Genomic DNA, 130,870 nt, shown 5'->3' with positions numbered 1-130,870 from the left:
TCCATAGAGTTACGATTCTTTTTGTAAGACGGGGTCTGTGCATGGCCTATGTTGTCTTGATCATCAACTGCCTATATTGATTATAAATATATCCACTCGATATTTAGGCATATTGTAAACCTGGTACTCCACTTTCATTTTATGATGTTATTTTTTCCTTCTTTCAGATTTGAACGTCATGAATGACGTCCTCATAGATAACCTACATGTACACATTCACAGCAGTGAAACTGTCTGTCCATAAACGTCTGTTTACTTCCATTTAAACAAAATATAATTTAAAAAAACAAACAAATCATGTGACTGTACACTATCAAGAAAAAAAATAATTATTCCAAGTCTCCACTGAAATCAACAGTGTTTTGAAGAACTTCTTCAAACTATTGCATCTGTACAATTCCCTACACTGATGTAACAATAAGAAAGGTCCCATAATGCGGTACACCTCTTCATACAATAGTAAATAAACCTCGAAAGGATAAAACATCTCACAATGACCGTTCTAGTAGTATGCATTATTCCGTGAAAATGCATATCCCTTTGATACTGCAAGTAACCCAGTGACATCTGATAAACTGTTTGAGGTTTATTTACTCTTGTACGAAGTGGTGTATTGCATTTTCACATAATAATGCAATACATCACTTCATACAATGAAATGATGATATGTTTAAGTTCACTAGTTCTGTCCATACCTACCCAACTCGTACATCTGGAAACTTTCATCTCACAAACCCCAGACTGTTAATTACCTCTAAATCAATTCGACATCATGGTCCAGACATTTGGAATAATCTTGCAGAAAATATTAAATCTTGTTCCACTTATACTCTTTAAAATCAACTCTTAAAAGAAATATCATTCGATCTTATTCATCCCAACCTTCAAATTAATCCTCATTTACCACTATAAATTAAATAAAAAATATAAATTCTACAGCTATCTTCAGCACCCGCACCTGCATTGCACCCACTTGTTCAGTAATTACCAATCATAGTCACGAACCCTTTTTATGAGGCCGCCATCAATTACAAGCTTAACCGCTCACGATGGCGGTCTCCTGCGTTCATTAAATTTTGTTAATGTTCATTTTTTTATTATTAAAATGTGAAGTATATATATGCCCACACCATTTTCTTTTTCTATTTATGTATTATGTTTATATTGTATACATTATGAATTATTTTGTATATTACAAACAATGTAAATATTTTTGATAATGTATTGTGAACGCAGAAATAAAAATTAAACAAACAAATACAAGAGTAAATAAACCTCAAAATGATAAAACATCCGAGGACTGTTCAGTAATATGCATTATTCTGTAATAATGCAATATACCTCTTTATACAATAGTAAAGAAACCTTAAAAGGAGAAAACACTACTAGGACTGTTCTAGTAATATGCATTATTCCGTGATAATGTATATTACTTTCAGGAATCCAGGAAGATCGTGTAATACTACTGATACCCGAGGGGTGTTTCAGAGAGCCGTTAGTAAGCTAGGCACAACTTTTAAAGGGATGAATTAACTTTGCCCAGAGTTTCTTTTTTTTTTTATTGCTTCTGACAGAATGGGAGGTGTACTATCTATTTTCCTGGTACATGTATATAATCAACAATGACTGAACTTTTTGAAAGAAATGGAAGTCAATATCTTTTTTTTAAATGTGGCAAATGATGAAGGTTTGGTGTACACTGTGCCCGAGAGCACCCAAGGGTGGGTTGCCCAACATGGCAGCATGCGACATACAGAGACCATGCCTGCCAGAAGAATTCTGGTGGTACCCTCATTGCAAAGTCACAGTACATGTACATGTATGTCTTTCAAATTATTGAATGCTTGCTTATAAAGCTCTAGTCATTTCCATCTCACCTAATAGATTGTAATAAACAAATTAGCAGGTGAATCTGTAATTTAGATTTACGATCCTGGACAAAGTTGCTGACTGGTTCCTAAACTTGCAACCAGAATTCTTGTGGTTTATCAGATTATTCAAAATCTCCCTAGACATTTATAAAAGTGTGAATGAATCTTCAATGATCCTAATAAAATTTTGACGATTAATGAACACTGAATCAATTAAATGGTTAACCGCAAGAATTATAATCTACAGAGATCATATTTAGCTGATGGGAATCAAATTGAGAATCTTATTTAGAACCAAGAACAATTTTAAATCATGTATAAAGTAAACATAACTTACAAATGGCTTTTGAATATCCCTCTGTATGATTTATTACTATACTTTAATGCATAAAAATGGGTGGTATCCATATGTATTCATAAAAATATAAAGACCATATTTAAATCTTCCGGCTAATAGTGGAAAATTGGTAGGGAACATTAGAAGTTAAATGAGCTAATTTTCTGGACCAAAGATGTATCTTTCGTACCTTATAAATTTTTAATGTATTACGAATACCTGCAATGTTTAATGTTTTTTTTAATATAGGATTCAATGCTTTGTGGTTGATATTATCAATATATTTTTTTTAATATGGGCTTGATTATCAGAATATCTCCCCTTGTAATGACAAATATTGATAAATGTTAAACAGGGAAAATAACATGAATCACTTGTGGGGATTAACACACACATACAAATTAAAATGATTAAAATCATTATTTTCAAAAATTACCAAATGAAGTCTCTTAATCCATTTCACTGAATATGTTTACGTATGCAAGCATCCAATGTAACCACTGACTGCATTTAAGGGTACACATCAATAGATTCAATAGGCCCTACTCAATTTTGGCTTCAGTCACTAATCCTCTTCACAAACATGTACATAGATAATGATAGGGGAATTAAAACGGTACAATGCACTTGTCTTTTCAATTATGCAACAAAACCAATTATGAATACAGAATTAAAGAATAAATATAACATTAAATGGAGAATAAATATAACTTTAAGTACAACTGGAATATCATATATCATTTTCATGCATAGTCAAATCATCAAAAGAGCTTGAAATTGGTGAAAGTGGGATTCAACGACTAACATGCAGCATTTAAATTGCACAGCAATATTTCTGGATGATTTCAATCAAGTCGAACACATTGGGAGAGTTCAAGTTCAGTGTTGTGATGGTGTTAGTGTTACATTTATACCAGTCTCAAGACTAAAGTTGAATTGAGGCTGGTGCTCAGACTGATGTCACAGGGTATTGAATGGTCAAGGATGTGATCGGTATCACCAGAGCATTTTTCCCACTAACAATGCCCTGTATCACTTTTGTTGAATAACATTCAGTATTGGCGCTATAATAGGCAGTCTGATTCATCCTCTCAACAGCAAATATGAATTAGGGCTGATGTCAAAAGTTGTATTGAATGGTCAATAATATGATTGGTGTCACTTTTGTAAACCCATATATATATATATATATTCAGTGTTGGTGCCATGTTAGGCAGTCTGGGAATGATATCACATGCTGTTGAATTATACACTCTCAAGTAGTTGATGGATCTTCATAAAACTTGTCATTTTCCCAACATATTTCTGCATTGATTACCAGGGATGAACAGACTGGACTTACAGGGTCCCATATCACAAAGCTTTATAGCAACAGATATTTTACAGTTGATTTTTTTCATGTACAGTGTGCGTATGTAACCAATGATTAAAATCTGTTCTATGATTAAAGATCAAAGTTTTGTGTGACAGGGCCTAGGTGGACAGTGGACCTCTCCTTTGAAGAAATAAAATAATGCACATCCACCCTAACAGTTACATTAAACATACATGTACAATGACAAATGAAAAAAACAATTCAAGTGTACACTGAATGTATTCTAAAAATATTCCTAATCTGTACCACCCCCCCCCCCCCAAATAAAAATGCTTGATTTGGAAAGTTCACGTCTTTCAAGGACTGAAAAAGTAGCTAGGTCAGTTCATACACCCTGAAGGTCAATCCGAGGCTTCAAATATACTACAATGGGGTACCATGATATTTCATGGGACAAACACCATTTTGTTTATTCTGAAACGGTGACAACAGAAACATAAATTGAAATATTTCAAAAATGAATTAGATCACATTACCTACATGTATATTTGGGCCTACTTGATACAAAGTTTCTAATGGAAAATAAATATAAAAGCATAATTTACAACCAACGATAGTCTCTCAAGACTAAACGTATCAATAATCTGATAGAAGTGTACTATACAGTGCACTTTCCAGAAAGTTCCAAACAATATCAATAAAAACCTCTTCAAAACTTACATATGCCATAGAATAATTACCAGTGAAATGGAGTTGAAGAAAGGATTGGGATATCAGTGATAGTAAGAATGGGAAATATAGAGAGATAAAAGATAGAGAAACTAAGAGAAAGTGGAAGAAGGAGGTAATAAAGCATGAGGGGTCTACAAGAATCAAGCATGGAAAATCAAATAATATCCAAATTCAATCAAAAAAAGGTGGTTTCTGACTTCTTTGAATACCAGAAAGCACCTACATTACCTAATGTTTTTCCTTTCCTAAAAAAAGAGCAGTTTTCCACTTACAAGTACATCACATTCTGATGAGAGGAAGGGAAAAAAAACGTTTCCCTCCTTGAATTGAGTTGTACAAAAGTTTATAAACATTTGCTTTACAATACTTGTTTTACAATAGAATCTCGTTGCACTCATTTCCACCAGATGATCCAAAACAAAGTTAAAATGTCATTACAATGAAGAGGACACTCATGAGTAAATCCTTGTTGAGGCATGGTGAATAAGGCTCAACAACATACGTTCAGACATTCTGAGATAAATCACCGCACTTGCGTAAAAAGCAAGCATTTGACGCTTTTAAAAAATTGTCCAAAGTTGCGAAGATAAACTTGTGACACTTGGAATTATTTCATAATGTCATAAATGTAGTAAAGACAAATTGATTAAGTGCATTACATTCATTAAGAATTTGATCATTCCAAAACTTTCTGTAGCCAAGCTGTTGAACCTTCATTTTTTGTCATGTAATATCCCATTGAACATCGCTGAGATTTGCCATGCCATGTTTAAATTAGCCATAAAGAGGTAGGGATCGACTACTCACATACGTACTAAGCCTTCATCAATGATTGCACCGCCATCAAATGGATGCATTTGGGTGGAAAAAATACAATGCAACCATTCTCATCATCAAAAGGATGCACTAAACTTAAAATCAGATGTCCTAACTGAGCATCCAACAAAAGGATGCAATGTGCTTCCAAGATGATGCCCTGAGCATCCAACAATAGGATGCAACATGTCTACAATAAGATGCTCTAAGCAAGGATGCTCTGTCCATCCACTAAGATGCCCCAAGCATCCAATGAAAGGATGCCCTGTGCCTCCAATAAGATGCTTTGAGATAATATACCGAGCTTCCATCCTCTGGATGCATCAACAGGGTTCCCACAGAAATTTTAAAACAGAGTCCCATGACTTTTCCATGACTAAATTGCTGCTTTCCATGACTTCCTATGTCGTTCCGGGAGTTATGTAGAATTTGGGATGTCACAAAACTTGGAAAAATGGAAATCATGAACACCAGTTATAATAGCAGAGTATGATCAGAGTATGAGAGACACGACAAACTGGAAAACTGCCATAGCCAAGAGGTAAATGCAATTCCATGACTTTTCCATAACTTTTCACAAATTTTCAAAATTCCCTGACTTTTCTCTGACTTTCCATGACCACAAATTTTTCCAGGATTTTCTATGACTGTGGGAACCCTGATCAAGCTTCAAATACGATGCCATGCACTCCAATTAACTAGATATAGAGTGAGCATCACTAAAACATACATGTATAAGCCTTCACTGGAGATTGCCTGGATATCCCTGAAATAAATGAGCCACAGATAGGGTACCCAGAGCATCCATTAAAATGATGCATCAATTCTCCAATGAAATGCCCAGAGATATTCCAGAAAAGGATGAAATTAACCTTGCTTTAAAGAATGAAATGAACATTCCATGAGATGCAACGATGAGTCTTGATCAACTAGATGTACCCTATTTTCCAAATAACCCTGATGTATGCATTCTTTCTTAATTAGACATCCCCGAAATAGAAATATCAGGGGAGCACTTCACAAAGCAAATAGTCAGTGATTTTCAGTGCTATAAGCTACTGAAATCCATGCCTCTGATTGGCTAAAACACAAATTCATGAGACACTATCCTGGGGTCATTTCACAAAGCTGTAAGCTACGCCTGACTGGTGACCCTTTCTTGTGGTGAATGATACACCCCAAATTTTTCATAATTATTGATTTACCTCCCGAGAATGGGTCAAGAGTCATGCTTAAAGTGGTTTGTAACTTACCAACAGATTTATGAAACACCCACCCAGTTATAAACACCATAAGCATCTGTTAACCTGGGGAGTGTTTCACAAAAATTTAAGTATGACTTAGAGTTGCACTTAAGCATCAATGCATTAGTCTATCATGCTATGAGGATGCACACTTCTGCGTATTAATCAATAAGTTTGCACATTACATGTATAGGGTGCACGTTGGCATTTAAGCATGGCTCTAAGTCACAGTTAACTCTTAATGAAATACCCCCCTGATGTATCACGCATCCAATTAGATGCCTTGAGCTTCCATGAAATATAAACCTTAAGCATCTTACAGATTCATTGAGTTTGAATGCAATCAGTAACGACCAAGAAGATCAAATCGATTCATTGTTCACTTGATGGATTGAACCAAAATGCGAAGACTGAAATCCAATTCTCCATTTTATTTCGGTTCACCTGCATTTCCATCGTATAGATGTACCGAGTCCTGAAGCCTTTGAGCCTCCATCAACAAATCTCCATCTATCCAATGCAATTTTCCTCCCAAGTTTCACGGAGTCTCCACAGTCCAAATGCACAAATAGAATGTTATGTACAGACATATACAAAAGAAGGAATGCTGCTAGCTGGGACTGAGGTCCAGTTGTCCAATCACGTTAGCTCGCTGTATTCCGTGCCTCCGTGATTGGGCAAACCTAACCTGACCACCCCCACGGAACGATCTTTGGATGCTGTAACTAAATCTGAGTTGACGAGCCGTCAAGGAAAAGAAAAGGTTTATCAAATAACAAAAGAAATAAAAGAACAGGAATAACAAAATATTTTGGAAACTTGCTCTATACATAATAATATTAAAAAAAGATGGGCATTGTATTATGAAATTGTCAATAGATAAATATATATATATCCAACAATCAGTCAATAATTTAATTGGCCTGAATTTACAAAGAACCCTAGGGGGCAGAAAATGCAGGAGAGTGGTAACCTTAACCCCCTTCCAAATTGTTTGATATTGTAATGAAATGGGTGTAAATATATTCACCTTCCTAAAAGTCTGAACCTTATTTATCACGTAGGAATCCTGCAAGCATATTCACTAATCCTAGAATTAAGAACAATTGAAAATGAAGGAAAAGCCTCTTTGAGAGATGCATAAAATTCCAGGTTATTACTGGAATTATATTGTGTGTGTGCCCTATAACAGTTAAGAGGTGATATCTGTTAAGTACAGAAGCCTTATTTGATGAATTTTTACCAAGTGCCCAATCAAAATAACTTTTTTATTTGGATACTACTTCTCAAGCATGGAATGGGCTTTGTCTGTGAGGTGAGTGCTCATAAGGACAGGGTTCCCAGCTTTTCAAGAAAACAAAATTCGCTGATTTTCCCCTGATGAAGTTTAAAAATTCCCTGATAATTATATAAACCCTTTCCCAGTTTCGCATGTTTTCTAAGTTGTAGCAGTGAATTACATGTATTTTCAGTATAAAAACAATAATGTAAAACTAATTAGTACCACCATAACCAGTCATTCAATGGATATTGTTTTGATATGAAACAAATTATAACCGAGTCTGACTGACTACCGTGCTTTCGACTTTTGGGCTGATCAAAATTCCCTGATTTTTTCCTCATTTGAGGCATTTTACCCGGATTTGAGGTATTTTTCAACAAATTCCCTGATTTTTCCCCGACTGGAAAAAAGTAAAACAATCTTCCCTGATTTCCCTGATGGGCTGGGAACCCTTAAGGATCATTTCAAGGGAAATTAAAAACTCTAACAAGAGAAAAGAACAGAAACTGTTGAAAAAAAACATTTCAATTGCCTCTATGCTTTGGTAAGAATAGATTGTTAGACTCCCGGGGGATGTGTCAGAAAGCTGTTCACAAGTTAAGAGCGACTTTAAGAAGGACTTGTGAACCTTTCTTACATGCTAAATAATCGGCAATTAATTTTTTGGTGTATACCATTTACCACAAGAAAGGGTCACCAGTCGTTCTTAAAGTCGATCTTAACTTACGAACAGCTTTATGAAACAGCCACCCGGACGATGCTCGAGCATAATTCACATTATATAAAAGGATACATTCATCATAGGGTGATATATCCATGTCTTGCACGTCAGCTTTGTGTCTGAATACTTCTCCAAGGTACTTATGATAATCAGGATAGCGTCTATATCTGAGGAAGAGAAAACATGAAGGAGAAAAAGGAATGAAAATAGATTTCAGCACTGTAAAATTGAAATAGTTTCAACGGTTGTCTTTTAAAGTGTAAAACGTATACTATAGTGATGACTGCTACTTTGAAATCAAATTCAAACATAAGCTTTCAAGGGGAATTCTATATCATATTAGGGTTTTCACATATGAACAGGTGTTGTACCTCAGTGGAATCAGGTGTTATGACCAATACCGTGCATACAATACGTCTCTCCCCTGTTCCATAGATGCAGGCTCTGTTACAGTGGAACATACTCCGTCCCTCGGATAGGACGTTAAATGGAGGCCCCGCAAACCTTTGTGTTACGGAGCCCAGGTGATGTACAGTGAACAGAAAGGGTATCACAATAGCCCCTCCCCCCCCCCCTTCTCAGCAATGGCTACTTAGTCAGTCATCAACACTCATTCTGCTAATTTCAAAGGGCAATCTTGGAACCCAAGGTATCACAGGTCTAATTCATTTCCCATAGACTCGTGTGTTAAAGTGGCACTTAAAAAAAAAATCATAAAAAATAAGGAGGAACTGGAGGGTTGAATGTTTACTACCAGAGGACAGGATGTATGTCTGAGATTCCATATCTGACCAGAAATGGGTACCTCGACAGGCTCATTTTTAAAATAAATCGGCATTTATGAAGACTACACCTGACAGGATCAAATTCATCACCTGAGAGTGTAAAATGGCCCTAATTCTTCTGCCAGTAAAAAAACAGTTCCAAAGTAGTGATATATCTTTCCAATTTTGAAAAAGGAAGTTCAGTAGGTACCCTCCCTAGAATCAGTGTTAGATTGTCAATCATATTCATTCATTTTTGTCAATCAGCAATATCAAAATTGAGCAATGGGTTGGCTCGAATGAATATCTTTGGCCTGCCAGTTGTAGTTAGGCCCGTGTGACCCCAAATAAAAGGTTATTTTGGAGGAAAAAGATACAATTAGATAAGTAGAAAGGTGAAAGTTTGAACAATATCAAACAAACAATAAGAAATGTATAATTTCTTATGAGTTGTAAAACTTGGTAATCACTATACCCATGGAGACTTCAAATTGGCGGCACTGGTGGCGTAAGGTAAGGACTACTCTTACATTTACTCTATACATAAGAAGGCTAAATTGTCGTATTTTTCCAAGTTTTATTTCAAATTATTGTTTTTTCTTTCATGAGGACATAAAACAATGTAGTTACCTGAGTTATATGTTGATTACTGCCCCATGGAAATAGGTACGAGGTGAAAACTACAAATCCTTGATAAAAGTTGCCCCTACCACTTGTCATAGTTTACTTACCCACTTACCAATTTGAAACTTACATAGTCTTAGGGATCTCAATGTTAAAATAGACATAAATTTCCCATTGCTTGTTGATTTTTTTCAAACATTCACCATTCTGTTTTATTAACTTTTCTCCTCTCTCTCAAACAACAAGTTATTACTAAGGTTTGATCCCCCTTTGATATAAGATACATATTATAATGCCTGTCAGTGAATATAGAGCATGTGTTTCTGTTGAAAAGAAATGATGTCCTTCAGCTTCCTACCAGTTTCTCTGAATCTGAAAGAAAGATCCCGCTATTGTTCAATTCCACCTTGGCAACATACTATACAGATATAAACATGTCCCTTTAATGTTACATTCAAAGGCTTTTTACAATATTCAGGCTTTTATCATGCCGAACAGGGGATTGCAGTCTATTGAAATTTCAGGGCTAAAACATACTGTGATATATACCGGTTTATATAAGACTGGGTGGCTAGGTAAATCGGGGCACAAGATACGCAAAATGACCTACTAATAACCCCATCAAAATCAGTCTACGTTGACCTCGATCTATAAGAAGTATGAAGTAAAAAAAACTTTAAAAAAAAAAAACAGTACCAATTTATACTGATTCCAATGGTGCATTTTACATTTTCATGTGGCCAAACACGTGCCCCCATAAACCAATTCATGTCAGATTTGGTAGGTGGAAGTTTCTCACCATGTGCTTCTGAAATATGGTCATGAAAATGTTGAAATTATGCAACAACAAAAAATGATGACGCTTTGGTACTTGACACTCCCATTCTTATATGTTATGCACCTTAATGGAGAAGAAACTGGACTAAAATGGACATTAAGGATAGATGATGCATGTACAAGCCAAAAAAGGTGATAAGGAGATAGAATGTACACAATGGGTGAGATCCCAAAACAATAGAACCAAACCAAAACAACATAACAGCTATGGGAGAGTATTACAGAATCACAATGAACAAAAATCAATAGAATATATGAACATCTGTTCTTTGCTCTGCAGTAAGAGCACATGTAGTGAAAATGTTGATGTGGGACCACAAGCACAGTTAGGTTTCCAGAGCAGAATTTGCAGGATATGAAAAGGGGTAGTTATAAACAGATCCTCTTGTAATCACTTGAAGATAGAGGAATTTTTCTTTTGACCATTCAGATACCATTTTCAGGTTTTCCCCTGAATAAAAGAATCAAATATGAAACTCCCACGCAAGAATCACTTCTAATGACATCTGTGAATGAATTATAGGAAAAATATTCACCAAGATTCACCTCACCTTAAACTATGAAAGCAAGAAACGAACGTCTCAATTGTTTTCGCAAACACCTGAATGCCTTCACAAACGGTCTGATGAAGGCTATATTGATTGTTCTTTATTGAAAAGGCTGGCTCCATGGGAGAAAGAGAAAAGGGTTGGGCAACAAAGGAAAGTGGTGGAAGAATGCGGAATCTATTGTGAGATGATTGTTGGTGGTGTGCCAGTCATATTGACACAACCCTGGAAGACTAAACTGCAAATGAAAGAGGCAAGAGGACTATCCTAACAGGTAGTTCTTACAGTGATTCAGTTAAGAGATGAGCAGTTCTATTGTAAACAATGATGCAGTGAGAGCGAGAAGATCGGTATTTACCAGTGTGCATCCTGTTCTGGGGGACTGGACCTGCTGCTTCAAGCATGAAGCTCTTCCTTTTGAGTCCATGAAGAAAATCTGAAAGAACTTTTTTCTATATTTGGCACGATACTTGACTGTCCGTTCATTCATCGATTGTCCTTCAAAACTATCATGCTACTGTTTGAGGTGGTTTAAATCTGGGTGTGTGCATTTGATGGGCTACATCTGTATTGAATTGAACATCTGTGGGCTTGCTTTGTCATAGTCCTTTAAATAAGAGTTGTTAATGAACCACTTTTCTCGATTCACTCTGCTGCTGTCCTTTGAGGAACATAAGTGCTTGATGTTTTTAAAAGGTAAGTATCTTAATTTTATTCATAATTGTGTTCTAGGTTTTTCTATGTTTAAGACGGACAAACTGATTGTTTTTATGAGGTCACTACTGACCACAAATGCAATTAAAATCCTTGTTTTTGGGGCATTGAATTAATTAGATTGTACTAGAAATCAAGAATTTCTCCCCCAATCTGTGGCCCCATCTTACAAAGAGTTGCGATTGATCCGATCAACCACAACTATGGAAAGCCAGCAATATCAACATCTAAAATGCATGTTCATTCAAATTATTTTCTAGATATGATGTATAATATTCATAAATTCATAATTTTCTTGACAATTCAGTGTGCTTCTCTTTGTTAACAAAGTACATTGTACAAATTTCCTGAATAAAAAAAAATCTGACATTGATGGAGTTCCATACAGTTGACGTTGATTGGATCAATCATAACTCTTTGTAAGACAGGGCCCTGATCTATTTTAAATCATAATTACTATTACTGATGATAAGTGCCTCAGGGGGATCAGATTCTTCTTCCATTTCTTTCATTTTATTATCACTTGAAATATACTGGGGGAGTTCCCACCCCCCCCCCCCTTCATTTTCAAGTACAGATCACATTTGCCATCTTATCTGAAGAAAAAAAAATACACCACATTCTTTGATTCAAAGTACACTTTTATTTTCTTTAATATTTATCAAGATGGGAAAGTTGCCCATTGGTCCATTGTCCTACAGAAACTTTAAACTTTATAATGCAGTGATCCTTTCGTTGGGAAACTATTAGTCACATTTTGACCATAGCATAATTCATAACTTTGGAAATTTGATGCCAATGATCTTAATAAGGCACAAAAATGAATTAAATTAATGAAAAAATTAAAATGAAAATGTCATACCGGTATTCATTTCCATATGCAATGATGACAAAGATTGTTTTATTTATCAACTACAAAACCTGGTTGTAAAGTATGAAGTCAAAGGAAACATCGAGAATTTTGCCATTGCTTGGTGAAATAACAAAGAATCCTTTGTGACTGATTAGCTAGTTCATGAAAATGCAATGCATGTTGAATAGTAAAGGGAAAATCCACCCTGACATCATCAAACAAACAATACAAGTGTTCCATTAATTTTTTTACGTGCAAGCGGATCCAACATTTGTTTGACGATACCAATCTGATAAAGTGCCATTTTAATAGAGAATTGAAGATGAATTATTAAAGGGGAATCCAGCCTTGGCCATAAAATGTTGTGTTGGGAAGGAGAAAAATAAATTAAACAGAATGGTGAAAGTTTGAAAGAAATCGGACAAGCAATAAGAAAGTTATAGCTGCTCTAAAATTGAGACACTAATAGTATGTAGATTTCAAATTGGCAACTGGGTAAGTAAATTATGACAAGGGGCAAGGACAACTTTCCCATAGGCCATGTACTTTATTATCAGGGATTTGTGGTTTTCTCCTAAGTACCCATTCCCCTGGGGCAGTAATCTAAATATAATCCAGGTAGTACATGTATATTGTTTTATGTCCTCATGAAAGAAAAATATAATTTGAAATAAAACTTTTGGGAAAAATGACATTTTAGCCATAATATGTATTGGAGTACATGGAAGAGTAGTCCTTGCCTTACATCACTATGACATCCCATATGCGGCCAATTTGAAGTCTCCATGGGTATAGTGATTACCAATATTTACAACTTTTAAAAACTCATAACTTTCTTGTTGTTTGTCCAATATTGTTCAAACTTTCACCTACCAACTTGTCTGAATTTTCTTTTTCTTATTAAAAACAAGTTTTTATTTGGGTTGGATTCCCTTTAACCTGAACATCACTTAAAAAAGAAGTATCATGAACCATTCAAAAATGTGAATTTATGGAACTCACACGACATGGCAGGGGGGGGCAGCTGTTTGCAAGTAATGTCACAGAATGAAAAAATTTAAAAATTCACTTTTTTATTTCTTGATGGATTTTCATTTAACCTTCATAAGTATGTTTTCTTAATTTTTTCTGCTTTTAAAGTTAACTTGGAGTCAGTGTGAACTTCTTTAAAGGGCAAGTCCAATCCAAAAACATTTATTTAACTAAAAAGGAAAAAAAAATCAAACAAGGTAAATGCTAAAAAATTCATCAAAATCCAATGTTGAGAAAAATATACATTTTTAAATTCACAAAACAATTATATGCAAATTCTGGTTGGTATGCAAATGAGGAAACCAATGATGTCACCCACTCACTACATGTATTTCTTTTGTATTTGATTTACCAGTATATGAAACATTTAAATGTTGTCCTCATTGATATTCTAATGTGAACTAAGTTAAATTCCTTGTTAAACATGTGGAATTGTCATTGTTTCAATGAAGAGTCTCCTTTAAAAAATTGAAATATGGTATAATTCACACAAAAATTACAAAAGAAATAGTGAGTGACAACGACTCTCATTTGAATCTCACTGTATTGCATATATAACTTTTTTGTAAAAAGACAAGTTTTCAAATACAATAAATTTTGTATTTTACATCCGACTTCGATGAAATTGCCAGCATTTAAAGTTCTTAAATTTTTCTCTTTTTATTCAAATAAACTATTTGTTGGGGTGGACTTGCCCTTTAAAGAGGACTTGCCCTTCAATCCTTATACAATTTAGTATGCACCAATTGTAACAATAAAACAAAAGCATAATGTCCATATCTTAGACTGCTGTAAGGTTAACAATCTTTTGGATTCATGTACATGAATGTCAGTATACATAAACCTAAATATAAATTTTTTTTTGAATGATTTGAATGGTAATTCAAAATTTCTCAATTTAAATCTCAGCTTGTTAAAAAACACAATTAAAAAATCTAACTTCATTTAATAAAGTAAGGCTACATAACATGAAATTTACCAAGTATTCCCATTTCATACCAAGAAGTTTCAAGCCAATTCCTCAGCATCGAATTGTTTATGACTGCAAATTTAAGCGAATTTTTGTGAATTGTCATGAATCTTGTCTCTGTCGTCACAAGGTTTCAAAGGAGGAAACCTTCCAAGACTTTCTTATAATTTGTGAGATGTTTTTTTTTCTTTTTCAAACTGCTTCCACATCATTAAACAAATTTCAAAGAAATTGATGATTTCACCAGACTGACCTTAACCCTCATGACCACGATTCTTTTGTTCTCAAAACAAGAGAGGAAAATATACACCCAATTTACCCACTGTCTACTGTTACCAGGTAGTCCCTGTACAAAGCCTATGGGAAGGGCAGGAATCGGTAATCAACTGGTTAAATGAATTTGGATGAAAAGACACACATTGTACCATTTCACACCTCGCTATGAGGTTAGAAGCATTTTAATCAATATCAGATCGCTAGATATTTTCCTGAACAGGTGGAACTGTACTTTGTATTACAAAAGGTATGCTCGTTTCTACATCAAATGTATACTACTACTATGTGCTTACAAGTACATATCCTGTGTTTGCTACATCTGTGGGGAGGAATAATTTTAGTAGTGCTCTCCATATTGTTTCTTTATGGGATCTTGAACTTGTTTTCAAATTCTATTGTTTATTCTTACATCTCCTGACTCAACGTTTCTCAATTTAATTTCAATACAGATTTGAAGACACCATATATTGACATCGGATAGATATTGAATTCAACCATGGGAGGCCAAGACAGATCTTCAATCACAGCATACCTTCATCAAGTATTGTTCATCAGTGTGGTTTGTTACAGTGTAGTATCCGCTCAGACTCCCCCTCCGACAGAGCCCCCATCATGTCCAAGTGGCTGCCAATGTAATTTTCAGACCCGGGTAGTTGACTGTCAGCGAGGAGGCTTCACCAGCATATCAACTACCTTTCCATCATACACCAGAACTCTTCTCCTCAGTGGTAATATTCTAAGAAATATTCTTGAGGACTCTTTTGTTGGTCTCTCGAACCTGGTATCTTTGGACTTGAGCTCTTGTGAGATAAGAACAATTAGTCCGAGAGCATTCAATGGTTTGGACAACCTTCACACCCTAAACCTTCAGCTGAATCACATGGATACATTACCTTCTGGAGCATTTGCAGGGCTCACCAACCTCAGAGAGCTATATCTGCAGAGGAACCAGCTGCAGATATTACCTGGTGACATGTTCAATGATACAATCTTTCTCTCAGAATTGAACATCGGTAATAATAGAATTACTCAGATACATGCCGATGCCTTCAGTGATCTCTCGGTGCTATGGGTTCTCAACCTGGCATACAATCAACTTGACAGCATCCCTGAAATGGCATTGAAGAATCTTACCAACTTGAAGCACTTAGCCCTATCTGGAAACCCTATTTCTACCATCCCGCCAATGACCTTTAGCTCCCTCACTTATTTAAATATACTGTACCTTGATAGCTTACAGCTGGAATCGCTGGAGGTTGATTCATTTTTTGGTCTGCAATCGGTCACTAACATTGACCTATCATACAACCAACTCCAAACTCTGGATCCATCAACATTTCAACTTCTGACTGCATTGAAAACTCTACTCCTCGCAGGGAACTCATGGAACTGTGAATGTTCCCTCTTACCCTTGGTTCAGTGGCTCAAGCAGAGTACAATCAACTACTACAGTCCTCTTTGGTATTGTACAAATCCCAATGAACTCAGAGGCATGGTTGTCTATGGACTAGAGCAACACGACTTTGCATGTGAGCCAACCATTACTAATCCTCCTATTGACACGACTGTTGGTTACAGGAACAGGGTATTCTTTCAATGTGTAGCAAGGGGAGATCCAACTCCAGAAATCCAGTGGTATCAACCTGATGGCACCAGAATAACAGCTACATCCAATGAGGAAAATATGTACACCGCTGTGAATGGCATTGTGCTTGTAATTCAATTTGCTGACAAAGAACACGTGGGTTCCTTTAACTGCACAGCTACTAATGTGCATGGCAGTGATTCTGTAAAATTTCAGGTTGACGTCACTGGTCTTCCTGAACCGGAAGTAACCACAATCCCTGGAAGTACAGCGAGTGATGGTTCTTCAACCACTGTGGAAGCATCCATAAGCACTTGCCTTAGTTATACTTTGTCAATCATGGTGGAATCTGTTGACGAAACATCTATTGTAGTTTCTTGGGTGCCTTTTACTGGGGAAAGAGAAATCACAGGATATGTAGTACAGTCACACCTCTTTGGCGATGAGCAAACAAATTCATATTTCGTCAACAAAACAGAAGACAACTACGAATTAACGAACCTGATTTCAAACACAGGTTACACCGTCTGTGCTTCTTTTCTCATTGACCACTGTCCCCTTGTGGTACCAAGAAGGCAATGTAGAGAAGTGACCACCGCAGGCGTAAATCCTACTATAGCTGCAATGCAAAGGAGACATCGCCAAGAGATTATTGGTACAGTCCTGGCATGCATCCTAGGAACACTCCTCCTTATGGCAACAATTTTCTTCGTTCTCTGGAGATACAGGAAACCCAAGACATACAATCAATATGATTTCAAAGGCAACAAGGACACAGCTGCTTTTGCAGGAATCCCTGAAGATGCTGAAGGGTTCGCCTCTGGTTCTGTTACACCTAACAAGTACGAAGTGCAAAACGGAGCTTACATCAATGGAGGATTGGACATGTCAATGGGCACAAGCAATGATTATAGCAAAGACCCTATTGGAGCAAGGATGAGTAATGACAACACTGTGATCCAACACTCGGTTGACGTGCACTCCGATGTGGAACCGACAGCAGGCTACCACAGTGACAACGTAGCGTCCTATGAGAATGTAACAACGGATACCACTACTGTCTCCTTGAAGTCTACAAATTCAGTAGTGTCAGATGATGGCTCGAGAGACACGCGAGAGCCAAAGGACAAAGCCTCTAAGGTGAAAAAGAGTCAAGCATCTCTAAGCTCTGATGAAGGTGTGGAGAAGGATGGGGAGATAGAAATGACCGATTTAAGAGATGCACCACATAGCAATGGAGATATAAATATGGCAAATGAAGTGAGTGTTATCTAAATTCTGAAATTGGAAGAATACCCTCATATTATGTTGGACTTAAAAGGGACCTGTGTTTTACCAAATTTGCTTTCAAAACCAAATGGAAAATTCCCACAGGAAAATTTGCTGTCAGCTATTGAATAAAATGTCATATTTTCAGTGCTTACATACAGTACTACTCTTAGCACTTTTTGTAATTCTGTAATTAAGGACAAGTCCATCCCAACAAAAAGTTGTTTTGAATAAAAAGAGAAAAATCCAACAATAACAGAACTGAAAATTTCATCAAAATGGGACGTAAAATAAGAAAGTTATGACATTCAAACAATAAAAAACAAAATAAATAGTGAGTGAGGGACATCATCGACTCTCTCATTTGCTTATCACTGATTTGTGCATATAACTGTTTTGAGAAAAATAAGTGAAACTTTAAAATGTCATAACTTTTTTATTAAACATCCGATTTAGAAGAAATTTTCAGCATTATGCTTGTTTGATTTTTCTCTATTGATTTAAATCAAAATTTTTCTGAGGTGGACTTGACCTTCAAAGTTTACGAAATCAAGACCCCAAAGCAGAAAATGTACACGGAATTCTTACTACTGCCCTTGCTGATGTACATGTATTAAATGTATATACACATTTATATTATTACTATGGCTAATGACGATGCCAATTCTCTTAATTTTTTATTTTTTAGGACACAGAATTGGTTTGGAAAGAAATTGTAGTTCTTCCTACCGACCTTAGTATCACAACATCCTATGTGGACTGATGGTAAAAGTTCATCTGAAATAAACAGATATATTTATTTTTGGTTGCTCCATGATAAGCCCATTTCTTTATAGCATCTGGCTAGTTATTAAACTAATGTACCGTATGCTATTCCATTGGTGGCAGAGTCACGGTCACCATCAAAAAGTTTTGTCCATCTTAGCACAGTTCTATTTCACAATATTATACAATATATCATATTAATTGTTGTAACTTTTACTATCAAAACCATAATATATATATATACATGTATATATATATATGGATGCACTTTATACCTTATAATTGCACTATCTGGGGCTCATACAAGACAGAGTTGCATTTAAACAAAACTATAAAAAAAATCAAGCGCAAGTCCCTAATACGCATGTTTCATTGGTCGGAAATCATGTTGCCTCTGATTTTTAGAGATGCTTTTGATCGCAACTCTTCTTGAAATGGACCCCCACATGTAGGAATTTTCCTATAAGTATTATAGTTAAATCATTTTTTTTTGTCAACATCTACATTAAGGCATTATAAAAATGCTTGAATAGATGTCATCACCAATTATGAAATTGAAACTTGCACAAAATAATCAAGCAACAGAATAAACACATTCTGAATTAAACTTATTGACACTCTCAAACTCTGTTACGTGCACAATGATCTTGAAAAGGCTTAGCTTGGCCCAGTAGCATAAAGAGATGACAAATTGTACTATTCATTGTAACTGTACGTCTGTGAGAATAAACCATGTGTGGAAAGTTACAAGTTCAATCTCAAATATTAATTTCATCTCTTTATATAACAAGGACCTGGGTGTTTCACAAATATTTAAGTATGACTTACAGTCGCACTTTCATGTAAATGCCAAGGTATATGGTATGCACAATCTTAATTGATTAATAAAGTATGATCTGACAACAAAAGTCACTGAACATAAACACAAAATTGTTCAAAGGCTGAACACAACATGATACATGTACAGTGTAAGATATCGGACAGCCAAATAAAGGCCTACATGTACAATTGCCTTCTTGTGCAATCAAGGCCAATTACACAATAGAATACTCGTGTTTACAAAGTACACAGTACTTCTTTGGGAAGAAAGAAATGTTTTTAGTGGGTCAAAATCTGTTTTTGAAATGAGAAAAATACTTTGACTTTAATATTTCACAATAACTGACACTCTTTCTGGTAAAAAAAAATATATCTTTAGAATGTATCATTTAGATACCACTTTTTCCTTAAATTACAAAAAAAAAATGAATTTTGTGATACTGTTTGAAGGTTAGCATCTCTTTTAAGCTTTTATCACCATTTATAAATCACTTTCTACATATGTTATTGCGACAGGGGCAATCATACTTTATTTTATTAAGGTAAAGCTGGTTTTTATCATTACTATAGGAAAGGCATACTAACTCACTATACATTCGCATTTCATTCATGGTGACGTGTACATGTGTATCCTATGGAGCACACATATTTCATCAACATTACCTTTGCATTTCAGATACTAGTATATGGGGATTTATGTGGTGTTAAATGGCATTTTAAAGGGAAGGTCCCATTGTTGAAAAGTATATAAAAATCCAGTGTGAGTTTTCAAGTTTTTTTCATGTTATTTCGGAAGGACATCATCATAAAGAGGTTAGGACAAAAAAATATCTTAGAAAATAGCTGAAATGTTCAGGCCTTATGATTTTAGTTCCATACATGTGTTTTACGTGAACTGCATGCACAGTAACTGAGAGCAAAATAGAGATTCAGCTATTCATCTTGGTGTTTTAAACTCTTTCATCCTATGAATTATTGAAGCCTGGCTAAAGCTTTAGTCAAGCATCAATAATGTGAATATATTCCAGAATCATCTACCACGCCAGTCTTACAGTTCTAAGCATATTAGCCAATGAATCTTTTTCATTTTCAACTGGCCCTTCTCTATGAAAATTCAAACATTCGATTCTATACCTCATGCCCACTCTTAGAAATCTTCTTATAATTTCATTAAAGGCTTTGGGGGCACTTATCTTTTTTTTATGTCATCACGAAACAAATTGCACATAGATTTTATATTTAATTTTGATTAGGCACTTTAAAACAAAATATATTTCCGTAATTTACACATTTCATTCTATATCCTCCAGGGGAGCGTTTCATGAAAGGCTTCCGACAAGTCCTGTTTCTTCAGAGTTACCATAGTAACTGTGCTTCTCAGCCAATCAAAATGTAGGAAAATCGTCAGATCTGACAACTTGTCGGACGAAAATGTTGATCCTTCAGCAATACAAACTTAATCCTTGGAAGTTCTCATAATAGAGATCAGCCACTGGTTTTGACAAAACATGGGTCGGGCACCATGTCATGAAATGGTCAGTACTGACAAGTTGCCTTTTTTTGGTAGTTTCAGGATGATCCTTTGATCTGATCAGTTGAGTAGCATGAGTCCATGACAGTTTCTTATATCATGGTAATTCTAACAGATTATTACCGGTACTATAACAACCACCAAATCATACCCTGGTTGTCTTTGGATTAAGCGTTAAACTAAGAGGGAGTTCCATCCCTTGAATAGGATGTTAAACGGAGGCCAAATCTAAAGGAGGGTCACAACCTTTGCACATTAACAACTCATCGCACAATTCGTATACGAACAATAATATACAAAATCAGGTAAAATCTACTTTATGATTGGTGAGACTTAGACCAATATGAGTTTGGCTGGAGCTTCCAGAAGGCAGGTCTGACAGCAATGACGTGCGCCCTACATTTAGACTACTGCAATTTACCAGTGACCGAAAATTTGTACAACGAAATCATACAGCTACTTTAGAAAGGAAAAGTTCTCAATCAAAATATTGTCTAAAAAAAATGTATATTTAAAACTCGTCTGTTTTCTGCATTGAAAAGAGTAAGGATTATAACCACTTGACCAAAGGTCTATATAATCGTATTAACTGTAACGTTCCACTCCAAATGTCATCGACACTAAACAATGCATTACCTGAGTTCTGGCCTTTTCCACATTGGGGACCCCTTTTTCAAACGATTATACAAGTGAGAATAGGCATTGCGTCATGCTTGGATTACATTAAGCAAAGAAGCATTTCATTCTTGAGATATTTGTTGGGTGTGTCATGGACCAATTTGTCAATCAATATCGTTTGTTGACTCCTGTTACAAGCTACTGAGACTCTTTGCATTTGATTTGGTATAGAAACAATTTCACCGATGAAAGTGACTAAAACAGCATGCTTCACGAACATCACACAGGATTCTGCATCACATACAAACCACAACACTATATTTAAACACCTGAACCTAAAACTTCATATATGTTGGCAGCATCATCATTTTCTGCTAATAATTTACTGGCTCCTCAATTGTATTTATCTCTTTCTTTCAAAGACTCGACACATTGTCTCGAGATCAAACAGATAATCATCGAACTTTCCAAGGTCTGTATTTCCTCTGCAGCTTTAAGAGTACAGTGATCGCGCGGTAACAAGCATTGCTTACAGACAATTCTTTTTTTTTTCACATATTTTTAGTACTTAAGGAAGTTTCTACAGAGTGCAGCCACCTTCCACAACCCCATGATTTTTCAAGTACCCGGTAGTGATAAAAACAAGAAGAGAAAAAAGGGAGGAAGAGAGAGAGAAAAAAAGCTAGGTAACTCTTTAATATCCCTATCACTTGAGTGAAAAAAGAGGTTTTCTTAACCCTAAAAGGACTGGGCTATTTGAGATGTATTGAGGACTGGAGGGGGCCATGACGCCCCCCCCCCCTTCTGATCTCGGCCGCCGTTCACACAACCGCGCCGAAAGTTGGCATGCACATATTTTACCACATAAACTACAAGCCAGTATAAGAAAAAATTAAAAAACACCCAATTTCACTTCAAATTTTCTTTTTTTTTCCAGATGCCATCTTTATAATCTAATTTAAAGGTTTCCACAATTTTTTCCCTGTTTTTCGTTGCATTTCTTTGTTTTTTCATCTTCTGAATTTCATTGTTTTTTTCGATGGAAATTATTACAGACCATACAACAACTAAATTAACCCCTAAATTAATTAAGCAGACCAATTAGAATGAAAAATAATCACCCTTTTATGACTTTCATCTCCCATAGACTTTGTACACATAGTATAAAAATGAGCCATTTTCGGCATGACATTGTCTCGTAAAAGTCATGTGACGTCACGATGCTATACCCGTATGTCGCGAATTTGGTCTCAAAAGTTGCGCGACACTTCAAAGAAGTAATAATATTTTGAGGCGCTATTTTTTTGCATTTCAGAAAAATTGCGCGAAGCGTTGAACTCATGCTTCTATATAGAATCCTCTTATGGTTCAATAAGTATATATATATATATTTACAGGAGAGCATTTCAAATAGTTGTGATTTTATTTTTATAAGCTACAAAATCACTTGCATCTGATTGGCTCAGAGCAAATTTATCAGTGAAAGTCACTGACAATTTGTTTCATGAAAGTCTCCCCAGGTGTACATATATACAGTATACACAGATCAGACAATCACACTAAAATGACTCAAAGGATTTAATTAAACAAACAGAAAGATAAATACCGACACAGACTGCTGATGCAATTTGGGGTATTAAAGATAAATACCAGTTGTGGTAACGATCTCAAAATAACTTTGAACAGAATCCAATGAAATTACCACCAAAGTGTTTGAATGCATAAATAAAAAAATGTGTGCCAAAGGCCTCTGGGAAAAGGTGTGTAATTGCTGAGAAATGAGCAAAATATGCACAAAATTCCATAGAATGTCAGGTATTTTTCTAAACAATATTAATACACTATTCCGCATATGCCTTCTTATGTTAGTGATCGTCAGAATGATCAGATTTGAGCTAATTTTTCATGATTTCACAAAGATAAGCTATCTCAATGTACCAGAACAAGATCTATGATAATATTGTGGCATTTAACATTGATTTTAAAGACTTTCTAATGAATTGTTTGCTGCAACTACTTTCTTTTTTACCTTTAACAAATGTTTAGACATAAACACCAGCTATGTTAATGATCCCAAAATAAATTGAACAGAACTCTCACAAATAACCCCTCGAGTGCTTGTATCTATTTGAAAAAAAAAAAAAGATTCAGGTGCAACGCCAAGTGCAGCACCTCTGGCAGTCTCACCTGCATTAGCAGTGCTGACTTTGAAAACTACTATAAAATAATTATCCACAAAAACACCATTCATATAATGATACAATACTACGTTCATTGACCCTAAATGACATCTGACCTTGATCATGTGAGCTAAGACTTGTCAGTGATACTTGATTACCCCTATGTCCACAATTCATAAACTATATAACCACTTTGAAAGTTATGACAGCAATATAGTAATTACCTCTAACATGGCCAAAGTTCATTGACCTTAATGACCTTTGACCTTGGTCATGTGACCTGAAACTTGCACAGGATATTCAGTGATACTTGATTACTCTTATGTCCAAGTTTTATGAACTAGACCAATACAATTTCAGTGTTATGATGGTAATTCAACAAATACTCCCAAAATGGCAAAAGTTCATTGACCTTAAATGACCTTTGAACTTGGTCATGTGACCTGAAACTCGCACAAGATGTTTAGTGATACTTGATTACTCTTATGTTCAAGTTTTATGAATCAGATCCATAAACTTTAAAAGTTATGATGGTAATTCAACAAATACCCCCAACTTGGCCAAAGTTCATTGACCCTAAATGACCTTTGACCTTGGTCATGTGACCTGAAATTCAGGCAGGATGTTCAGTTATACTTGATTAACCTTAGGTCCAAGTTTCATGAACTAGGTCCATATACTTTTTTAAGTTATGTTGTCATTTCAAAAACTTAAGCTTCGGTTAAGATTTGATGTTGACGCTGCTGTCGGAAAAGCGGCGCCTATAGTCTCACTCTGCTACATGTATGCAGGTGAGACAAAAAATGTATACCGCTGAGAAATTAGTAAAATAAGCATTGTATCCTAGCCAGGTGTATGGTCTTTTTCCAAGCGATAACGATGAAATACTGTCCTACATGGAGGTAACTGAGTTTGTTCCCTTCAGTATGATCGTTTTTCAACTGTGATAATATGTTGAATTAATGAACAAGATGATTTCTGACAACATGTAAAGCTCAAAATTCCATCTCATAAATCATTCATATCTATGATTTCCAACTGCTCTCAGCAATTATTTCAGAGGGTCAATGGAGATTATTTTCTATTTGATTTATATACTTCATTTATTTGTTTAATATCATTGTTTATAACAATTTTTCATTGTATTGTGGGGATATTGATTTGTATCAACATATTTTTATCAAGATTCTTATCAACTGTGTATATATGAATGTATATCCTTAATAGTATGTCTTACAAGTAAAGTATGCATTTGATCTGCATGTAAAAACATCTCATTATAATATAAGTTTACTGAGGGTATGGATCTGTGAGCATTTGTGTCTATCAATATATGCTGAGCGAGGATAAAAAACACCTTACACCATGAAAATGAATGAAAGATCATAGATTGCATATACTGTCCAAAATAGTCTGATACCATTTTTGGTATGTGCTTACAGTTTGATATGTAGGTGGGTGTTACATAAAGCTGTTCGTAAAGTTAAGCACAACTTTATGCACAACTGGACTATGTTCTTAGGTCCTACATCAATTACATAGGGATATCACGAAGCACAAGAAAGGATCACCAGTTGTGCATAAAGTCATTTGTATCTTACAACAGCTTTATGACACCCACCTGTGTGCCGTTTCATAAAGCTGTTCGTAAGTTAAAGGTCAAGTCCACCCCAGAAAAATGTTGATTTGAATAAATAGAGAAAAATCAAACAAGTATAACGCTGAAAATTTCATCAAAATCGGATGTAAAATAAGAAAGTTATGGAATTTTTAAGTTTTGCTTATTTTTCACAAAACTGTGATATGCACAATTAGGTGAGTCAGTCGATGATGTCCATCACTCACTATTTCTTTAGTTTTTTATTGTTTCAATTATACAATTTTTAATTTTTTACAGATTTGGCAATAAGGACCAACTTGACTGCACCATATAGTATAAAACAATGCTATCTACACATGTCCAGGGAGGAATTAATCATTGTTTCACTTGACAATGAGGAGAAAATTAGAATATTTCATATTTCATATAATAAAATACAAAAGAAATAGTGAGTGGATGACGTCATCAGTCTCCTCATTTGCATACCCACCAGGATGTGAATAGAACTGTTTTGTGAAATTAAGCGAAACTTTGAAATGTCATAACTTTCTTATTTTACATCCAATTTTGATGAAATTTTCAGTGTTATGCTTTTTGGATTTTTTTTCTTTTTATTCAAAATCAACTTTTTGTTGGGGTGGACTTGTCTTCTAAGAGCGACTTTAAGAACGACTGGTGGACCTTTCTTACATGCTAAACCATCGCCAATGGTATATACCGTTCACCAAAAGAAAGGATCACCAGTCGTTCTTAAAGTCGTTCTCAACTTACGAACAGCTATATGCAACACCCACCAGGAGGTGTTCTTTGCTGTGATGTCAAACTCTATTTGTGCCTGAGTAAGATACACGTATGATTGCAAAGAATTGATCTAGTGTCCATGAAGGCATTGTCCTGTGAACAGTTGAAATATAATTCATTCCAAATATCAATTCAATGAGAAGTGATTCACAAAGGGATTCATTAAACATTCTCTTGTAAACAGAGATACATGTAGTTTGCAATTTAATTCAAATGCAACTCTTGGAGGATAATCAAGGATACTGGCAACATTCAAGAAATGGTAAATTCTAGTAATTCAGGAAGTCATACTCTTCATTTACACAAAACATCACGTAGAGAATAATTCCTGATTATCTAAGCGTAAACATATACAAATTAAAAATAAAATGAAATGGTATTGATTGATTTGGGAGAAAATACTCTTCAGGCGAGTTCCATCATCGAACTGACAATTTTATAGATGAAGTGTTTTTTTGTACTTGTGTACGTCAATGTTTATATATCCTTTCCCATATAGTGATCGTGCTTCTGAAATAAATGAAGAGTTTGATGTTTATCTGGTTACAGTCTGAATAAATTATATTCCTTCATCAAATAAAAAATATGTGTTTGTTTGCATTTTTGAGTGAGCTCTTACCTTCTAACGACTCCCTTTTCACATGCTGTATACAACATACTGCCATTTGATGTATACCTATTACAAAATAGAAAGAAAGATTTTGATTATCAAACCTTTGCATCCTGCAGTCCCTTTACAAAGTCTATGGGGATTGAGAAGTCAACGGGTCAATGCAACATTATGGAAGACTCATGGCCAACTCCATATCATAATCAGGCTTTTATGTATTTGTCCAGCCCAACATTTTTTCCATTCTTACTTAACTTCATGGACTGCTCACGCCATCAAAATTTGAAACATTATAATCTTTCATAATATTATATAAACTAGAAAACGGAGACAAAGAAAGATCCCATATATAGGGGGGTCAGAGGCACCTTGCAGAATGAGTTGGATTTAAATGCAACTAATAATGTCAAGTGCACTCCCCTAATACATGCATTTCTTTGGTTGAAAATAGAGTTGCGTTTGATCGCAAATCTTTCTCCAACAGGCCCCAGAGGGACACTGTACTACATGGAATAGCCCTCATAATATAATTACACAGATCACCACAGAAAGGTCCCATATATTGGGGGTTAGATATACAAAGTTTATGGAATCACCCTCATAATTACTTGTCAGCACTGACAAGTTTTCAAATATCTGACAGATACCATACACAGTAACATTACAGGAGCACCCTTTGATGTCAAAGCAAGGAGTGTCTTCCTTTAGCATACCTGATTTTCCATATTGACTCATCACCGTTCTCTCGGAGTGTCTCTTGAACACCAACATCTGGCAAGTAGGCACAAACTTCACTTCCACCTAGCATAATTACACCTGAAATATAGGGAGAAAACAGGAAGAAACAATAATATGAATATTGATGATGATGATGATGATGGCGATGATGATGATGATGATGATGATGATGATTATGATAATGATGATGATGATGATGATAGTGAGGAATGAGGATGATGATGATGGTGGTGATGATGATGATGATGATGATGGTGATAATGATGATGATGATGATAGTGAGGAATGAGGATGATGATGACGGTGTTGGTGATGATGATGATCATGATCATGATGATGATGATGATGATGATGATGATGATGAAAATGAGTGAGGAATGAGGATGATGATGGTGGTGGTGATGATGATGATGATGGCAATGATGATGATGATGATAAAGGTGGTGATGACGATGATGATGACGGTGATGACGACGACGACGACGTTGATGATGATGATGATGATGACAATGATCATGATTATGATGGTGGTGGAAGAGGTGGAGACAAACAGTGATGATCGATGAAGGCGATAATGATGATGAAGATGGTAGTCATGAAAATGATCCACATCATAATGTTGGAGATGATAATAAAATTTACTCATTTACAAATAGACTTATATATGAAACCATTCACAATAACATTTTTTTCCTGTTTTTGTTAAGATGCCATTTGTCAGGCTCCATGGTCCATCAGACCTTCATCGTAGTAGTGTAGTTTTCTTATGTACAAGTAGCAGCACGTCGTGGTACTAAAATGGGACCTTACAATCGAGGATGTAAAATTTTGTGATATGAAAAAAAGGAAGTTTTCTTATGTTATCATACACCAGTCAGATAAACCTTTTCAGTGGACCATTGTAAGAAGCAAAAGATCCCAATTGTAAACTGCTCAATTGTGTTTAAGACCGGGACCCCATCTTACAAAGAGTTGTAATTGATCCGATCAACCACAACTATGGACGGCCAACAACGTCAACATCTAAAATGCAAATTTGTTCAAAACATTTTCCAGATATGATGTATATTCATACATTCATCGTTCTCTTGAAGATTCAGTGTGATTCTCTTTGTTTACTAAAGGAGATTGTGCAAATTTCCTGTAGAAAAATTATGGAGTAGATGGATTTCCATACAGTTAAGGACGTTCCACAGTTAAAGTGAAATCCATGTCATTTTCACCAAACTTTGCACATAGATACTTGAGAACCTTAATATTCGAAATATGCAAAAATTAACATAGGTCCATGTGCTTGATTTTTTGCTATAGAGCTTCAAAGTTCACCCAAATTGATGTTCTTAAGAATTGCGCATTCAAAAGAATTTGGCATTTTTAGACCGCCCAAGATTACCTCATTGAGTTTAAACCTCTATTACTCAGTCAAAATACATGAAAAAGTCATCAAATTTCGCAAGAGAGTTAATAATTGTATCGTTAGAATGGAGAATCTATTTATAGTGCTATTTGTTTGCAATTTTAAGTTTAACAGCACTGTCAGTTCTTAAAAATGGCGTAAAAGATAACAAAATACCAATCTAAAAAATATGAAATTTCAGTAACAAACTACAAACGTACAACAAATGCTGCACTTTATTCAAAATCCATGTCATTTTCACCAAAATTTGCAGAGTTGTAGAGGAAGGTATACCTAAGAGGTACAAACATTAAAAAATAGGGGTTCATGTGCTTGTTTTTAAACTATCAGCATTTTTATTAGAGCAAATGTGCTTTTTAAAACACCAAAAATGTGCCGAATGCTTTGTATCTATGTGAAGAAAAAAATCAAAACCACTCTACCATTTATTCAAACTTGGGGTAATATTCGTGATTCTTGGCAGCACTGCAGAGTAAAGTATTTTGAAATTGTAGAGAATTTTTTTTTAATGGTCCATGGAATAATTCCATTTTTTAGCTTCATGAAATAACGCATCGGATCTGCAGTTAAAGTGCAGAAGATGAGAAAAATCAGCTCATACCCGCAGCTAAGTAATCACCTGTTCATCCATTGTGACGTCAGCGCGCAGAGTGTAAACTATGCGCAGATCATAATGCGCACAAACATAAGTGTAGAACGTCCTTAAGATTGATTGGATCATTTGTAACTCTATGTAAGACGGGGCCCGGACATTACATAATATGAAGAAATGAAAAGGTGTGCATTGTCTGCTGCTTACTTGAGAAGCCGTCTTCAGCCATTGCATTGTAAGGGCCTGGGGTAGGAGATACTGAATGGAGAGTAGCACCGGCAGGAATGTCAAGGAGGGTTCGTCCATCTATCGTCACAACCTACATATCAACACCACAATATATCAAATGAAGTATTTTGCATTTATTTTAAAGTATGATACGTCATTTGTATAATGTCTCATTTTTATACTATGCAATGTTTGTATATTCTTGATTTTGCATGTTTTTAATGGAAAATAAATGAATTCAATTCAATATTATAAAGTTGATCAGGATCCCGTAACACAAAGGTTAGCGATTAATCGTACACTGGATTTTCACAATTGATTGTAGCATTGTAGTCAATGGAATCAATCGTAGAAAAATGTTGTACGATCATTGCTAAGCTTTGTGTTATGGGCCCCTGTCAATACCATACATAATTTGTGATGAAATTACATCTTGGCAGCTGGTACATCACAAGAAAGTGAGAACTTAAGAAATTCACACTATGGAATATGAGCTTTTCACACTTTTCAACAAAACAAAACTTAAGAATGGTGTTTTAAAGGACGAGTCCACCCCAACAAGAAGTCGATTTGAATAAACTTTTATTCAAATCAACTATTTGCTGGGGTGGACTTGTTCTTTCATTCTTCTCTCCAGGAGACACACTCCCCCCCCTTTCACTTTTCAATTGCCAGTCCCTTCAAAACATGACTGCACATAGAGACATGTCTGTGAATATAGCTCAATGGCATCTACAAAGAATAGATTCTACATACCTTCCCATGTCCATCTATTGAAGCAGTTACAAATGTGGTTTCCCCTGAACACCAAGGCCAGCTATCAGACAGAAAGCTGACATCACGTATGACATCACAATGTAACTAAAGGTCAAGACAGTGTCGAGATAAATTCAGATGATACGCATTGTTAGTAACACAGAGGAAACTCCTATGAATATTGCACATATAATATTAATAACAATAATAATAAATAATAATAATGATAATGATAATAATAACAATAATAATAATAATAATAATGAGCACTATACAAGCAAGTATAATTATAATTATTATTATTATTTCCAACAGAACATCAAGTGGAAATAATAATAATAATTATAACTATACTTGCTTGTATAGTGCTCAACCGTAATCTATCAATGGTCTCTATTATAAAGCACTCTACAACAATAGCAGCATAGTTAACATAGCTTTAGCTGAGCAGCTATTGCACACACTGTGTTTCAAGGAATAAATTCCTGCCAGGTCCCTATTTACCTCACCTGGGTGGAGTGCAGCACAATATGGAAACAAAAATTTGCTGAAGGAAATTGGTGACTGGAGTAGGATTTGATACCACAAACCTCTGATTGAGAGGCGGAATCCAGAACCACTACACCACGACGCCTCCATAAATCAAGGTAATATCCAAGGTACCAGCCCTCAATATTTTCATTATGATTGAATAAGCTGATTCTATGTGTATATAGGTCTCTTCAAACCGAGTTCCCACTGCACTAGAATAAAATATGTATCTGGAGCTTGGATTTCGTCACAAGCAACAAACTCTGCCATTCTAACTGGTCATATTTCAGATTTTGACATTAAAGGAATTTATTAGAGTTTGTATTATTTGAAGACAAGATACATTATGTAATATTTGGATACAGCTTCACCCCTGGCTTCAAGATAGATCTAGCTTAATCATTTTTTCCATAGTTTCATTTTGTTGATCTAAAGTTTGAAATTCAATATCATGACAAAACGTTATGAATATAGTGAAATTTATTAGATCTATTCCTGTATAGATATTCATTTTTTCAATCGGTGCAACGCCAAGACCCATTTTACACAAATTATCATCGTGACTAATTAAAACAATCCTCAGATCATTGGTCGCAAATGTCGGGAAATGGAATTTTGTGAAGGCGAAATTTATAAGGATTTAATTTGTGCGGTGAGATCTGCGTATCTGAACCAGGTGTTTCGAATATTTACGCTAGGTTACGTAATCGTACTAGGCCGAATTTACTTTTTTTTGAAGCGCATTGATATATGCATCTTTAATTAGGTCGTACTCGTACCGTTTCACGTGTGATAGCCCTTTGGGTGTGGTTTGATTAGGAGAAGGCATTTGAAGATCTACGTGCACGGACGTGTTTGTAGGCAGAGCACGAGAAGTTTTAAACGTGTGTTGGAGATTTCTTCGCTGGGAGAATTGGGACTTCAGCTGGTCCAATAGGCAGTGGGTCTACCTGTAGCAGTGGGTGGCAGTGGCTGGTAGTGAGCTACTGTGGGGCTTGCAGTGGCTGTGGAGTTTGCAGTCCAGGGGTTGCAGTCTGTGGGTTGCAGTCTGTTGTACTGGTAGTGGCAGCCTGTAGTTTGAAGCAGTTGATTGACCTTTTTCTGACCTTGGGGTTTTCTTTATGTTTCCTATGACGCCGATTAAATGAAACTGCCCTAGATCTGGTGTCCCGGTTTCTTTATTGAACTGTCCGGTCCCTTAGCAAGGTCCAACCCCCACCCACGACAGATTTGGCGACGAGGATGGGATCACTGGTTCTGCGCAGTCTTCGCCGATGACCGTCAGGAGTCGAGGAACAAAACTCCATGGTCAACCAGTCAACCGAGAAGCCGTAATAGAGGTCAAGTCAGCAAGTCTTCGCAGTGAAGTCAACCAAGTCTTCACAGTGAAGTCAACCAATTCTTGCCAGTCAAGAACGAACTTTAAATTGAGTGGTAAAGGTTAAAAATTAATTGTTGTCACTGATGTATACTATGTACTTGTGGTTATATTAAGTACAGTATATTAACCTTTTCTCCCGAATAAGACCAATCTAGCCCTTGTAACGATGCCCGGCGAAGAAGCGTCGATGTCCGAGATGCTGCAGGCCTTGACCGGTGTTCTGACAGGCCTTTCCGTGCAGCAGGCTCCGCCAGCTCCACCAGTAAAGCTACAGAAATTCAGAGGACTGCCTAAGGGGCCAGGAGAGCCCTCCCTAACCGAATGGCTCGAGGAGTTTGACACTTACTGCCGTAGGTACAAGCTAGAAGGCACGAACAAGGCCCAGGCTTTGGTTGAACATTTGACTGGATCGGCCAAAGAAGAGGTGCTATGTAGGAATTCCAGTGTGCGAGGCAACTATGATTCTTTGGTCACTGTCCTGAAGTCGCTCTTCAGTCCGGCGGAGTCCGTGCAATCGCAGAGTGCCGCTCTTCACTCAAGGGTACAGCAAGAAGGAGAGTCACTCGCCGAATACAGTAGAGTCTTAATGCGATTACACTCAAGAATGGAGCAAGCGGCCAGTTCTGAGGAGAAGAAGGCACTGGAACTCCTTAAAGATGGTTCGCTCAAAGAGAACTTCTTGAACGGCATTAGGGAGCCTTGGATGAAGAGAGAGGTACGACGAATTAAACTCGCCTCAAGAGGAAGTACATTTCTAGAAATGAGAGAGGAGGTTCTAGAGTTTTTCGAAGGACAAGAAACGTTTGCCAGTAAGGCTGTGCTGGTGAAAGAGGCAGTGGCAGAAAAGAGGGAGATTCCTAGCCCTTCAGAGATGGAATTATTGAAAAGTGATATTTCAAAGTTGGCTCACCAGGTCTCGAGCCTAGTTGAAGTTGTGAGTCACATGACTAAGGACAACAACCAGAGGACTGGTCGTAGCAGTAAAGCAAAAAGGGACACGACCTGCTATAATTGTGGGAAGAAGGGTCACACTAGATCAGAGTGCCAAGAACCTACCTTGTGTTACGGCTGCAAGGGGACTGGACACATGAAGAAGGACTGCCCAGAGGGCCGACGAGCTGTCATGTCAGAGCGTAACAACAGCCAGCATCCAGGGGTTAACATGGGTACAATCCAAGAGTCAAGCATGGGTGCTACTTCGTGCAGTGATGAGGGTCTATACGCCAGGTTGATTTCTTCATGCCCAAGGACGAAGATTCTGATATGTGGAGAAGAGCTTGACTGCGTTTTGGATAGTGGTGCTGAGACGTCGGTAATTCCTTCTTCGGTTTATCATAGCCACCTCAAAGACAAGTTGGGAAGCCCGAGACAATTGCCATTCTCCCTGAATGTGGTAGGCGTCGGAGGAGTCGCAGTTACGGAAGGCTATATTGAAGTGCCAGTTGAGGTGGAGGGACGGATGGTACTTGGTAGCTTCCTGATCACTCAAGACAGAGAGAACAGTAATCGTACCTCGATACTTGTAGGATGTAATATCCTAGACCAGATTAGGGACAAGGAGCGCCTAGTTGAAAGGCACCCCCTCTTGAGTGTGGTACAAGCAGATAGCATACTTGTTTCTCTGTGCAACGTTGTCACCGAGCATGAGCCATGTAAGGATGATGGAGATGGAGTTGGCCCACGCAGTGGTGATCCCTGCCTTCCCCTAGGTGTGCAATTAGATGGACTATCAGCTGATGAGAAGCAGAAAGTCTCTGAACTCTTGACAAAGCACACTGATGTATTTTCAGCAGGACCCTTTGACTTGGGGGAGTGTAGTATTGTCCCACATGAGATAAATCTGAGTGATGGCCCGCCAATTAGACTGCCTTATCGGAGACTCCATCCAGACCAGGCGTGTGAGATTAAAGAGATGCTACATGAGATGTTGGATAAGGGGATTATCCGGCAATCGAAGAGCCCATACGCAAGCCCTATTGTCGTTGTGAAGAAAAAGGATGGGTCTAATCGACTTTGTATCGACTACAGACAGGTGAATGCGAGGACAGTTAAAGACTCCTTCCCATTGCCAAGAATCGAGGAGACCTTGGAAGCTTTGACTGGGGCAAAGTACTTCACTACCCTTGATCTTGCGCATGGCTACTTCCAAGTAGTGATGGACCTGCAGTCTATCGAGAAGACTGCATTCAGGGTACCTTGGGGCTTGTATGAATTCCTACGGATGCCACAGGGGCTGTGTAATAGTCCAGGAACCTTTCAGAGAACCATGGAATTCATTCTTGGGGATATGAATCTGACTGAAGTGATTTTGTACCTGGATGATATCCTGATATTTTCTTCGACGCTTGAAGAGCATCTGGCTCGGTTGGATAGAGTGCTAACCAGACTTCACAATAATGGTTTGAGAGTTAAAGGGAAGAAGTGTTCATTTCTCAGGTAGGAAGTCACGTATCTGGGTCACGTGGTGACAAGTGACGGGATCGCTGTCGATGAAGACAAGATAAAGAGGATCAGGGAGTGGCCTACTCCCAAGAACGGACATGATGTTAGCTCTTTCTTAGGGCTGGCTTCATATTACAGGAGGTTTATTCCGGAGTTTGCTTATGTGGCTGGACCACTACACAAGGTTTCTGCTAAGAAGAAGCAAACCAAGAAGTCATCATTTGAGTGGGGCGATGATCAAGAGACTTCCTTCAAGGCTTTGAAGGAGTTATTGACGAAGGCCCCAGTATTGTCCTATCCCCGTTTCGATGAAGACTTCACCCTGGAAGTAGATGCTTGTGGGAAAGGACTGGGTGCATGCCTATCACAGAAGGATAAGGATGGAAGACTTCACCCTATAGCGTATGCAAGTAGAACTCTTCGAGGAGCAGAGAGAAATTACCCCGATTTCTCCCACTCTTCCCATCGATCACCTTCTGAATAAGTCACCCATAGACTTGAATGATTATGGCCAAGAGCAGCAGAGATTAGTAGAACAGGCTTGTCGGAAAGTATCTGATAGGCAGAGAGAGGATGCCATGAAGGAGGAAAAGAGACAACAGAGGAAAGAGAGAGGATCTGTTGCTGCCATGGGAATAGGCGACAGGGTGCTACTCCATCGTGATGCATTCACAGGCAGACATAAACTTGTAGACAAGTTCTATGAAAGACCCTACATCGTTGTTGCAAAGAACAAAGAAGAGGATGTCTACCAGATCCGCCCGGTTACTGGAGGAGAAGCTAAGTGGGTAAATCGACGTCGCCTAGTTGAAGATCCTCGTCAGGAAGATAGAGGGATAGACCAGATTTTCCCTTACCCTCAGGATAATGTTGAAGCAGAGAGTGAACTTAGTCGTCACGTTGATGATAACGTTGATAATGTCGACATCGAGAACCGAAATGACGACGGCAATGATGACAGTGATGATGAGGGCGATATCCCAGGTTGGCTCTATCTATCGAGTAGACAGGGTCTGAGGAATCCGGAACCCGAAGTAAGAGCCCCGGTCCGACGTTCGGCGCGAAGTAATAAGGGTGTAAATCGAAATCCTTTTCGATTACCCACGTCCTCCATCACAGGCCTTCCCACTTGTTAATGTAAATGTACAGATTATTTATGACACAAGCGGGGAAGGAGATACTTTGCACTTGATTTAATACATGATTAATGTTTTGGGGTTCATTTTTCTAAAAGAAAAGGAGGTTAATAGCAACAGTGGGAAAAGTATTGAATTTTCGAATTTGGCATTACTTTGTTTCCTGTTCTAGAGAAAAAGTGGTTTGTCAGTATATTCAAATATCTTTTCATTACAAAGATGCTGGTGCAGCTACTCATGGTTCCTTTTCCAGTAGTATACGATTGATATTTTGGAAATGTGACATTTGTTTTTTTTGTCATATATTGATAGAGACCGGTTTGTGACATATATATGTATATATAGGATAGGAGTATAAGATTGAATTATTTTGAGATATGAAATATGAAATTCTTTGTGGGTCATATTATATATTGACAGAGAATGGATATAGTGTTCAGTTTCTGAAATATATTATAAAAGGTGTGAAATCAAATTTCATAGATATTCTGCTATAATTGTTTTGAAATTGATAAAATCAATGGATTTGTGTATCGATTCAAGTATATTTTTGGGGTTAATCATTATAGATGTAGTTTGTCGGGGACGACAACGTAACAAGCGGGGAAGATGTCGGGAAATGGAATTTTGTGAAGGCGAAATTTATAAGGATTTAATTTGTGCGGTGAGATCTGCGTATCTGAACCAGGTGTTTCGAATATTTACGCTAGGTTACGTAATCGTACTAGGCCGAATTTACTTTTTTTTGAAGCGCATTGATATATGCATCTTTAATTAGGTCGTACTCGTACCGTTTCACGTGTGATAGCCCTTTGGGTGTGGTTTGATTAGGAGAAGGCATTTGAAGATCTACGTGCACGGACGTGTTTGTAGGCAGAGCACGAGAAGTTTTAAACGTGTGTTGGAGATTTCTTCGCTGGGAGAATTGGGACTTCAGCTGGTCCAATAGGCAGTGGGTCTACCTGTAGCAGTGGGTGGCAGTGGCTGGTAGTGAGCTACTGTGGGGCTTGCAGTGGCTGTGGAGTTTGCAGTCCAGGGGTTGCAGTCTGTGGGTTGCAGTCTGTTGTACTGGTAGTGGCAGCCTGTAGTTTGAAGCAGTTGATTGACCTTTTTCTGACCTTGGGGTTTTCTTTATGTTTCCTATGACGCCGATTAAATGAAACTGCCCTAGATCTGGTGTCCCGGTTTCTTTATTGAACTGTCCGGTCCCTTAGCAAGGTCCAACCCCCACCCACGACACAAAGGTACGTAAAGTGATGTTTGTCAAAAATTTAATCACAGTTGTATGGAGAAAGTTGATTCTAAGAGTAAAAAATATTTCAAAGGCTGATAAAATAACTCTCCTTTTGTGAATTCTTTTAATCAAAAGTACATCATAGCCTCCACTTAATACTTGTCTCTGATATCAATATCCTTTTATTGTACATACACTTATAAGTAGACACAAGTTGTTTTTCTTTTTTGACGAAATACCATTTGCTTTTGTTTATCTGCTTATATTCCTTGAATTGTTTATTTGTTTTGTATTATTTTGTACTTCTTGTCTTGAACAAAATATTGGCAAATGTCAGTGACGTTCTAATAAATTCAATTCAATTCTTACAAAAATTGTTTTCCTCACTACATTTTTATTTATATACTATTCTTGATGTTGCTGTTGTGGCTGAAAAATAGAACTTCTTGTTTTTATTGCTTGATAACATGTGTTTTTTATGACTTTTAAATATTCGTAACTATTAATGAGTGAAAATTAAATTACTAAAATCACTGAACAATGTTGCAGTTCTGATTGACAATACTCACATCATAGACATATAATAGTGGAATTGACATCCTGAGGTCAAATACTGCCAACCCCTGTATATGAAAAAAGAAAAAAACTAATTGAAAGATTAAGAATCCTGTTATATATGATATATATATACAACATTTTGACAATTTAATATAAAATCATCATTGCTCTATCCTGTATCAGATTGTGAAACAAGGCTTTCACAGGTGTAATTCATTACCAATAATCCATATTTGTATCAGACAACAGAAATATGAAACAATAATACTTGACAGTAGCAGCTAAATATTCTGCAAAATCAACTACCTGTAATGATACACCACTCTTTTGCTATTCAGTCTTATGCCCCGATGGTCTAACGTCCACTTACTGTCTACTAATTAAAAAGTGCAAAATAATTAGAAGACTAAATTAAATCAAATTATTATAAAGAAATGTGTACATTCTAACTGGAAATTAGACAGAATGGTAAGCATTTTGCTTATGGTAGCTGGCCTTACATTTTTAATTATTTGTACTTGTTCATATTTATATGAATTATAATCTATTGGTGATGTGTAATTGTCACAATTTGTAATTTGTTCAACCATTTTGTATGTTTTTTCTAATACTATCCGACTGTAATTTTATGTTTTGAATGATCAATGAATGCAGAAACACCTGCTAAAATCATCATAATGCATGTGCCCTCAATGTTCATTATCATGAGGCTAGGTCATAAGAGACAAAGAAAATAGCACTGGCCAGGAGTGAGATTTGGACAAAAATAATTTAATTAATGGTGAATTTCAAGCACAAGAATAAAGATTAATTAATGGAACTGCAGAGGGATCCCAGTAAAACTGTGGAGAGTCTAATATGCTTTTCACACTGCATTTCCTAAACCCCATACTATCCTTAACCCAGGACTATCTTTAACCCCATAAACTGTGTCATTATGGAGTTAGAGGGAAGGCCTTGGAGTGGTTCAGGAGTTACCTCACTGATAGGACCCAATTTGTATCAGTAAATAATAGCAATTCGACTACTCTTCCAATTACTTGCGGTGTCCCACAGGGTAGCCTACTAGGCCCACTTCTTTTTATTACTTACATCAATGATATTAAAAATACATCAAATTTACTTTCATTTATACTTTTTGGTGACGACTCCAATATTTTCTTTTCCCATGATGATATTAACCAACTCGTTAGAATCGTAAATTTTGAACTAACAAATGTTACAGATTGGATCAAGGCCAACAAACTTTCGCTTAATCACCAGAAGACAAACTACATGCTTTTCAGTAATAAAATCAATACTCTACCTGACAGTATTTTCTTTGATAATTTCGTTCTTAATGTTTCCACTACCAGATTCTTGGGTGTCCTTATTGACGACAAATTATCCTGGAAGCCTCATATCGATAGTATACAGCGCGTCCCAAAAAAAATGTCCCTCTGACATAGGGCTGAATTAATTCTAAAATGTGGTAGTATTCTCAAATAAATGTTCATGAGTGGAAAGCTCATCTCCTGATCTAACTTCTATGAAAATTTCATTGGTCACGCTTCAGCGGTTTGGAATACACACTCTGTTACGTAACAGTGGTGCATTTTAGCCCATTCCAAGTTTGCAGCATTGATGCATTTCTGCATTGTGTATGGCATATCAACTCAAATTTTTACATCACGGATCTGAGCAGGGACATTTCCCTTATCATATCCAGGCTCATCAAATCATAAACTTTGGCATGTTAAGAAGGATAAGAAACACAAAAATTAAGATTGTTTGATGATTGATAAGGGGGGTCAGTGCAACATCTTGGAAAGAAAAAGTGAATGATGGATGAGTAAAATAAGCTGAAAAATAAAGGATAATCCACAAGTTAATCACCCTTGGCGAAAAGGAACTTTACCAGAGAAATATTTGACTTTTTTAAGTTACATTGGATTAACTTATCAACAGTAGCTTATTAACTAAAAAAAATAATGAAAACAAAAATGCAGTATTAGGCATGAATTAGGCATGAAACAGACATGACCTGTTGTCCTAATCATTGTGCATCTCCAGTTATCAAACATGAAATGAACTGTCAAATATTGTTTTTGCCCTTCTGAACATGCTAAACGTTGTGATTTGACGAGCCTGGTTAGAACATGAAGATTTCCCTGGTCAGATCAGGGATTTCCTTGGTCAGAACTTTCAAAGGGGGTTGATATGCTAGAAAGTGCAGAACACACAGCAGTGCTGCATACATGCAAACTTGGAATGGGCTGAAAAGCACCACTGCTGAATAATAGACTGTGTATTCAAAACCACTGAAGCGAGATCAATGAAATTTTTATAGAAGTTAGAACAAGATATGAGCTTCCTAGATCCATACATTTCATTGAGAATAATTTTTATTTTTTGAAGTAATTTAACCGCATATCAGAGGGACATTTTTTTTGGGACGCGCTGTATGTAAAACAATTTCTAGAAACATTGGAATTATTAATAAACTCAAACATTTTCTCCCTTCCCGCACTTTGTTAACATTATATTACACCCTTATTCTACCATATATTAATTATGGAATTATTGCCTGGGGATGTGCAATACAAACACAACTAAATAGAATATTACTTCTCCAGAAAAAAGCTCTAAGAATAATTTTTCAAACACACTTTAGATCACATACTGATATCTTATTTTTTGAAAATAACATTCTTAAAGTAAGTGACATATATCTTTTCGAACTTAGTCAATTTATGTTCAAATTAAGCAAGGACGACCTTCCCGCCATTTTCTCTAATATGTTCCGTAAAAATACATCCATACACTGCTACCCAACAAGGCAACGACAATATTATCATCTCCCTTTAACAAGAACTTTATTTGCAAAGAATTCATTTGTCTTCTCTGGGCCTGCCTACTGGAACTCTCTGCCTCAAGATTTCAAAGAATCCCCCAATGTAAGTATTTTTACACGCAAACTGAAAAAAATGTTAATTCTGCAATACTCGTCGCAAACAGGTCAAGCTGAATAACTAATTTAATTATACTCGACTTTTGTGTATATGCGTATTATATGCGCTCATATTATATACATAGTCACGTATATTATTCGTTTAATTATTTTCTTCTTAAAATTGCAATTAGCCAAAGTACCTGCTCCTGCTGCCCGCCTTCTTCTTTCTTTCTACTTAGTGTACTGCACTCCTCTGTCCCTCCTGTCTTCCCCCCTCACCTCCCCCCTCTCTTATAATATTGTAAAACGTAATTTTTTCTCACACGATCCATCAGTTACGTTTTTGTCAAGTGCACAAAGATTGTTTGTATTTATTTTTAAACAAAATTATTATTAAGACCCAATATTTATTTGTTGTAATTTTGTAATGTAACTAAGATAGGGGCTTGTCTCTTGTACAAGCTTTGCTTTTTTTCGGCAAGTCCCTCCGTTTTACTTTTAAATACAAATGTCATTTGAGATATCTTTATTTACTGAATTGTGTTCCTTAAATCTATGATTATGTTATATATATTATATTTCGTCTTGTAGTATTTTCGACCTTGTTATGTTATGTTTATCATATTATGTACAATTGTGAAACGGAAATAAATAAATCAAATCAAATCAAAACTATCTTTTTTTGTTTCACACTGTCTTTCTTAATCCCATGCTATTTGCTTAGCCGGGGTTAACGCCTTAACGCCGGACTATCGCACAGCTCATGAATATTGATGATTTTGCCATACAGAGCGTGATTAAAATGCAATTTCGACTTCTGTGATTGGCTAAAGCTTAGCCCCACTTTTCCTTAGCCCGGTTTCGTTTCACACTGCATCTCTTAGCACCACAATAAGCCGGCTAACCCTGCTTTTTGCAGGGCCAGATAGTAACATACTTTTTACCATGCTAGCCCACTTTGCTAAAACGTAGTGTGAAAACAAAGTGGGCTAAGCTTAACCTCGGGAAATATGTGCAGTGTGAAAAGCATATAAATGGAGTCTTTAATCACTTTGAAAGTGAAACATGATGAGTACGCCGTGGTCGACCAATCTCCCAGTATTCACACGAAGGATTGCGCTAATGAATTATGAAACGCAGTAATTATTTGAACGGTACACACCTTTCCGTTGACACAGGTACAAACTACAGTGTGAGGGCACTTGGGATCCACTGCTAACCCAGTTCTATCTCTGCCATTAAAAGCACCTGGAAAAAGAAACAATATAATTATTTTATTATTATTATTATATTAGAAAGAGAAATTAATCAAAAACAGAAATTTACAATAAAAATAGGGGAACTAGTATCAATTTACATTTTGGTTTTATGTACTTAATTTATGCAGAATCCAAATCAAGTATTCAGGTAAAATCAATCAGATATAGCGTTCTAAAAAAATTATAAATAAATAAATAAAAAAAATAAAATAGATAAATAAAAATGAATGAATAAATAAATACAAAAAAATAAAATAGATAAATAAAAATGAATGAATGAATGAATAAATAAATAAATAAATAGTTTTCTTGTATGAAGAATGAACATGTAATCATTGATTAATTGATGTCCTGGCAAATTTTTTCTCCCTACATTTTCGGTACCATTTTCATATAAATCTTTACATGCAAGACTGACTACGAGACAATAACTGGAAGGTCAAAGTAGTACAACCAAAATAAACTGTATTCCATTTGATTCAGGCTTTGATAAATAAAGATATATTACTATTATACAATTATTGGGAATTTTTCAGAGTATAATAAAAGGGGAAATTTTTAATTTACCTCATGCATGGCCTAACAGTGACCCATAAAGAAACTTGATCATATGAATGTTGAGTACATGTAATTTTATACCACTAGGCAAATCCAAATATATGATATATACAGTACAGCATGTCCATAATGAAATTAGACCCTAGTTTGATTATTGTATTATATCTGGTAACCATCATTAAATTGAGGGGGCTTTTTTTAGAGGGGTTGAGTTTCAAAGAACTATAACAATTAAAAAAAAAGAGAATCTGATTTACAGCCAGTAACAAAGAAGAGTATCATTTCCTGTGGTCAACTACAACAGAACATTGACAATCATAAAGACCGTGGGAGAAAATGATTACTTCGCAGCCACTAACAACTTACAGCTATCGTATGTCAAAAGCTGAGCTCCTGTTTCTACATCCACCACTGCCAGCCGTCCTGCGGTCGTGGTGGCTAAAATCTGAACAAACAAAAAGAAAATATTATGCAAATATACAAATGACTTGCATTCCAAAATATCATATAACATATATTGCGTATGAAATTCTAATCACCTTTCTTTTTCAAAACAAACTTGGAATCATTTATTGTGTTCCTTGATATTAGAACAGGACAAGTTTAGTAACTCGAGAAGAAGCATTTTTCATTTCATGTACAGTAAACTTCATTTTAAAACATGAAACTAAATGAGTATAATACGAACATATGTTTACATCCATACATTTACAAGTACATAAATAGGCATATAAAAATGAAAATCTGAGGGAAAAAATTGCTAGATTGTTTAATTTGTAAACTCATTGTCTTCTTATAAATTTGCAACACTAATTTCCTTTTCATGAATCCTAGACATCAAGTGGAGTAAATGAATAAAATGGAAGAAGACTTTATTCATTTGTGCCATTTACAAGCATGTGACACATTCTTCAATAACTGCAATTAACACTACTGAGTCAAACCACAAAATTGATTGCCTTAAAAGCCAGAATTGAATAATCCACACTAATACAATAAAATAAAACGTGCATCATGTGTATTGCCATTGTATTATTGTGCATTTTGAGACAATGTAATGAAAATGAAAAAAGAAGATGAGACTTATTTTCAAAATATAACGGAAATCTGTAAAAGTCAATAGCACTGTTAAATATTCCAAAGTCGGAATTGGAAAGTAAAACAAAAGATGAAATTTAAAGGACAAGTCCTCCCAAACAAAAAGTTGATTTGAATAAAAAGAGAAAAATCCAACAAGCATAACACTGAAAATTTCATCAAAATCGGATGTAAAAATAAGAAAGTTAAGACATTTTAAAGTTTCGCTTAATTTCACATAAGTTAAAGCACATCCTGGTCGGTATGCAAATGAGGAGACTATGATGTCATCCACTCACTATTTATTTTGTATTTTATTATATGAAATATTCTAATTTTCTTGTCATTGCCAAGTGATATAACGATTAATTCCTCCCTGAACATGTGGAATTAGCATTGCTTAATACTACACGGTTCAGTCAAGTTGGTCCTTATTGTCAAATCTATAAAAAATGAAATATTGTATAATTCAACCGATAAAAAACAAAAGAAATAGTGAGTGATGGACATCATCGTCTGACTCACTTAGTTGTGCATATCACTGTTTTGTGAAAAATTACGCGAAACTTTAAAATGTCATAACTTTCTTACTTTACATCTAATTTTGATGAAATTTTCTGCACATGCTAGTTTGATTTTTCTTTAGTTATTCAAGTCAGCATTTTCCAGGGGTAGACTTGACCTTTAAACAGGTACCTTTCTTCCATCACATGTGAACCTCACAGCATTGATATTTCTGGCAAGACTAAATGTTGTCACCTTGGGAGCAGAACAAAGAGAAAAGTGAAATCAGGTAATTAACCCAAAAAGGGGGAAAAACTTTAATTGCCAATTTTCGCTAAATAGATTTCATAAACAACAAAGCAGTCTTAAGGGGGTGTTGCAAGAAAATATTCGCAATCAATTGCAAATATTCTGTTGCAATTTTACAGTTGATTGATCACTATTAACTTTGGCAAATCAGATTACACTCCTTGTTTCATGGAGCAGATTAACAATCAATTGCAGCTTTGCAATTAATTGCAAGGCATGTTCTTGATTTCGGGAATGAAAATAGACTTGCAATTGATCGCAAGTTTCTTGCAACGCCCCATTAGACTTTCCAAAACATGAAAATATTTGTTAAAAAACTGTTTAACACCATACATGTATGAATTTGAAATTCCAAATCAATGACATATATTACATGAAAATCTATTCTTAGCAAAAGAAAATTTTCAGTAACAAGTTTTTGAATACTGAAACTCTACATGTATAGATGTGATTTAAATTTTATGAATATCAATTTGAGATTTGACCCATCGATAGCGCAGTATGATATGATGACAATATTGAAATATTGTAACTTTGAATCTTCTAATATTATGATATCTTCACAAAGAATTTCAGAGTAAAAAGTTAAAATGTACTCAGAACATATACTATTCAAGAACAGAGAAATTTACTTTCTTTTGAAAATCTGACAGTTAATCATGTGGTACTTTTTCTTCATAAAATCATTTTTATTTCCTAATACCTTTTGATACCCATCACAACAATATATCATATTTCTAGTATACATAACATACAATACAGAAAAATATCATTCAAATATATAAGAAAACAGAAAAAATATATACAATACATGTATGTGCTATCAAATTTTTCATTTCTAACAAAAAAATCTTAACTGAACTTAAATGATAATCTGCCATTTTTTTGCATTTATTGGAAAATATAAAGTATTTAACGTATGATATAATAAAATCAGGATAATTTTTATCAGTAAGTTTGATTGTCATAAGAGAAAAAGTCCTCAACCACGTTCTGTACAGTCCCGTGTATTAAAAATTATCCTACAAAAAAAGTCTGGAGGTAATGTGGAGGAAATTGCAGTGCGATAGGCCTACCAGGAAAATTATTCCCTGTGAAATCAACTGAAGTCCTATATTTCTATAAAATGCATATAAAATAACTTTATCTACTAATGAAATGTTTGACATCCACAAAAACTTCTTGGTGGTATTACTCCATCCAAAAGAAAGTAGAAGTTAACTTTGTAATTCACATGCAATTCAGTTTATTAACTGCAATATGTGGAGAATTTTGATAAATACCATCTATCTATCTATCTATCTATCATATTCATTACTCACAGAGTAGCTTTGAAGCAAGGCACATTTCTGTGCTGTATACAGGTTCACTCTGCCATCAAATGCTCCAGAACAGAAGAGATACCTATCCTACAGTCACATCAAAATAAAATACAATTATTAATATTTACAATTGATTGTCATTTCTTGTTTCCCACAACAGCAATCATCATCAATACAATAATGATAACTAATCATGGTAATGATAATAATATTAATAATAATAATAATAATACCAATGATAATAATAATAATATAATAATAATAATATAAATAATAACAATAATAAACATAGCAAGAGTGTCACTAGGGCGAGCACATAATACACCCGCCTGTAATGCGGAAAATTGAGTTATTGGTCAAGCAAGAAAAGTGGAAGGTGGCGCCTTCACCTAAAACCTTCTAACCTCAATATCAATAGAATTCCTGGGATCTATGCTAGTATCATACACACCAAATTGTATGAGCCTAGGTTAAGATAAATTGAAGTTATCGCGTTTACAAGGACTTCAGAAGGGTAAGATAATAACACGTCACTGTGATCTTGATCTTTGACCTTTCAACTTGAAAATCAATAGGCTTGACTGGGAACCATGCTAGTATCAAACACACCAAGTTATATGAGCCTAGCTTAAGTTAAACTGAAGTTATCGCGTTTACAAGGACTTCAGAAGGGTAAGATGAAAGCATGCCACTGTGACCTTGACCTTTGAACTTTTGACCTCAAAATCTATAGGCTTCCTGGGATCCATGCTGCTGTAGTATCATACACACCAAATTCTATTACGTAACATTCGTATAAGTCTTCAGAGGATAGCATTTCCCAGGTGTTAGGCAGTGAAATTCACACAATGGGATTCAAAGCAATCAAAATTCCACACAGGACCAGTTCTCTATAAAAGGCCCTAACCAATGAATAGGAACCATCTTTTTCAAGTGTGACGGCAGTGACTACACATCTTTATCTTCATGGTGAGTATTGAGGAGACGTAAGCCTACGGTCTCCTTCAGCCCTGCTCTCCGTTGGGGAGCAGGCATGGAAAGCTGCCTGGAGTTGAGTTAAAGCGGCAGCTATCATGGCAGTCTCTGATTTTTTAAGGCATGCGAGTCATGCTGACTTGGGCAGGAGGGCTCCTCCACCCATATTTTTGGTATGTGAGCCATACCTTTCTACATCAGGGCGCTGCCCTACACTGTTTCTTCATTAGGGCGCTGCCCTATCTTTTCTTCTAGAAATTTCCGTGATTCAGCACACCTTCACATCATTATAATGATTTACTCTGTAAACTCTTTGGTTTATCGAATTAAGCCGTATGCTGATATGACATCGAACCATGTCACTGATTTGGATTGCGATCCTTACCCTTATTACAGCCTTACTTTGACTTCAATTCGTCAGAATAATAAAATTGCTTCCAACTTTTTCTTACTTGGCATTGCCAAATTTTCTACAATACTCGTTCTAATGTGTGGTTAGTATACCAACCAATAACAGCAAATGTGCTGGACCAATGGATTTAATTTAACCCTTCTTAAAATTGTTGTCGAGTAATTGCTATATACACGCCTATATTCCAATCAGATTGTGTACAGAAGAATTCAATACGACACCGGAGCACCGATAATACTGATGGTCATGGCCAACTGTGTACTGGATTTACTTGTATTAGTTAATACTGCTCTGACAGTAGATTTTGTTTCACCATCCCAAAGATGGAGAGTTTCTTACTCTATAGATGCTACAATTCCTTTGCCATAAATTGGCATGAATCTTTCGCCACATCATAATAATGGGTGACATTCCCGGACATTATGAACATGTGTATCTATGTATAAAACTTGTTACGCCTACATTTTGAATTATCCCTCATAGGAATTTTTTACAAGAACCATTTTCGTTTAAACATGTTTAAAAAGCATCGATTTGGAGTATAAACTGACATTGCTATAACATGGACTGGCGCAGGCCTCTCTTTAAACCTAGAGTACATTGTACACAAAAGGCATTTTGCACAACGCAGGGAATCTTCTTCACTGCTTATAAAACGATGATTGATATGCTCTTGTGTTAAATTTATAAACAAATTAAACAGTTGTACCAAGAGCTTCACAAAGCGATATTATCGCTAGATATCTCTCAACTCGCGTGGACAATGCTTAGACTTACTACTGTACCATTTTACATATTCGCATAACCCGATTGGTTAGTGGCAAATTCATAGTCATTTGAATTGTTTTTAAGCTGGGAACAGCCAAGTTTTGTCACGAAATTCAACTATCATCCATTTGTTGCTTCTAATATGAAGCTTTACATTCCTCATAGGAAAAAAAGCATGATAAAAAATGCTTCATTAATACATGTTAAATGATTATGGATCTGGAAGGAACTTCATGTTGAAATGAAAATTTTAATTGCCAAGATGCAAATCTCATTGTCTGAGGTTTACCAGACAACAATAGATAATACACGCAAAATTGTTCCAACTAGTAGTTCATCCGTGCGAGGCGCTTATATGAATAGCTCATTAGAATATTCTTATATTAAAAGAGGTAGCTAGTACATTTTCACCAGACTTTGTAAATGGGCTACATGCCCAAGCCTGAACATTATTTTGCTGATAGACCTTCCCATTTATTCATGTTGTCCTTGACAACCTACATTGAAGATTTGTCAGACCATGGACCTATATACATGTAGATGTATTCTTGTTATCTATTCATTGAACAATGAAGATTTTAATTAAAATGATTGAACAAGGATAATTTAAACAGATCGGATTTCTAACTTGACAAAGCACCTGATTATCCTTTCCAACGCAAGCCGTTGATTTCCGAATTCCCGAAGTGTACAAGTTGGATTAAGTAACCTTTAAACCTTTCAAAAGTTTAGAATGTATGCAGACATACATTCCGACAATTTTGGTATTGGTAAAAACACTGGATAGAGATCCATTGTTTAATCAAAGTTGAAATTTCTTCCACCCTGTACTCATCTTGCACAAGACTATCAACCATGAACCATCAACGTTGTGCCATGCAAAATTATACAATATGCTACCAAGAAGACTTAACTATATAAAGTAACTTTATATAATACATGGATTCCAAAGAGAACTTTTCATGAATGTTAACAATCAGTCATCTGATATAAAATATTTTATAAGCCATTATGATCCCTAGAGGATGCTGCTTTGATTTGTACATTTGTATCGCTGAAATTGAGTTTTTTCATTACTAACTCCTCGATCACGAGGGAAATACACACAAAATAAATGAACTTGTGGTGATAAATAGTTTGAAGAAAAAAAAGAAAAACAATAAAACTGGGGTTTCTGGAAGCGAGATCTCGAGGTCTGTTTTACAGGGGAAAGTTAAACATATCTGACTTGGCACATCTAGGACCTAACCTGGTTGGTTCTTTTACTATTTACATTTTATTATTCAATCAGACGACTATTTTATGTCATGTATAAAAAATTGGAGATCGAAGTGTCATCATTTTGGACTTGTATCTCAAATTAATTTCTGACAATTATCAACATTAAGATTCATTACTTATTTTGCCAGTCAATCATGTATATACTCCAACCGGATAGTCCACAACCTATGATTGATCTCAATCACTGCTAATATTGTTAGCATGTTAATATGTGTCGCGATCATGTTTTGTAAGGTATCTGACCTACTAACTACCAACATAAATGTTGAGGAATCAATTTTTTGCACGGCACCTATGCCCTAGAACAATATTTTTAATTAAAAAAACACGTTTTTTTTTCACAAACAAATGAATACCAATATCATTAACTATTCAAATTGATATGTATGTTTGATTAGAAGAATAAACTCCAACATTGCAAGCTGTGCTGTAAACTACACCCTCGACCACCACTATGTTGATAATCAAGTATTATTGAATTAAGGCTATTTACTGCCTACAAATCCTTGTTCAACTCCCTGTCTCAATTACAGTATTTGACAGCAATATAACTCTTTATCAATTGTAATGATAAAATTTATTAGTCGAACAAAATTTGAAAACATGAAATTTCATTTAATCTAAACCATGGTTATCAAGTCTATAAATCTTTCAGGAAGCTTTTCTTTTGAAGTATTCTTACATCTAAGTTCATTACAGCCTTTTATGGACTTCAAATTCGGGAGAATATCCTTTTACTTGGCACACCAAATTACAAGGAAGTTTGATTCAATTTCATTGTACCAAATTGTTAAATGTTAATCTTTTTGGGGCAATCATAAATTATATCTTCTTATTTTGACGTCAATAATTCTGCTCTTCTCTGCTGACATCAATTACGTCCAGCGTGCTCAAACGCTGAATGAACCATCCAAATTTCACTTTCAAGAGTTGTCATGAAAGTTATTTTGTACGATGAGAAAATTATTTGAACATCACTACTTTGTTCTCTTCAATTATGAATTCTTCTTTGTTGATTGCTTTTTCTAAACTACTCTTCTCAGGTTAAAGGTGCGCAAACATGACAAAGAGTACTGTCTAGTATTCACCCATTGGAACCCCCTAAAAACATTTAGTAAACTTGTCTCAGATCAAAAACTGAATTAGTTTTTACATTTTATACCATCTGACCATGATGCCTCAGTAATTGTTCCGCGTTTCATCAATAATTAACTACGTCCTTCACCACTAAACTTTTGATTTGATCATACAGAAATATTTTGACTTTTGATATCTGAAGCAAGATATTATTTTCATCCTATAGTACGATGAATCTTCCAACATTAGTTATTCTTATCTTAAACGTCGATTATTATATATGACTCTTCCAGTGAGGCCATTTTCACCTCTACTGCTGATATAGAAAACCTTAAAATGATATAAAATTATTTGAAAATATTTCACATTTATATCAATGGATTATATAGAAGTATGATATCTACTTGATTGGAGATAATTTGCAAGATGAATCGATGAGGAATATTTCACTGATTAATTTCCTCGCCTTCATTGAGAAACAGTTTATTAATAATTATATAAATATAATCATTGGCTGATTCAGTGTTCCTTAATTACATTTTCATAATGTCAATTCATTCTGAAGTGTTATAAATATTTCTAGTTTGGCAAGTGGCAACATCGTATGACCACGTTGAGATAATATGATCTTTATGAGATCATTATGGGAGATAACTTTCAAATTGTTTGAAATTGACTTCTGATATGTGGCTTTGAACATGCTATCCTCTGAAGACTTATACGAATGTTACGTAATAGAATTCGTAAATTATACAAATAGTATGAAGTATAATTAGAATTCTATTAGTAATAATGAAGTATAAGTCGAGGAGGATCCCACCCTGCATGACTGCATCAAAACAATTTTATTCCCTCCCGATTATGCAGAAGTCAATTTTGAGATGCAGAACTTATTTTTGGGGAATAAAGCGCTATCTATCTAGAAATAATCTATTCCGATGCACATTGTTAGTATTATTATCCCTGACTTAAGCACGAGCTCAGTGCAATCAAGGAGTTGATCCTGTCGGTACCCATTCTCCTCACCTGGGTTGAGTGCAGCATATGATGGGTATATTCATTGCAGAAGGAAAATACATCATGCCTGGAATTTGAACCCATGTCCGTCTGATTGAAAGACGAGAGTCGTAACCACTAGACCACGGCGCCCCATTCAAACACATACAACCATTTTTTTGTAAACCAAATGATTATTTGGTGTGTACATCTTGAAAAATTAATTAAGTGGATTGGAAAGCAATCTTGTTTTTAGTTGTTTACAAGATCTTTGTGTTTTGTATGATCTTAGCCGTCTTTGAAAAGATGGTTCCTATTCATTGGTTAGGGCCTTTTATAGAGAACTGGTCCTGTGTGGAATTTTGATTGCTTTGAATCCCATTGTGTGAATTTCACTGCCTAACACCTGGGAAATGCTATCCTCCTCGACTTATACTTCATTATTACTAATAGAATTCTAATTATACTTCATACTATTTGTATAATTTACGAATTATATGAGCCTAGCTTAAGTTAAACTGAAGTTATCACGTTTACAAGGACTTCAGAAGGGTAAGATGAAAGCATGTCACTGTGACCTTGACCTTTGAACTTTTTACCTCAAAATCTATAGGCTTCCTGGGATCCATGCTAGTATCATACACACAAAATTATATGAGCCTAGCTTAAGTTAAACTAGTTATCACGTTTACAAAGAAAAGTTAACGGACAGACGGATAGACAGACGGACACGGAGCGTAATACCATAATACGTCCCGTACATGTAAGATGGGTGTATATTAACAGAAGAAATTGGTCTTTTCACAAAAAATGAAACCAAATAATAACTGGCATAATTCAATACAAATGATCAATAAAAGGAAAGAGTTTATGTGGAATCATTTGTCTCAAAACATAATTGTATCTGCCATATACATGAATCCTCAAGACAATTCGTAGAGGAACCAGGTTTTAAAAGGGCAACAACATTTACAGCTCTGCCAACAGACATACCAACACAATACAATTTGCCAATCAAACTGCCGTTCTCATTTTATATAAAACTACCCCGATGCAAATTACCTTCAAGTTACCTTCAAGAGGCTGCCTCTCTAAATATACTTGGACAATGGGATTATCTATTATCCCTGCAAGGTCAGCTTTTGAGGGCAGCTTTAAGGCAAAATTATGGACTTTGAAAACCATTGTCAGAGTGTAGGCCAACTGAATATCACGTGTGTGGTATTCATGCCAAAGATAAGTTCCACAAAGAATATTTATTTCAAAACTGCAATCATTGTACAATACAGTATACAAATTTCTATTCCCATCTTTTACATGTGTTACTAAATGAACACGTTACATGTATTCACATTGAGTGGAATAATTCAAGTTTTATTTTGAATTTGAACATCAAAAAGTAATATCATACAATTATATCAACACATATTTATAAATCATAATAATTATCAAAATACAAGCAAGCATATTCAAGTTAAAGGGGGTACTTTGGGCTGAGAATAATAGAGTACCAGTAAAAATTATCAAGCAAAATGTCAAAAAATTCATCAATATCTGACAAGTATAAAGGAAGCTTTTGAATTTCAAAATTAAGCAACATTTTGTGAAAACATTCATGTACATTCTGTACACCATAAAAGTGGGCCAATGATGTCATATATCCCCACATTCCTTTTTTCTTCACTCTGCATATGAGTATCATCTCATTCAATATTCATCCTTTGAAACCAAACATACAATGTATATCGCTATAAGTGTAACAAATTTAAAGCTAAAGAGATAAGTGCCAAACAAGCTCCATGTTAGAAGTATCAAATATATTTATTGTGTTACAGGTACAAACAAATGGGAGACAATCATACGATTACTGGAATAAAATACCATCAGAAAGGATAACTGTGTTAACGAAACTGCTGGTAATAGCACAAAAAAAATATTCTGATCCCAAATCATGACTACAAGTGAGTGAATAGCATTGATGAAATACTCAATATACTATTTCACAGGTAGATCTTATCTTTAGAAATGTATGTAAGACATACGCATGTAACCAAAGAAAGGCTAAACCTTAGTCAAAAACCTGCACCCTTGACACTAAAAAGGTTGTCTAGTGTGGTCTACCATTCGTTTGCATCTCAAACACAAAGATTAGCAATTAATCGCTAAATGAACTGACCAATCAATATCAATTTTACACGCGCATTTAGTTTAAAATACTGACCAGGGACCAATTAGTGCAGTTCTTTCATATTTGCAATCCATTACAAACCTTTGTGTTACGAAGCCCAGAGCAAAATTTTAAACTTTTGTTCACTCCAAATCACATTTTGAATAGGTCCTAGGAAATGACAGGTGATATTTACATTTCACTTGGGGTATTTTCCAGACTATGTAAGAAAACTATCCCATTTATAGGGAAAGAGGCTGTTTTACATCCTTTAACCTCTCACCAGATGATTTAGAAGTAGGTACTAATCTTAGAATACAAAGCCACACCCCTGACACTCCCAAGACGATGCTTGAGATAGTACGGTCTCACCTCCTCTTGCATCTCTAAGAATGCAATGTTCCCTCCCTCTTTTCACATCCTTTAACCTCTAACAAAATGATTTAGAAATATGTACTAACCTTAGGACAGAAAGCCACACCCCTAACACTCCCAAGATGATGCTTGAGATAGTGTGGTCTACCCTCCTCTTGCATCTCTGAGAAAGCAGTGTCCCCGCCCTCTTTCACGTCCTATCACCAAATCGCTCCGCCCCCTGACCCTTCACAAGATGTGTAGGGTAAAACCACGGTCGGATGTATACAAGGTAGCTGCTGCATTCATCCAGTTTGGGTTTCAGTGAAAATCCTAGGGAGTAAAAGACAAAACATTTGGTGAGCAATGCTTGAATATAATGATTTTCCAAAAGCTCTTGTAGCATGTTCAGATTTTTCATTGTCTAATAAGTAAAATAAATAAATCATATATCAAATCTCTTAGATACCAATCTTGTTCTAAAATTTCTTGCTTCTCACTTTTCTGTGTAAAACCAAATTCTGTTATCATAAGCTTTTGGTAATCTCTCAAGCTTTATTTTCACTGTAGTTTTCACAAATTAATGGTTGCTCCCAACATCAGCTCATCTCGAAATCTCAAATTAACAAGAATGTGATCTACCAGTATTTGGTTCAGTATTAATCTATTTCCATTTCAGCTCCCAATTAAAGCTTTCCAATCACTTCTAAAGTTATCATTACTGCTGCCTACTTTCACATTCCTTTCACTTGTGACTATGAGAAAGTCATGTTTATTTCTTGTATGGTAGTGGATCGTATTTTCATAAATTCAATCATATCAAACACATTATTCTCATAAAATTCACCAAACTTTCACTATACGTACACAAATACCTACAAATTATAAGTATGTGAGAATATAAAGACTTTGAAAACGTGTTTGATAATTTTTTTTTTCATTTTTCTATTCAATAATAATAATAATATATAGCATTTATGAGGCGCTGATTTATCTAGTTTCCTATTCAATGGCGCAATTACCCCGGCTGTAGCTCCAGCTGCTAAAGGCGCTTGGTGCATTCAAGGAATTAATCCTGCCGGGTACCCATTTACCTCACCCGAGTCGAGTGCAGCACAATGTGGATAAATTTCTTGCTGAAGGAAAACACGCCATGGCTGAGATTCAAACCCACGCCCCTCTCATTGAAAGATGAGATTCATAACAACTAGACCACGACGCCCCCACAATATCCCTTATTGCAATATCCCTTTGAAAGGATGTTGCAAGTTTTGGGCGTATGAAATTATTTTCTGACGTGAATGGTGCTTGTGTTCGGTAATACAAGGCCAGTCAGTAATACAATCACTCACTATACTATCACCTGGGACTTCTAATGGCATTCATCCTTTATCTGCTCAATCACCTGTGCCTTCAGTTGGAGCATACACTGGAATCATTGTCGTATTGATATGGATAAAAAATGTTTTGTTTATCGCATCCAAGCTATAACTATAAGTAATATAACTGTCACATCCAATTTGTTTAATTACCATGATTCTATTCTTTGCTTTTCCATTGCTCTTGTTAGTTATGCCAAATTCCCTGCTTGATATACAACATTCTAACATTCAAATTTCCTATTCTAAGCCTGTTCTTTAGTTAGATGGCCTTTCCAGCTCCCAAAGCCTCCTCTCAGCTTTCACCCGGATGCATCATAAAGAGAGGTCATGGCTTCCCCAAAAACAATAAGTTCAATTATATTCATTCAGTTTCTGGCCTCAACCATATATGATGCTTAAAAATGGGAGAAAATATTAGAAATGACATCTAAAAGTTTAGCTTGCCATCCACTTTCACCAATCATTTTCTTTTTCTTTCTTTTCACCTAAAATTTGTCAATTGTTCACTGTAAAGTTTGGTCATGCATTAATTTTGTTAATATAAGATGTGATTTCTGCACTAGACATATTACTGACCCTAGACATGTTTTCATATTTGTTCATGTTTAGGGCCTAAATGGTATACAAAGTGCAAGTCCACCTAAATGACAAAAGTGAACTTGGAATGATAAGAGAAAAATCAAGCAAGCATAATGCTGAACGTTACACTGCAAAGGGATGTAGAAATAAGAAAGTTGGACATTTTAAAGTTTTATTTTTCAGAAATTGTTGTAACCACAACACAGTGGTATGCACATTACAGAGTCGATGTCACTAACTCCCGATTAGCCAAGAGTATATGACATGGTACAGTAAGTCTGCTCAGCGCCTGTTGTCTACACATACTTTGTTATGAAGATAAAATTCTAGGCCTATTAAGTAGTATACCATGTTGTTGTGTGTCCAGACAGGTTGTGTGTCCGGACGATCAATTTTAGAAAGTCATTTGGAAAAATTTACAAGTTAAGTTTCATCAATCTTTAGTACAAAATGTTAAAATATATTTTAGAGAACAAAAATGAAGATGATTACAACTAAAAAAAAAAGGGTTAAAAAATATAAAGTGTTTGGACACCCGACCCCATTATAACCTTGTTCATAGGATGAGTGCCCGACCCCCCATCCTAGTAAAAGAAGATGTACTCTAACATTAATGATCTGGCAAAAAGTAAACTTTACAAACAGCATTTTACATAGATGAAAATACATAGAGGGATTTCAGGCATTTCATGGAAACGCCTAAAATTAAACTGAAAATCTATCTACACCGGAGAGACAGGACGATGTCTGGACGGTGTCGTAAGAAGGGACGGGATCATGCGGTAACCTGTAAGATACGATAGTCTTTATAATAATAATAATAATAATCAGAAAAAAACAAAGAAAGAAGGAGAGGAACGATTTTAAAGGACACGTCGAAGAAAAAAAAGAAAATAATAGTTGGCCTAACGAGTTGGCGGTAATAGTCAAATATGACTGGTCGCCATTAATTTCCAACAAACAACAACTCTCATTGAACCCCAAGTACGGTACGGTATGCCAAGTTGGGCTCGCTGCCGCAAAGTGAACTCCCGACATGCCTGAAAAAATTGAATGGCTGCACAGTTTTTAACATTAATTCTTTTTTACTTGACATGACAGGACTTGGTCTCTGGCCTAATATTTGGTCAATTTAACAATATTAGACCCTAATAGTATATAAAAAAACACCGCTATCAAAATGGTCTGAGCGTTGACTTTTTGGCCAGAGCTGAGGCAGAGGTCCTACCACTGCGCTATGCCTATGGCATGCTATATCGTGTGGCTACCCCCCGTACCTTCCCTACACACTGTCTACATGCAGAGCCTCAACTTGCGAGTCCGAAGAAGATTACAATACAACTTTAGTTTAAGAGGACGAAAAACAAAGTCAGTTATAATGATGAAAGCGCTTTCAAATCTACACAAAATATACTGTTTATGATCTATATACCTCCCATATCGAAAAATCATCAATTAACATGTATTTCATAGGCAAAAAATAAAAAACAAAGGAAAATTGTCAAATACAATATAGCGGCGATACTCACAATTCAATCATCAGCACCGAGGAGAGGTCAATCGAGAGAACTTTTGAGGTCATGAACTTTGTGCTTATGAATATTCATTTTCCTTTAAATTGTAAACAATGCGAGGTTTGGTTCTTTTTTATATTTATATTCTGGTTGTTTTGAGATTGATTTCATTCAAAATGTTTGACACTTGCCTATATGCATTATGTGCAAGATAAGCAATCGCGCGTAGCGTAGAAGACACTCACCCCCCCCCCCCTCCTATGCATGACCATGGGCGGAATTAAATCTCTCTCCAAAGGGGGTAGGCCAGGGGGACCAGGAGCGGATGCAGAATTTTTCAAAGGGGGGCATATTTGCATGACCATGGGCGGAATTAAATCTCTCCCCAAAGGTAGGGGGACCAGGGGCGGATCCAGAATTTTCCGAAGGGGGTGGGGCACATGTTACCCCGGAAAATTTGACAAGCAAAAAAAAGTTATCATTTTCAAAAGGGGGACACACTTGGGAAAAATTTGGTTTTTTTCTACAGATTTTTATTATGGCTCTCAAAAGGGGGGAGACCAGCCAGCTTTTATCATCATAAAAGACCACAAATCGTAGGGGGACCTATCATAATGTGTCCCCCGGCCCTTTCCAAATGGTAGGGGGACTAAATAAAATTATACTAGCTGATCGTCTTTGATGGATTTTCATCAAACCTTCGCCAATATTTTTTCATATATTTTCTGCTATATAGTTTAACAATTAACTTTTGGTCAGTGTGAACTACCCCTTTAATAAAAACATTACGTTACCTTTAGATCGTCTTGCCCCTACCCTCACCTCCCCTACCAAAACATTCTGGCGTCGCCCTTGATCACAGCACAAAGAGCTAACATGCATCCCTTAATTCCTCTCCCGAAATGTGTAAACAGATATTTTAAAGGGCGGCCGGGCCCCTATGCATGAAAATTACTATAATGGTATATTTGCCAGCCAATGGTAATTACCATGGTAACGATGATCAATAGCCAATCAAAATCAATGATTCCATGAAAGTTACCACATTGGATGGCAAACCATGATGGTAATTTTTATGCAACGGGGCCCATGTTCACTCCGACTAAAAGTCGACCATAATACTAACATTTTCACCCAATTCAAACATAAAACAAAAAATTGCAGCACAGTCAAATTTTAAAAATTTACTTAATTTCGTAAACATTTAGGCTTAACATGTGTAAACAAACCGACTCTTGATTGTTCTCTAATTATTTCAATCAACTAGCTGTTTTATTTTCAATTCATAAAATTAGGAGTATTTAACAACTCCCTAGCTGTAAAGTTAAAAAATATTGTGGGTTGTTGAATGTTGTTCTCTCCTTTCTCCATTTGTTGTACTTTTGAAAAAAGATTTGTGTCTATCCTGTGGCTGGGATTGTGTGTGTGATCCACGTACCCACAAACTTTCGTGAACTTGTTATTAAAGGTCAAGTCCACCCCAAAAAAATGTTGATTTGAATAAATAGAAAAGTATCAAACTAGCATAACGTTGAAAATTTAATCTAAATCGGATGTAAAATCAGAAAGTTATGGCATTTTAAAGTTTCGCTTATTTTTCACAAAACAGTGATTATGCACAACTCAGTGACATGCAAATGAGTCAGACGAGCCGCAAGAAAATTTTAAATGCCCATTTCTTGACCCCTTTGGAAAATTTATTTGCCCTCTTAGACTGGAAAAGATTTGAAGATAGAGTTCGCATTTTTAGATTTTTTTTTAAATTTTCAAATGTATGAGATGTATTACAGCCCATATGTTTGTCCAAGGTATTTACTTTTAGGAAAGAAATCCATTCATACTGCACAAAAAATTCCTCTCAAAATAAGTTTCACTTCCCAAAATGTCGTATTGAATTATTCAAACACTCATTTCATTATCAAGCCATCTTATTATGGAATAGTCTTCAATCTAAACCTCAAAACATAAACTCCATAACCTTTGAGTCCAATTGCAGCTTAATTCTCCAATATTAAATATCTCCGATGTCAATTTCAATTATTATGTTCTGTGCATACATATTCCCTTCTTTCTAATGATGTTCGTAGTTAATTATAGTTTTGTTTATATCTGACTTCAAGTATTATATGTTCTATCATATTATGTATGTACATTTTTCTCATGTTAATTATACTGTGTATAATATATTTTCATTGTTTTTTAATATGCAGGATCCCAAGGGAGAGCAATTTTTTATGTTGATTGAGCATCCTGTTGAAATATTGTTGATAAATAAATAAACGATGTCCATCACTCACTATTTCTTTTTTTAAATTATTTTATCATACAATATTTCATTTTTTTTTATTTGACAACAAGGACCAACTTGACTGAACCAGATAGTATCGAACAATGCTAATTCCACATGTTCAGGGAGAAATTAATCGTTGTTTCACTTGACAATGAGGAGAAAATTAGAATATTTCATATTTCATGTAATAAAATACAGAAGAAATAGTGAAGGGATGACGTCATCAGTCTCTTCATTTACATACCGACCAGGATTAGCATATAACTGTTTTGTGAAATTAAGCGAAACTTTAAAATGTCATAACTTTCTTATTTTACATCCGATTTTGATGAATTTTTCAGTTTTATGCTTGATGAATTTTTCTCGTTTTATTCAAATCAACTTTTTGTTGGGATAGACCTGTCCTTTAAACAGAAAACCAATCACACAAATAATTAGGTTTAAGAAAATCTTTATCAAAGCATGGATTGTAATAATTCTAACAAGGATCACAGGTTATAAACATGATAAACAAAGTATAAACATATGAAAGACATTAACAGATTTATACAATTCAATAATCAATCATGTTTCGCTATTTCTTCTTCTTTAATATGTGGTTTCTTGCTTGAGTGTCCTGACGATTGACTATCTGTCTGACGTCAGCTCGAATCCTGTCTCTGGATAGACCTTAGACCTATGTTTCCGTCCGTCTCTTTAACTCCAGTTACTCACAAATCTTAAATCACAAATCTCAAAAATTGTCTCTAAAATATCGATAACAATATCATGTGTAAAACGCATTAGATTTTATTTACCAAGAAGAATTTTATAATTGCTATATGATGGTTTGATATTATATTGATTATGGTATAATTTCATGGGGCTGTTCAGCAAAGTGCCATCTGGATAAATTACAAAAGCTTCAAAACCAATATGCTCGTCTGATAGGCCTACTTAACGCACATTATTTAACTCTTCGAATTAAATTATTGTCCTCTTTACGATGGAAATCCGTCACAGATAGAGTGGAGTACTATTTAAAATATGGATGTACAAAGTGATGAACAATAAAACCCCCAACTATATTCAGGATATTGTGCGCCATAGAACAATAAATTTCCAAACTATTTATTCAACAAACTGTCCCCTTTATATTGAGAAACCTAAAACCGAGTACTATAAAAGATAATTTTGTTATCATGGCTCTAAAATATGTGGAATACAATACCCCTTCTCTCCGTTTAGCAAATTCACTTTATTCTTTAAAAAATGTAAATCCATATCCCTCACACAAATAATAATAATAATAACGGTTATTTATATGCGCTATACACAAAAAGTATCACAGCGCTTACAATTGTCAGAAATAAAATATAAATATAAATCTTAAGTAACAAAAAAGTATAAAATTGTATACATTAAATTGCATCAACTATTGGTGTTCTCAACTGCGCCAGATGAGGCCTGGTGGCCTCTTGCTTGCTGCTTCGTTCACCAACAATTTAAGGGACAAGCCCGGTCAGCACATCATTCACAGAAGCTCTAGTATAGCACTTGAGGCCACCAGGCCCAAGATGGGTTAGCCATGTCAAACCAAACAGTGACAGCAAAAATCATCAAAACAAATACATATCAAATAGATGAAAATAGAAAACTAGATATTTGGAAAAAGATATATGACTTGACTTGAAATATGTTTTTAAGGTTTCCATAAATACTTTCTGTTGTTATAAGTTTATTAGTGTTTTGATTTATTTTTACTTTATGTATTACATTTTTCTTTCTCATTGATTTTTATGTTCATTTTGTTGGCTATTTTTATGTATCATTGTTTTGTTATGTTTTTAATTTCTGTTGATACAGGGCCCCTTGGTCGAGCAGTTCTTGTAACTGAAAGGGCTATACCCTGTTAAAATAAAACGACAAATAAAGCATATCAAGTTGAATTCTTTTACAAATGTATGTTTCCTCACCCATCATTATTTTATAACTGATGGTGGCAATGTCTATCGACCTTGCGTATTATGTTTACTCACAACTTTTCGTTGGTGTTTATTCAAATTTTGCCAATGTGGAATCCCAAGACCCGGACCACACCTTGTTGTATTCACCGAGAGCTGAATGCACTTATTAATTTTCAGATGAAAACTTGTAATACTTTTGTGCAGTAGAGTATTTCTGTCGAATAACAGCAGCTTCTGATTTGAAATTGAATTTTAGCTTAATTTATAATAATTTTAACCCATAAACCTAATGGTCAAGAGTTTTGAACCTCTATTCTTGGAAAGTATTCTAAACATTATTGGCAAATGCCTGGTTGCTCATTTTGTCCCTCGAATTTGATTGGTTACGAGTTCTTCCTCCCTCTACCACCGGAAGGAGTGGGAGAAAAAAATTATCACTTTTCTCGGAAGTCTGGCTGGGTCAATTCTTACAATTGTTCTACCCCTTTCATGACAGTTCTTTCCCTTTTGGAGGCTTCCGTTTGAATGATCATAATCCTAAAGACCATTTTTTTGCAGGAGTTTCTGCATTTTATTCATAAATCTATGATAAATTAACATGTTCACATAATATCAAACATATAAATGAATACAATTTAAATGTGACAATTGAAGAGATACATTGTGAATAATACAGAAAAGACTGATAAATAAACCATACATAAACATGTGATATAGTGAATTCGGTAAATTACAGGGGCCAGCAATTATAAGCACACCTACGACTGCTCGTGATCCGATTTTGGAACAAATTGCATTTTGCTCATTTTCTGAAAATGTGAATGGAACATATCATTTTATATGAGGTCAAAATTAATTGAAAGAATACTAATATAACCATTTTGAAAGATTGCAAGCCTTTATTTTGGAGTAAAGGCCAAATTAGGTTCAAATCGTATATAGCCAATCGTACGACTGCTATGACGTCATTACGACTACATGTATATATATATAAAATTCGCTTTTATCAGTTTATTCTAAGAAGGATGATAGCATATAGTCACAGATTTGAACATAGTTATTCGTACGACGATTTAGAACATTACACAGTAAGATATTCCAATAGTCTCAATACTATATCAAATTCTATTACATTTTATTCTGAAATCGGGTCGCAGACCAGTCGTAAGGTGTGCGGTCGCCTTAAGAAATATGTCTGACCAGTAGTGTGGCGTTTGACCATCGTCATAATTACTTGGAAAACTTTCACCGACAGTTTTCTTCTTCATTCCTATGAATTCGATTCATAACTTATTAATGTTTTTAATGAATTTAAGTTTACAAAAAATGTAGAAATTTGTGAAAATAAAAGTTTATTTGAATTTGAAAGTTTTACTTCTACATTAACATACATAGATGATACATATAAATAAGCAATACATAATAGAAATCAACAAAAAGCATTGATTCCCCCTTAAATGTAATGACACATTTGAAAAAAACATATCATGTTACATATATGACAATCTCATTATTACATAACAGTTATACAGCAATTAATACACAGTTGTAATTACACAATAATTATAATGAGTTTCATATCGCATGATGCCTACAATAGATACAGTCATCTCTTGACAGGGTTGATAAGTTGTCACCGGGGTTTTAGCCTTTTCTTACTGAACATTTGCCATGTATTGCAATCTTATGACTTGAAATGAAATTAGACAAAATAAAATAAAAAATTAAAAAAAGAAGTGCAATTTGATCGAATTGTGAAAAAATACTAATAAACAAAAACAAAAATTTCGTCTTTGAGCGGCAAATCAGGGAAAATGTTGATTAAAAAAAAATCCACCCTTCCTCTATTTGCCTGGCCCCACCCCAAGCACGGGTGGTGGAGCAGATATGTTTATGGGGGGGGGGGACATCTGTTGTTGCGTCCCCCACGTACCCCGAACACAAAATATAATCCTCTGCTCTGCCTCCCACGACCCAAAAGTATTAGTACTGTCATTGTAAATTTGCGAAATAGATTATGTGTCTGATCAATTTCTAAACTAAAAATAATACAATTCAAGAGAAGAATAAGAACTATTAGCAACAATTAAGGGGCAACGGTATACTCTGAAAAGTTGATCACGGAAATATTATTCAACGGGGTCACTCTAATTGTTGATTACTCCTTTTTATTCATATTACAACTAGGGCCTCTATAACAATTATAAATAAGCAAATATATCACAAAATATTTATTAATGTCCCAAACTCTACGTGAATGACGTAAAGAAAAAGTGAGGTTCAAAAAGAGAAAGTAAACAGTGAAAAATGTGTATGTAAAGGAGAGAGTGAATACATTCAAAATTACCACTAAGGCTCTCGTGGATTACATCAAAAATATGATATGATCCACCTTACTTTTCTTTGATTTAAATTTGCTTCATTCTCCTAAGAACATGGACCGATGTTCTTGCATGATCCCCCTTTCTTTGACAATATATTTTTTTGTCTGCTTCTATTTATATGATGTATTTTGGTTTATATTCATTCTTGTGGGGGTTTTTGTATAAAATAAAGTGAAAATGAAATAGCAACTCATTATCACAAAATGGGCGTGGTCCCTGGCCCGAAAGTCCCCCCTGGCCCTCCGTATGTTGTGTTTACTTTGCCGTCAATACTTCGAAATAGAGACCATAGACAGTAACATGATATGGCATACATTTTAAGTCAAAGAGTCGGATAATTAATATAAAAACAGAGTAATAAAGATGTTTTGAATTAATTTTATGATATCGATGAATGCATTTGCTGATGACTGCAACATCATAAAATCAGTGTTTCTTTTTAATTACTTTCAAATTCACCCGCTTGAAAAAAAATTGACGAATCAAAATTTCTTAATCGATACTTTTTCATACCGGTACCGTAATCGTTCTGTTATCGCGTTGAAGTTGTCCACGTCGTCAAGTAAAGAACAGCAGAAGGATTTTTATCTGAGGTAAATATTGCTTTTCTTTCCTAATTTCAAATAAAGATCATTATCGCCTATGGCAAAATATATGTTGTTTAACCAGTTTTCTATGTTATGAATAGCTACAGTAATCATAATTCTGTCAGGACTGCGAAATCAACTTATTTCTTAGAAAGACCGCCAAGTTTTTATTATCACTCAGTCCCACGCGTGTGTTTAGCGGTATGTACCTGAGCTGAGTCCATGAGACGATGAGTCAAAGTCACATCAGTGCAATATAAGTCCAAGCTAACTACTAGGTTAGGTTTTAACTTAAGTCTGTGAAGCTGAAGAAAGATTGAGTTGCCTTACTCTGAAAATCCTTAATTACTTGTCACTGTCAGTATGAGAATTTCTGTCTCGGGTTTCTGTTTTGAGTTGACTTGTTTGTTTTCTCAATTTCTGTTCTGCCAGTTCTGGGAATCAAAATTTACATTCTTCTGGCTCTGGGAGTTCTGGTTCATCAACCGTTCAGCGACAGTGACCTAGATCTAGATCAAATTTATTAGTTGCAACAGCACTGTGCTGCTGATATTCTGTGATGAACATTGGCTTAATAAATTCAAGCAGCGAACCTGATCTATTTTTTGAGCGGGATGAGCTATTTCATCCTCTCCATTTGAATGGCATGATCGTGATGTGTATTTATGCCATGATTTTCTAACCATGACATTTATACAAAAAAATAAACAACTAATAATATTACATATCAAAACAACATGCCAAAGAACAGTGAATATCTAACCATTACTCATGAAATACAAAATGATAATTATTTTACCGAAAATGCAAATGATGATACTTGAGTGTCGTTATTTCAGAGTGCCAAGAGAAGCAAACTTTGTGAAAATGCCTCAAATCTACATGTAGCTCTATAAGTCGATCAATGACAATAAGCCTGTTCACAGTTGTAAACTACACAGTAAAAGGCCATTTGAGATAAACCAAGATTTTTTCAAGTTCACTGACAGGCATTTGTGATTTGATGATTATTCATGTATTCCTTTTGAAATATTCTTTTCATCACATACAAGCTGAAGAAGAAGCCTTCATAATCACTGATATTCGACAGTAGCCCAAACAATAGTGAAATGTGCCAAAAGCAGACAATCAAACAGATTTCTAAACTTTACCTCTGATGTACTATCTCTAGTCACCTGTTCTACATGTATACAATGCCCTTTTTCTTAGAATTTGAATGCTTTGCCAGGAAAGCTTACAGAACATCTTCATTTGAAAATGTTAGTGCTCATTCTCATAAAAAATTGCAAAGGTCTATTGAGAAAAGTTGGCTTATCGGATATAAATTATTGTTAAAATATTATGATTGAATTATGTTCTATAGAATCTGGTCATACTAAAAATGTTGCTGGTGTAGTGTGAGCGAAGTTTCTGTTATGGATATTGATATGGAAGTATTCTGCCATTAAAGGAAACCCAAGAAGAGAATCAATTTGTGAAGAAATTGAGTAAAATGAGAGGATCAGCAAAAAAATTAGCTTTATCAAAGTCTGTAGTAGCCTAATGGAAGTATGAAAAATCTTGTTTTTATTGGGATCTTCAAATTAGCAAAACTCTATTTGTTTTGTACACAAATTTTCTGATTTCCCCTCATTATCTTTCAAATTGCATCTTGCATAATCCAATGGGAAATATAGTTTATGCCATATAGATCAAGGTCAGGAGGAGGAGATACACAGAAATATCTAAATTAAAGAAGAAAATATGAAATTTGTAGACAAAACAAATGGATAGTCATCCACAAACTGCCATTTTGAAGCATGTTTGTCAATTTGAAGAAAGTGAGGCAAGACACCACCTGATAAGCTTGTGGCTTTTCTAGACATAGTCTGAATTCTTCATATCAGGCTGCCATGGCACTGCTGGCACTGCTGGCACTGCTCATGATTGTGGTCTCCTTCGTTCTTTGATTTGAAACCTTATCATTGGAAATATAATTGTTATTCTTTTTTTATTATTTTTATATGTTGTGGTTATTGTATACATATATATATATATATATATATATATATATATAGAAATAGTCTGCTTCGGCATAAGGAATAAAATAATCACAAAAGGTTTAAAAATGCCGTAGAAATAAAATCGTAGATTTTAAAAGGAGCATAGCTCTCAAAAATGAAAGGTAAAGTCACACTCTTCATCAGTGCCCATGATGTGACAAAAAAGAGAATTTTGTCACATCATGGGCACTGACGAAGAGTGTGACTTTACCTTTCATTTTTGAGAGCTATGCTCCTTTTAAAATCTACGATTTTATTTCTACGGCATTTACTAAACCTTTTGTGATTATATATGTATATATATATATATATATATATATATATGATTATCTCTGAAATGTAATAGTAAATACTCAAATACTAAAAAATGTGTTACTTTTGAGCCTGTTGGTTATTATTAGATCGAAGTGCACTGCCACCAACAAATAAAGACTGAATCTATTGGTCTATTAGTTTTGATGCTTCACTTAAAAAAGATATTCATAGTTTTGAACTGACAATGTTTTTGTTTCTCTTTTTTTTAGCCCTGTGTGTAAGTTCTCAAATATGAAGGCCTTAATTCTTGTAGGAGGGTATGGAACGAGGCTGCGGCCGCTGACTCTTAGTCGACCAAAGCCACTCGTAGAGTTCTGCAATAAGCCAATGTTACTGCATCAGGTGGAAGCCCTAGCAGAGGTGAGTAAACTGTCATTTTGAGGTTTCATCCATTTTACCTTTATTACCAGATGATCAATTGGGAAATGCAATTGTTTCTGCAGCAAAGTTTTCAGGTCTGCATACATTTTATGTATGGTAGCTTGGATAAGTTTTTATTTTGTCTGTGCCAATTTCTGTTTTGTCTCATCCCTTTAATAGTGTAATCCTAGTTTACTTATTTTCAACCATTTTATCTGCTTGTCATCTGAACTAATTGCCATTTCAGAGACTCCAACCCCAAACACCTTCTGATCTGGATATTCTCCCGCCTGGATCCCCTAGCAAACTGGAGACTATAATTTGATGTTCGTTTTGCGCGCATCACGAGCGCGAAGTCCCTTGTGGCCGGGGTCCTGCATGGGCCCACTAAAAAGGTCCAGGAAGCTCTAGGGTTCTAAATGCTCTCTTATGCTACCTCAGACTAATTTTTTAATATAATGGCACCAGTGGCGTAATGAGCTAAAAATTTTGAAGGGGCTAGATATGGCATATCGCGTAAAATTGATAAACAGTTGCGAGTGAGCGAAAATTTTGATGTTTTATTTCAGAAATCCAATTTTGTTATACAGAGTGAGTCAGAAAAAATGTCCCACTTTTTTAAAGTTGAATTGTTTAAGATATGAATATTTAATCATTAGTTTCATGATATGTCTTGATAGAGGTATCCTCCAAGTACTTTCAGGTACCATTTTCATTTGATCCCGTGCACGCATGACTGAACATCGGACAATCTTTAGAAGACTGTCAGATCTCACTTGCGCCAAGTTACTGGGTTATGAATAAAACAGTGCTTTAGACAAATACAGTCAGACAGACAGACTGGCATGCTCACACACACACACACACACACAACACACATGGTAATAACTGGTTCATAATTTTCTCTTTTCTGATTAAGCATTGATTTTTAGCAAGATCGCTGAATGTTTAAGTGGCAATTCCCGTCCCCTTAAAACACATTCACTACCACCATCATATCATCATCATCATCCTCATTGTCATCATCTTGATCTTGATCTTCATCATCATCATCAAGTGCACATAAATCCAATATGCTGGTTATGTCTTTTGTTGGTTAACAATGAAAATTTACAATGGATGTCTGTGCTTTTGTTGCACTTGCCTATAAAAGGGCTTGCCTGATTTGGCAGCAGTCACTTGAGCCTCTTTTTACAGTAGCAAAAGTACACGAATCATGGTTCGTCCTCAATTCACACCACAACATAGGTCATTTATGGTCACTGAGTATGCAAGGACTCAGAGTGTAGCAGTTGTTTTGCAAGGGTTTCGCCGCCGTTACCCAGATGTTCGGTGTCCCAGCAGAAAGACTGTTCTCCGGAATGTTCAGAAAGGAACGAGTACCAACCTCAACGCAGGGCATTCAGGTCGTCGCAGAACAGCAAGGAGTCAGCCCAATGGTGTGCTTGTGTGTCTGTGTGTGCGTGTGCTTGTGTGTGCATGTTTGAGTGGGTCTGCCAGTGCGTGTGCATGTGTGGGTGTGTGTTTGTGTGTGCATATACGTGTGTGTGTGTGTGTGTGTGTGTGTTTCAGTCTGTCGGACTGTCTTTGTTCAAAAGAGTGTTCTATTCCCCACCCTGTAACTTGGCGCAAGTGAGATCTGACAGTCTTCTAAAGATTGTCCACTGTTCAGTCATGCGTGCAGGGGATCAAATGAAAAAGGTACCTGAATGTACTGGGAGGATACCTCTATCAAGACATATCATGAAACTAATGATTAAATATTCATATTTTAAACAATTCAACTTTACAAAAGTGGGACATTTGTTCTGACTCACTCTGTAGATTTTGACATATTAAAAAATGATAATATCACATTTCACCCTACTGTCTTTCCTTTTCTCTCTTTGTTTTCTTGGTCGTGACTTCCCCTCCCCTCACCCATCTGTACGACTTAGGAGGGTACCAAGTAATTAACAATTTAATGAATCAAATCATACATTTTGGCTTGATAAAACTTAATAAAACTTTTCATATATATCATTCATGCATGCATATAAAATTGATAAGCATCTACAAAATCATACGTTTTTGTGATACCTTTATCCGTATCAACCAGTGAAGACATACTACCCCACAGCCTTAAAATTGACATTTCCATCCATCTTGTCTCAATACTTGATGATCTCTGGAGTAAGATTGCTCCAAACACCATAGCGGGGCGCGCCAATGGGCGAGATCGCGCGCAGCGTTGACGCTCTAATTAAGTCTTAGCTTGAATATCGGCTTGGATATGAAAATTTAATTCCAGTTTTTAAAAAGGTGTTTGGGCAGGAGAAAGATCATTTAAAGTGGGAGAAAATACATCTTATGCGGGAGACACAGGGCCTGGGCGGGAGATATAAAATCTCAAGCGGGAGAACGGGAGATTTTAATTGCGAAAAAGGGCTTTCGGCGGGAGATCTCTCGCCGAAAGCGGGAGTGTTGGAGTCTCTGCCATTTAGCCCATTTATCATTTTGTGTAATTTCTAATGAAGCTGTACTCATTACTTCTGATATTCACTTGGTCTATTTAATCTATATGATTAGATGAACTGTGTATGACAAAGCAATTTAATCCAATCCAATAGGCATTTGATATATCGCCTCTTCCTTTCAGTTGCAAAGTGCTGCACACACACACACACTGCTCTATGTTTGGGCCACTAAAACAATAATTCAACACCTCAAAATGATCAGCTTAGTCCATGCAATCCATTGTCTTATGGGATGTAATGGCTTTCTTGAACTGGTCAACAGGAGGAGGAGATCTTCTTCTTCATTTGAGAAATTATAGAAAAGTAATAGTAAACATGGTAATTAGACAATCTGGGCATGAACACTAAATGATAATTGGGCTAAGTGGATATTAGAGCTAGACCAAGTGTAGTTAGTGTAGACCAAATGGATATAGGCCACACAGTATTAGATTATCTTAGATTTAGACTGACTACTTGTAGACCAAGTGAATATAAAGTTATATTTATTCTTTCATTCAGGTTGGTGTGAAGGAGGTTATCTTAGCAGTCAGCTACAGGGCAGAGATGTTGGAGAAAGAGCTTAAAGCACAAGAAGAAAGAGTAAGAAACTTAATGAATTATCTATATTACATTGTGTTGAATGCACTTATTGAAGAATTTGAAATATTTGTAAAGCATGCAAAAAATGCAAGAAGTAGCATTCATTTTAAAACGTTAATTCCATATTTTAGTGGATATTATGTACCAAATTAAGTACCCGGGTATTTGGAAATTTTTGAAATGCCTCTCATCATTTTAGATTGTTCATAATTATGCTTGCCTACAATATTGTAATTTTCTTGAAGTTAATTGCAATTACAATTCTACGAAAACAAAATTTTGATAGATTGATCTGAGAGGAGTATTTTCAATTCAAGATTACAGATCTTCAGCTTTTAGTGAAAAGATGGATTAGATTTTCTGGTCTTGAATAAAACATTAATAGGAGTAACAAGATTATCTTATTAGTTAAATACAGATTTGAGACTTTAAAATTTGCTTTAATTGTTACTGTACATAACTGCATAGGAAAAAAATTATCTTTTTATCATGACATTGCAAGCAACAATGAATCCACCTTTAGCATGCATATTAGTAATGCATGCTACACCCGGAAGATTGAATGAGTTTCAATGATTGTAGATCCATGCCATCTATTCAAGTTTTATCCATCATTTATGAACTCCATGATAGAGACTCTGTGAAATGCTTGGATATATGCAAATAAAAGGTATGATAATAAGTGCTTCTTCATGTAGTATATCAGTGAACTTTCCCAAATGTTCATCATTAAAGGAGAGCGCTTCATATGATGTTCTACAGCCCATAGAATCATACATTCAGGTGACAAATAGTTATAAATGCCTGATGAACTTCAGGTTAATTCTTTACATTTTGCTTTTCCTTTTGAATGATTATCCCCCTTTCAGATTCAGTAATTTTTGTATTAAAAAGATACTATATTTGTTGTCTATTTCACAGCTTGGAATTAAAATTACCATGTCACATGAGAAAGAGCCCCTTGGAACAGGTAAATTACTCACTTATTTCTCCAAATGGTGGAATGAAAATTGATTGTCCAAATGGGCCCTGTAGCTCGAATCTTAGTGGCTAAACTTACAATTAATTTTCACAATTGATTTAATACATTTAGGTCAGTGCAATCAAAACATGCAAGAGAAATGTTCTGTGATCCGTTGCTTAGCCTTGTATTATGTGATAGGGCAGACAAATGAAAACATTATTTACAAGGAGAGTGAAATATTTTTCTTGATTTATATTTCTGAATTAGTATATCAAGTCATTATGATTAAAGCTAAAGCCATTTGTCTTACAAGGTCTAGATGATTTTTTTTGCATGAAAATTATATTAACTATTCTTTTTATCTGATTTTATTGTGTAACCATTAAATAGTAGAAAATTAATAGTTGTTTGGACCATGACCCTTGAGTATATTATTTAAAAATGCATACATTGATTTCCTTCTATGTTTTTTTAGGATTGAAGAGTAGAGTTCATGTTTTTAAGAGTATTTCATTGATATCTACAAATTCCAACTTGATCTGAAAATGTATTAAAAAATATATGAATTGATATTCAACTTATAATGTGTCTTTCATGATCTATTTCAGCGGGTCCTTTGGCTTTGGCAAGAGATATATTGAAAGAAGACAATGAACCGTTCTTTGTGTTGAACAGTGACATCAGCTGTGAGTTTCCTTTCCGTCAGCTCATTGATTTCCACAAAGGTCATGGCAAGGAGGGAACTATTGTGGTCAGTATACCTCTTGATAACTTTGATATATTTTTTTCCTTTTCTGTTGATGCATTACATGTTGATTTAGTAACAGTGTTTGTTGGTTTATCTATATGGTTAATATTCTAATCTAAATATTACAGCCCCAGAGTGAGTGCTTAAATGATGAAAAATTTTGTAGCCGTCTATTTCTTTTTCTCTTTTCATGTCTTCCCCTTATTTATTTGCACTCTGAAAACGGTTCCACAATCACATGCTCCTTTGCCCCCTCCCCCCAGAAAAAAAGAGAAGATGTTTAAACATTTTCCTGGCTTTTTATCTTCAGGTTTTTTTATTTATATTTTTTTGTAGGGGGTGAAATCTAGTGGTTTTACACAACATTTTTCAACCCCTCGCCGAGGTATAAATAATGGGTACAAATTAGCCCTTAATTTACTTAGAAACTCTGAGCAACATTAGGTTGCATGGCTTGACTGTTCACAGTGAGTTGGAAATATGCAAATGATACTTACTGGCAAGACTTAATTCCTAAAAGACATCTTCTATGCATAAAGAAATTAGTTAATATGGAAAATATTATAATTGTTTAACAGGTCACCAAAGTCGAGGAACCTTCAAAATATGGTGTAGTAATTTACAACAGCACCGATGGACAGATCGAGCGTTTCGTAGAAAAACCTCAAGTATTCGTCTCAAATAAGATCAATGCCGGTCTCTACATGTTCAATGCTGGTGTACTCGATAGAATACAGGTCAGTATCAAGATATAATCGTAAATGAAATTATTATGTAATGATATGAAATTTAATATCAAAGCAATATCTGATGCTGATGGAAAATGAAGTGCTGTTGATGACATTTCACAATGCATTTGTTTTCTCGGCTCTTGCATTCAGTGTTCAAATTGCAAGTGGTAATTTATTTTTCAAGATCTGTTCAAATAAAAATTTGGTGTTTCTGGTCAGATGGATAAATGTTTACTGGTAAATAATGTGATTTCTGATGAGTTTTATAGCCAACTTTGCAAAGATAGATCAATATGTTAATCCTGTGTTTTTTCAAATTTTGTTTTCTAATCATATAACCTCATGAAATTATGCACTAAAATTCCAAATAAATTGTACACAATCAACTGTTTATACATCAAGATAATTGATTAAATAAGTCTTTAAATATTTATACTCCATATGAATTTGCATAACCTTTCATTAAATTTAAAAAGTGAGATTGTTTGGTCGTTTTCAGTTGACACCAACATCAATAGAAAAAGAAGTCTTCCCATATATGGCCACTGATGGGCAACTTTATGCAATGGAACTTCCAGGTGAGTTTCCATCTCTTCCCCCCCCCCTCCCTTCCCCTTAACTCCCCTTCCCTTCCACTTCCTCAAAGAGCTGTGGTCATCATATGAAAAGCAAAAAATTGAACTGTATAAAAAATCTTCATAAGAGCACTAAATGATAATGGTGATTGTCATGAGATCTATAAACATGAAGATGTGTGTATTTAAATGGTCAAACAGAAAGAGAATGAAATAGGTTTTCTTGGTGTAGTATTGAGAATTAATTATAACAGTATAACAAGGCCTTGCAATTCCACATCAAAACTCTGAAAATAGCAAATCAGGAGAGTAATTCATGCAACAAGTATATCGTTATAAGCTACCAAAATCCTTGCATCTGATTGGCTCAGAACAAATTTGTCAGTGAAAATCCTGATATGCTTCATTAAGTGCTCTCCAGATTTCTTTATCTATTCTTTAGTTCCGATCCAATCCAATATTTAAATTCTATAAGACCAAGTTCACATTTCTCATTTGAGGGCAAAATAAATCCTTTGTTCTGAACTGTTTTGGAAGAATCTTGTGGTGACTCGAGACTGATATAATTAATGTTGCAATCTGTTGTCTTCTTACTTAATCTTCTTATCTTATCTTGTCTTCTTACTTCTTACTTGCTAAGAAAAAAGGGAGAGAAAGAAATGTATATTTTGCCAGTTATTTTGCAATTGTATTTGAGTTTTGTATGTGAAATTGATTTTTGATGAAAATAAATGCCCTTGTCATGGGTGAAAGAAAAAAAAAATCTTACTTAAACTTCTACTCTTTTATTTAATTTCTATCCTCTTAAGGATTCTGGATGGATGTTGGTCAGCCCAAAGACTTTCTGATTGGCATGTGCCTTTATCTCACTTCAGTCAGGCAAAAGAATCCCGAGAGGTTATACTCGGGTCCTGGTGTGGTTGGAAATGTTCTTGTGGTAAGCATTCACCTCATAAGTAGTTAACGTTCTCTCATTTATGAAGCTGCCACCAGGGGCCTGTTTCATAAAGAGTTACAACTATAGTAAATTTGCCATTGTGTCAACTGCCATGGTAACAGGGCTCAGCAGCCAACTACACCCAAAATTTAAAGTGTAGTTATACAATAACCGCAAAGTTCCCTTTGTTCTAAGTCTTTATGAATTAGTATTGTTGAGCTTATCTTAATACGAAACATTGTTTTAGAAAATAAAAAAGATTGAGGTAGTGAAACAAAGTGTGCTCAAACAAAAACAATTTTGAAGAATAATTTTTGTTATTGTAAAATTGCATTTATGTATCTACTGATTTTACTTACATGCATTAATGTTTACTTTATATTTTTATATGACACATAACTTAATCAAATTAATGGCAAAAAGAAGCTGCTGAAAACTGCTTATCTAATAAAAGAGAGCCAATGGAGTAAATTAGAAAGTCAAAAAGGGGCCTAAGCTTTCGATCCTAGCAGAATCTTTGTCGGAGGCAAAATGACAAACATATAAAGTGGAACAACCATAATATAGACCACAAACAAGCTACAGCAACACTAGAAACAAGGAGACAAAAGGGGCATTAGTGAGTAGAGAAGACCAATCAGGTTAGTGAAGGGGGTGAAAGAAAAGGAGTAGGCAGACACAAAGGGAAGTTAGTGTAAGTAAGGCCAAGAGGGATTAAGATAATGAGGCAGGCAACATCAAACAGGATCTGGAACAAAACAGTGATAGATCTAGAGGGATGAATAACTAGAGAATTAGTGAGAGATGGGTCAAACAGGTTACAAAGAAAGGCATAATAAACTGGTGCATAAGAGTGGGGGAAAAGGGGAAAAGAATGGGGAACAACTGATAATGTGCAAAAGACATATAAGTATATATGATAAAGCATTAAACAAACTAAGAGAATAAGGTAAGTGTAAATTTGTATCTATAAGCGATATGTATATAAATATATCCAAAAAAGAAATGTATTTGAAAAAATATAAATACACATATGGTGTAACTGATATTGTAATCCGCTAGGTGTGACGGGAAAAAAACATAGGACTATACAGAAGAAAAAAAAAAAAAAAAAAAAAAAACCTGTATATGTAAAAAAGAGGAAGCAAATTACCTAAAAAGGTAAAAGCAAATATAGAAGAGAGGGGGTGTATTATGAAGAAACCATAGTATACATGTAAATAAGCAAATGTGGTAAATCTAAAAGAATCTAAAAGAATATATATATAATAATTATTATATCGCCTGAATAAGGAAGGAAAAATTGGAGCTGAGCTTGTATGAGATATGGGAGGAAAGTAGAGGAAGAAACTATAATGTAACTATTCAAAAGAGCTGAGGGGGAAAATGATATGTATATATAAATTGAAAGTGGATAGGAAAGAATAATCAGTCGTTCCCCTCTTGGATGTTCAGGCCATGAGGTTGGGTGGTGCGAAGTCGTCTCATCCAGAGCTTCTCTCTGCTAGTACGGACTGAGTCAGGACGGGTACCTAAAGATTCGATGCCCTGTAGCATCATGTCAGTGATGGAGTGGTTGGGGAGGTTAAAATGGCGGCCAACCGGAGTGTCCAGCTTTGCTGTGTTGACGGTGGATCTGTGCCCGTAGAATCGTCTCTTGAGTGTGGTCTTGGTTTCCCCTATGTATTGTACCCTACAAACTCTGCAAGTGATGAGATATACAACATTAGTGGTAGTGCATGTTATGTTGCCCTTGATTTGGTGAGACAGGCTGGTAGAGTTGCTGGTGAAAGTGTCGCCCTCGTGAAAGTGTATTTCACATATGATGCACCTGTTGCTGGTGCATTTGAAGGTGCCATGCTGTATGGGAGAAGAATGGTTAGTGAGGGAGGGCACTTCAGCACGAACAATGAGGTCCCTGAGATTCGGTGGGCGTCGGTATGCTAGAAGGGGAGTATCGGGAACGGCCTGTTGGAGACGATCAGAAGTGTGTAAAATGTGGTGGTTATCACACAGGATTTTGCGGAGAGGGGGTAGATTGGGATGGAAGGTGGTCACAAGCGGTATTCTGTCGGTAGTCTCCTTGTCACTTTTTGGTTTGAGAACTTCAGATCTGGGGAGAGAACGAACTTTGTTAATTGCCAGTTGGACTGCCCTGGCCCCGTGGCCCCTGGCACAGAAATGTTTCTGCAAATTCCTGGCATGGAAGGAAAAATCAGGGTCCTCGGAGCAGATACGGCGAAGTCTGGGGGCTTGACTGTAAGTGATGCCGGTTTTGCAGTGACGGGGGTGGCAGCTAGATGAGTGGAGGTACTGGTGGGTATCTGTTTGGGTATCTATTTTAATCAAATTAAAATATACTCCTCATTTACTTCAAGCACAAACCTTTCATTTGTTTCGCAGGACCCCTCTGCAACGATTGGTCAGAACTGTAGGATAGGACCCAATGTAGTAATAGGCCCCGGTGTAACGGTGGAAGATGGGGCATGCATCAAACGAAGTACAATCCTCAGAGACACGACCATCAAATCTCATTCATGGATTCATTCATCCATCGTAGGATGGAAATGCCAAATAGGACAATGGGTAAGTAGAGTAAAAGAGATAGTAAGTACTGTAGTAGAAAGTAAAATTAATTATTGGGACCTAGCATTTATTTTCGTTTTTTAATCAACAAATTTAGGGACTTCAGGATTATAAAATGTCCACATCCTTATAGGGCCATCTCTATTTTAGATGTGAAATGGAGAGTAAAATCATGAATACAATAGCTTGTTATGATGATGAATAAAATTGCACACCTGGTCAGGGTTGCAGAACAGCTTTTTTAAGGGGGAGGGGTGGGCTGACCATACACCCTCCCCCAGTCTGCAGCCCCTGTCTGTGTTCAGGAATGCTGACCTATTTTGACTCACTTCACTAAATCATGCTATGCACTCATAAGCAGCTTTCATATTAATACCATAAATATTTAATACTAATATTTGAATATTAGTATTAAATATTTTGTAGATACAAGCATAAGTACTCTACAAGATTGCCATATGAAATTAATATTTACAGAATGTATCATATGTTGTTTTATTAGATGGTTACATGTTGCATTTCAATTTTGTTTTTACCTTTTGAAATTGCTTTGTAATATACTTTAGATACACTGTATATATCATAGTTACACTCTCACATTCCGTGTATCTTGATTTTTAGCCCAGATACTGTCAGGGTTCATTCGCGTTTCAGTGAATGCTGTATTCCCTAGCCAGACGGAATTACTGTTTACTCAGTATCATCATATGAAATACACCTTGCCAAAGCAAACAAAAAATGGAAGACATGATATCATTTTATTAATTTGTCCCAGATATGTTTTCATCGCTGTATTTGTATAATGAAAAAAATAGAGGCATATCTATTGATCATCATCATTGATATGCATGAGAATTGTCATATGTGTACTGTTTCTTCATGCCATAGATGAATGGACCAAACAGGATCATATTTATGGGAGTGTAGTATGCATTTTATAATTCATTGATATTGGCTTACTCTATTGACCTTTAACGACATCTTGTAGTAAATAGGATTAAATTGCTTTATACATTTTAATCAGTGGGATGATAAATTTAGTAGTAGATATTGTTCTAATTTTGGCTGAAACTAAAAAAAAATCAAAAAAATCTGGCCTCTATGTTTTAATTTGCTATTCATTCAGTGTTAGGAAAACTGGAAACAAGGGCAAGCGCTAAAATATTGCCTTCTAAATTATTGTCACATGTGGCTTCTTTGAATTCAATTTTTAAAGGACAAGTCCACCCCAGAAAAATGTTGATTTGAATAAATAGAGAAAAATCGAACAAACAAAACGCTCAAAATATCATCAAAATCGGATGTGAATAAGAAAGTTATGACATTTTTAAGTTTTGCTTAATTTCACAAAATAGTTATATACATCTCGTTCGGTATGCAAATGAGGGAACTGATGACATCTCTCACTCACTATTTCCCTTGTATTTTATTACATGAAATATTCTAATTTTTTCCCCATTGTCCTGTGAAACAGAGTTTTATTTCTCCCTGAACATGTGGAATTACCATTGTCTAACATTTCATGGATCAGTCAAGGTAGTTCTTATTGTCAAATCTGTAAAAATTGAAATATTGTATAATTCAAACAATACAAAACAAAAGAAATAGTGAGTGAGGGACATCATCGACTCTCTCATTTGCATGTGACTAAATTGTGCATATAACTATTTTGTGAAAAATAAGCGAAATTTTAAAATGTCATAACTTTCTTATTCTACATCCGATTTTGATGAAATTTTCAGCATTGTGCTTGCCTGATTTTTCTCTATTGATTCAAACCAACATTTTTCTTGGGTGGATATGACCTTTTATTTATTTTTTTATTATATTCTTTCCCCTCCCCCCCCCCACCGTTTCACCCGAGACATTGTCACATTGGGCATGTGTTCTTGTGGCTCCTTGCCCCCCTCCCTAGATAAACTTTTGTGTTTATTATTGGTGTTAAATAATTCATGTTTAATTATTCATTTGCCTATTTCTTTCTTTCTTGTTTGCTTTATTATTTTATAAATTTGTTTTATTTACTAATTTATATATTTTCATTTAGTTATATCTTCATGCATTCATTCATCTATTTCATTATTTCATTATTTGTTTTTATTCATTTTTGATAATTCATTTATTTTTTATTAATCAATTAATTAATTTTCTGATTGGGGGGGAGGAAGATTCTTCTGTGGGTGAATGACAGGCATGTGATATAAGTCATCTGTATCATAATCTTATATATGACATATATATTTGCCTCATAATCCAGGTTCGTATGGAGAATGTATCAGTGCTGGGGGAAGATGTAATGGTCAAAGATGAGCTCTATATCAACGGAGGACGTATACTACCTCATAAGTCCATAGGAGCATCTGTATCAGATCCTCAGATCATCATGTAATCTATTCCATCATGTGCAACATTCATGCAACTTTTGAATATATATAGCATCAGCAGAATACAGAAAAAAATCCAGTATGAATGAGGTAAAATTAGTAGCCCATACTTTCAAAAGAGGTTTTAATTGTACGATGGTACAGATCCATGGACTTTGCAGGTTCTTTGTGCATAATTACGCTTATATCAAACAGTCCAAATATAAATGTGCACTTTTGGCAAATGGTGCTAAATTCATGCTTGAGTGAAGCGTGATAATACAAGAAATCTGTATAATCCATGGTTTTGTACCATGGTGCAGTTATTTGAAACCTCCTTTGAGACTATGGGTTAATGTTTTTATATGTACATTACATTAAAGATATAATGGAATGGGACCAAGGCATGATTCATTAAAGCTCACTTTTAAAGCTGTAGACAAATTTAAAAGTATCAAAAATGTTTTGGTTGACTTGGAATTGAATATTGCTGTTAATGAATCACCCATCAGGAATATTACAGTGTTGGATTGAATTTCATTACTTCAGGGCTCTGTTCATAAGAAAAATGTATGATGAGATGACGATAACTCTTTGATGGTAACTATATCATAACGTTATTGCTCAAGAGCTATCGTGCAGTGGGGTCTGGAGCTCCGTATACAATAAAAAGTTGTTGAATCTATCTGGAGTGACATTCACCAACAGGTTATGAAATATTAAAAAAAAAACACAGTTAAAGTATTTTTTTTTTTTTTAATCTAAATTGGATTTTTGAGAAAAATATCTTTCCTCACTCCTCATTTTGTATTCATAGTATAAAGGAGCTGTGCATTCTGATATTCAGTCATGCCAATTTGACTACGCATTTTGAAATGGTCTTCGTTTTCTTTTTTTTTAAACAAATTTGTGCTTACCGGTAGTGCAAATCAAGTTGACAAATATTCAGTTTGAAGTGTTGGCATCATGACAGGGGAACCAACTGTAAAATACACGGAATTGGGGGTAAATTCTGTTTATTCTGACCTATGTTCTGAAGTGCCATCTTATTATCATACATGTATTATGTATTCATGATACATGGGAAGCTTTGTGATGATATGATTTATCAGTTAAGGCAATCTTTTATTAATATAAGGTTTATTTTCGGTTGGGATCAATAAACGACTAATATGTAGAATTATGCTGAATGTGCCTTATGTATTATTTGTTATTTTTTCACATCGCAGTTAAGTTGTTTTCTTTTACTACTATTAACAAATTAGAAAAATATTACAATTTATGATAAAATGAGGTATTAATAATGGTGCAGATTGTGTTGTATATCATATTTTAGTCACTAACCTGCAGTTTAAACTACACCATGATCTATTAAAGTCTGTACCAAAATAATATGGTTTGCCAAAAATATCAGAAATTGTTCCAATTTCTGTTTACTGTGCTCCTTGTTTCATCCCCTTGTGGTGAAAATTATTGCAGCTGTAATTTCCAGACAAACAACATATTTAGATCACAATTGTTTAATCTTGGGGGAGTTTCATCAAAGTTGTCAGCACTGACTAAATTGTCAGTGCCGACAATTTCAGTGAAATCCTTGGTTTTGATTGGCTAACAAGCACTGACCTCTGACTGTTGCTATGGTAACTGTCGGAGAAAGACAACTTGTCAGTGCTGACAACTTTCATGAAACGGACGTGACTCCAGTATACAGGAAACTTGAACAAAGGCTGATTGTGCAAGCCTTACACAGGTTTCAATTTGCATGGGCCAAAAGTATGATGGATTGTAAAGCTAGTGACCTTTTATCACCTTTGACATTTGACCTATCTTAGGTTGACTTTAGAAAATATGGTATATGCCTACTAGCTGTGGTACATGTATGTACTTGAATGATCATATTAACTTGTCTTTCCTATGTATTAAGATATGTATTTGTTTATATTGAAAAATGTATTTGATTTCATTAGGAGTTCAATTCAAATGTTCAAGAATTAAACTACATGTATGCATCGAACTTGCTATTGTCGATCTTCATGATGTACATGAATTTTGTGTTCATATAAAATGAAGCCAAGAATACAATAGACTATGGTTTAGATTATATATACATGTAGTTCTTCATGAATTTTTGGCAAAAATTTGTTACATTTTTTATATCTTTGTAGCTTGAGAACTGTAACATGTCTTACCCCCCCAAAAAAGTTATGAAAAACAATATGAAAATGAAGTCACCACCAATGTAGTATTGGAATGGCAGTCATGATCTTTGACTATTCAGAAATGCCCCAAAACAGATTTCACAGGTTTTGAGAGAACATTAAGTACATGTCTTCAAAAAACATTGCAGCAAAATTTTCAACTCTGTATTGGTTCATTTTTGCATTTCACTGGCGTTTTCATTGTGAATTGGAAATACAGTACATACATTCGCTCACACATTTCTGAATATTCAGTTTGACGTCGTTTTTAACATTTGCTTCCCTTGTGATCTGCTCCAGTTCACTCAGAGAACCAACATTTATAATTCATGTAATAATATCCATTCAGTGGTGCCATAAAAAAGTTTGATTATAATTCAGTAGCCTTTGTACTGTATAAAACAAAATTTTATATAAATATTGCTGAACGTACACCGTGGCTGATGAAAATGTTAATAGAAGATAATAGAATTTTAGAGAGTATAATATGTAAATTTATGAAAAATGTAGTTGTCTAGAAATATTGTATAATTGATTTATATATTAATGCTGCTTTGAGAATCTTTAGCAGTTGTTTACAGTTTATCAAAAAATATATGGATTATTTTTGTAACAGTCAATCGATATACAATTTTATCTTGTTGGTACATGTAGGTACTGTACAGTATGTAAGGATATTCAAAGCTGTGCTCAGACAAAGACTTCAGTGGCATTCCACATTCTTGTTGTCATGTTCGTTATCTTTAAAAATATAATAAAAAAACAAAATTCTAATTATGATCTGACAGATTTGCTTTACATTTTGCAGATCTTGGATTACATTTTGGATTACATGTTTCATTTTGACATTTGACTTATTTTTTTATAATTTTTCCAATTGAGTGTTATTTTACACACATTTTTTTCTAGCATACATACACATTTGGCTTTGATACAGTCTTTAATGACCGGGCATTGCTTTTATAGATTTTGAAGAATCTGTTGAAAATATTTTGTATTAATGAAGTATGATAACAGATGGATGTACATGTATAATAAATACGTAATTCATACAATTATACAATTGAGCAGTTCCAGCATGAATAAAGATAATTGATCATTGTATATGCTTATACATGTATTCAGACATTAATAGTCAAATCTTAGTTGACCAATCTACTTTTCTATTTTAGATAGTCTCCAATATATTTATTTCTATAATTTTTCATTTTGTTTTTTATATTGCTATTTTTGTGATTTTTTTTGCCTGGGTGTTCTAGATTCTTTTAGTACTTAGTTTGTATTAACATTAATTAAATAGAATAAATCTATGTATTAGCAGTGGACTGATAAAATTTTGTTGAACAGGGTTACTTTTATTAGTCATGACTATGCTCTAGCAGGGATCAACTTCAGCAGTCGATTTACCAAGTTAGGAAAGATTTACATGTTCTGATTTTCCTGTCTTTATGAGTAGAAACGGATACCTAACATGACCAAATCTTTTCTATTTATTTAAAAAATAAACAAGCAGCTCAGGCCAGATTACTACACGTCTTCAAATTTCAAGATTGAATTTAAAATCCAAGCCTTTGTTTCAGAAATTTCAAAAGATACACAATTCCCGGTATCATACTTTGTGTTTTCCCAAACTCTAAATTTGTTTAGACTATAGACATTATTAGTATGGTCCAAATCTATTTCTGTAGTGATATTGATAAACATTGAAATCTCGACATGTTATGTTGTAGTTGATCATGTATTGAATAAATCATATACATTGACTTGGTTTTATAAATCATTATAAATTTGTTTGTATCTATATGTTTTCTGTGTGTGTCCTTGTCTTGTTCATTCTTCCCCCTTCTTGTGCAGTTATGTTGGGGAAGGAGAAAAATAAATTAAATAGAATGGAAAAGGTTTGAGAGAAATCAGACAAGCAAATTAAGATTCCTAAAACTATAAATTTCGAATTGGGAACTGGGTATGTAAATAATGACATGTGGGAAGGACAACTTTCCCATAGGCCATGTACTTTATTATGAAGGATTTGTGGTTTTCTATGAAGTACCTATTCCCCTGGGGCAGTAATCCAAATATATGACCAATGAAGCATGCTTTTTTTATATCCCCATGAAAGAAAAATAGTCTGAAATAAAACTTGAAAAAGAAAACCATGACAATTTAGCAATTTTATGTATTGGGGTAAATGGGAGAGTAGTCTTTTCCTTTATCACTATGACATCACCAATGCAGCCAATTTGAAGAGATTACCAATTTTTACAACTTTTAAAAATTCATAACTTTCTCATAGTTTGTCCGACTTTTAACCATGTACTTGTCTGATTTTTCTTCTGATAACAACAACTTTTTATTTGGATTGGACAAGTCCACCCCAACAAAAAATATTTTTGAATGAATAAAGAAAGATCCAACAAGCATAGCACTATAAATTTCATCAAAATGGAATGTAAAATAAGAAAGTTATGACATATATAAGTTTCGCTTAATTTCACAAAACAGTTATATGCACATCCTGGTCAGTATGCAAATGAGGGGACTGATGACGTCACCCACACACTATTTATTTTGTATTACATGAAATATCCTAATTTGCTCCTCATTGTCATGTGAAACAGAATTTTCTCCTCACTGAACATGTGGAATTACATAACATATGGTTCAGTCAATTTGTTCCTTATTGTCAAATCTGTAAAAAATTGAAATAATGAATAATTCAAACAATAAAAAACAAAAGAAATAGCGAGTGATGGACATCATCAACTCTCTCATTTGCATATCACTTAGTTGTCCATATAAACTGTTTTGTGAAAAATAAGTGAAAATTTAAAATATAAACTTTTTTATTTTACATCTGATTTGATGAAATGTTCAGCATTATGCTTTAATTTTTTTTTCTCTATTGATTCAAATCAACATTTTTTTGGGGTGGACCTGCCTTTAATACCACGGTCACATTTGCTCTACGGCGGCCGAACGGCGAGTCGAATACAGCCGTTTTATTCATTTTTACTCAAACCACCTATATGTAGCTGGTACAAACAAATGTTAAAACGGCTGTTTTCAACACGCCGTACGGCCGCCGTAGAACAAATGTGACCAAGGTATTAGTACTATTCATTTGACAATTCAGAATGTTGGCTTCTGTTTTGTTCCATGATTTAATAATATTGTCACGATTTTTTAAAAACATTTTATCGAAAATTTGAGTCATAGGCCAATCGTAAGGTGTGTGGTTGCCTTTAGGGCACGTTTAAACTTCTCATTTTCAGGCCCAAACCCAGCTTTTGACAGGCGTCAAGTTCAAAACACTGTTCTGTCAAATTCTCCTTTCAACGATTACACACACACGTAAAGTATTGTATAAAGCCTGTATTCAGAAAATGGTTTTCAATTGCACCATGCTACAAATCCATGGACTACGCAGAGATCTTGGATGTAACTAATTTTGCTTTATTTCATCACGTACACTATGAAAATTCTGATTATTAATGTGCATTTTTGACAAAGTAGCTAAATTCATGTTTGAATAAAGCATGATAATACAAGAAAATGCTAGCCTAAAATGAACTGTTTTGTTTCTTATATTTTCGTTGACCATAACTTAACAAAAATGAACATTTATTGTAGTCATGAATTATGTTGTAAATATTTGTTTTCTATTATTACGCGTTGACAAGTAGCATGCAATATTATATCATTTTGTACTGATCTTTCATATCACCTTCGGATGTTTTTCATGTATATTTATGTATATGTATTTTATGTTATGCAGGGCCTCCTAGTATAACAGTATTGTACTTACTGATGGGGCTACCCTGTTGAATAAAGACGAAATAAATAAATAAATAAATAAATAAATAAATCTGCATAATCCATGGTATTGTACCATGGTATGATTGAAACCTCTTCAGGATACAGGCTATATTAACATAAGTGCACAAAAAATATTGAATAATAGGAAAATGAATGATAAATATACAGATTATTTCTCTAAATATTCTTTCTCTAACGATAAATAGGTCTGCAATACTTATACATACAAATCCATGACAAACAAACCGACAATAACCAAATATTTCATTTTAAAAAGTCAATATGTTTATTTACAATTTGGTGTGCGAACATGCATTTACATCGAAAGAAATGATTACGTGACAACCAACTTAAACCATTTACACATCTGTAAATCAATGGACAATGGACAAAAAAACCTGACAAAATTCTGATAAAACCTGTCTCTGGGTACGATACACTGCATAAGACATGTCTAAAAGCTGATGTTACTTGCTGGCATTCAGCACTATGAAACCATTCATCTGCTATGAGAAGACCAAAATTTATACCAAGATAAACTTTTCTTTTTGCCTTGGGAAGATATCCTGTCATTTGCTTGGAGGGTACTTTTAAAGGGGAATCCAACCCAAATAAAAACTTGTTTTTATAAGAAAAAGTAAAATCAGACAAGTTGATAGGTGAAAGTTTGAACAATATTGGACAAACAACAAGAAAGTTATGATTTTTAAAAGTTGTAAATATACCCATGGAGACTTCAAATTGGCCGCATATGGGATGTCATAGTGATGTAAGGCAAGGACTACTCTTCCATGTACTCCAATACATATTGTGGCTAAAATATCATTTTCCCAAAAAGTTTTATTTTAAATTATATTTTTCTTTCATGAGGACATAAAACAATATACTACCTGGATTATATTTAGATTACTGCCCCAGGGGAATGGGTACTTAGGAGAAAACCACAAATCCCTGATAATAAAGCACATGGCCTATGGGAAAGTTGTCCTTGCCCCTTGTCATAATTTACTTACCCAGTTGCCAATTTGAAATCTACATACTATTAGTGATCTCAATTTAAAAGCAGCTATAACTTTCTTATTCCTTCTCCGATTTCTTTTAAACTTTCGCCATTCTGTTTAATTTATTTTTCTCCTTCCCAACACAACATTTTATGGCAAAGGCTGGATTCCCCTTTAAAAAGAGGGGTGTGGGAGGGGTGGATATTCAATAAGAACTCTAGGCGAATGGTCTCCAGTACATGCAGAAGGGTAATTTGGAAATCGTGTGCTTCATTTATCACAACATTCATATATGAATAGTTACTTTTCTATTCTTGAAACATATTTTTGCCATATCAATGAATGTGGCATAAAATTCTACAATGAGGAATGCCTCAAAGGACTACATTGTATTAATTTTGGAGAATAGACACACATAATGGGTCAGTCTGAGAGTTGCGTTTGTCCACAGATCCAGTCTTTTGAGTCTTCTGTAGTCCTGCCAGTCACATATCATTTAATCTAAAAGAAAAGACACAAATATGAAAGAATTCATTTAAAAATGTATGATTTGATAACTGCCTATCAATATTTTTTTTTTGCTAGGGCTCCATTATAAGCATTAAAAGAGGCGTTGTAAGTCTTGGCAATTCATAAATATAGCAAACGCACAAATAATTAAAGATTAGACATGGGGGTGTCATGGTGACGCATAGAAAATATGAAAGAAATTTGGGAGTACATGACAGAATAATAATAAATTCAAGAAACTTTTAACAAATCATTAAACTAATTGATGTCCCCTTCCGTGACGACAATATCTGCCACAATCTTTATCAGGAATGATTGCCTTCTGGAGAAGAAAATTTAAATATTTGTTGGTAATCAGGTCTTCAATTTTGACTTACCGTGTACTTATCCCATTTCTTCTCTGGGTCATACGGTTCCCATCTACTAGCGGGGAATATGTGCTTGTTACGTTCAAACCAGCTTCTCAACACCACTTTTCCTGCATGGGACTATGGATGAAAATAAAAATAGAAAAGGAGAGAATGTTAACTTACTACCAGTGAAACACAAAATCAAATACATTTCCACTTGAAACATCAGTTGAACTAATTTTTGTTGTTATTGGTGCAAAAACGCACTTGGCAAATTTTCACGCATCCCACTGTGCAAAAAAACCTTATGCACTGTGAAATCGGATTGACCTATCAACATTGATGTTTTGAAATCATGAAATTATATGAATGGTGCTATAGGGTTTTCACGCTGACAACATTTGTAGGAGCTAAAAAAATAACTTTTGTCTGGAATTGAAGAATATAATACAGGGTGCTACATAAGCACTTGCCCGATTGCCCGGGGCAAGTAAAAGTTAGAGTCGGGCAAGTGTTTTGAAGTAAAGGCCAAACTACTTGCCCGAATTGGGCAAGCAAAATTCTCACAGTAGAATAACCAAAATAAGGGTCGATATGATAAATTGAACCTAATTTTGGTCATGGCAGGCATGATAAAATCACTTTGGAAAAAAGAAATGCAATAACAAAGTAGATCAGTTCATGTCAAAAGAGAGAAAAAGTTCAATGGTTTATAAAACCGCAAAACTGTCTTTTGGAGAGGTAAAACTTTTTTTTCAATGTTTTTTCGGGCAAGTGCTTCTAAAAAGTTATGTAGCACCCTGTAATAATAATTATGGATGATAATGAACTTAACATTAATCATCAACTTACCTCATCTTTCTCAACAGTAGCATCACTGGTCATCCTGATATCATCGTGAACATCAAAACTAAAAAGGGGACCTAGCAAGAGATGAGAGATAAAATTTACGACAAAAAGTTCATATACATCGTCAAGGGCAATAACTAAAATAACCAAGACAGCAAGAGTGGGTAATTATTCTAATGCCCAAGCAAAATTATGTATATTATATCTTTTATAACACAGTGATGTGGATCCTTCTTATTACCATCCTCGTCTCTATGGCTGGTCATGACCGCTCACTACCGGACATTAGTAGATCTATGCATTAGGCAAAATGAATGACTGGGGTCATTTGTGGGCACATAACCAATCATTAGGACCCCACTAACATTAACGAGATGGGTGTAGGCATAAAGCCCCAGGGGGGGGGGGGGGGCAGTCAAATGTATTGCTGTACACACGCGTGACCAAATTATTTCCAAACACCCCCTAAACAAGTTCTTCGCTGGCTTTATTTACACATTTTGGCCCCTAAACAAATTGTCACCAGAATATGACCCTGGGGAAAAAACATACCCTAAGCACGTTTGGCTGGTCTTTAAAAATTTTAAATCAGTTTTTTGATACCCTTAACGAGTGCCGCGCGGCCTGCGTCCAAAACTGAAAAAACACCCCTTTAACCACGTTTTTGGGGTATTGGTATTGGTGGTGATTTTTTACCTGATTGCTAAGAAAGCATGAATGCTTGTAAGCAAGCAACCAGAGGACCGACGGCTTAAGGTCCTCTCCGAAGGACCTGGTACTGAGGATTAATGCCTTACCAAAGGGCACTAGCGCACCAAGTGGGAATCGAACCCGGGTCACCGGAATACGAATCTCCCGCTCTCGAACGACTGAGCTATCGCGTCTCCTCACGCGTGTGTACAGCAATATATTTGACTGCCCCCCACCCCGGGCATAAAGCAAGCCATTAATTGTAACTTTGTACTCAATGGCAACCACTGTGGTAACACTGCTCAACAACCAACCAAAATCCAGATAGCAAAACACTAATTTTTATTAAACAGGTACAGGAAATAAGTTTAAAATTTTTTTTTTTTTAATTACCGTAATAACATGGGAAGGATCCCTGTATTTAACACAAGAAGCATTTCGATTTAAACAAATTATTGACACTTAAAGCTTTCCATGATTTTTAGCCCAGACTCCAACCATGGTAAGTTACCGCTCATTACATGTACCTTAACAGTTTGATATACAATTTAATCAAACTTACCACTTTTTCCTCTTGCTTTCGTCACAATGAAATCATAAAAGCTGTAATGCTGGAAAGGTGTGATACAAGCAAAAGAACATAAATACTTATTCTCTGAAAAAGATATATCATACAATGAAGATCCAGTGTTGATTTGGAAATCAAAACAAATCCACAAAGAAAAGTCTGCACTGTTGCTTTACATTTAATAATTCTGACTTTTCTCACGAGTGGCGATAACTGAGAAGATAAGTTAGACACAAATGTGAAGTTGATCCCTTGAACGGTCCTTTACTTATCACAAGGACGAGATATAATCATGATTGTATGTGAAATGACGTGTGACATTTAATCTCTGACCTTGTCACCCCAAAATCTAATGTGATCATCATCCCTTCTACATGTCTATGCATACATGTCCAAAAGTTTATGTTAACCTGTAAAAACAGTTCTATAGAACAAAAACAAAAAAAAGAGGTACACCCTTTAAAAAAATATTGTCAACACCAACATTGGATGGAGGCATAATAAAACTGTATTCATGTGGGAGTGCAAAACATACACTCCAATCCAACGAAATTAAATGTCATCTATTGATAACAGAAAAGCTGTATATAGGAATTAGAAATGATCACAAAAAGTAAGCATCTTGAGTAAATCCAACAAACTGGTATACTCACATGAGGTATAATAAGATCTTCCTTTATGTACATCATCTGTTCTACACTGACAGCCCTGATAAAGAAATTAATCAAAATGGAAAAAATGAGGTATTAGATACACCAGAGCTGCCAAGTTGTATTTTGCATTTTCAGTATTCTTATCCCCCAAAATCAGTATTTTTACAAAAAATCAGTATTTTTACTGTGTGAGATAAATATGCAGACCTGCCAACCTCTGGGAAAAACTGTATTCTGTGATAAAAAAGTGTATTTTTCCCCAAAAAAGTGTATTTCATAATAAAATGCTTGGCGCACTCGCTCATCGCGGCGCTCAAGCTGCATGCAAGCTAAAATGCGCACTGCTCTTGAAGATGAAAAAAAAAAACATTAAAAAATGTGTATATCTTCACCCTGGTTTTAACAAAATGATTGAAAAAAAAAAACAAGTTACCTGAAATTACATTGATCTAATAACCATATTTGTATACGTTTTATGAAATAGAGACAAATAGAGATTATTTTTCTCAATAAATTACAAGTAAAAAAAAAACATATTTTTCAAAGAACGTACTGCCGTATTTTGGTTGCAAAAACGTACTAACTACGGCTAAAACGTACTGGTTGGCAGGTCTGATACACCCATGCCACTTAAAATATCATTTAATTTTAATATATAGACATCCTTCATTTCACAATGTTATATAAAAGCAACTGATTTTAGTGATGACCTATCAATCCAAAACTACATTAATATAAGAGAATTATACAACAAGTGGAATGCCTCTGGCCGTCTCACCTGCATCACGCGATTCAATATAGCAGCAGTGCTGATTTTGAAAACTACTATAACTCGCACAAGATGTTCAGTGATACTTGGTTACTCTTATTTCCACGTTTTATGAACTAGACCAATACACTTATAGAGATATGATGGCAATTCAACAAATACCCCCAACGTGGCCAAAGTTCTTTGACCTTACATGACCTTTGACCTTGATCATGTGACCTGAAACTTGCACAGGATGTTCAGTGATACTTGATTACTATTATGTCCAAGTTTTATGAACTAGACCAACACACTTTCAAATTTATGGCTGTAATTCAACAAATACCCCAATTTGGCCAAAGTTCATTGACCCTAAATGACCTTTGACCTTGATCATGTGACCTGAAACTTGCACAGGATGTTCAGTAATACTTGATTACTATTATGTCTAAGTTTCATGAATCAGATCCATAAACTTTCAAAGTTATGATGGTAATTCAACAGATACCCCCAATTCGGCCAAAGTTCATTGACCCTAAATGACCTTTGACCTTGGTCATGTGACGTGAAACTCATGCAGGATGTTCAGTGATACTTGATTAACCTTATGTATAAGTTTCATGAACTAGGTCCATATATTTTCTAAGTTATGATGACATTTCAAAAACTTAACCTTAGGTTAAGATTTTGATGTTGATTCCCCCAACATGGTCTAAGTTCATTGACCCTAAATGACCTTTGACCTTGGTCATGTGACATGAAACTCAGGCAGGATGTTCAGTAATACTTGATTAACCTTATGGCCAAGTTTCATGAACTAGGTCCATATACTTTCTAAGTTATGCTGTCGTTTCAAAAACTTAACCTCAGGTTAAGATTTGGTGTTGACGCCGCCGTCGCCGTCGCCGCCGTCGGAAAAGCGGCGCCTATAGTCTCACTCTGCTATGCAGGTGAGACAAAAACATAAACAAAACAAATAAGTGGTAAACAAATAAAGTATTAAAGCAACTCAAACTCAAAGTGACAAACAAATACACAGATCATACTAGAATGTACAATACAGTACTGATAAAGGTGTATATTGTAACAGGACTTGAATGACTTATAAATACACTTGAATGACTATGGCCCCAGCTAAATATTTGTGGAATAAGGTGGACATCACCAAATCATGATATATTAACTGAAAACTGATAACACTAATATGATCACTTACACAGAATGGCATACGTGGGACAGTGTATTAATATTGGTCAGAAAAATAGCTGACATTCAATGGAATTCTATGTTTATTTTGCTCATTTCTCAGCAATTGCATATTTTCTTCCAGAGCCGTTTGGCACATATTTTTAAAAAATAAAACATGCAAACACTCGGGTGGGTATTGGATTCTGTTTGAACTCATTTTTCGATCATTACCACAACTGGCATTTCTCATTGAATATCATGTAAATAAAGAAGAGCATTTATAATATAATTAAAATAGCACAACAAAATCTATAAAGGGAAAAAGAAACTGTAGAATTATAGAATTTAGGATACAAAATTGAAAACAAAAAGATAAACAATCACATAGCTAGAGAACCCTTACTTTAATTCATGGAAATCTTTCTTGAGATTTTCTAGACATTTCTGAAGAAACCTCTGTATAGTGTCTCCTTTCTTCATCTGTTGGAATATATAAAGATTAAAGCAAAAATTAAAATATGCATGAACAGGTTTTAAGATGAAAAAAAAAGGTTGAATCAACTCTCAATTAGCGGTGATCTTATATAATCGGTAACCCAGAATCAATCCAAACTAGTCGAGAACTACCAACTGTTTCCATGCCCAAGCAACTGCAGTGTGTTGAAAACTGAGAAGAAAGATGGGTTAATGATAATGAGAATAGAAGTCTTTATTCTTTTTTGTTTTCTTTTTTTTAAATTTGCAGTAATTTGTAATTTGCAGAAATATTTTTTTCTCTTGAAAATGCAGATTTTTCATTTGGGACAATATTTACAATTGAGGGCAAAGTAAAATGAAATACTAAGAATTTATATAAATATTTACAGTACAAAACACAATGGAAGGAAGAAGGATTGCTAACACTTTACCTTCCCCATGTAGGAGGAAAATTTACTTCTTGCATTCTTGGAAGAAAAAAATAACTAGACCAGACCGTTCACAAATTTCCCCATTTTTAAATTTTCTAATTTAGCAATTTCAGCTTTCTTTAGTGACATGTATATGTATAAACAATATGATAGAGCAATTGTACACAGGGAAAAACCATTACAAAAAAAGTTTCAATAGTATGGATATTCAACTGATGCATGATTCTGTTTATCAGAATTTCCTTTGATATTCATAATTATCCTTTTGTTCCATAATCCAACTTTTTGGCCTAAAAAGTGTGTTTCCTATGAAATTATGTCTTTTTCCAAAATTCTGTTACATTTGTCAGTTTTCTGAATTGCAGACCACTGGGACTCAACCCATATTCTGAAGTCAGGTTTAATTAAACCTCCGTCTAACTCTACTACAATATGGGAGCCAAAAAAAAAAAAAAAATCTGTTTGTATTGTATATTTCTTATGTTTACTATTTTGTTTCCTTTTGCTTTCATAATGAAGAAAAATACTTCAATTGTCATTCCCAGACAATTACGAACAATTTGAGTGTCATAATGAGTTAAAAAATTGGATGTGTACTATTAGGGATTTGTGCCCCGATTGGCTCTCCATAGTTAAACCACAACTTTAAACCAGGGTTTAATTTAAACCCGAGGTCAGAATACGGGCCTATCACATTAACCATTAATACACCTTACCTTGACATTCCTTCTATGACCTGAACCATCCCAGTAACTGTATGTGATATCAATCTCATCATCTGATTGAAAAAACAAAAAACAAATCAAGAATGCATACAATACATGAGAAACCAAATAATCATCAATCAAATTAATTGATATTATTCTTACTATATACAATGTAGCATGTGTACCGTAAGTAACGGACTATAAACCGCACCCCCAACTTTGGACTAAAAAAAAAAAAAAAAAAAAAAATCCTTCTCACATTTACATGCATATTTGAGGTACGAAGAAACAAAAACTCAGTTAAAGATTTCAAGGTATCCAAAGAGATTACCGGTATGCGGAAATCTGCTGTTCTTGATCAATTCATCTAAATGTTAGCAAGAAAGAAAAGTCCCAACAATATTGGCCACTTACACACTCATGCACCTCACAGTCACAGTGTACACACACACAGCACTGCCGTTCTTACATTGCAAACTACGATACGGTACCAGCAGTACATCTTATCAAATTATGATGTGTCTTTCCCGGCGTAGGAGGAAGAAACATTCACATTTCTTGCATCACAACCTCACAATCACTTTCAAAATTTGTCTAGCATTCGATTGGTCTTAGCATGAATTTTGGATACGGGATTACTGGAAGGTTCAAGAAACAAAGAAATTTGCATTTTTTCCAATTGTTTTTATGGCTTCGTGGTGTACATGGTATCTTATGAAAAGCAAACGAGAAAGAAAAAATAAGCTGCCGCGAAACGGGACTTTTGCGGCCGGGGAGCTCCGGAGGGGTTAAAATGAATAGCGCCAGCTTAAGTCGTACTACATAACCACAATACAACTGGGCGTTGTGGCGTGCGCCTGTAATCCAAGCTATGCGGGGAAGTTACAAATTGATGCAGAGGTTCGAGCCCTGGTCACGTCTTTCGGATGGTGACGTTAAAGGTCGGTCCCAGACGTAAAAAATCATATCTGATTGATACACGTCTGACAAAACTCAAATACACACACACACACAACGCAAACTAGCTCTCAGCTCGTTTAACTCTCGCTCAGCTGTGACAAAATATTACCGAGTATGAACTTAGCCAGGGTACTTCGCTGCTTTGAATCGAGAATAAAGTCGAAATTAGTGTCATGAAGGTGGGTGCGTTTGTTATGGAAATATTTGATTAAGATCGTAATAATCGCTTCCCATTACCCGCGGCTCATACCCCTCTAAACGACATTGCCCTGGGCGGCTACGCCGGCCACTCGATGTGTTGTGAACTGGCAGACGTCTTACATGTTCGGGAGGGGTTACGGCGGGCTGGCTCAGACCCGTCACCGTGGATACACCGCACCCCCTACTTTTGCTTCTATCCCGCCGAGAAAAAGGTGCGGTTAATAGACCGTTACTTACGGTATTTTGATTTTTTTTTTTTACATCATAATCACACATTCAAGCTACCCAATGACCAGAAATATAAAGAATGTAAAATATGCAGGGTTTTTTGTTCCTGCTCAATTCACCACATAGTCTTCAATTATTCTTCAAATAAAATCCCATTTAAAGTTAATTAAAGGTCAAGTCCACCACAGGAAAATGTTGATTTGAATAAATAGAGAAAAATTAAACTAGCATAACACTGAAAATTTCATCAAAATTGGATGTAAAATAAGAAAGTTATGATATTTTAAAGCTTTGCTTATTTTTCTAAAAAACAGTGATATGCACAACTCAGTGACATGCAAATGAGACAGTCGATGTCCCTCACTCACTATTTCTTTTGTTTTTTATTGTTTGAATTATACAATATTTCATTTTTTACAAATTTGACAATATGGACCAACTTGACTGAACCATATAGTATCAAACAATGCTAATTCCATATGTTCAGGGAGGAATTATTATTGTTTCACTTGACAATGAGGAGAAAATTATAATATTTCATATTTCATGTCATAAAATACAAAAGAAATAGTGAGTGGATGATGTCATCAGTCTCCTCATTTGCATACTAACCAGGATGTGCATATAACCGTTTTGTGAAATTAAGCGAAACTTTAAAATGTCATAACTTTCTTATTTTACATCCGATTTTGATGAAATTTTCAGTGTTATGTTTGTTGGATTTTTCTCTTCTTATTCAAATAAACTTTCTGTTGGGGTGGACTTGTCCTTTAATAGTACATTACAATGTACACAAGTAATATTTGATGTTTTTTTTACAGTAACTAATAGAAGTTTAGAGTGGAGTTGTTGGAATTTGACTGGACCAGTTCTAATGGCTGGGTTCAATTTTTATTAGTCCAGGAAGCGACAATACATGGTATGACTACTCACATTTTTTTATGAATGGTGTTCAATGATGCTCAGTTATACATTGTAGAAACCAAATTCAGACATCTTTGGAATGTTAACGATTCATACTTTTCTACGTATTACCAGTTTTATGATTATCTATTGGATAATGTTCTCAGAAACAATCATTAAAGCTGGGCTTCCTTTTTATTGATACACCCTGTTTACTTGGCAGTTAGCAAACTTACTTTTAAGTATTACAAGTTTTATGATTAATTGGATAATTTTCTCAGAAACAATCATTAAAGTTGGGGTGTCCTTTTTATTGATACACCCTGTATACTTGGCAGTTAGCAAACTTACTTTTGATTTTCTCTTGTCTGGATCTCCACTCCTGTCTCAACTCTTCCCTTATCATCTTTTCTTCTTCCTAATGGAAAAAAAAACAACAACAATGGATTCATATCGACATTACCATATCAATTGAGTTCTGGATGAATTATCCTGAAGACAATGCTAGCTAACAGAACATGTGCAGATAAGAAATCTTCGATGGTTGGGGTTATTACATAAATATATATTCTGTATATAAATATTCATCAGTATGCAGTTCAGGTTCACAAAACACATTGTTTTGTTAAGAATACATCATGACATTGGGAATACATGATATACAAATGTACAAGAAGAATTCTTCTTTTTTATATCATAAATTATTACAGGTAGACCATGAACCTACTCATTATATAATTCCTAACTATCAGCTATGTACATGTAAAGCTAAAAATATCATGTAAGCTGAAATTTCATCATGGTTTAATTGTTCGCTATTTTGGTGAGTTTGAAATTTTTTAAAATTCCACTTTGGAAAGCATGTTAAAACAAAACAAACAAAAAACTCGTAAATTTAGCAATACGTGAATAAGCCAAATTTTTAAATTTTAAAAACTATAAATATATCTGTAAATTAACTCAAATCATACCTCTCGGTCTCTATCAGGCAAGAAGCTGGTATCCACATCTGGATTCTTCCCTATTCGCTTTTTCTTCTTCAACACTGCAATAACAACAAAGAGTAATAATCATGAATAAAGAGTTTAGCCATCAATTCTGGGTCCTGGGGCATATAAGTTATTACGACTGGTACCTTTCTCCAGTTGAGTCCAAGATATGTTGGATATTTCATACTACAAAGTCTCTTTAATCTGAAAGTTACCAAATTAACAGGGACTCAGTTTTAAGGGAAGCGAGAGTGATCATCCGCCTTTATCCATTTTAGGTAAAGCGATTTGTCGCTCGCCTAAGCGAATTAGATTTTTTGTGACATAAAATGATAAATGTAGAATAACTATAAATCAAGCAACATCATACACTTTTGTATTGTTTGCACATTTTACTTCCATGTATATTCTCTATTCTGACATCACTTAACCTGAATGTAGAATGAGTGTCAGTCAATGATCAAACTGTTAGAGCCAACCTTCTTAAGTGATAAAATTAGAGTTTAATATTGTATGTGAACTGGCACTTAAACATGACATTTAATAAGACTTTACTCTTTGTAAAACATCCCCAGGACTTCTATTTATAATGTGCTCACCATTCCTTCTAATTTCAGATCCCTGAACCTGATGAGCATGAAATACACATTTTGATGCTTGGAACTTACACTGAAACATGAAGTTCTTAAAACATAAATGCTGGTTGTGGTTCCAACCTCAAAAGATCAGAACAATCCGGTAAAATTACCATGTTTTTATATATAAAGTATAGAAAAAAATATCTGTTTCTGACCATATAAAAGGGTGAGCAAAATAAGCATGGCATTCCAGCTAGATGTTGGATGATTTTTCAAGCAATGATAACATCACCAAGCAATGATAATACACTGTCCCATATGTGCTTATCTTCGTAGGCAATATCTAATTATGATCATTTTTCAGCGTAAATTTCATGTTTCATAAGAACAAGTAAATTATGTACCAGATCCAGATGTACAATGATATGGTCACATTTCACCTTGATTTTAAAGACTTTCCCAAGATATCATCGTTTGCTGCAACTACATTAATTTAGATTTCAGTTAATTGGGTTAAAATGTTCTATGAAGTTTAACCCACAATATTCACACACACACACACACATGATGAAAATCTCACCTAACTCATCATCTGCTTTATCTTCTTCTTCCTCCTCTTTATCATCACAAACTCCATCTTCTCCTTCTTCATCATCTTCATCCATATTGAATGACAGCGTTCCAGCATTCTTCAGTTTCTTCTTCCTCTTTCGTTCCTTTGCTCTGTACAAACACATGAAACAATGGATACAGAACATGCCTGTCATTAATGTTCGGCTTATTGGTATTCATTCTAGAAATACAATTTCCTCTTCCTGGAAATTCTCCGAGAACATTATCGAGGGTCAAATGAGACAGTCTATATTTCAGTTATTCTCAGTGTATATAGAAATATTTGAAGCAATCTCATTTAAAACATCCCTGTCTTTCAATTCAATTCTATTGAATGGTCAGTAATAAGGGATGGGTTGGAAGGGGGGAGGGGGATCAATGAATCAGCTATTCAAGTGAAAGAGATGTTGCATGCATGATACTAGTCAATGTAGTAGACTGATTTGTATTGCAAAATGTACTTGAATTAAAAAATTACTCTACATTTTGACTCTGTGCACTTTAGGATGATTTCTTGGTAAAGGAAATGTCAAATTTTTTCAAGTATCATTTTTCGGTTTTGTCTCAGCCCTGGGGGGTATTTCATTAAATAAATAGTGATTTTCACTGGCAACTGTTATAAGCTTCTGAAATCCTTGCATCTGATTGGCTCGGAACAAATAAGTTGGTGAAAATCACTAACAAGATGCTCCATGAAACACTCCCTTAATTTTGCCATACGTTTTTGTTTTAACAACTTTTTACTTATTAAACGCATTCTATGAGTTATTTCTGTGATGTGAAGCAATGGAAAAAGGAAGAAGTTTACATTTTTTTAATGACGATATAGGGCACACAAAGTTTAAGAAAATAAAACTGTACAATTTGGATCTCACACGGTTATGCCAACGTTTCACCAAATAGATTACGGTGGAGATTGGAGTGTATGAATTGACTTACAGAGCTTTAGATGATTGTGCAAGTTCCTTTTCTCTCTCCTTCACCAAGTCCTCTCTCTTTGCTCTCATCTGATCGAAGGTGACCAGACCTAAAAAGAAAGAAAGAAAAAGAGGAGTTGTGACAAACAAACAAATCTCTAAATGCAAAGTACAAACTGATTTAAAGGCCAAGCCCAAATACAAAAATATGCTGACTTGAAAAGAGAAAAATCAACCAAGCATGAACCTGAAAATGTCTTCAAATATTCAATGTTCAATAGGAAAGTTTGACATTTTACTTTTGTTTGAATTCACAAAACATTTATATACACATCCTGGTGAGAATGCAATTGAGGAAGCTGAAGACATCACCCCACTTTACTTGTGTATTTCATTATATGATACGTGAAATATCTTCATTTTTTTGGTTTATTATAATGTGAAAAAAAGTTTGATACTTCCCTAAAATGTTAGGTCGCCATTGTTGTGATCTATTGTGAGTCGATGAAGTCCTTTCTCAATGTTAAATTCACAATTCAAAGAAACAATCTGCACCATTGGAAAAGCTTTGACATTGCAGTCAATGGGGATTTTTAGGGCTTAAAAAAAAAAAAAAAATTTGTGGGCTCTTTGGAGCATTTCAAAATGGATACCACACAAAGCCCCATGTACCCCCCCCCTCTTTGATTCAATAATGCAGATGATGAAATACTGTACCAATGGTGCTGCTCTTGAGTTGCTGTTCCACTGCATCATAATGAGCCGAAAATTTTGCGCTGATGGTAGACACTCGACTGACACTGTCCTGATAACAAAAGGAAACAAAATCATAGAAAAAACAAACTTTCAGGAATGCTTTTTTTCAAGAGCAAACAGTATCATTATGTCATGGACCATCATTAGATAAAAGTTATGAATTATAGGATATTATTGGCCATGTGTCTCATGAGGTCGCCTACTTTCGTGTTACATGGTGATTTTCACTAAGTATACACCCTATGATAGTAAAACTATATATTTTCTGAAAGGAAATCGCTCAATGAACCCAAATATTCACTCAGAAACAGCAATATGTGTAAGGCATTAGTGTTATATTATGTTGAATGGAAAATTTTTAATATTTTTCAATCTCATATTTGTGATTATAATAAAATACATGGTCCCCCGATGACCAAAATAATGACATTTCTGTACAGTACAGACCTTTTTAACAATGTGTAATTTTATTGGGTTTATGGTTATGAAATTACTTCAAAATCAACGAGAACTTATGCAATCTTTTTCCCTAAAAATAATAAATGTATATTGTGCATGCTATTTCTGCCTGCATTGCAATTACATTGTGGTTAAATCTACTTGTTCATCTGATTTATTAAAGGTATAAAACAATTTAAAAGAAATTCTGATAATGATATCATTAGACCAAATAATACTCCTAAGATTCTTCACATATTGTAAGTCTGAACAAAGCCAAGTATTCACTTATTACTTTCATCCTACAGAATAGTCACTTGTTTTCTGTATCTTACAAAAGGTACATTGAAATTAAGAATTACTTAATATAACTAAGAATAACTAATAAATGAAGAAAATGTTTCAATATGGAAGGATTGTTGTGAAACTTGAAGAATTTCAACAATTTTCTATTTCTTTTTCAATGTTTTTTGGTATTTGAATGATAATGACATTGCCAAAACTATTTTTCAATCAATTAACAGTAAAGAAGATTGTTGTAGTTTCAATATGATACCAAATTTTTAGTTGGAAGTCAAGTTTTCACAAAAATATTAACGTTCTACCCAAAATAGCACAAAGTATTGAGAATCAATCCCCATTGACTTCCTACAGGTGGCATCGCTGCCCGCACCATCCCCGGTGCTCCGTCTTTAAAGATGTGTTCTACTTATCCTAGAGCAATGAAACTTTCTAAATCATTAGCCAATGAATTCAGCTTGAAAATGATACCAAACTTGTTGGCATAGCTTCTTTGATTTTGAAAATACTTAGGAATAACTCAACACAAATTAACCAAAATATGTAACACCACCCATTTTTGGTCGGCGACCTCATGACACATGGCCTATTTTTTCTCTACCCCTCCAAGGCTCCATCCACCATCTTCACACTCACAGCAACTGTTTATTTTTCCTGTACTATGATGAGGCTTATTTCCACTGTGTTTGCTTATTCTCATTTTCATGCTGGCTTTCCACTCAAACGCAGAGAAAATTAATAAGAAAAATACAATACAAATTATCAATTTGATTACATATGTACAAACAAATGAGACGCGTCTTGGACAGTTATCTCTCGTAAGCTAGCAAATATTCTCCAAGTTGATAACGCCATCCATCCGCACCTCCACAGAGTATACTTTACAATCCAATGTCATAATCGATTATGTTTATGAGAGCATGGATCCACAAAAGCAGCACTCCAGCAGCTAGCACTGTAGCAGGCGCAGCTCAGCCTCAGGCAGCACTAAGTAAGCAGCTAGCGGTAACTTAGACAGCTGGCAGCCGTCTGTTTCGAGGAGTTTTTTAACATTTTTTTTTTTTTAATTTCTCCTCATACACAGACGGCTCGCTAGCGTGCAGCCACCATTAGGGGACTTGCAATGCAAAATCCCCCCGTCGGGGCTCTTCAATTTTTGTCTTTAATGAGTAAAAATTTTGAAAATTCACGCGACCAAAATGCAAATTAATATTCCCTCTTGAGTCTTGGCATCAATTGCCAAAAAACCGAGAAAAATCAAGTTAAAAGGAACAAAAACAGTGACTTACCTCGGCTGTCGCGCAAATTCACTTCCCCGTTTTATCCGATCTTAAGTACATAAACATATGGCCATTGAGTCCCCTGTACAGATCGCGCTAGAACTTCGGTCTCTGTATTTGGTGAGTGAAGCCAACGGAGTTCAGCTGAACAACCAACATAACAGAGACCGAAGCTTTTGGTCTAGCGGTAACTCAGCTTAGCACACGCCGAGACTCCCCGCGCCTCTCAGCAGCAAACGGCTGACTCACAAAGTTCTCGGTGCACTGCACCATTGATTGGCAGTCGTCTACTCCCCGAATAATGTCAGTTAATTCACCAATATTACCGAAAAAAATATTTTTCAGATCTTACCTGCTCTATGCGTTGTTTTAAACGTTCTAGCTCTTCTCTCTGTTTCTCCCGTTTCATCAAAAGTTGACGAACTCTTCCAGCCTCGCTGGCTGCTCCCTTGTACTCGGCCATTTTTTCCAGCTTAGGACGATACCACTATTTTGGAGGCCGAGGCTCCATTGAAAAGTTCACATCGTTAAAAGTGTGATAAACTTATAGAATGTATCAATATAAATTGCATTCAATATCGAGACAATATTAATTTATTATATTATTCAATCATTCTTTTTTCATCCATAATGAGTCAAAATGCTAAATATCTCCATCAGCAACCACAAAGATATTCCCATCAATTAAGACCGCCCCTTACCATAAGTCTAATCTCCCACTTACATAATACGTTCTTTGCTGGCATATTTCAGGGAAAGTCCCCAAGTAAAAATCTTAAAACTTGTGGAGAATTATTGAATGCAGTCATGTTTTGCCGCAATTTTCGCAATGTTCAAAATATTCATTCTCACTTAATATCAAGGTCTGTTAATGGGACCGAACTCATACCAAACAGATCTGTGAATTGCTTTCATAAATGGACAGATCCTGCCACAGGAACAATTCACATTGGAAGACACACTGCCGGCACTTCACATCAAAACTCTTCCCCGGCAGCACGGGGGGTTGCCACATCGGCCTCCCGCTTCCAAGATTCTGTGAGTCCGAGCTCTGCAGCGGCGTCAAGCGTCTCTCGAGTCACAGCTTCTCCAGTCGGATTCGCCAAAAATCTTTGTCTTGGCAAATTTAACAAGGTACCGTATCATATGTTTACCCCCAAAATATGTACCGTCATGACCGTACTCCCGGAGTCCTATTTTAATTTTTAGTTTTAAACATATAATCTAGATCTAATTTAGACTGTGACTGTAGCTATAAACATGTTAAACCAGCAAAATTTACTCTACGACTATGTTTAGCAACAGCTAAAATCAACCTTTTTACTGGAGGAGTTTTTATTTTTTGAATTTTCTAAAACTTTTTTAAATTTCTCCTCCAGTGGAACAAGACGTAGTCCAGTGCAGTGGTCATTTGTTTAGCGTTTTTGATTTAGAATAAAAATCTATACCCAAGACTAAGACTAAGTTATATCTCGGTCACATTTGCTCTATGCCTGGCGGCCGTACGGCGAGTTGAAAACAGCCGTTTTAACATTTTGTAACAGCTACATATGAATAAAGACGGATAAAACGGCTATTTTTGACTCGCCGTCAAGCAAATGTAGCCGAGGTAGCAGACATATCACGAACCAATCTTGTCCAATTTTTCTGCGCAACCTGATTTTTACATTAAAATTTCAAACTCATCTTGCTCATTAATGCGTGAAGTGTTTGTCTCGTATTAGGTATCAAAATAAACAGGAATATTTAATTATATGATCCTGTATAAAGTGAAATATCATAATTCTTTTGCCTTTGAAGAATAAAGACATGGGAATCCTGGTTTCCTTTTTTGTGGGATGCACTTTATTAATTACTACAAACCAAGCAGGTCTTTGCGTTCATCCACTTCTGGCTTCCTTGTTATTCCAAAAGTTTCAAAAACCTGGGGGGAAAGATCATTTGCTTTTGCATGCCCCCTTTGTGGAACAGCCTTCCTGAAGACATTAAAAAATGTACCTCTGTCGAAACTTTCAAAAATCTAAAAACTTTTTTATTTAACTCTTAGCTCTTTATGCGCCTTGAGCACTCTACAGAGTGGAGTTGGCACTTTATAATTCACATTATTATCATTTTACATTATTATTAAATTATCCTGTCGTATGATTAACTTTGCGTTTCATTACATATTACTTTTAGGATGATGCATTCCCTTTCCCTGAAATCACAGTGGAGCAGTTTGAACATCTCAACCAAATGTGTGATCCTATTGAGAAATATTTCAATGAAGAAGGTAGGATAGTTATTTTAAAATGTTTCATACCCATGTATATGTTCTATCTTTTGTATAGAGAGCTTACATGTAGTTTAATATTTTGAATAAAATGCTTATAATGATATGTATCATATGTATATGTTAATGGGTTTTTAACTGGTCCTATGGGACCTTAACCCTGTCACACCATACTTTGTTCTGTTCATTTACTTCACTATAATAATGAGGTGTCTAGGGACCATAATCTAGTCAACCAGTGTAAATTCAAGGTTACTGAAAATGTTTTAATATCATTTTCTTACTTAAAAATGTTAGAAAGTAAAACCAGATGAAGATTTCCTTTTTTGAATCAGTATAAAGAAGTATAGAATTATTTCATACATTCATCTTTGCCACATTTCTTTTATTTGTCAAAATAAGCAAGGTGGTTGCTATTCTTTGAGATACCAAGGATAGCAGTGAAGACAAAAATCATAGGGAAATCACATTTGTATCCTGTCATTTAAAAGAAATAGCAACATTGTCCACTGTCAGATTTGAAAGCTCGCTTACATTTCTTGATTGAGGGGATACAAGAAAAAATAAAATATAATGGAAATATGTCCTTATTTAAAGAGATTTTAATGTTTTGATATAATTTGTTCATGTTGCTACCTCAAGCATGCTTCCAGCCACATGTATTATTTAGGGCTGTGAAGGTCACCTGACTATATAAGTAATACAAGAATGAAGACCTTGATGCACACATTCACAAAGAATATTGGAAAGTCTGATACAGCTAGTACAAATTTCAGTCTTAAATAATTTTCAAAGCTCATATTGAAAATAACTCTTAGGCCTATCTTTTATGCTGAACCCAGTTAGAGAGTCTGAATTTTCTTTTTTTTACCTTCTACAGTGGACTCCAAAACAATTGATGTAAATGCCAAAATCGATGAGAAAACATTGCAAGGTTTAAAAGATCTTGGTCTCTTTGGTCAACAGGTTCCTGAAGATTATGGTAATAAGAATTTTGTGTGTGTATTTTTTTTTACTTTGTATATGCATAGGATAAGTATTTCAGAGATCACTTTGTTGCTTGAATAAATTGAAGCTCTTTTTTTTTAATGAATTGTGTAATATTCAAAGAGTTGTACTTGAGGAATTATTGCTATTTTTGCATGTTACCTGTAATATATCAAAGTTCTATTCTGGTAGTTGGCAAAATAAATATTGTATGTAGGCTACATATATTCTACAAAGGTGAAGAATTATGTGTGTTTGTGAGTAGGTTGTATTAAAAAAATAATATGATATTCCTCCCTACTTCCCCTCTTCTTTCTCTGCCTATTCTTCAATGTTTGATATCTTTCTTTCTATCTTATATACATATTTCTGTGGTTAATAATTATTATTTTCAAATTCACATTGCTTTTGTTATCATAATTTTCCTGAGTAAGTTATATCTGAAAATTCCATTTTCTTTGTGATATTTTTTTTTGTTCCCTTTTTTTATATCCATGCATTTTGTTATGTTTTTATGTTGTACAGGGCCTCAAGTAAAACAGTATATCACTTCTGATTGGGGCTACCCTGTTTAAACTATATGTAAGAAATGAATAAACAGTACGGGGGGTAATTTTTTTTTCATTTGATTTGTATTATTACTTGCACAGGTGGACTTGGTTTATCAAACACAGAGTTTGCTCGTTTAGCTGAAATAACTGCCCAAGATGGGTCCATAGCTGTCACGTTAGCCGCACATCAATCCATAGGCTTCAAGGTTGGTAATGAGACAAAATTCTTTTGCAAATTCTGTTCCAGTATACCTGCAGAAAGTCCAACAAGGTTTATTAAAATCAGGGAAAAAATCATATATGAAGGTACCATTTTTTTATGGGGATGGTTAGCATTTTAAAGTGGTTTGATGGTTCAGAGAATTTTTTAATGAAAAAAAATCAAATATTTGTCTGAAATATTGCCTAATTATAGATTTATTAATTGCAATTAAACAGTATTAAAAGACCACTTATTATGCACACATTTGTTTCTGCATTGTTTTATTCATTAAACACATTTTGTTATTGATATATTTTGTAATGTTTTAAGTAAAATGAATCAATACATGCAATGCAAAGTATAAAGAATGTTTATATGTTTGTTTTGAAAATGAATTGAATGAATATTATTTTCATCATATATATAGGGTCTATTGATAGCTGGAACCGAAGAACAAAAAGCCAAATATCTTCCTAAGTTAGCTACAGGTGAACTAGTCGCTGCTTTCTGCCTTACAGAGCCTTCAAGGTGAGTTGTATTAAATAGCTTTCTTCCTTTATTCAAAGGATATTATTTTAATTAATTTTTTTTTCTGCTTTAGAATGGACAATATTTACACATGCTTTTCAAAAAAGTCTTTCTTTATTTTAAGGACGTTCCACAGTTATGTTTGTGCGCATTATGATCTGCGCATAGTTTACACTCTGCGCGCTGACGTCACAATGGATGAACAGGTATTAATTAGCTGCGGGTACGGGTATGAGCTGATTTTTCTCGTCTTCTGCACTTTAACTGCAGATCCGATGCGTTATTTCATGAAGCTAAAAAATTGAATTATTCCATGGACCATTCAAAAAAATATTCTCTACAATTTCAAAATACTTTACTCTGCAGTGCTGCCAAGAATCACGAATATTACCCCGAGTTTGAATAAATGGTTGAGTGGTTTTGATTTTTTCTTCACATAGATACAAAGCATTTGGCGCATTTTTGGTGTTTTAAAAAGCACATTTGCTCTAATAAAAATGCTGGTAGTTTAAAAACAAGCACATGAACCCCTATTTTTTAATGTTTGTACCTCTTAGGTATACCTTCCTCTATAACTCTGCAAATTTTGGTGAAAATGACATGGATTTTGAATAAAGTGCAGCATTTATTGTACGTTTGCAGTTTGTATACTTAAATTTTACATTTTTTAGATTGGGATTTTGTTATCTTTTACGTCATTTTTAAGAACTGACAGTGCTGTTAAACTAAAAATTGCTATCAAATAGCACTATAAATAGATTCTCCATTCTAACGATACAATTATTAACTCTCTTGCAAAATTTGATGACTTTTTCATGTATTTTGACTGAGTAATAGAGGTTTAAACTCATTGTAGTAATCTTGGGCGGTCTAAAAATGCTAAATTCTTTTGAATGCGCAATTTTTAAAAACATCAATTTGGGTGAACTTTGAAGCTCTATAGCAAAAAAATCAAGCACATGGACCTATGTTAATTTTTGCATATTTCGAATATTAAGGTTCTAAAGTATCTATGTGCAAAGTTTGGTGAAAATGACATGGATTTCACTTTAACTGTGGAACGTCCTTAAAGGACATAATTTCTACTTTAAAAATGGGTCAGTTGAAAACATAATGTAAAATAATGTAAAATGTAGAATAAAGGGATTCCTTTAAAAAGGCCTCTGTTTCTTTTTTTTAATCAAAATTATATTGCCATTTTGATGTGCTTTCTGCTGTAAAAAAAGGTGTTAATGGATACAAGGGGACAACAGCATTCTGTAGAGTGGATAACATATAAATTGCATTATTCCTCTAGTCTTTATTATAATAATGATAATAATAATAATAATAATAATAATAACTATTATTATTTATTTATTTTTATTTTTATTATTATTATCATAATTAGTAGTAGTAGTAGTATTAGTATTGGTAGTAGTAGTCAGTAGTAGGAGTAGTACTAGTAGTTATTAGTTAGTATAGTAGTAGTAGAAGTAGTAGTCGTAGTAGTAGTAGTAGTAGTGGAAGCTGGTATACAAGTGCAATTGCAATTGAGAATAAGGAGTGTGCATAGTGTATTGTTGTTGTAATTATTAGAAGATATGCAATTTCCTTAAAAGTTATTCAGTGCCGTAGAACAATGCACTTTCTGCATTTAAATGGAATTCAGTTGGGTCTTCAAAAGTCCCCAAAATGTTTTGAATAATGTGAGTAGTAAAATTATCAAATTGCTTCTTTTTTTTTTTTGGGGGGGGGAGATACTGATCAACTTTATTTATTATATTTTTCAAAGTATTGAAATGAATATAAAATCAACGATTGTTGCCAATTTGAAGAGCAAAAACATTAATCTTGAATTCATAAATGGTGTGTATCTTTAATGAAGAATAGGTGAATGGGAACCAGACAGATGTGATTGAACCGTTTTTAATAAAATAATTTGTGTTTTGATGTTTACAGTGGTAGTGATGCAGCCTCGATACGAACCAAGGCAACTCTAAGTCCAGATGGAAAGCACTATCTTCTAAATGGGGGAAAGGTTAGTATTCCTCAAAATTAATTCTAATTAATTGATTATTGACATAAAGTTACCTGTAATGTGTCATATGAAACAAACAACAAATTTTCAGGAGAAAAAATATCAATCAACCATTGTTTCTTCTGTTTTAACCTATACATGAATGAATTCAACCTTGGTCTTGATGGTGTACTTGTCTGTGCATTATAGATCATATTAAAAGAAATAAAGTATAGTTATATTTCCTATCTGTTGAAAAAGGATATGAGCTATATATTTATTTGTATTTTGTACAAATTTGTCTGTTGTAATGTGTAAGAAATCAAGGATTGTTCCGTCTTTTGCTGTTGTTGAAAATTAAAAAAAAAAAGTTCCTATAAAGTGGTTGGCAAGTATTTGTGAGTGTACACTGGTGCTATTTTCAAACAAATGTTTTAAATAACTGTTCTTTGGTGTTTTTTTCATCATATAGATTTGGATCTCTAATGGTGGCATTGCTGATGTATTCACAGTCTTTGCAAGAACTGATATAGTTGATGAACAGGTATGTCAAGGGTTTCAAGAATTTTCCTTGAGCATTATGATAAATGCCTTATAACTCTTAATTATATTTTTTACTGGTCTTGTGTACATGTATATATGTCTGATTGATTATAAGTATTATTCATTTCTGTTGGTTGCTAGAAAGTCAAACATGACATTTTTTGTGCAATATTGACATTAAAAAAATTCAAAATTCATAGCATGTTTATTGATATTATACCATATTCGTACCCAATGATCACTGCTTTTTAGTTTGTTCAAATCCTCTGTGGCTGAATTTGATTGGTATAGAATAAAAATGGTCTAATTGTAAATCAGTCCAGTCATCATTTTGTCTAATATCCACTTGTTATTAGTGTGTCTTCTCAGATTCATAAAAATTTGGGGGCATATGCCTCCGGGCAACAGTGCTGAATTTCGCTTTTGTCCCCCGGAGTCTTATGTGCGACCATAGAGTCTCGAAAAGCACTCTAAACAAGTATTTTCTATACTCTGAAAATGCACCCTTTGACAAGTATTGGCATGTGAAACCCTACCCTTAACAAGTATTGGAAACAAAACGATACCCTTGACAAGAATTCCCTGAATTTGAACCCCTTAACAAGTACAGCGATATTTTAATTGTTATATGTCAGGGACGTCGGTTTTACCTTTACCTAATACATCATTGGGTTTAGTACGGCCCCACCTCCCACACCTCGCGCAAATCGGACTCTTAACGCGTAGTGTTAACTGTTGGGGCAAAAAGTACATCCTTTATAGAACATTTTAGTCTTTTACCCTCGCATATTCAACCCAAAACACGTAGCTTTCCTAGCGAAATAGATACCTTTTTTCATCATTTTAGTGTTTTTGACACCCTTATTACGTTACGTACGTAAAGTGCCTTATTTTGAAAAAGGCATCCTTTGTACGTGTTTCTTTAGTCGCGCATGGTATCCACTCATCAATGTAAGTGCCCCCCCCCCCCCCGGGTTTTGTGCCCCCTGACCCACATGCCGTTCCTGCATTTCTTTGCATGTTCGTATACTGTAATTGTTTTTCTGATGTAATGTGTATGTACTTTTTTATATTGGTTGAATAAATGATAATAAAATTGATTGACTGATTCAAGTTCACAAAAAGACTTCTTCATGTTTTGTAGAATATCTGTAGATATACTGTACAGGACATTCATGACATGGGCTAACTGCGAACCTGTCTGTCAATTGAATATACTTTCAGGGTAATACACAAGAAAAGATTACAGCCTTCTTTGTTGAGAGGAACTTTGGAGGGATTACCAATGGCAAGCCTGAAGATAAACTGGGCATCAGAGGTTCAAACAGTATGTATTCAGCGCACCGGTCCGTCGGTCCCAGACCGGTAAAAATTGCTGTCGAGCCAGAAACTTTTCAGAAATAGTCCCACATGACCAGTAAAAAATCTATAAAACTGGTACTGAAAAATGGCTCTGTCGTCTTAAAAAAAAATGGCTCTCTTGAATCGTGTTGTGTGTGTACTGGTTTTTTTTTCGGGGGGGGGAGGGGGTAACAGTGAGCAATAAAAGACAGCAAAATAAACACAAGTCTTTTTAATGTTTTTCTTTATTTGGGGACCAGTAAATTTTAGGTTTAGACCAGCAAAAAAAATGGAAAAACTGGGTGTCTACTGGTCCGACATGATCAGGTTGGGCCAGTAGAAAAAAGGGTTAGTGTGGAGCCCTGAATTGTATTACATCAATCAAGAAATATATATTATTTCTTTGAATTAAGTTAGATTTTTTTAATGCCTCAATTGATGCAGTAGATTACTCCAAAGCATCAATTTTTTGCGGAGCTAACTTGGGGGGGGGAGGGTGCCAAAGACAAAGCATTTTCAATAGGTTATGCAATGAGCCAGATGTGTTGCTATGTCAGTTCGTGAATCATCTTTTGTTAGGCATACATGAAGCCCCAATATTAGAAACTATCTTTAAAAATCTTGGTCTACAGGGACAAGAGTCTTTTACAAAAAAAAACATATACAGTAGTCTGAGATTGTGAGATACAGGTAGATTGTAAGATTCGATGAAGGCCTTTCCAAAATTAATAATGTTTTCTTTTATTTTTCTAGCATATGATTTACGAACATATCTATACATAACATAATTTCATAGCTAGCTATTTACATAAACCTATGAAAGTCTTAATGGATTTCCATGTTTATGTGAAAGTTATTGAGTTAAATGGTTAAAGAAAAGAGTTAAAAGTATGTGTTGATGTGCTTTTTTATTAACTTTAAAGTTGTAAAGTACATGATAATTTTAAATTCAAGTGTGATTTTACTTCTACATAAAAGCAAAAATTGAATTATAATGTTAAAAAAAAACGACGATATATTTAAAATAAATGAATCAAGTTGGCAATACCTCATTAGCAAATATGTACAAAATAGTTGATGTGATTACAAGAAGTAGATGTAATAAACGTAAGACTTATTGAGCCAAAGAAGCTAGATTACCTCGAAGATTCAATACAATTTAAAAATCATTAATTCAAGATAAAAATTGTAAATACACTACACATTGCTTTGGAAATAGATAAATTTAAGCAAAGAAGTGGAGTGGAGTAAAAAAAAAATTTGAAGACTTCAAAAAGGGGAATGAATATGGAGAAGATAGGTGGCATAGATATAGAGACCATATGTCAGACGATAGCAATTCACTGTTAGTTTTGTAACCATATTGATTGATTGTCTGAATTTCAGCCTGTGAGGTTCACTTTGACAACACCCCTGTCCCTCTTGAGAACATCATTGGTGAAGTAGGTGGTGGTTTCAAGATTGCAATGAACATTCTGAACAGTGGACGCTTCAGTATGGGTAGCTCAGGAGCAGGCATGCTTAAAAAACTCATCGGTAAGCCTTGTTTCCCTTGCCATCTGTTTAATTCAGTATTGTACATGTAATGTACCTTGGTAGTATCATAGTATTTTCAATAGTATATTATTCCTAGTGTATTAGTATTATTAATGTACCTTGTTTAATTAAGTATTACACCTTGTTTTATTTATTATTATTATTTATTTATTGTTACAATAAAAATTACTGCCATTCACACCAAAGCTAAAAGAAATAACAAAAGAAATTCCAGAGAAAAACATGTATTTTAGAATTAGGATAATAGTAGCAACCTCATATTGTCTGAAAACGATATCCTGACTCTGTAGAGAATTCTTTCTAGTCTAAAGAAGGCTGCTACTTGCATTGTAACTATAATATCAAGCTTTTTCCAAGCTATGCTATTTTTTTTAATTTTAAGATACGAGGTATTAACAGCCTGGCAGCAAAATGACATTAATGTAAATCAAATTTATTGTTATCATGACAGCTACTATATTTTTATGTTTCTCTTCTTTCTATTCACTTTCAGGTATGGCTGCAGACCATGCCTCACAGCGGAAGCAGTTTGACACCAAGCTGAAGGAGTTTGGCATGATACAGGAGAAGATCGGTAGGATGACCATGACAGCGTATGTCATGGAGAGCATGGCTTACCTCACAGCCGGTATCTTGGATAGGCCGGGCAAACCAGACTGTTCCGTAGAGGCAGCGATGGTTAAGGTATGTCTGTTGTTCAATTCAGTAGAAGCTGAAGATAGTAAGAATGACCAAGACATCTTGATTTTTTACAGCAAATTATTGAGAAAGACAGTACTCTTTTCTGTAATGTTGGAAAGGTGCTGGTGTTAATCTGCATTGGGTCATTCTTGAACTGAAAAAAAAGAATAGTTTTCTCTGTTTGTAGTTTTACTGTGTGAACTTTTTTATGATTGTTTTAGTTGAAAACTCTTTTTATTGACACCACCCTCAGTATTTGAATATTGATCTAGATAATAGCATGTGAAGCAAATAGCTGTTAATTCTTGAATTTGCATATCTCAGTTTCTTGACAACAGAAGGTTAAAATAGAAATCTTATGACTGGGCATAGACATTTATTTTATTTCATGAGACACATGCATTATTTAATCATGAACTGGGTCCCGTAACACAAAGGTTAGCGATTGATCGTACGCTTGATTTTCACGATTGATTGTACATTGTAGTCAATGGAATCAATTGTAGAAAAATGTTCTACGATCATTGCTAAGCTTCGTGTTACGGGCCCCAGGTTACAGAATGTTTCTGTGATGTAATGATATATATACAGAAGGTGATAGTCCCATTAAAGGTAAATTGCCAATTCGTCAACTGCCAACTCGTCCACTCACCACATGGTCTACTTTCATTTAGTCTAATGCCATTTCGTCCATCAACATTTTGTCTAACAACTATTTGGTCCATTAACCATTTGGTCCAATCATCACTTCGTCTAATCACCACTTGTTTCATAACCAGTTGGTCTAATATCAATTACATTTTCATTCATTTTGCACAATCTAACACTTAGTCCAATTGGACCAAAAGGTATATGGACTTCATGGCTATTGGACCAATTGGTTTTTAGACAAAATGGTGATTGGACAAAATGGCAATTAGACCATATGGATAGTGGACGAACTGATGGTAGACCAAATGACAGTAGATGAGTTGGCAATTGGACGAATTGGAAAGAAACGGGTGTAATGATGTGTGTACACGTTAGGTGATAGTCCCATTAAATCACATTCATGTGTAGATCTTCAGTTCTGAGGGAGGATGGACGTGTGTCAGCGAAGCTCTTCAGATTCTCGGTGGTTTGGGCTACATGAAGGACTACCCGTACGAGCGCTTCCTCCGTGACTGTCGTATCCTCCTCATCTTTGAGGGAACCAATGAGATCCTGCGCTTGTACGTGGCCCTCACCTGCATGCAGCATGCTGGGAAGGAACTCGGTGCCATGGTCAAGTGAGTGTCCTTCATGTAAACAAGCTATCCGCAAAGATTTAAAGGTTAAGGCTATTTTAAAGATGTAAACCTTTTGATGATGTATATATAGGATTTGGTGAATTTACTAGTATTCTGACTCCTCCGTGTTAATGTTTGATTATGTTTATTATTATGTCAATTATATTTTGCGGCTATTTTGCTCATTCCTGTGTCTTATATGCCATACCACAAAAGTTGTTTTTCTTTTGTTTATAATGTGTGTTAATTTTTATTGTTAAGCAATAATCACATTTGAATGAGAGATGACTGGAATAATAATCTGGTTAAGGATTGTTTGTGTAGATTGCAGCATTCTGACTCAATTGTAGATATACCTCAAAGTATAATAATATTGCGGCGAAAGTGCAGTTTTCTGTGGCATGAATGGATGGGGGATTTAGAAAGTGCTTTCTAGGGATGCACATCTGGAAATACTGTAAAATTGCGATAAAGATTATGGCTTTCTTAAAGGTTTAAAGGATTGAAATGTGCATCTCCCATGCAAAAATATCCACAATTTGAATATGTGTATATGTGTATTTTTCAGTTACACATAACTTTATAATAAACAAAAAATGCTGATGCAAATGAAAACATCAAATTTAGTCAATGTATTTTTAATATTCCCTGTTTTTATTTTTAGGAAACTTCAGAATCCAGTAGCGAACCCAGGTTTTGCCTTCAAGATGCTGGGGGGTCGAATGCTTGGTCGTCTGGGACTCAAGTCGAGTACTGTCAAACTCCAGCATGATGATGGAGGTGTACATCCTTCTCTTCAGGTATGTACCTCTCTTTCAAAGGGCGACTGCAGTTGGGTCCTCTGATAAACTTGTGTAGGCCTACTGTAAACTGGGGTCCGTTTCATAAAGCTGTTTGTATAAAGTTAAGAGTGACTTTAAAAACGACTGGTGATCCTTTATACGCTCTAAACCATCGCCAATGAATCTACCATTTACCACAAGAAAGGATCACCAGTCATTCTTAAAGTCGCTCTTAACTTACGAACAGCTTTATGAAAAGCCCACCTGGATAAGTTTGATCCGAAACACTTAGTTTGTTGTATGAATGTGAATAGAAAAGTTGACAAATATGTAATAATAATAATAATATACTTGCTTATATAGCCCTTAACACTTACTTTATCAGAAGTCTCTAAGCACTCTACAGAAATGGGGCCTAATGACCCTGGCAGAGCAACCGTTATGCCTCATGTGTTTCAAGGAATAAATTCCTGCCAGTAATCTTTCCATTATGTTTAGATGACATGCATAGCTGCCTACCGTTTAGAAAAATCATTACTGTTACTATTTTCCAGCTACCTCTATAAAGAAATGCTCTTTCCCCTTTCATTGTTATGAATTTAGCACAATTTGAGAAGGATTTTCTAATCTACGTGTGTCCCCCAAACCGCTAAATCACATAGAAATGTGTACAAAATAAGAAACTGCAATCCTTAGCAATCACAAATAAACAAACTGATACTCTATGAATTTGCATAGACCTGTTTTGATGATTCTTTGTATTCATTTTTTTTTTGGTTAAAGGCGAGTGGAAAGCAACTAGCTCATTGTGTCTCAGCATTCCAGGGTGTAGTAGAAGGAATTCTCAGCAAATACAAGAAGGTAATCATTGATCATCCTCCCTGTTATCAGCAGCAACTTCCTACTATTAATTTGGCAATTCTGTATAAATAATCAGCTGTTTTGCATATTTGACCCCTATTTTCCTTCATTCTTATTACCCTCCATGGCCCCGTTGCATAAAATTTACCATAATGGTAACTTTGCCATCCAATGGTAGCTTTCATGGAATCCTTGATTCTGATTGGCTGTTGATCAGCGTTACCATGGTAGTACCATTGGATGGCAAACTTACCATAATGGTACCTTTTATGCAACAGGGCCCATGACCTGCTCAAGCCATGATGAATTGAGAGCACTAATATCTTTCATATGACCTAGAAAACAGAGATAAAAGTTTTTTCTGGACGGTCCCACATGTACTTTTTGGAATTGCCAAGCTGTAGATCTGAGTGGGTCATTTTCATATTATAAAGTTCATGGGAAGTGAATTACAATTGGTTGACACCAGGCTTTGTTAGAGGCAATAGAAATCACCGCAATATAACTGCTTCCTTGTGACTCAGACAATAGAATTGCAATGTCTTCAGTCCTTGAAGATTCGAGCCAGGCAAAGTCACTACAGAGTATTTTTCACTTGTGAAATTTGAATACATCATGAAGTAGCCCAAGAGGTTGTTTTTTAGTTTTAATGTAAAATGTGACTTAAATTCCTTCTTAAATTCCTAGTTTTTGTGCAGTATGTAGCATATTATCACATTCCTTAGATTCTTGTCTAGGGATGGGCTCCTGCGTGAAGTCATCAATATGACATAATCATGATATCAAATTTCTTCGTGTTTAGGAAATTGTCAAGGAACAGATGATCTTGAAGAGAGTGGCTGACATCTTGATTGATCTGTATGGTATGACTGCCGTCCTGTCCAGGGCCTCAAGAGCCAAGACCATCGGCCTCAGGAACTGTGACCATGACATCCTTATCGCTACCACCTTCGTCAATGAAGCCGCCCAGCGGGTTGGACAAAATATGCACGAGATTGGTCTAGGTATGCCACCTTTAATACTTATTGGCCCGTATTCCAAACTGTGGTTTAAAGTTGTGATGTAACTATGGATAGCAACTAGTGACAGAGATCTCTAATAGTACACGTTCAGTCTGTCAGCACATTTGACCCTCAAATCATTTATATCCTTCTGGGAATAGTAGCTGAAATAGTTTTTATTAAAGCATGGGGAAACAAAATAATTAATACAAGAAACATAGAACACACCAGGAAACAGAATTTTGGCATATTTTGCTTCCCATGAGTTCAGCACAAAGTTAGATCATAATGGCCCCCCCCTCGACAATTTTCGCGATATATTTCGCGAGAAATTTTTTGACCTCGCCGCTCACTGACTTTTTACTTTCAAGTCTCGCGCAAATTTTGAGACCAAATTTGTGACGCCCGGGTACGCGGTTACGACATTACGCAACATTATATAAGTGCATGTCAGACCCCAAATTGCTCACAAACGTGATTTCATGTACAAATCCAATGCAAATAGTGTATTTAGCCAAAATTCATAAATGTATCATTATTTCTACTTTTACTGATTAAACTTAATTAATTTTGCCTTGTTTATGATCAGAATTAAGTCTGGAACGATTTCCATTGAAAAAACAATAAAAAAACAAAAGTAAAAAAACAAAGAAATACATAAGAAATTCATAAAACAATAAAATACATAAGAAATTGATTTCCAAACCGAAGTTTTTTTGAATTGCGATTGTTAAGAATGCTACAAAGAATATTTTTACCAAAAATTAGCATTCTAGGAGCTTTATTTAGTGAATTAGAGCAAAAAGTATGATTTATGCATAAATTAGCATAATTAATTCATATAAAATAAAATCTCAATATTTTGGAAAATTTTACCATACAGCCTTGTAGATTACATCACACACTACCAGCGTGCAAATTTTTGCGTCGCTCGCGCGATCGGCGGCCGAGATCTTAAAGGGGGCCATAATGGCCCCCCCCCCCCCCCCCCGGGAATGACAAGAATCAAAATACCCCGGGAGCTTGAGGGTTAAAACTTAAAATTTTGAATTGGCAACTGGGTGAGTAAATTATGACAAGTGGAAAGGACAAGTTTCCCATAGGCCAAGTACTGAAATTATAAAGGATTTATGGTTCAAGTACCTATTCCCCTGGGGCAATACAGTAATCCACATATAACCAAAGCAGCATAATCATGGTTTATATCCTCCTGAAAGAAAAATATAGTTCGAAATAAATCTTTTGAAAAAACGAGAAAATTTTACAATTTGTTGTATTGGAGTAAATGGGAGAGTAGTCCTTGCCTTACATCACCAATGTGACCAATTCGAAGTCTCCATGGGTATAGCAATTACCACTTTTACAACTTTTAAAAATTGATAACTTTCTCATAGTTTGTCTGATTTTGTGATAACTTTCTCATAGTTTGTCTGATTTTGTCGAAACTTTCACCAATGTACTTGTCCGACTTCTTCCGGCAAAAATAAATTCTTATTAGGGTTGGATTTCCCTTTAATGATATTGATAATTGTTTGCAATGAATGAATGAGGGATCTATCAATAAGTTTTGTATCATGATACCCAGATAGCTTCTGTGTCATTTGCATCAAGCCACCTCCAAAGGCCAAGTCAATTAATGATCAAATATATATTTACCAGGGGGGGGGGGGTTTTATTCCACTCACAACAAATGTTGTGTGTGCAAGATAGATTTGTAAATAGATAGGTCATATTTAAAAGTACTTGTATAAAGGTTAAAATTGACAGTTTTGCATCTGGGACCTGTTGCATAAAAGTTACTGTTATGGGTAACTTTGCCATCCAATAGTAAGTCCCATGGAATCCTTGACTCTGATTGACTGTTGAGCATCGTTACCATGGTAATTGCCATTGGATGGCATGGTTACCATAATACTTACCGGTACAGTACCTTACAGCAACGGGGCAGGATGTGTAATAAATATTTGAACTGTGAGTAATGATTTCATGTCTATTCTTTTCTGCCTGTCCTCAGCTCCAAATCTGAACAACGATGCATCCATCATGAGGATCGCTGATGAAGTCTTTGAAAACCATGGTTACAAGGCGTCGCATCCTCTCACCAGGGAATTCTAAACTACATCCTCCAACCTCTAACAACTTGTTTTCACAAAATTGTGAAAGGATCCAAACTTCTGCAAGCGGTTCCATGTCATTTAATTCCATACCAAAACAAGAATGAATTTTGCCATTTTTCTACAACATTCGGGTTTGCACAGTTTTGTGACTTGAAATGAATTGATTTCTAGTGACAGCACTGTATATCTTTATATGTATGTTGTGCAAATGGCAGGGTGTTTATAAATCACAATTTATTTTTTTTTTCTATTTTTTTTATAGTTTTATTGAAGAAAAATGCCCTTTGGTGCATCTTTCTGTTTTTTGTTTTTTTTTTACATTTGTTTGACAATGTATATGGTTTGAAAAAAATATGTTAATTCTATTTTATTTACTTCCATAAGAGCAATTCCAGTGAAATAAACTATTGGAAAAAATGAATTTTCAAGTGCTGTTAATCAGCGCACTATAAACAAGTAAAAAAAATTGGGTCAACTTGCGATTCTATATCAAGTTGTAAACGTTGCTCATTTGTCCAAAATACCTGATTCATACAAGCAGGAATGCAATCACTATTCAGTTGAGATAAATGCTTTTTTTTAGCATTTTGCGAAATGGATCTGACTGCTCTAAGCTCTTCCATTTATAGTGCCCTATTGGCCTAAGGCTTGCAATATGCTAGTATTATGAAAAGGGCAACTAACCCATATATCAAGTTGATATTTGTAAACACATTAATGTGAAGAAAATCATTTGTGAAAGTTTGGCAGAAACCCCTAAAAATATTAGTTACATGGATTTTTAAGGTTACTCTTGTGTCGTTACAAGGGAACAGCTCCCTATGTGTCATGTGATATAAATTTCCATGACTTCACTATTCATGACTGTAAACATTCTTTATCATAGAATATTATATGACATGATATATAAAGGCACAGGTAATATAATTTTAACATTTTGGGGAGCTGCTCACAAAGTTAACCTTTGATCATCCTTAAAAGACAAGTTCACCCCCCAAAAAAGTTGATTTGAATAAAAAGAGAAAATCCAACAAGAATAACACTGAAAATTTCATCAAAATCGGATGTGAAATAAGAAAGTTATGACATTTTAAAGTTTCGCTTAATTTCACAAAACAGTTTAACTCACATCCTGGTCGGTATGCAAATGAGGAGACTGATGACATCACTCACTATTTCTTTTGTATTTATTATATGAAATATTCCAATTTCCTCCCCGTTGTCCTGTTAAACAAAGTTTTATTCCTCCTGAACATGTGGTACATCATGTATTACCATTGTTTTAACATTTCATGGTTCAATCTGTAAAAATTGAAATATTGTACAATTCAAACAATAAAATACAAAAAAAATAGTGAGTGGGGGACATCGTCGACTCTCTCATTTGCATGTCTTTGAGTTGTGAATATAATTGTTTTGTGAAAAATAAGCAAAACTTTAAACCGTTGTAACTTTCCTATTTTACATCTGATTTTGATGAAACTTTCAGCATTATGCTTGTTTGATTTTTCTCTACTGATTAAATTCAACATTTTTTCTGAGGTGGACTTGACCTTTAATTCTTCATGGATTCTGGATGTCAGTGTGAATTTTTCCTAATATCAATGCAGAGATGTGCAGGTCTATAAAGTCAAGATATCATCCCTCAGATGATTACTTGAATATGTTACATGTATTATTTCACAGGGTTTTGATGCATTGTTAACTTTCTTCTGTGCTGTGGACCTATTTTGTTGTCCCCAAAATGTGGCTACAGATGAAGAGATTCCATCCTTTTTATATAATGCACTCTTCATCACTAGTATTGAAACTATAAACTCGGTCAACTTATATTAACAAATCATTACCAACATGGTAAAAATCATCATTATTATTTGTCATGCTAAAGTCGCACTTATGAAACCAACTATAAACCAACCAATGTATTTTTTGGGTAATTACGTAAAAATTTTGTTTTGCCAATTACTGGGAAAATCTATACATAGTGTGCTGTATAATTACACGTTTCAATGAGCATGTCCAATATTCATGGTGTAAATGTATTCTTTTAACCCATTACCTACTGGAAACTGATGGTCTCTGTACAAAACCAATGGGACTGGAAGATTCAGTAGGTGATGGGTTAATCACTTTTCAGCAATTTTTTTGTCTAACGAAAAAAACAGGATGGAAATCAGATATGATTAATCCAAATTTATAGTTAATATGAGATAAACATGTGCAGTGTAATTGCATAAGAAGAATTTGCATTTGTGCAGTAATCGATGGCTGAATGGTCACTTTAGAGTCATTGCAAGACTATATTCCTATGGTATGAATAAAAGAGAAATCTAAGCTGGTTTGTCACTTGTAGACAACTGTCCTGTGAGAATTCATTTTGCCCCTCCTTCAAATATGGATGTTTATTGTATATTTATATTGAAATTAAAAATATTGAATTGAAACCAAGCCTTAGGTTTAGTATGTTTTCAATTGCTTAACCTGATGCAAGGAGTGGTTTCTTTATAAACCATCATCATCGTCCTCTCTTAACCCTATCTAGGCCAGGGGGGCCTAGGAGGCCCCCCTCAACAATTCGCGCAATATTTTCACGGCGCAATTTTTTTTTACTGCGCTGCTTGCTGACTTTTTACTTTCAAGTCTTGCACATCTTTTGAGACCAAATATGCGACGCCCAGGTATGTGGTTCCGAAATTACGCAACATTTTGTACCGTACGTGCATGTCAGACCCAAAATTGCTTAAAAACATGATTTCTTGTACAAAGTCAGTGCAAATTGTGTTTTCAAACAAAAATCATTAATTTTGCTAGTCTAAATACAGAGCTGCCAACCTCTGGGAATGAAAAACTATTCTGTGATAAAAAAACTATTTTTCCCCAAAAAAGTGTATTTCATAATAAAATGCTTGGCGCACTCGCTCATCACGGCGCTCCAGCTGCATGCAAGCTAAAATGCGCACTGCTCTTGCAGATTTAAAAACAACAACATTAAAACGTGTATATCTTCACCCTGGTTTTAACAAAATGATTGAAAAAAAAACAAGTTACCTGAAATTACATTGATGTAATAACCATATTTGTGTACGTTTTATGAAATAGAGACATATAGAGATTATTTTTCTCAATAAATTACGGTTTAGTAAAAAAAACGTATTTTTCAAAGAAAAAACGTACTGCCAAATTTTGGTTGCAAAAACTTACTAAATACGGCTAAAACATACTGGTTGGCAGGTCTGAAAATAGATTATTTTCATGCTTTTTATGATCTGAAAAGAGTCCCCGACAAATTTCGTCGTAAAAACAATGAAAAACAATTCAGGTCCAAAAAACAAATATATACATGAGAAATTGCAAAGAAATTGATCTGATATTGCAATTGTTTTCAAGTTCATTTGCTAAGAACACCTCAAAGAGTTTCTACACCAAAAATTAGAATATATGGAGCTTTATTCAGGGAATCAGAGGAAAAAGTATGATTTTGCATACTTTTTATGCATCAATTAGCATAATTAATAGCAATTTGCATGAAATAAATTAAAGAATTTCGTAGATCATGTCCCAGGCAACCTGCGTGCCAATTTTGGGGCGATCCACGACCGAGATCTCAAGGGGGGGGGGGGGGGGGGGTCTGGGAGGCCCCCCCCCCCCCCCCCCCGGCCATATGATCCCCATAATACCCTGGCGTAGATAGGGTTAACTGGCGAGGGGGGGGGGGGCATCATCTCACACATAATTTAAATCGATTTTGCCCCACCCTACCTTCCTGCAACATGTCATCTTCATTTTGCACCATTCGTTTCTAGATTTCAACTGCAACTCATCTTCCATTCTCAACACATTCATCACTTTGATACACTTCCCTCTACCATTTCCACAAGTTTCTTTCAACTGCCCCCACCCCCACAAATTTCACTTATGTCTTTTCATTCATTCATTCTTTTCTCAACTGTGCCATACATACAAATGGGACCTGCAACTCAAACTTCACAGCTTGGCGATTGATCATAGAGTTGATTTGTTAGCTCGATTGCACATAATTACAGAGCAGTGTTATCATGCATACAAATCTGCCCCAAGATAAGTGCTAGGCTTTGAGTTGAAAGGTCCCCTTTTAGTCAGAGATTCCTCAGTTATCATGGGAAGTGGATTATATCGAGAATTAGAGAAAAGAACTTGAAGTATGTAATGTTATAGTCACACCAACAGGACCTACTCCAAGTTGACTGATGGCCCGTCATTGGAAATAACATAATAGTTTTTGGTCGTTCTGGGCTCCGTAACACAAAGCATAACGATTGATCGTACGCTTGATTTTACAATTGATTGTACATTGTAGTCAATGCAATCAATCGTGAAAATTTGTTCTACGATCATTGCTAAGCTTTGTGTAACGGGCTCCAGGGTCCCGTAACACAAAGGTTAGCGATTGATCGTGCGCTTGATTTTTATGACTGATTGTACATTGTAGTCAATGCAATCAATTGTGAAAATTTGTTCTACGATCAATTGCTAAGCTTTGTGTAACGGGCTCCAGGGTCCCGTAACACAAAGGTTAGCGATTGATCGTACGCTTGATTTTTACAATTGATTGTACATTGTAGTCAGTGCAATCAATCGTGAAAATTTGTTCTACGATCAATCCCTAACCTTTGTGTAACAAACTCCAGGGGCACGTAACACAAAGGTTAGCTATTGATCGTAGAACATTTCTACGATTGATTCCATTGACTACAATGTAAAACAATCGTAAAATCCAGTGTACGATCAATCGCTAACCTTTGTGTTACGGGACCCAGGAGTCAGTTTTGCCAGAGTGACTGTGGCTTTCAATTGATCTTATCTTTGAGGCAGGGAGTGGATGTCCATGAAAAGCAGAGCTGCCAACCTAAATAAGAATATTTCAGTATTTTCAAAGCTGAAAATCAGTATTTTCAAAGAAATACTATAGGACATCACATAAAAATGAAACTTTAGGAATCAGTATTTTACATGAAACCATCAGTATTATTTTCACTTTTCAGTACTAAATACTGAAAATCAGTACGACTTGGCAGCTCTGGGGCCCGTTGCAGAAAGAGTTGCAATCAAACGCAACTCTAAAAATCACGCGCAACTTTATTTTCAACCAATCAACAGCGCGCATTTTGGACTTGCAATTGATTTTTTGACTTGCGTTTAAACGCAACTCTTTCTGCAACGGGCCCCTGGAAAAGACATTCCTTGAATTGAAATGTCAGCCAGGGAAAGCAAGATGGTGACATTAACATGTAAGTAAAATCTCCAAAACATAATAGGAGGCCCCAAGCTGAGGAGTCTCTGACTTCTAACATTTGAAATAAATTTTATCTGACAAAAAGAAAACAAGTTGGAGACATATGTTTTGCTTCAACCTGATGTATTTGGGGATACCTTCATCAACAATCCATGGACAACAAAGATTTGATATGAACAGTTTATTGTATTCCTTGGAGAGCTGACGAGCACTTGACAAACGACGTCCTGTTTACTTGAAGCAGGTGCTGGGTCTGCGGGTGGTGAAGAGGGGCTTGTTGGGTCGCTGTGTGCGATGAGGAAGTGGGAAGGTGATCTTGGAGTTCTGTGATAAGCAAAAGATACAGAGAAAATATATAATTTATTATGAATATGCCAATAACTGCGTGGAGGGATGCCATAAACAAGTCTCATAAGATCAAATTCAATTCAATTCATTTGGCAAAATATAACAAATTAATGAGGATTGTGCGCTTATGTTAAGACTGGTATTGAAAGTGAAAAAAAGCAATCTGTACAGAATATCTACTTTTTCACACTACCCCTACCCACTCATCACTCGCACATGTAAAGACCCATTACTTCCATGTTTAAAAAAAATTAATAAATTTTTTATACGTATGTGTCCACTTTCATTTCTCAATTGCTTTATGAGAGAGAAAAAGAAACTACTATAACAAATATGCAATGGTTTGAATGTCATATTAATGCTTGCGGTTCGGTAGGTCATCAACAAAATTACAATAATCAGGAATACAATTTGAAGTTCAGTGAAACCTGCCTATGACTTCTCAAGCTGAAGACGGATTCCTTAAAACCTTAACACCATGTAAATGATTTTTACCAACATGTTTGCTCTCAGCCATCTGAATTTGAAGTGAGATGCAAGTATTCTAGTACCTTTTAACATTTTCCAATGAAAATCAATGACAAAGTGCTTCAGACAATGTTCCCTAGAATGTCACCTAAGCAGGGGAGTATTTCATGAAAAGTTCTGTCAGTGGTTTTCAATGACGAATTTGCCTTCAGCCAATCAGATACAAGGATATCCAGCAGCTTTTAACGGTTGTCAGTGAGAAAATCATCATTTGTTTCATGTAATGCTCCCCAGGTTTGCCTGGAGCCTATGGTATCAAACTTACCAGGAACTGCTTGATGTGGGGCCTCCTGCACTTGGATGCTGGGATTTCTTCCACTCGAATGATCTGGATAGAATGGGCACGGGCACGATGCCTTGCTCCCATGTCACGGTCTGTCAAAATAGCGAGTTCGTTATATGACTTTTAGGAATAACTGAAAGCTGAACTCAAGTAGTTGCAATGATTGAAATGAAATCAGCAATCAAAATCAACCATTGTTACCATATCATTTACTATATCTAGATCAGGCATTTAATGATGTCAACCGAACATGAAATACAGGTTGAATACAGAGCATGCTGAAAATCACAACGCAGAAAGGCAAACATGGGCATGTACATTATCTCTCATTAATTGGGAAAAGACCTCTCTACTGACAGAACACCATGCTTATTTTGCTAATTACTGAGCAATTACAATCTTTATTTTACCATTCATAAATCGCACATGATTTTCATTCACTTTTCTGCTCATTTTATTGGATTCTGCGTTGATTCAATTTTGTAATACCAGAATTAGAATTATTTCAGTGATTTTGTTATATTACCGAAGTTGCACAAGGCAAGGAAATTTCTTTTTTCTCAAATTAATGTCAGCATATTTTACTTTGCCCCCAATCTACAATCATTACCTAAAAAAAAAAATCGTAAATAATACATTGTTTCCAAATCACAGACAAGTTGCACTTTTGGAAAAAAAGGAAAGATTCCCTTCAAAGCTACAGGCTTATAAAGCAAGGTTAATTCTTTCAAAGGCATTGAGTTTGTTCCTTTTCTCCATGTAATGTACAAGAATAACTTACAGCATTGAGTGACAGCTGCAGCAGTGGTCAGGTCACGGTACTCCCTGTACATGTTGTGGGTTCCACTCCTGGAGTCATAACGGAGCCACACACCAAAGTTCTTGATCTTCTGGGGCTTCTTCTCAAAGATCTGCAAAGAAATATATAATTTTTCATCAGGTGCCAGGTTAATTTGCTTGCCGTTCAGGGCGTGTAGGAGGATCATAACACATTTTAAGGACTTGAATAACTTCACAATGGCTGGATTTAGTAAGATGGTGAAAAATTGAATGTCTTCAAAACCACCACATCAATCAAAATCGCTAATTGACAATGATAGTTGTTCAGTATAGATTTGTACTCTGAATCATTTTCTATTAGTGTTGAAATTAAGCATATATCTCATTTCAAAATATTTATTGATTTCCACAAAAGGGATGTATCTATCTATATATATATATATATATATATATATATATTTTTTTTTTTTTTTGGGGGGGGGGTATAAAAAAGCTATTTTCGTACCTTCCTGCAGCTGCAGATCTCTCCACGAGACTTCTTCATCTTTCGGAGCCTGTTACCAAAGTACCAGAAACGGGACTTAGCGGTGACTTCATCTGGGGCAAAGATTCGCATCTTGAAGAGGGGTGGTAAGGGCTGCCTCTCGGTGGGCATCTCCCGGCCCACCACCAGGAACTCTGTCAGCTGAGGGGAGTAAACAAAGGAAAAATGAATATTAATCATATTGTGCCTGATTACATAGAAATCTCTATGGATGCTAAGACAAATTAAGTTAATCGTAGTAGGTGTTTATTAGCTATCTGTAATTATGAGCGACTTTTGGGATCTAAACAATGATGGAAATTGGGGTATACTATAACAGTTACCACAAGGGTGGGTCAAGAGTTGTACTGTATAAAGTTATTCATAACTTTATGAAACAGCCGTAGGTTTACTTTTAATAAAAAGTTAACTGGTAAATTAAGTTCTTTTAATTTGCTCCTGTTACAATTATTTTATCTATTGAATTGAATTTTTTTTTTTTGGTACTTTTCCAATAATTTATTTTAATAGATTTAATTTTAATTTATATTTGTTTCTTTATTCATTCATTTGGATCTAGATTTGTTTATAACTTTAATTTGTTCTTTCAATTTACATTAGTGTCAGTCCCTAGGCTATGAAAATTTCAAGGGCACTTTTTAAAAATCTTTGAGGGCATTTGGAGCAAATTCTCGCTACCCCAAATAGCGATTTCGCCGAGATCCGGGAAAATCCCTGTAACGTGCATTGCATTATGGGATAGCTTTTTCGGTATTACAACTTCCTGTTCGGAAGTCCAATGCACTGTTTTGCCATTCAGATCAACAGTGCCGTCATGCACAACAACACAACGTCGCTTTCGCTCGGAAAGTTCGTGATCACAACCCTCTCTTTCACGATACAGTTTAACAGTTTTACAGCCTTTTCTGCTAAAGTCAGTAATTCTGCCCGACGCTTTCCATTGCACGGTATTCATCTGTCAGTTAAGATTTTTTTTAAGTTCCGAAACTGATTTTTATCCATTTTGTGGTCGACGAAAAATTGAACGAAATGAATGCTGTATATATTTAGCGTCTAGTTGAATACGATCATGATGTCAGGCCGGTCGCTAAATGCACAATTTTAAGATATTCATTATTTGTTTGATTTTTTTATAACCAAATAAACACATGAATAAAAATTATTTTCACGTGAAATATATTTTTTATTTTTATTTATAATTCAAATGGAATCAAAACTGACCAAATGTAATAAAAAGTATTATACTCTGTACATATTACGCTGATTGGCATCGATTTCAGCGTGGTGGAAAACTCAGTATCGCGAACCTCGCGCGAGCATGACTCTAAACCGGAAGTGGTGATGACGACCCGACGGAGTGAAAATTATCTCGTCTCGCGCATTATGAGATTTTTGTTCCTATTTGGGGTAGCGAGAATTAGGGAGAGTTGAAATTAGCCCTGAGCCCTCTTCACTGTGGCAAATTGTAAAGAACGGATAGTGATGCGTTCCACGCTAGCGGGCGTGTAAATTTTGCTTATTATATGACGTCATCCAGCCACTGCCGAGATCTAATTTATGAATGAAAATATAGTAAGCATGCGCAGTGCAAGCCTTCCATTGCCCCACACAGTATTCCACCAAAACAAGTGTGCAATTCTCTATCACTTCGTGCCAAAATCGACCTTGAATTTCACTTTCCTATATTTTATATGAATTATGAAAGGTATTCTCGGAGGATCTATTTTCTCACCGATAACGCACAGGTAAACGAATTTCGATTACTTCTTGCTTTTCCGTCAAAATCTTACAAATAAAGCGTCGATATGGCATCATGTTCGTTGGAGTTTGTAGAGTCTATCGCAACATGCACAAAGTCAATTGATTTTCGGAGCGTTGCATGAATATGCATGAAATTGCGGAGTCTCAATAATTTTTGATCGATACTGGAGCGATCCGATCACGAACCAAGATCATTTCCCGCGTAGACAATGTGACCGGATATCGTTATCGATACTTTCGCACGCAGTCCGAAGGAATTATTTTGGCGACCACGTAGTCATGACGTCACCTGCGCAATTGACCAATCAGCGGTCTCCGATTCGCTGAACGGAGATGGTCTATCCGTTGTACACAGTCTATGGACAATTTACCACTGTGCTCTTCCCCCTGCATCAAACCTGTTTTGCAACCAGTCACTGTCACATTGAGCAAGTTTCTCAATAATTAATTTTTTTAAGCCTGGGGTTCCCCTGGCGGTTACACTTCGTAATTCCAAAGGTTCTTTATTCCGAAGGTTCGTAATTCCGATACACGTAAATTGCCTATACCTCGATGCTCGTTAATCCGAAAACGTAAAAGGGTTCGTTAATCCGAACATTTGTGGCGTTATTCCGAAGGTTCGACAATGCGAAAACGAAATAAGGTTCGATGTTCCGAAGGTTCGTTAATCCGAAAACGAAATAAGGTTCGTTGTTCCGAAGGTTCGTTAATCCGAAAACGAAATAAGGTTCGTTGTTCCGAAGGTTCGTTAATCCGAAAACGAAATAAGGTTCGTTGTTCCGAAGGTTCGTTAGTCTGAAAACGAAATAAGGTTCTATATCATTTCGTTTTCGGACTAACGAACCTTCGGAATTACGAAACTCATTTCGTTTTCGGATTAACGAACCTTCGGAATTATGAACCTCACTTCTTATCCAGACTAACGAACCTTCGGAATTACGAATCTCATTTCGTTTTCGGACTAACGAACCTTCGGAATTACGAACCTCATTTCGTTTTCGGACTAACAAACCTTCGGAATTATGAACCTTCGGAAATACGAACCTTCGGAATAATGAACCTTCGGAATATCCGAACCTTCGGAATAACGAAGCTTCGGAATTACGAATGTGTGCGCCCCTGGCATGCATGATGGCAAATTCATAACAAAAAGGATCGTGTCTCAAACATATTATGAATATGAGCAATCTCTCAACACATATCGTCAACAAGTCATCCTCCTGCGCCTGCGCATCCCCCCCCCCCCCCCCCCCCCCCCCCCCCCGTCACCTGATGCCAGTCATCCAGATTATTATATAGTCCAGGTCAGTCATGCCAGTACAATTAAAAAACTGAATCACATCTGTAACATCCACAACTCATTCAAAATCCCAAAGAAAAAGAGAGAACACAATATCATCCATGATGACCATGACATGTTCCACACACACCACAGCCCAGGCACAGCTCAGTGCAGTGCACACAGCAGAGCAACATGCCATTACCAGTGGCACTGCACTAGTAGCAGTGCGGTTCTGCTGTGTCCGTCGATTGTTTCGAACCCCATAATAGATATCTCAATTTCTCCTCTAGTATTTATGAAATGTTAATAGAATCAATATCATATTATAAATTAATTATTATCTAATCACATTTATTTTACAATGATTATATTCGGGGACTGGGGAGGGTAAAATAAGCCACTTTCTAACCTGTCCTCTGAATTTCATTTCGTGTACAACCCACGAGGAAAAGGACGAAAAGGCCGAGGAGTGACAGAAAATACAGATATGGTCAATAATCAAAAGAAACGGTCATTATTTTTTGCTCAATTTACATGTATGTGTATATTTCAAAGTCAGTAAAATATTCAAAATATTAAAATTGTTTTATTAAAAATAAAAAAAGATATATATACAAGGTAAAATACAAAATGTATGAATTTTGATATGATATCTTTAAATTGGTAAATTGACGATGATTGAAGTTGTACGATCAATATTCTTCGGGGAGCATAACAGTGGACAGTGCCAATTTACAACCAGGTTTAATTTTAATGATTTGAATTTATAAGCCAATCTTGAAAACACCCCCCCCCCCCCTTTATGGAACAGTTGAGAAAGAACATTGCTTTTGATTGCAGTAGTTAATTTCTTATAAACCCTTTTTATGTAAAGCATTATAACCCGGGTTCTTAATAATTTTTCAATGAGGTCCATGAAAAGTGTTAAAACAAGGACTTTTTGGTTGAAATGAATTATGCGGCCCCCTGCATGGCGTAGCCCACTGAATAAAAAGAAAGGAATACAAAAATTCCTTTCCCAGGTGTTGATCACACAAGTGATCAGTGGTGTAAGAAGAAAATATGCCTAATCATGAGCAGCAGAGGCAGCAGATATGGAATTTGGAGTAATTGCGAGCGAGCTAAAAAAAAAATCCTTTTTGTTAATGTAAATCTAATTAATTTTTTTGATAGATGTTTTCAATAGCAAAACTTTGCTGTTGGGGACATTGGCACTGATTTATAAATGTGTCAATATTTTCGCGCGTTGTTAAATTCGCGGCCGATCGGCAATTTGCGAAATCCGCGAAAATAACAGCTTATACAGTATCTTTCTTTTTAGGAGAGAACTCATTTGTGATCTCTATCGCATGAAGAAGGGCATACAGATGAGGCGTACCGTGGGTCAAGGCATTGGGAGGGGGCACCAGCAAATATTTTGAGTCATTAAGTGGGCGCGCGAAGCGCGCTCAATTGCCAGCCACTGACCTAATAGAGACATTTTAAGGACTGTGCCATTAAACGGATTTGTATCTCACTGATCAAATAATGCGAGCGCGAAGCGCGAGCTGATAATTTTGATATTCAGGGACATTAAATTTTAAAAATCATGAAACGTAGGCCTATACCTGTCTCACTAAACAATCAATGCGAGAGTGAAGCGTGTGCCGAAATTTGTGTATATATTGACCCCAACTAAGGACATTTAAGGATTATTTTTAAGGAATTCATGAAGGACATTCATATCTCACCATAGTCATTTTATGCGAGCGCCAATAAGCGCTTGCTGATTTTGTCATAATTACACCTAGCTACATGAAACACTTTTTGTAGTCATTATAATCATGAACAGGATATGTATCTCACTAATTGCGAGCGCAAAGCGTAAGCTGAAAATTTTTGAAATTCAGACCCGAAGAGGAGCATTCTAAGGCTT

The 130,870-nt window shown here is 35.2% G+C and overlaps 6 protein-coding genes and 1 long non-coding RNA gene across 9 annotated transcripts; 3 read left to right on the top strand and 4 right to left on the bottom strand.

Annotated features, from left to right (window-relative positions):
• Nucleotides 1-5,430: 5,430 nt before the first annotated feature.
• LOC129257898 (uncharacterized) lies at nucleotides 5,431-8,487 on the bottom strand. The gene is made up of 2 exons (XR_008584203.2): nucleotides 8,391-8,487; nucleotides 5,431-7,046 (listed from the first exon to the last, which is right to left on the bottom strand). It is a non-coding gene; the product is annotated as an uncharacterized LOC129257898 (long non-coding RNA).
• A 2,706-nt stretch (nucleotides 8,488-11,193) lies between these two features.
• Nucleotides 11,194-23,648, top strand: LOC129257899 (leucine-rich repeat-containing protein 4C-like). Of its 3 annotated transcripts, none has more exons than XM_054896333.2 (3): nucleotides 11,194-11,787; nucleotides 15,386-17,781; nucleotides 18,479-19,804. In XM_054896333.2, exons 2-3 carry the CDS (start codon nucleotides 15,433-15,435, stop codon nucleotides 18,551-18,553), a joined length of 2,424 nt encoding a protein of 807 aa, XP_054752308.2. In that variant the 5' UTR covers nucleotides 11,194-11,787; nucleotides 15,386-15,432; the 3' UTR covers nucleotides 18,554-19,804. The 3 variants fall into 3 exon arrangements, with proteins under 3 accessions (XP_054752308.2, XP_054752309.2, XP_063952341.1); XM_064096271.1 differs by lacking the exon at nucleotides 18,479-19,804 and adding an exon at nucleotides 22,089-23,648 and having other exon boundaries at nucleotides 11,699-11,787; XM_054896334.2 differs by lacking the exon at nucleotides 18,479-19,804 and having other exon boundaries at nucleotides 11,212-11,787; nucleotides 15,386-17,946.
• Nucleotides 23,649-25,130: 1,482 nt separating this feature from the next.
• Nucleotides 25,131-57,260, bottom strand: LOC129257900 (uncharacterized). The gene is made up of 11 exons (XM_064096272.1): nucleotides 57,209-57,260; nucleotides 53,826-54,051; nucleotides 45,689-45,775; nucleotides 44,250-44,312; nucleotides 42,843-42,921; nucleotides 41,822-41,907; nucleotides 37,739-37,792; nucleotides 30,446-30,550; nucleotides 29,669-29,780; nucleotides 27,428-27,530; nucleotides 25,131-26,780 (listed from the first exon to the last, which is right to left on the bottom strand). The coding sequence occupies exons 2-11, from the start codon at nucleotides 53,898-53,900 to the stop codon at nucleotides 26,720-26,722; spliced, it is 825 nt and encodes a 274-aa protein (XP_063952342.1). The 5' UTR covers nucleotides 53,901-54,051; nucleotides 57,209-57,260; the 3' UTR covers nucleotides 25,131-26,719.
• A 7,078-nt stretch (nucleotides 57,261-64,338) lies between these two features.
• Nucleotides 64,339-81,309, top strand: LOC129257901 (mannose-1-phosphate guanyltransferase beta-like). Its single transcript, XM_054896336.2, has 10 exons — nucleotides 64,339-64,406; nucleotides 66,967-67,117; nucleotides 70,135-70,215; nucleotides 71,137-71,185; nucleotides 71,788-71,930; nucleotides 72,506-72,664; nucleotides 73,158-73,236; nucleotides 74,043-74,170; nucleotides 76,574-76,756; nucleotides 79,014-81,309. Exons 2-10 carry the CDS (start codon nucleotides 66,989-66,991, stop codon nucleotides 79,143-79,145), a joined length of 1,083 nt encoding a protein of 360 aa, XP_054752311.1. The 5' UTR covers nucleotides 64,339-64,406; nucleotides 66,967-66,988; the 3' UTR covers nucleotides 79,146-81,309.
• Nucleotides 81,310-85,395: 4,086 nt separating this feature from the next.
• Nucleotides 85,396-102,208, bottom strand: LOC129257903 (protein FAM50A-like). The gene is made up of 13 exons (XM_054896337.2): nucleotides 101,820-102,208; nucleotides 99,411-99,498; nucleotides 98,716-98,803; nucleotides 97,745-97,887; nucleotides 96,569-96,642; nucleotides 95,949-96,015; nucleotides 93,315-93,376; nucleotides 92,094-92,170; nucleotides 89,755-89,809; nucleotides 89,096-89,144; nucleotides 87,847-87,917; nucleotides 87,022-87,132; nucleotides 85,396-86,635 (listed from the first exon to the last, which is right to left on the bottom strand). Exons 1-13 carry the CDS (start codon nucleotides 101,928-101,930, stop codon nucleotides 86,627-86,629), a joined length of 1,005 nt encoding a protein of 334 aa, XP_054752312.2. The 5' UTR covers nucleotides 101,931-102,208; the 3' UTR covers nucleotides 85,396-86,626.
• On the top strand, nucleotides 102,187-120,601 carry LOC129257904 (complex I assembly factor ACAD9, mitochondrial-like). Its single transcript, XM_064096269.1, has 15 exons — nucleotides 102,187-102,601; nucleotides 103,646-103,739; nucleotides 104,620-104,721; nucleotides 105,377-105,483; nucleotides 105,907-106,007; nucleotides 107,949-108,027; nucleotides 108,479-108,550; nucleotides 109,774-109,876; nucleotides 111,277-111,426; nucleotides 111,941-112,131; nucleotides 113,188-113,396; nucleotides 114,061-114,196; nucleotides 114,962-115,039; nucleotides 115,842-116,043; nucleotides 118,055-120,601. Exons 1-15 carry the CDS (start codon nucleotides 102,275-102,277, stop codon nucleotides 118,153-118,155), a joined length of 2,052 nt encoding a protein of 683 aa, XP_063952339.1. The 5' UTR covers nucleotides 102,187-102,274; the 3' UTR covers nucleotides 118,156-120,601.
• Nucleotides 120,602-123,535: 2,934 nt separating this feature from the next.
• Nucleotides 123,536-129,430, bottom strand: LOC129257905 (large ribosomal subunit protein eL20-like). The gene is made up of 5 exons (XM_054896339.2): nucleotides 129,365-129,430; nucleotides 125,874-126,053; nucleotides 125,370-125,499; nucleotides 124,571-124,680; nucleotides 123,536-123,753 (listed from the first exon to the last, which is right to left on the bottom strand). The coding sequence occupies exons 1-5, from the start codon at nucleotides 129,380-129,382 to the stop codon at nucleotides 123,661-123,663; spliced, it is 531 nt and encodes a 176-aa protein (XP_054752314.1). The 5' UTR covers nucleotides 129,383-129,430; the 3' UTR covers nucleotides 123,536-123,660.
• Between the last annotated feature and the right edge of the window lie 1,440 nt (nucleotides 129,431-130,870).

The sequence above is a fragment of the Lytechinus pictus genome, chromosome 3 (assembly GCF_037042905.1).
Source record: "Lytechinus pictus isolate F3 Inbred chromosome 3, Lp3.0, whole genome shotgun sequence".
NCBI classification, from domain to species: Eukaryota; Metazoa; Echinodermata; class Echinoidea; order Temnopleuroida; family Toxopneustidae; genus Lytechinus; species Lytechinus pictus.
The sequence above is the reverse complement of the archived record's forward strand: the minus strand, read 5'-3'. Positions and strand labels throughout refer to the sequence as shown.

Excerpts from the sequence above, each read along its gene's own strand:
- LOC129257899 (XM_064096271.1), top strand. The coding sequence starts at position 15,433 with ATGGGAGGCCAAGACAGATCTTCAATCACAGCATACCTTCATCAAGTA. Across the intron at positions 17,782-22,088 it reads ATATAAATATGGCAAATGAA|TACTTAAGGAAGTTTCTACA; the intron begins GTGAGTGTTATC and ends ACATATTTTTAG.
- LOC129257900 (XM_064096272.1), bottom strand. The coding sequence starts at position 53,900 with ATGCAAGAGGAGGGTAGACCACACTATCTCAAGCATCATCTTGGGAGT. Across the intron at positions 42,922-44,249 it reads TCACATGTGATGGAAGAAAG|ATTTTAGCCACCACGACCGC; the intron begins GTACCTGTTTAA and ends TTGTTTGTTCAG. Across the intron at positions 41,908-42,842 it reads GCTTTTGACATACGATAGCT|GTGCTTTTAATGGCAGAGAT; the intron begins GTAAGTTGTTAG and ends TTCTTTTTCCAG.
- LOC129257901 (XM_054896336.2), top strand. The coding sequence starts at position 66,989 with ATGAAGGCCTTAATTCTTGTAGGAGGGTATGGAACGAGGCTGCGGCCG. Across the intron at positions 71,931-72,505 it reads GCAAGGAGGGAACTATTGTG|GTCACCAAAGTCGAGGAACC; the intron begins GTCAGTATACCT and ends ATTGTTTAACAG. Across the intron at positions 72,665-73,157 it reads GTGTACTCGATAGAATACAG|TTGACACCAACATCAATAGA; the intron begins GTCAGTATCAAG and ends GGTCGTTTTCAG.
- LOC129257903 (XM_054896337.2), bottom strand. The coding sequence starts at position 101,930 with ATGGCCGAGTACAAGGGAGCAGCCAGCGAGGCTGGAAGAGTTCGTCAA. Across the intron at positions 98,804-99,410 it reads ACTCAAGAGCAGCACCATTG|GTCTGGTCACCTTCGATCAG; the intron begins GTACAGTATTTC and ends CTTTCTTTTTAG. Across the intron at positions 89,810-92,093 it reads AAAGATTTCCATGAATTAAA|GGCTGTCAGTGTAGAACAGA; the intron begins GTAAGGGTTCTC and ends TTTCTTTATCAG.
- LOC129257904 (XM_064096269.1), top strand. The coding sequence starts at position 102,275 with ATGTTTTGCCGCAATTTTCGCAATGTTCAAAATATTCATTCTCACTTA. Across the intron at positions 108,028-108,478 it reads ATCTTCTAAATGGGGGAAAG|ATTTGGATCTCTAATGGTGG; the intron begins GTTAGTATTCCT and ends TTCATCATATAG. Across the intron at positions 115,040-115,841 it reads TTCTCAGCAAATACAAGAAG|GAAATTGTCAAGGAACAGAT; the intron begins GTAATCATTGAT and ends CTTCGTGTTTAG.
- LOC129257905 (XM_054896339.2), bottom strand. Across the intron at positions 125,500-125,873 it reads AGATCTGCAGCTGCAGGAAG|ATCTTTGAGAAGAAGCCCCA; the intron begins GTACGAAAATAG and ends ATTTCTTTGCAG. Across the intron at positions 124,681-125,369 it reads TGCAGCTGTCACTCAATGCT|ACCGTGACATGGGAGCAAGG; the intron begins GTAAGTTATTCT and ends CTATTTTGACAG.